Source organism: Taudactylus pleione, unplaced genomic scaffold, assembly GCF_031769625.1.
Source record: "Taudactylus pleione unplaced genomic scaffold, aTauple2 ptg000689l, whole genome shotgun sequence".
Lineage (NCBI taxonomy): Eukaryota > Metazoa > Chordata > Amphibia > Anura > Myobatrachidae > Taudactylus > Taudactylus pleione.
The window spans coordinates 1,164,567-1,308,745 of NW_028285091.1; the positions used below are offsets into that span (position 1 = coordinate 1,164,567).

The following is a 144,179-nucleotide window of genomic DNA, read 5'->3' on the forward strand; positions in this document are numbered from 1 at the left end:
ATGCATGTATATATCACATGTAACCTATCACATTACACCCAATGAATCCTCTCACACATTGTCACCATCCTTACCTGTGCCATTAGCTTACACTTAGCCATCCTTGTATGTTTCTGGGCTCCATTATCTGTATGCTGCTCCATCTGGAAGAAAGCCTGACTGTGTGTGTTTTGTACAGGTACCTCTGTGTGCTGAGGGCCTAATTCAGACCCGCTCGCGAGCGCAGGATGCTCACAAGCGGGTCGATGGTGCCCTAATGCGCATGACGGAGGCTGCTCCGTCGTGCGCATGCGCGAGAACCGCATAGCGTCAGCCAAGCTGTCGCTATGGGTCTCGCACCAAAGGGGGCGTGCTGTCGATGGTGACTGACAGCACGCCCCCTTTGGTGGGCGTGCTGGGGGCGTGGCTGCCAGACGGAGGCGTTCCCATGGGAACGCCTACCGTCTGGGTCCGGCCCAACTGACATCACTAGTGATGTCAGTGGGAGTGATTTTGGCTCTGATAGAGCCAAAATCACTCCAGGGCTTGCGGCAGACGAGACCTACCGCAAGGGTCTCGTCGCAAGCCCGATGGTCTTGACCATCACGACCATCATCATGGACGCTCGCTATAGCTGTGGGTGGTAACCCACAGCTATGCGAGCGTCCATGAGGCCGCACCAAGTTGAGGTAGGAGGGCCCTGATTCAGAGCGAGCGCTCTGGTCAGAGCGTCCGGCTCTGAATCATCCCGAGTGCAATACAAGAAGTAGGCAGCAATCTATTATTTGTATATGTGACTTTCCTGCAGCATCAGACAGGAAATAAGGGACAATCATCAATATGGAAATGCAGGGTGTATAGGTTTTAGCTCCCGAAAGCTGCCAGTACTATGGGTCAAACGTACTAGTTCACAACAAGGGCAGGCTATGTGTGGTTCTCCAGCTGCTTGGGACTGCACATCCCAGCATGCCCTGCTGCAGCTTTCCTACAAAGGCATGCTAAAACTGTAGCAGGTCATACTGGGATGTGTAGTTCCACAGCAGCTGGAGTGCCACACTTTGCCTTTTACAGTGTGCCAAAAGTGCAGATTCTGGCTCTAAATGACTGAAAGTGTCCGAGTTCGAAACCACTATCAGCCCGCAACACTCTCATAACACAGCCATAATATGGACCATCTCTACACGTCCACATAGCCACCTCCCAGTCACCGCGTCTCAAGTACGCCAACACCGTGGGACGTGGCAAAGATAAAACAACATCGACCATTTCCATAAATATCGCCACCGCGTCCGTCTCTGAATCAGGCCACCTGCGTTCAGTAATGGATAACACAGGTCTGCAAAATTTAAGGTATTGAAAGCTTTTTTAATAATACCTTTATATTCTTAATTATACTCCTGTGTACATCAACAAAAAGTTTATAAAAAAAAATTACCACATCACATTTACCTATAAGGGGGTTACATACATTTTTAAGAAAAACCAAGTTTAATTGTTTTTTACATATTTATTGTGAAATATGAAGAAGTGTAGATGATATCACTGTGTTTTTGTCTTAATTACATGATAAAATAACAATAAAATCAAACAATAATAGAAACAAAACCATAATTATTGAAAAAATCATTAATATCTTGTTTTGTTTTGTCTTCAAACTTCGTTTTGTCGCTTTTCGCTTATAAGCTTTTTCTGTGTCGTCTCTGTGTATCATCCAGCAGTAGTCAGCCATCATGCTGACGTCCCAACGACCCTGGTATCTTTCTACATTTTTAACGTCTTGGTGGAACCGTTCACCCTGTTCTTCACTGTAGTCTCCGAGATTATTCGTGAAATGCTCAATATGGGAATTCAAAAAATGTACCTTTAAACTCATATTGCAGCCAAGGTTTCTGTAACTACTACGCTTTTCCCTGACAATTTCTTTGTAGTTTGGATCCTTGACATTGCCTAAAATTTTTTAAATCACTTGTTTGAACGAAGCCCATGCCGAAAGTTCCACAATATTCATTACACACCCGAAATGTTCATCTTTTATTAACGTTCTAATGTCTGGGCCTATAAAAATGCCTTCCTTCAGTTTAGCATCGGATAGGTTAGGGAATTTGTTGCAAAGATATTGGAAAGTTTCTCCATCTTTAGGCAGTGCTTTTACAAATTGTTTCATCAGTCCTAATTTTATATGTAGAGGTGGAAGTAAAACTTTATTTGGATCTACTAAACTGGATTTGATAACATAATTTTTTCCAATTTCTAAACTTTTTTAGGCAGGGGTTAAAATGAGCTGCACAGGGCAAAACTGTGTTGCATCTGTTGTATTTGGATCCACCTTCACCAGCTCACCTTGTAGTTGCTGTGTGTGTGCAATGTTCCTTTAGACAGTATGGGGTTTAGGCCCTTTGTGAATTTTAGCTCCAGGCCCATGTGGACCTTAATCTGGCAGTGGGCGGGGGGAAGTTTTATGACAAGAACTGAATTGTAACGTTCTATACTACCGATTAATTAATTTAAGACAATGTTTTATAATAAATGTAGGCAGAATACATTTATTACTTTAAAGAATATGGAAAAAAATGACTTATTCATAAATACGTTTTGCAGAAAAACGTGATGTGATATACAAAATCGGGAGTCATTTTCGTGTTCCGAAACCAAAAATCTATACGTATCACATAAATTCGTTAAAAAAGCTTTTTTATAGCAGACCTGTGTAATCGAAGCATTGTATAAAAAAAATAAATACTGTCCATTTTCTGTGTGAATTCTTCGAGGTTCTCAAGGGGGAGATGTACTAAGCCTTGCAAAGTTATAAAGTGGAGAGTGATGAATTACCAACCAATCAGCTCCTACCTGTCAGTTTCCAGGCTGTGTTTGAAAAATGAAAGGAGCTGATTGGTTGGTACTTTATCACTCTCCAAGGCTTAGTGCATCTCACCCCCAAATGTGGATTATAAGATTATTTCCTTCATTCCAGAGTGAGAATGTAACCTCTGTCTTTTGTGTTCTCTCTTATGTCTAATAAAATCGGAGCTTCTGCTGAAACATTTGCCGCAATCATAGCAAGCGTACTGCTTATCCATCTTGTGAACTTTCTGATGCTTAACCAGATCAGAGCTACTGACAAAACGTTTCCAACAATTAGGGCAGGGATAGGGTTTCTCTCCTGTATGAATTCTCTCATGTATAATAAAATCATGTTTTCTGATAAAACATTTTCCGCACTCCGTGCACGAATACGGCTTTTCTCCCGTGTGGACCCGTCTGTGCGAAATAAGTTCTGCATTTCCGATAAAACGCTTACCGCACTCAGGGCAAGAATAGGGTTTAACGCCTGTGTGAATTCTCTTATGTTTAACGAGGTTGGAATTACGTGTAAAACATTTCCCACATTCCGTGCAGGAAAATCGTCTCTCGACTGTGTGACTCCTTTCATGTCTACCCAGAGCTAAGGTATTATTAAAGCCTTTTCCGCAATCAGAACAAGAATATAATTTGTCTTTAGAGTGAATCATTTGATGAATAACAATATCTGTGTTCTGTTGTAAGCATGTTCCATGCTCAGTATATTGATTATCTCCTAGTGGATACATTTGGTCTTGTATGAGGGGTTCCTCGCGGTCAACGGATATCGGTGGTGTATCACCTGTGGGCGTATAAATGTAGGAGAGGTCTCCTCCATCACATGAGACTGGTTCCTCCTTAATATGAGTAGATATATACTGTGTATGATCTGTGGGTATATACATATCAGTGTGTATGAGGGTTCCTCCATCACATGAGACCGATTCCTCCTTACTATGAGTAGGTGTATACTGTGTATGATATGTGGGTGTATACATGTCAGTGTCTGTGAGGGTTCCTCCATCACATGAGACCGATTCCTGCTTAATATGAGCAGATGTATGATCTGTGGGTGTATATATGTCATTAACAGTGAGGTTTTCTTCCTCAAATGAAGTTGGTTTTTCAGTAATATACTGCAGACGGTTGATCATGTTTTGATCATCTACTGATGAGTATTTTGTAGTCCCGATATGTATACCAATACTGTGATCCTCCGTCATGCTATTCAGTGAAGAAATAGGAGCGGGGGATCCATCGGATATTTTAGTACATCTAGTGGTACCTGGTAGAGAGAAACACACTGTAGTTAGATTATATCACCACTAGAATAATAGAGGAGAAAAGGCTCCTGGGAGTGAAATTCCTACATAAGACTGGTTCCAGGAGCTGCCTGCATAGCTGCAATATACATTTCTTTGTCTAGATCAGGCCTGGCCAACCTGTGGCTCTCCAGCTACACTGGTTTAAGTAGTTGCACCAAGTATGCAAATAATGACAAATGAGCTTCAAATATAATTCAACAACTCCCAAGAGCAAGAGACTGAGTACACATCACAACAGCACTCAGAGTGGGAGCTACAGTCCAATATCGGCTATGGCAGGATAGCGGCAGTAAACACCCAACGCGTTTCGTATATAACACTTTTTCAGGGATGCAGTTCATGTGGTGTGAGCCAAATGGAGGTGCTTAAATAGGACAGTGGCAATTGACCAACCACTCGGTGTCACTACAGTAACTCTCGGCAAAAGTATAGCAAAAGTCTTATATGCCTAAACAAGAACTAATATGAAGTGTTGAAAACCCACAAGTGTCAGGTTTTATCAAAGCACTAATATAAGCATACATTGAAATATTTACAAATGTGTAAACATAAACTTGAAATAGGCCATAGGCTAAACAAAAATGGCCACCGTATTTAAGACCTATAAAGTTATTAGTAGTGCAGCATTCAGTGACCAAAAAAAGATGTCTACACTGAGTGCTGGTGCTTAATTATGCTGGGGGAGCTTAGCGTAACAACAGAGGCCCGGAGATCATGTCACTTAACCAGATCACGTGACTGTATTTGACGCGATTCACTGACGTCATCTTTAAGGAGTCCATAAAGCATAAGAAATTACATAGCTAATTATCCTATTGCCTATCTATTTAAGTGCTAAACTATTGGTGAATACAAATTGGTAAATACAAAGGGGCCTTTTTCTTATGAGGTAGTCTTTAGGATGGTCATTATATATAAATAGAGTTGCCCACTTGACACAATTACCCAGCGTCCTATTTATAAAATCTATAAAAAAGGACAGCCATATTAACGTACATTAAGAGAAGGCGAAAGTCCTTAATAACTACCAAATTAATGATACAGTGCCTTTCAAAAGTGTTCACCCCCCTTCACTTTTTACCTTTTTTGTTACATTACAACCTGTAATTTTTATTTTATTTTATTTTTTTTATCTGAATTTTATGTGATGGATCTGCACAAAATAGTCTAATTTGGTGAAGTGAAATGAGAAAAATATATATAAAAAAATCTTTAGAAATAAAATTCTGAAAATTGGCATGTGCATATGTAATCACCCCCTTTGCTATGAAGCCCCTCAATAGTTCTGGTGCAATCATTTACCTTCAGAAGTCACAATTAGTGAAATTAAGTCCACCTGTGTGAAATCTAAGTGTCACATGATCTGTTAGTATAAACACACCTTTTCTAAATGGCCCCAGAGGCTACACCACCACTAAGCAAAAGGCTTGAAGGCATGAAGACCAAGGAGCTCTCCAAACAAGTCAGGGACAAAGTTGTTGAGAAGTACAATTCTGGGTTGGGTTATAAAAAAAATATCCAAATCTTCGATGATCCCCCGGAGCACCATCAAATCCATCATCATCAAATGGAAAGAACATGGTACCACAACAAAACTGCCAAGAGAGGGCCGTCCACCAAAACTCACAGACCAGGCAAGGAGGGCATTAATCAAAGAGGCAGCACAGAGACCAATGGTAACCCTGAAGGAACTGCAGAGTTCCACAGCAGAGACTGGTGTATCTGTGCATGTGACCACAATAAGCCGTACACTCCATAGAGCTGGGCTTTATGGAAGAGTGGCCAGAAAAAAAGCCATTACTTAGTGATAAAAATAAGAAGACACGATTTTAGTTTGCCAAAAGGCATGAAGGTGCTCTGGTCAGAGGAGACTAAAATTTAACTTTTTGGCCACCAAGGAAAACGCTATGTCTGGCGCAAACCCAACACATCCCATCACCCCAAGACCACCATTTCAGCAGCAGGGACTAGGAAACTGATTTGAGTTGAGGGAAAGATGGATGGTGCTAAATACAGGGATATTCTTGAGCAAAACCTGTTTCAGTCTGCCTGTGATTTGAGACGACTGGGACGGAGGTTCACCTTCCAGCAGGACAATGACCCGAAGCATACTGCTAAAGCAACACTCAAGTGGTTTCAGGGGAAACATTTAAATGTGTTGGAATGGCCTAGTCAAAGCCCAGATCTCAATCCAATAGCTATGCACACTGAAGTTTTCTGTTATGTTGTCCTAAATGTTGTTTGATTCACAATATAAAAAAAACACATTCACAGTTGTAGGCATGTTCTGTGAATGAAATGATGCACACCTTCAAACAATCCATTTTAATTCCAGGTTGTGTGGCAACAAAACATAAAAAATGCAAAGGAGGTGAATACTTTTGCAAGGAACTGTATATAGATACTCCAAGAGAAATAAGAAGTAACCTAATAAAGAGTATTCCTTTATAATATGTTAAGAAGCAGCCATAGTGGAATAGATTAATACAATGAATTAAGTGCTAAATGTGCATGTTGATTTTGTCTATAATCACTAGGATAATTTTCACAATGCACTTATAAATATCATAGTGGTAAATCATATCCTGCATATGTGCATTGCACCACCTGCCCCATGCTAGAGACAGAATCTCCATCAGAGTTTGGCCTCCACTGCATGTGCTTAAGTGACTTGAGTTTGCAGCCAATTACGTGACACTACCATAACACAGCCATCAGTGTGACACTCCCATAACCCATAGCACGCCCATCAGACAGCGTGACACTCCCATAGCACGCCCTTCAGACAGCGTGGCACTACCATAGCACGCCCATCAGTGTGACACTCCCATAGCACGCCCATCAGACAGCGCGACACTCCCATAATGCGCCTATCAGACAGCGTGGCACTCCCATAGCACGCCCATCAGTGTGACACTCCCATAGCACGCCCATCAGACAGCGTGGCACTCCCATAGCACCACCATCAGACAGCGTGACACTCCCATAGCACGCCCATCAGACAGCGTGGCACTCCCATAGCACCCCCATCAGACAGCGAGACACTCCCATAGCACGCCCATCAGACAGCGTGGCACTCCCATAGCACGCCCATCAGTGTGACACTCCCATAGCACGCCCATCAGACAGCGCGACACTCCCATAACGCCCCCATCAGACAGCGTGACACTCCCATAGCACGCCCATCAGACAGTGTGACACTCCCATAGCACGCCCATCAGTGTGACACTCCCATAGCACGCCCATCAGACAGCGTGGCACTCCCATAGCACGCCCATCAGTGTGACACTCCCATAGCACGCCCATCAGACAGCGTGGCACTCCCATAGCACGCCCATCAGTGTGACACTCCCATAGCACGCCCATCAGACAGCGCGACACTCCCATAACGCCCCCATCAGACAGCGTGACACTCCCATAATGCGCCTATCAGACAGCGTGACACTCCCATACCACGCCCATCAGACAGTGTGACACTCCCATAGCACGCCCATCACAGTGTGACACTCCCATAGCACGCCCATCAGACAGTGTGACACTCCCATAGCACGCCCATCACAGTGTGACACTCCCATAGCACGCCCATCAGACAGCGTGGCACTCCCATAGCACACCAATCAGTGTGACACTCCCATAGCACGCCCATCAGACAGCATGACACTCCCATAATGCGCCTATCAGACAGTGTGACACTCCCATAGCACGTCCATCAGACAGCGTGGCACTCCCACGGCACACCCATCAGTGTGACACTCCCATAGCACGCCCATCAGACAGCGCGACACTCCCATAACGCCCCCATCAGACAGCATGACACTCCCATAATGCGCCTATCAGACAGTGTGACACTCCCATAGCACGTCCATCAGACAGTGTGACACTCCCATACCACGCCCATCAGACAGTGTGACACTCCCATAGCACGCCCATCACAGTGTGACACTCTCATAGCACGCCCATCAGACAGCGTGACACTCCCATAGCACACCCATCAGTGTGACACTCCCATAGCACGCCCATCAGTGTGACACTCTCATAGCACGCCCATCAGACAGCGCGACACTCCCATAACGCCCCCATCAGACAGCATGACACTCCCATAGCACGCCCATCAGACAGCGCGGCACTCCCATAGCACGGTGTGACACTCCCATAGTACGCCCATCAGACAGCGCGACACTCCCATAACGCCCCCATCAGACAGCGTGACACTCCCATAATGCGCCTATCAGACAGTGTGACACTCCCATAGCACGCCCATCAGACAGTGTGACACTCCCATAGCACCCCCATCAGACAGCGTGACACTCCCATAGCACGCCCATCAGACAGTGTGACACTCCCATAGCACGCCCATCAGACAGTGTGACACTCCCATAGCACCCCCATCAGACAGCGTGACACTCCCATAGCACGCCCATCAGTGTGACACTCCCATAGCACGCCCATCAGACAGCGTGACACTCCCATAGAACGCCCATCAGTGTGACACTCCCATAGCACGCCCATCAGACAGCGCGACACTCCCATAACGCCCCCATCAGACAGCGTGACACTCCCATGATGCGCCTATCAGCCAGCGTGAGGACACTCCCATAACACGCCAATCAGACAGTGAATCACTGTACATCTAAATAGCCACCTACCAGTCCTCGCCACTGTTAAAGATAGATATCTTGGATGAAGGCATATACTTATATAAGTTACAAATTAATGATTAGTCAATCTGATTGTATGAGATCTGACTGTATGCTATTGTGATTCATAATATTGCACCATTCCTTGGGTTTGTTCTGTTCTATATTCCAATAGGATAACTTTGGTGACCCTGCAGAAGTCATCACACTGTGCTGTTATGGAATATCATTAATATAAAGTTCTTATTTTAAATATACTTTAAGTATATTTATAATGTTACATAACTGTATATTAATGTTTAGTCTTATTTTAATCAGCATTTAATTTGTATTGTATTATAGGTAAATACTGCAACTCTGTTGTAAACATAAATGTAATATTATTGGTATAATGTTTTAGATCCCTTTTAGTTGCAGTTAAGCAATGTAATGTGCTTCCCCTGAAACTCAAACATTTCCCCCTCTCCCTGATACTGTAAGACAAAGGAATTCCAGGATGGGATAGTCTTCGGCGTGGCCCCCTGGCTAAAGAAGATCCGGCTGCACACACACAAAGAAGAAGGAGCTGACCTATCCGACATCGAGTAAATACAGATCCCTGCCTGTACCCCTAAGGACTATTTAAATGTGAACTCATAAATTGTACTGCAGTGACCGTTGAAAGTCAGTGCATTCAGAATTGAAGCCTTGTGTTGTGCCAACCAAGCTTACTAATGGTTAAAAAAAAAAATGGCCGACGGGGGAGCTGCCGTCCGGCAGCAGCTCCTCCCATAAACCTTTGCAGAGCCTGTCAGTCACAGCTGACAGCTCCTCCTCCAGCCCCTCTGCGCAGCCCGGCTCTACTCCGTGCATGCTGCAAACAAGCACGGTGTGACGCCGTTGGCCACAGACACAAGCAGCATGCAGCCAGAGGAGCAGCAGATGACGGCGGCAGTTGGCCACAGGGACAAGCAGTGGACAGCCAGAGCATCTTCAGGCAAGTGTTGGCTGCAGGGGGGAGATGGGAGGGGAGGGGGAGCTGACAACGTTGGGGGGAGGAGTGGGTAAGCTAATGATGCAGGGCTGGGGGGGGGGGATGGAGCTGACACAGGGGCTGGGGAATAATGCTGAGACACATGGACTTTGGGAATGAGATACACAAGGACTGGGGGGAAATGAGGCCGAGAGACAAACTGGGGCTGGAGAATAAGGCTGAGAGAGGTACACTGGGGCTGGATAATGAGGCTTGCAGACACTGGGGCTTGGGGCTGAGAGACACACACTGGGGCTGGGGGAATGGGACTGAGAGACACACTGGGGCTGAGGGAATGAGGCTGAGACACACTGGGGCTGAGGGATTGAGGCTGAGACACACTGGTGCTGAGGGATTGAGGCTGAGACACACTGGTGCTGAGGGAATGAGGCTGAGACACACTGGGGCTGAGGGAATGAGGCTGAGACACACTGGGGCTGGGGGAATGGGACTGAGAGACACACTGGGGCTGGGGGAATGGGACATAGACACACTGGGGCTGGGGGAATGGGACTGAGAGACACACTGGGGCTGGGGGAATGGGACTGAGACACACACTGGGGCTGGGGGAATGAGGCTGAGACACACTGGTGCTGAGGGAATGAGGCTGAGACACACTGGTGCTGAGGGAATGAGGCTGAGACACACTGGTACTGAGGGAATGAGGCTGAGACACACTGGGGCTGGGGGAATGAGGCTGAGAGCCACAGGTGGGCCTGGGGATGGAGAGACATGGGGATCCAGGGGATGAGAAATGCATGGGGTCCTGGAGAGACATAGGGGGTTCTGGAGAGAGACAATGGGTCCTGGAGATGGAGACAGAGGGAGCCTGGAGAACCACAGGGGAGCCTGGAGATGGAGAGACGTACGGGCATCTGGAGACACAAAAATTGCTTGATCAGGGAAATTAATTTTGCCCTGCACAAAAACTTCTGCTACTGTAGGTTATGATGATGACATGGGTTATATTTCTACATAAACAAGCATCTTCCAGACAATGTGACCTTCTACATGAATAGTGAATACCGGCTGAAGACGCTGCCCAGTGAGGTTCAAATTCTTCAGAGGTTCCCTGTTGTAGAGAAACCACCAGGTAAGAAAAGACTTTCAAACTGGCTGGCCTGTACCTAGTGCAGGGGGATGGGGGGCCCCAAATAAAAGGGTATCATTCACCCAGATTTCTGTTGCTGGCCCTGCTCCCCTCAGTGGCTTGCAAAAGCAGCTCCAGGCCCTGACGAGGGAGTATCCTGCCATCCTCCACAGACTCCGCCCTTTCAACAGACCCACCTTCTCAACATACCCGCCCCCTTTAGGGCTGCCTCCAGAAATTTCCCGGGCTGGTTTTCCATCCCAATCTGCCCCTGCATGTGACTGAGTAAGGCCGTTAGAGGGAGCAATGTAGCTGGTAGGGAAATCAAACCACATTACGAAAGTGACACTACAATGCATACAGTGAATGTACTGGAATGTACTGGACTGTACATTTCATTTGGACACTAAAGATATTTTATATATACAGTCAGGTGCATAAATATTGGGACATTGACAGAATTTTCATATTTTGGCCTCTATTCACCACCACAATGGCTTTGAAATGAAACAAACAAGATGTGCTTTAACTGCAGACTTTCAGATTTAATTTGAGGGTAATTACATCCAAATTAGGTGAACGGTGTAGGAATTACAACGGTTTCTATATGTGCCTCCCACTTTTTAAGGGGCCAAAAGTAATGGGACAAACTAAACAATCCTAAATCTAACTTTCACTTTTTAATACTTTGTTCCAAATCCTTTGCAGGCAATTATAGCCTGAAAACTGGAACTCATAGACATCACCAGATGCTGGGTTTCATCCCTGGTGATGCTCTGCCAGGCCTCTACTGCAAATGTCTTCAGTTCCTGCTTGTTCTTGGGGCATTTTCCCTTCAGTTTTGTCTTCATCAAGTGAAATGCATGCTCAATCGGATTCAGGTCAGGGGATTGACTTGGCCATTGAATAACATTCCATTTTTTAGCCTTAAAAAACTCTTTGGTTGCTTTTGCAGTATGCTTCGGGTCATTGTCCATCTGCACTGTGAAGCGCCGTCCAATGAGTTCTGAAGCATTTGACTGAATATGAGCATATAATATTGCCCGAAACACTTCAGAATTCATTCTGCTGCTTTTGTCAGCAATCACATCATCAATAAATACAAGGGAACCAGTTCCATTGGCAGCCATACATGCCCACGCCATGACACTAACACCACCATGCTTCACTGATGAGGTGGTATGTTTTGGATCATGAGCAGTTCCTTTCCTTCTCCATACTCTTCTCTTCCCATCACTCTGGTACAAGTTGATCTTTGTCTCATTTGTCCATAGGATGTTGTTCCAGAACTGTAATGGCTTTTTTAGATGTTGTTTGGCAAAATCTAATCTGGTCTTCCTGTTTTTGAGGCTCACCAATGGTTTACATCTTGTGGTGAACCCTCTATATTCACTCTTGTGAAGTCTTCTCTTAATTGTTGACTTTGACACATATACACCTACCTCCTGGAGAGTGTTCTTGATTTGGCCAACTGTTGTGAAGGGGTTTTTCTTCACCAGGGAAATAATTCTTCTGTCATCCACCACAGTTGTTTTCCGTGGTCTTCCGGGTCTTTGGTGTTGCTGAGCTCTCCGGTGCGTTCTTTCTTTTTAAGAATGTTCCAAACAGTTGATTTGGCCACACCTAATGTTTTTGCTATCTCTCTGATGGGTTTGTATTGATTTTTCAGCCTAATGATGGCTTGTTTCACTGATAGTGACAGCTCTTTGGATCTCATATTGAGAGTCGACAGCAACTGATTCCAAATGCAAATGTCACACCTAGAATCAACTCCAGACCTGTTACCTGCTTAATTGATAATGAAATAACGAGGGAATAGCCCACACCTGTCCATGAAATAGCTTTTGAGTTGACAGTCCCATTATTTTTGGCCCCTTAAAAAGTGGGAGGCACATATAGAAACCGTTGTAATTCCTACACCGTTCACCTGATTTGGATATAATTACCCTCAAATTAAATCTGAAAGTCTGCAGTTAAAGCACATCTTGTTTGTTTCATTTCAAAGCCATTGTGGTGGTGAATAGAGGCCAAAATATGAAAATTCTGTCAATGTCCCAATATTCATGCACCTGACTGTATGTAACAGAGATAAACAGCTCTTACCAATTCAATACACATTCAATTAACTGGACTAAAACCTTGCTCAAAGAACATATCATACACTGTGGAAAGACAGTACAGTACAGTTCTTTCTCTGGCCAAATTATAAACCATGTGTACAGTACAAACTGTATTGTAGTTAATCCTTCTCTTACCCTGTGATGTGGTGGGCCTGTGACTCTCCATATTCATGTGCGGATCCTTGTGTTTTTTCAAATAGTGCCACACCTACGTTTGGAAACAAAGAGTGCTACAGTCATCACCCAGACACATCCCCTTGTGTTACTGTATAATGTCCCATTCCCAGCAGTCACCTCTCCAGTCAACAGATGAATGATCTTGTTGCTGAGTTCTAGAATCTTCTGATCATTGCTGCTCTCATGTATCAGTGAGTAAGGAGGAGGCTCCATTATGCCGATCTGGGTTCGACTCAATCCTACTGACACGTCAGGACGGCGGCTTGCTCTCACACACTTGCCAGACGTCTCCTTCACTACTGAGTAATCCTGTGTATTGATAGAGACCACTATAGGAGATGTATATCTAGTCATATTTTACAGATCAACCTTGCTATTAGTAAGATGTGATGTCACTATGATGTTCCCAGCATTCCCCACTCAGGTTCCTCACATAATGACTCAATTCTCAAGGCAGATAGAGATAAAGGTGATGTCACTGTGACTCTCCCAGACTATATAACCTCCCCAGTACGGGCCCTGTGTTAGAGATAGGGATATGACACTCATAGACTCCATCGCCTAGTCCTTAAGCTGGCCACACATCTAAAGATTATCTGTCCAACCAGCCAACTAGCTGATTGGTTGGAATGAAAATCTGGTAAGGAATACAATCAGCAATTTGCTCCCAAACGCTGGAAAATGGACCAAAACTGTTGTTCGAACAAATAGTTTAGATCAAACATGTAACAAACTTGTCTGACAACCATTTACATCTGTTTTCTGGCATTTAGGAGCAAATTGCTGATCATCAGTTACTCCCATACGTTACCAGATTTTCATTCCAACTAATCAACAAGTTGGCAGGTTGGATGTAAGTTGGTCTAGTGTGTGGCCAGCTTTAGTCAGGTGCCTGTGTTAATAATAGAGATAATAGTGATGTCACTGTGACACTCCCAGACTCCCCTCACCTCCCCAGTCAGGTCCATGTGTTAGTAATAGGGATAAGAGTGATGTCACTGTGACACTCCTAGCCTCCCCTCACCTCCCCAGTTAGGTCCATGTGTTAGTAATAGGGATAAGAGTGATGTCACTGTGACACTCCTAGCCTCCCCTCACCTCCCCAGTCAGGTCCATGTGTTAGTAATAGGGATAAAAGTGATGTCACTGTGACACTCCTAGCCTCCCCTCACCTCCCCAGTCAGGTCCATGTGTTAGTAATAGGTATAAGAGTGATGTCACTGTGACACTCCCAAGTTCCCGCACCTCCCCAGTCATGTCCCTGTGTTAGTAATAGAGATAATAGTGATGTCACTGTGACACTCCTAGCCTCCCCTCACCTCCCCAGTCAGGTCCATGTGTTAGTAATAGGTATAAGAGTGATGTCACTGTGACACTCCCAAGTTCCCGCACCTCCCCAGTCATGTCCCTGTGTTAGTAATAGAGATAATAGTGATGTCACTGTGACACTTTCACAATCCCTCACCTCCCCAGTCAGGTCCCTCTATTAATAATATAGAAAAGAGTGATGTCACTGTAATACTCCCAGAACCCCTCACCTCCCCAGTCAAGTTTCTGTGTTACTAATAGAGATAAGAGTGATGTCACTGTGACTTTCCCAGAACCTCTCACCTCTCCATGCAGCAGACTGATGAAATCCAGGGTAAGAGTTAATATTCTCTCTGTCATATGAAGGTCGTCGTCCATTCTCAGTTAGTCAGATAGACTCTCTACAGTTCTTTCTACCTTATGGATGGACTTCAACTTCACCAGGATCCACAGATCAATCTATAAATGGACTCATTTATATTAGCATATAAAGTTTTAGTTTTGTAAAAAGCCTGCCCCTAACCAACTAATAAAGATACGTATCCTATGAGGCACTCCTAGTAGAGTATCAGCTCTTGTAGTTTGTTCCTAGTGGATTATTGCTACTGGCATAGTGTTCATTTCTAAAGCGTTTCGAGACAGACTGGGAAGAGACCAGCGTTTAACCAACACCGCTTCACTATCTCTAACCAGCTATTATGCTGGTAAAAGGACACATTTCCCTCAGGAGTTCTTTAGATCTTGAAGGTAACCAAGTTGGAAACAAAACAATATGTATTTTATGTAAATAAAGTTAAGCCGGCCACACATCTAAAAATTATCGTTCCAACCAACTAGTTGACTGATTGGAACAAAAATCTAGTACTATATGGGAGAAAATGACAGTCAGCGTTTTGCTCCCAAATGATGGAAAACGGATGTTCCGACAAGTTGGTTAGATCAAACGGAATTATCTAAACTTGTCTGAATGTCTGTTTTCGTCCACTGTCCGTGGTTTGGGAGCAAATGCCCGATTGTAGTTTGCTCCTATTATTATTAATGTATAATCATTTATTTATATGGCACCTTACAAAGTACATAAACAAAAAGTTGACCAGTGACTTACAGTACAATACAAAACAGTGCAGGACAAGGACATGGATAATATACATTGCTACATTGGCGACCATAACACCCACATAAGCAGCAGAGCATAAGCAACCCTAGTGCCCTAGTGAGGAGTAAGAAGTAGATGAAAGTAATGTAAGGAGAAGCACAAGAGGGTAGAGGGCCCTGCTCATAAGAGCTTACATTCTAAAAGGGAGGGGCAGACAAACAGGCGTCACACAGATGGGGTAGACAGGGAGGAAGGAACATGTAGCAGCAAGTCAGGATGAGAGCTGGAAGGCATTAATTAAGTAGTGGGTCTTGAGAGTCCGTTTGAATGATTGTAGAGAGGGAGAGAGTTCCAGAGGTGGAGAGCAGCACGTGCAAAATCGAGGAGGTGGGAGAGGGAGGAAGTAATCAGTTGGCATGAAAGGCAGCGTGCATCTGCTGAACGAAGAGGGTGGACAGGAGAGTGAAGGGAGATGAGATCAGAGATATAAATGGATGAGGGCTTTGTAAGAGTGTGAGATTCTTAAATTGGGTTCTGAAAGGGAAGGGGAGTCAGTGGAGGGCTTGTAGAAGAGGGGAGGAAGATGTAGAGCTTTTGGAGAGGAAGATGAGCCGAGCAGCAGCACTGAGGACAGACTGAAGAGAAGAGAGATGGGATTTGGGGAGGCCAGACAGGAGGAGGTTACAGTAATCCAATCTGGAGATGACCAGTGAGTGTATGAGGGTTTTAGGGTTTTAGTAGCATCCTGGGTGAGATAGGGCCTGATCTTGGAAATATTTTTGAGATTGAAACGACAGGACTGCGAGAGGTTCTGGATATGTGGTTTGAAGGAGAGGGATGAGTCCAAAATAACTCAAATACAGCACACTTTTGGGCAAGATGAGATAGTTGTGCCATCAATTGATAAAGAAATAGTGGGAAGTGAGGTTATGTGGGAGGGTGGGAAGATGATCAGCTCAGACATATTAAGTTTAAGAAATCGCTGGGACATCTAGGAAGAGATAGTAGAGAGATAGTTGGAGATACGAGTCAGTAGAGAGGGGGAGAGATCAAGGGAGGAGAGGTACATCTGAGTATCCTCAGCATAGAGATTATATTGGATGTCAAAGGAGCTGATGAGTTCACCTAGAGAGGACATATAGAGGGAGAATAGGAGGGGTCCAAAAACAATATTGGATAACACCTACTGTAAGAGGCTATGGGAGGGGGGGGAGGAGTCATGAGAGGATACAGAGAAGGATTGGACAGAGAGGTAGGAGGACAGCCAGGAGAGGGTAGTGTCACAAAGACCATGGGAGTGAAGGATTTGCAGCAGGAGATGGTGGTCCACAGTGTCGAAAGCAGCAGAGAGATCAAGGAGAACGAGCAGAGAGTAGTGGCCCTTGGATGTGGGTGCTGCTGATTTTCGTGAGGGCAGTTTCAGTGGAGTGGAGAGAATGGAAGCCAGAATGAAAAGGGTCAAGGAGGGAGTGGGAGGAAAGAAAGGCGGTAAGGTGGTTGTAAATAATATGCTCAAGGAGTTTGGAGGCAAAAGGGAGGCGAGAGATGGGACGATAGTAAGAGAGAATGTTTGGCTCAAGGGTAGGTTTTTTTAAGAATGGGGGAAACAAGGGCATGCTTGAATGCAAAAGGGACAGTGTCTAATGAGCGGGAGAGATTAAGGAGGTGGGCAAGATGGAAGCAGGCAGAAGGAGAGAGGTAGCGGAGAAGACGGGAGGGGATAGGGTCACGACTTCCTCTCCAGATACAGGGGAGAAGGATGTTAGAGTCGGTAAAGTGCATGGGGAGCGGTGATCCAGGAAAGGAGGAGGTGGAGAGCTGGGAGACTGTTTGGATATGATGTATCAATTTTAGACGTAAAGTAGGTAGCAGAGTCAAGGGCAGAGAGCGAAGAGGGGAGACGAGGAGGGGGTGGCCAGAGGAGGGAATTGAAGGTGGTAAAGAGACGCTGGGGATTTGAGGACTGGGAGGAGGTGAGGTTCTAGAAATATGACTGACTGTTCAGAGAGGGAAAGGGCAGCACTGTAGGATGAGAGCATAACTTTCAAATGGAGAAAATATGCCTGGCTTAGAGCGTGATGATCTCCACTGTCACCATTACTAGATCTTTCTTCCAACCAGACAACTAGTTGGCTGGTTGGAACGATAATCTTTAGATGTGAGTCCAACTTAACACTCCGAATCTATAAATCACACATTAAAAAATGCCAGGTGAGATACCATGACTAAAGTCCCAGGTACCAACTGCTATCAGGCAGGATAACGTAGGGGTCCAACACAAAGTCCAAGGACCAAGAATAAATCCAAGGGTCTTCACAGCAATATAATACATAGCAGAATACATCACAGAGTCCTTCCATAAGTAGAAAAACCATCTGGGAAGGGGACACACTACCAGGTTCCATCCCCTTTTTCCTACTCCAAGTGTCCGGCTAGGTCCTGCTCCTGAAAGTCTACTGGGAACCAAAGTTTAACAATAGATGGTAACCACAGGAAACAATTAGGCTGTAATCTACTCTTTGCCCGATTACTTCTCACTGCTTTGCTAATTAACCAGAGTTGCTTCTACAGTCAAATGTCTATGTTTCCTCATAGGGACTTCCGGGGACCTGTTAGAATATAATTTTTACATAGGGAACCCACCTGGCAACATTTAAAAACAGTTACTAATGGATGTCTTGTAAATGAATCGATTCAAATGTAACTTTTATTACAAAAACTGTGTGGACACTATGGTCTTGCATAAAAAATAATAATGGGGATTGTAATCCCACACGTGATTTGTTCCCAATTGCTATCAGAACTCAATGCTCTTATGATAAGAGTGCTGTATTGGATATTGCAACTGTATATAATTACTGCAAAAAAGGTAATGACAAAATATATAACTCTATTACTTATTTTTATTGATCTAGCGATATAGTATGGCCAGAGGTGTAGCGTGTGGCCAGGGTGCGTGCTACGGCGCCCCCCCAGTGTGCCAGGGAGGAGGCGTGTCCAGCATGTGGGGTTAAATTAGAGGGAAATAAAAATAAACATTAGGGGCAGTATCGAATTGGGGTATGGAGGGCTAGATATATATTCCAATTTCACTAATAAAATTGAGTGTGTACGCAATAAAAATACACCTTACCTATATGGTGGTTTCTCAGCAACACCAGCCCCCTGTCACCCCAGCCCCCTTGTCACACCAGCCCTACTGTCACACCACCCTAATGTCACACCACCCTACTGTCACACCAGCCCCTTTGTCACACCAGCCCCTTTGTCACACCAGCCCCTTTGTCACACCAGCCCCTTTGTCACACCAGCCCCTTTGTCACACCAGCCCCTTTGTCACACCAGCCCCTTTGTCACACCAGCCCCTTTGTCACACCAGCCTACTGTCACACCTCCCTACTGTCACACCAGCCCCCTTGTCACACCACCCTACTGTCACACCAGCCCCGTCACACCACCCTACTGTCACACCAGCCCTATATCACACCACCCTACTTTAACACCAGCCCCCTTGTCACACCAGCCCCGTCACACCAGCCCCCTGTCACACCAGCCCCCTGTCACACCAGCCCCCTGTCACACCAGCCCCCTGTCACACCACCCTACTGTTACACCAGCCCCCTTGTCACACCAGCCCCTGTCACACCAGCCCCCTTGTCACACCAGCCCCCTGTCACACCAGCCCCCTGTCACACCAGCCCCCTTGTCACACCAGCCTACTGTTACACCAGCTCCCTGTCACACCAGCCCTCTGTCACACCACCCTACTGTCACACCAGCCCCCTGTCACACCAGCCCCCTGTCACACCAGCCCCGTCACACCAGCCTATTGTCACTCCAGCCCCCTTGTCACTCCAGCCCCCTTGTCACTCCAGCCCCCTTGTCACTCCAGCCCCCTTGTCACTCCAGCCCCCTTGTCACTCCAGCCCCCTTGTCACTCCAGCCCCCTTGTCACTCCAGCTCCATTGCACTACCCCCTCTGTCACACCAGCCCCCATCACACCTCCCCCCTGACACACCAGCCCCCTTTCTCTTCAGCCCCGTCACTCCAGCCAACACCTCCAGCCCCCACTGACTTACCTTCTCTTCAGTGTCCATGCTCCTCTTTCTGCTCCTCGGTGCGGCGTGGAGAGAGACGTGAGGGTGGGTGAGCCGTGCATGTGCAGAAGGCACATGTTGGTGGTCACGCTAGGATCTAGTGCCCATCGGCTGTTGGGTGACTGTAAAATAGTTTGTCCTACTTTTTCTGCAGTAATTATATATTGCTGCAGCATGACAATAGCCAATACAGCACTCTTCCCATGAGAACAGCCAATACAGCACTCTTCCCATGAGAACAGCCAATACAGCACTCTTCCCATGAGAACAGCCAATACTAGTGTTCATTCTAGCACTCTGCACCTGTCAGAACCCATGCAGTTCCACTTTCCTGCCTGGGATGTTGCTCACTCCTCTTGTGCATCTAGCACACTCTGGTATGTATCCGAGCAGTTTGTTGCATCAGCTGAGTGTGCTAGAAGCATAAGAGCAGAGAATGACAACCCAGGCAGGAAAGAGGAACTGCACAGGTTGTGACAAGTGCAAGGAGCTAGCAGCTAATACAGCACTCTTCCCATGAGAACAGCCAATAACATCACTCTTCCCATGAGAACAGCCAATCACATTACTCTTCCCATGAGAACAGCCAATCACATTACTCTTCCCATGAGAACAGCCAATCACATTACTCTTCCCATGAGAACAGCCAATCACATTACTCTTCCCATGAGAACAGCCAATCACATTACTCTTCCCAGGAGAACGACCAATACAGCACTCTTCCCAGGAGAACGACCAATACAGCACTCTTCCCAGGAGAACGACCAATACAGCACTCTTCCCGTGAGAACGACCAATACAGCACTCTTCCCATGAGAACGACCAATACAGCACTCTTCCCATGAGAACGACCAATACAGCACTCTTCCCGTGAGAACGACCAATACAGCACTCTTCCCGTGAGAACGACCAATACAGCACTCTTCCCGTGAGAACGACCAATACAGCACTCTTCCCGTGAGAACGACCAATACAGCACTCTTCCCGTGAGAACGACCAATACAGCACTCTTCCCGTGAGAACGACCAATACAGCACTCTTCCCGTGAGAACGACCAATACAGCACTCTTCCCGTGAGAACGACCAATACAGCACTCTTCCCGTGAGAACGACCAATACAGCACTCTTCCCGTGAGAACGACCAATACAGCACTCTTCCCGTGAGAACGACCAATACAGCACTCTTCCCGTGAGAACGACCAATACAGCACTCTTCCCATGAGAACGACCAATACAGCACTCTTCCCGTGAGAACAACCAATACAGCACTCTTCCCGTGAGAATGACCAATACAGCACTCTCCCGTGAGAACGACCAATACAGCACTCTTCCCAGGAGAAAATCAGCAATGTCCATATAAAGGGGATTACAATCCCTGTTATTTTCTTTTATGAGGAACCCTGTGATTTGTGGGCACTGACGCGATTTTGGCAATATAGCTACTAGACTGAAACTGGCAATTAGTTTTAAGGGAAAAACAACCTGGTTTTGTATGAAAAAATATGAGATATGGTAAGAACTTACCCTTGTTATCTCTATTTCTACGAAGTCCATAGGGTTCCACAGGATACCTTTGGGTATAGGTGTGACGTCAGTCGCAGGGCACCAAAGAGTTAAGCTTTCAGCCTCCCAGGATGCACTAGGTCCCCCTCCTATACCCCGCCCCCGGGCCAAGGCACCTCAGTTAGTTACCAAGCCATAGGCCGGAGGAGGAGAAGGAAGAGAGAGAACAAAGATCTGGACACATACAAGAATCACATTCTCACCAGAGGGAGACGGAAAACCGGTGACCAGAGCAAAGCCCATCTGCAGCACAGGTGCGACAGGGCGGGAGTCCTGTGGAACCCTATGGACTTCGTAGAAATAGAGATAACAAGGGTAAGTTCTTACCATATCTCATATTTTCTACTTCAGGGTCCATAGGGTATCCACAGGATACCTTGGGGATGTCCCAAAGCAGTATCCTTTAAGGGTGGGGACGCTCCTGTGCAGAAAGGAGAATCCGCCACCCGAAGGAAGCATCCTGAGAGGCGAAGGTGTCAAACCTGTAATACCTCACGAAGGTATGGACAGAAGACCACGTAGCAGCCTTGCAGATCTGAACTGCCGAGGCACCACGTCGAGCTGCCCACGAAGGACCCACAGACCTAGTGGAATGAGCCTTCAGAGAAGGAGGGACCGGTAGGCCTTCATGAAGATAAGCTTCAGAAATAGCCATACGGATCCAGGCTGCCAAAGTTTGCTTTGAAGCAGGCCAACCCTTTTTACAGAAGCCATAGAGGACAACAAAGCGTCCGACTTCCTAAACAAAGAAGTGCGGTCAACATAAGTCCTTAAGGCCCGCACAACATCCAAAGAGGCCTCACCCACGGAAAGACCCGGTGAGTTAAAGGCCGGAACAACTATTTCCTCGTTAACATGAAACTGGGAAACAACTTTGGGAAGAAACTCGGGCCGAGTGCGGAGCACTGCCCTGTTCCCATGAAAAACCAAGAAAGGGGGTCTACAAGAAAGAGCCCCTAACTCAGAAACACGTCTGGCTGAAGCAACGGCCAGAAGGAAAACAGTCTTAGCTGTTAGCCATTTAATATCCACTGAGCCCAGTGGTTCAAACGGCGGTCCTTGGAGAGCCCTCAGGACCACAGCCAAATCCCAAGGCGCCACAGGTGGAACAAAGGGCGGCTGAATACGGAGAACACCTTGCATAAAGGTGCGCACATCCGGGATTGTAGCAATCCTACGGTGAAACCAGACAGATAGGGCCGAAACCTGTACCTTCAAAGAAGCAAGGCGAAGCCCATGATCTAGTCCCGCTTGCAGGAAGGCGAGAATCCGAGACAGACGAAACTCCCGCGGTGCATAACCTCTCGGTCGACACCACTGGAAGAACGTATGCCACACGCGATGGTATATCCTCGCGGAAGACGGTTTCCGAGCTCGTAACATGGTACGCACCACAGAGCTGGAAAACCCCCAGGACCTCAGCATGGCCGTCTCAACAGCCACGCCGCCAAAGACAGCCGAGTCAGGTCCGGGTGAAGACAAGGACCCTGAGACAGAAGGTCCGGTCGTAGCGGCAACCGCAGAGGACTGTCCACGGACAGACCCTGAAGGTCTGAGAACCAGTGCCGTCTGGGCCACGCGGGAGCTATCAACAGGAGCGTCCCTCCTTCCTGTTTGAATTTCCGGATTACCCGTGGAAGAAGGGAGACCGGAGGGAACAGGTATGCGAACCTGAACGTCCACCGGACGGACAGAGCATCCACCAGAGACGCCCCTTCGTCTCTTGTGCGAGACCCGTACACCGGCAACTTGTTGTTGTGCCGGGACGCCATGAGGTCGATTTCTGGAAGACCCCACCTGTCCACCAGTAGTTGAAAAACGTCCGGGTGCAGGGACCATTCCCCTGGATGAACGTCCTGGCGACTTAGAAAGTCCGCCTCCCAATTTAGCACTCCCGGGATGAAGACCGCTGATATGGCCGGAAGATTGTGCTCCGCCCAAACCAGGATCCGAGAGACCTCTACGAGAGCCGCCCGACTGCGAGTTCCTCCTTGCCTGTTTATGTAGGCCACGGTGGTAGCATTGTCCGACTGGACCTGCACCGGGTGACCCTGGAGAAACCGCTATGCCTGCAGGAGAGCATTGAAGACCGCACGGAGTTCCAAGATATTTATTGGAAGCTCCGCTTCTGTCGGTGTCCACCTGCCCTGGAACAAGTGTGGACCCGAAACTGCTCCCCAGCCCCGAAGACTGGCGTCCGTTGTCAACAGGACCCAATTTGGAACCCAGAACGGACGTCCCTTGTTGAGGTGGGTCGTCTTTAACCACCACGCAAGGGACAGGCGAACCTCCGGGGTGAGCACAATCGTCTGGAACTTCAGAGACTGAGGCAGCCCGTTCCACTTGGACAGGATCAGGTGCTGCAGAGGTCTGGAGTGAAACTGGGCGTATTCCACCATGTCGAACACCGACACCATGGAGCCCAGTAACCTCATCGCCGAGTGTAAGGACACCCGGCGGCTGTGCAGACAACTGCGCACCCTTGACTGTAAAGCAGAGATCTTGTCCTCCGTCACGAAGATCCTTTGCTGTCCCGAGTCCAATAAGGCTCCAAGATGCAGAATCCTCCGAGACGGGATTAGAGTGGACTTCTGCCAGTTGATTAGCCAGCCGTGCCGTTGCAGCAGTGCAATGGTCAGGTCCAAGTGGTGTAACAGGAGCTCTGGAGATCCTGCCACCAATAACAGGTCGTCCAAGTACGGCAACATGCGGACTCCTTGCAGCCGCAGAGAAGCCGCCATGACCGCCATAGCGTCCTGTATGTCCAATGACACCATGTAGTCCCCAGGTTCCAGCGCCAGAATGATGGACCGTAGGGTCTCCATCCGAAACTTCGGGACCCGCAAAGACTTGTTGAGTGCTTTGAGGTTGAGAATCGGACGATATGACCCATTGGGTTTCTGTACCAAAAATAGATTTGAATAGAAACCCTGGCCCCTCTGGGAGAATGGAACAGGCACTATAACTCCAGCCTGGAGCATAGTGTGCAATACCTTCCGCAGCTCCGTAGCCTTGTTCCGGTCTGATGGTAGACCCGTGGTGAAGAATCGAGCCGGGGGTCTGTGCCGGAAGGAGAGGGCGTACCCTTGAGAGACCACCTCCAGAACCCAAGTGTCTGTCGTAGTGAACGACCAACACCGGGAGAACTGCAGCAGGCGGCCTCCCACCCTGGGATCCCCCAAGGGGAGACCCGGACCGTCAGGCCGCAGGCTTGTCATCTGGCTTGGGGGCCGGACGTCTGGTACTCCATGCCTGTTTCCGGGGCTTGACCGATTTCTTAGGGCCAGCCTGTCGAGGAAACGACTGTGGTTTGGGCCTGCCCTGGGCCCTATATGACCGAAAGGACGATGGTCCAGAACCAGAAGGAGCAGCGGCCGACGGGAGACAAGCAGATTTGGCTGCCGCCAACGTGGCCACAATCTTATCCAGATCCGGACCGAAGAGAACTTCTCCGGTAAACGGCAACGCTTCCAGACCTTTCTTGGATCTGCGTCCGCCTTCCAGGATCGCAGCCACAAGGTGCGACGAGCAGCTACCGCTGCTGAAGAAATTCTAGACACCAGAGTACTAATGTATAGAGCCGCCTCGTTGATGTAGGTGGCCGAATCACGGAGATTGCCAATCAACTCCGCCTGTTCGGCCGGACAGTCGGATTCAAAAGAAGCCTCTAATGAATCCGCCCAGCGCTCCATCGCTCTGGCAACCCAGCAAATGGCCATAGCCGGCCGTGCTGCCCCCCCTGCAAGGGAATAAGCGGACTTCAGGCAGATTTCTACCTTGCGGTCCGTAGCATCCTTAAGGGAGGACATGGATGGCATCGGCAATGTGGCACTACGGACAAGACGGGTCACGTGAGAATCCACCTGTGGAGGGGATTCACACTTCGCAAAATAATTATCCGCGAACGGATAAGCCACCGCCAGGCGTCTCTGCGGCTGGTATCTTTTGCCAGGTTGTTTCCACGCCTCCTCTAAATGGTCCACCAACTGACCCGAAAGAGGAAAGACTGTGGCATCGCCCTTCACATCTTTGAAAAAGGCATACTTAGATTTAGCCGCTGGGGGAACTTCGTCCTCAATCACCAAGGCTGTGCGGACCGCCCGAATAAGTCCAGGAATATATACTTTGGACTTAGCATCAGCGTCCTTAGTATGGAAAGGTTCCTGATCGTAAGGATCCAGAATCTCCCCATCATCAGACGTCCCTTCGTCATCCTCATAAGGAGCGGACAGAGACGCCACCGGCCTTTTATGAGGCCGCATCACAGACTCCCCTTGCAACACATCCGACAAGTGCTGTACAGAACTCGTCAGGGAGTTAACCCACGCTGGCTCCTGAGAACCCGGGAGCGGGGAAATAGGGAGACTGTGGGGTACCACCAATTGTCGTGGGAACCCCTGCATGGGTGACGACACCACAGACTGCTGGGACAAACCCATCGGAGTAAACGCGGGCTGCGGAGCTAACTGGCCCACTAAAGCTGTTAACGCCTGAGCGAAACAAGCCCAGGGCGGCTCCTGTACCGGTGCTGTAACCGTAATAGGCCGCGCCATGGACAAACACTGCCGGCAAAGGCCCTCCGCGCTACCCTCCCCCTCCGCTAACGGTACTTTGCACGTGGTACACTGTAGCCGGAGGGGAAAATCACTTTCAGACATTATGGCACCACGTATGTGACCTCTCTCACCAATTAAGTATTAAATAGGCGAGAGACCACCCTGCAGCACCGCACCGCAAGGGCTTTAGCAGAAAGAACAGGGACAGTAATAAAGCTGACAGTTTAGAGAAGAAAAGTTACAGGCAGCGCTAGCACAGTCACATACAATGCAGAGAAATAACAATTCCTGCACTAACAGCGCTGATCACTCAACTACACAGACACAGGGCCTGGTAGGACACAGCGCTGCATACACAGACCTGAGCCACAGCGGAGGAGAGGTATGCGGGGGGACCCAGACCACGATGCTTCCTTCCAGACTTCCAGCAGCGTTCACCATGCGTTGCAGAGAAGATGGCCACCGAGGAGCAGAGAGAAGCTGGCCTGGGGGAGGAGCGCTGACACAGGACCAGTCCGCACAGTGCAGAGAGGGCTGTGTGCAGCGGGGGAGGCGCCGGCTGTGAGACAGGGAAGGCGCGCTCCCCTGACATGCATTTAACCCCTGGGACGCCGCAGCGCTACCGCTCTGCTGCGGTCCGCTGTCCCAGGGGGTAGTGGAAGCGCAGGTTGGTCGCCTGGCTCCACGCTGCAGCCAGTCCCCAGGGAGCCCCCTGCCTGGGGACTTAGGACCATGTGATCAGCGGGGACCCACCGCGGGACCCCGCTGCTTACCTCTGTCCCCCTTGAATCCGGCCATGGTCCGGAGCATCTGGGGTCACCGCTAGCTGTGACCCCAGACGCCCACCAGCATCCCCGGATCAGTACCGGCGTTCTGGTACCGGCGGGGTGTAGGGAAGACAGCATGGACGTCAGGACTGACTGTCCATGCTGTTCATCCAGATGTGCAGCCACAGCTGCATGAAGAAAAAGCTTCAGGGGCTCTTCTAGCCCCCACTCCAACAGGTGCACCCGACTCCGGCCGGGCACCAAACTAAACTGAGGTGCCTTGGCCCGGGGGCGGGGTATAGGAGGGGGACCTAGTGCATCCTGGGAGGCTGAAAGCTTAACTCTTTGGTGCCCTGCGACTGACGTCACACCTATACCCCAAGGTATCCTGTGGATACCCTATGGACCCTGAAGTAGAAAAACTAATTACCACTTCAGATCTAGCGGCTTACATCCCAAAATTGCACTGGTACCCTCAAATCGCAGAATATTAAAATTTGGCCGCCATCAGCGTTTGTTTCTCTGGATCAGTACATATTCAGCAGCTCACAAATATTCTAAACGGGATAATTGGAAACAAAACAAATATGACACTCTACTAATTTTAGGTAAACAGGTGCCTGTGCGAAAATGGTGGTACCTTGGCTCACTTCTAGTCCACCTTTACCCCACCACATACTGTAATACCCCTTTTACACCAGAGCAAAAACCTGGATTTTTGCTGGGTCTACCCGGGTCGTAGCTCAGTGTAAAAGGGTCCCTGAAAAATAACCCAGGTCAAGTGACCTGGCAATCCAACCCAGGTAGCTACCAGGGTCTGACCCAGGATGGACCTGGGTAATGGTGCAGTGTAAACGGCGCAACCCAGGTTAACCGACCTGGGTCATGCCTAAAATGAGCTGATTGGTGGTTGTGGAGCAGTCACCTCCCACATTTTATGACATCACAAGTTTAGCAGGGCAGACCCAGGTTCATTGTGAACGGGGCTGACCTGAGAATAACCCAAATCGATGGTGCTGTGTAAATGGTGTCTGACCTGGGTTGGAACCATGTCTGAAAATCCAGGTCAGACCCATGTTTTTCGTGAAAAAGAGGTATACAGTAAGTCTTGTGCCAGCCAATTCATCCCCTCACTTTTCCTATTTCATCTACTTGTCTCCCTCACTTTTATCTTCATGTATTGTGGGCCATTTTCTTACAGCCCAATTGCTGAGCAGGTGAAAGTTTTTTTTACAGTGTCTAGTTTAAGCTATATTAGGAATGCTCTCCTCTCAGTTATACTTGTTCTCATTACAGTATCTTTAATGGTTGCTGCTATTTCCTAGTTGGAGAAAGGACCTCTGTGATGTATCCACCACGTGACCGCTGCAGGAGGCTGGACCGCCCCTGCTTTACCATCCACTAAGGCATAGAGGGGGAATAAATATTTGTGGCGAGCGCAGCGAGCCACCGTGCCCGAAGCGTGGCCAGCGCAGCGAGCCTGCGAGGGGACACTTTTGGTCCCCCGTTAGCATCCCCGCCCCTCCCCCTTTCAGGCCGGGTCACGTGGGTGTGACGTCCCAGGTCCATCTGCGCTGTATAGTCTAGTCCTAGCCTATCTTTAATAAACCTTTGAAAATAATCCATTAAAAAAAAAAAACTACAATGAAAAATAAATCAATAAGAGAAACACATGTGAAAATTTAAAGCAAATGCATTAAAATCTAAAAGGAAAAAAAATACAAATAATAATACCTGTGTCCACCCCAGTAACATGGACAGTAGCAATGTCTTCTCTCTTTGGTGGTTTCTACTAAAGTCTTCCTGAACCGGATGTTGATTTCCAGATTATTAAATGTAACAAGATCATTTGTTACTACGTCCACTAACCAGGGAAGCTCCAAGGGCTGCGCTGAGTGTGGAAATGAAGAACTTGAAGTGTGATCTCAGAGTAAAAATAAGCGGAACTCTATCCGGTCTGTGGAACGCACAATGCGGAAATCTGGTGGAACGCACAACGCGGAAGTTCGGTGGACCGCACAACCCGGAAGTTTGGTGGAACGCACAACCCAGAAGTTTTGGTGGACCGCACAAACCGGAAGTTCGGTGGAACGCACAAATTACAATGATGATGCCACAGGACACCTTACACAGCAGCTGATGCTGAATAAACATCTGGATTCGATCATATAATTGGGTGTATTTGATACATTAGTATTGTGAAGTGATCTGAGGTGGCTTTTGTTTTAATAAAACCAAATTGATTATAGCTGAACTGAACTTTTTCTTAAGCTGGCTGAGTTTATCAAGGATCCTGGGCGTGGGGTTCAGTCTCTTATCTGAAACTTCACTTTGCACGTGCTTGTGACATACATCAGAGAACACAATAATAATGTATTCAAAACGTTTGCTAGAACAAAATTGGGGAAGATGTCCCAAAAATTTAAGCTGTAAGAAAATGTCAGCCTCACCTTCCTCCATCTGGGCAGGGAATCCACTGCAAATGTCACCTCACCTCTGGGTACACGTAATGGGTATGGACCTATAGAGATAGGTAGTAAAAACCTATCAGACACAATCCTATAGCGTCATCATAGTTCCAGACAGTACAGTTATAGTTCAAAGCCTTGACAGTGATTGGTACTTGGAACATTTAGAGAAAGTACCACTGGCCTTCTTTACAACAAGAGATGGACCCTGGCCGACTTCACTTTTATTATCAGTGATCTCAACACAAGGAGGAAATCTTTGTACTGTATATTGTCCACTAATAATATATAGAGATGAATTGTAATTGCATTGTATTTCTTTATTATCAGTTATTTACATAGAGCCTGATTGAGACCCGCTCGCGAGTGCATAGCGCTCGCAAGCGGGTCGATGGCCGGGCAGTGCGCACGAGCCCCGTAGGGAGTGAATTTTCACTCGCTGCGGGACTCACTACAAGATGGGGCGGCTATCGATTGTGATTGACAGCTCGCCCTGTTTTGTAGGCGTGCAGGGGGGGTGGCTGGACAAACGGAGGCGTTCCTGAAGTAACGCCTGCCATTTGTGGGCGGCCCTACTGACATCACCAGTGATGTCAGTAGTGAACTTCCTGCTCTATTAGAGCAGGAAGTTCACTGGGGCTTGCGGTGGACGAGACCCTACCACAAGGGTCTTGTCGCAAGCCCGATAGTCACGATAATCGTGACCATTGCCAGGCCGCCCGCTAAAGCTGTGGGTGGTCACCCACAGCTTAGCGAGTGGCCTGGAGGCCGGTGAGAAAAGAAAACGGCCCGCCTTGATTCAAATAGCGAGCACCTCTGAATCAGGGCCATAGTGCACATATATTTCGTAGAGCTTTTACAATGAATAGTTGACCATTCACATCAGTCTTGGTCGTCGTGGAACTTGCACTCTGTATTCCCTACCACATGTACACACACATAGGTTAATTTTTGTTTGGAGCCAATTAACCTACCAGTATAATTTTGGATTGTGGGAGGAAACCAGAGTACACAGAGAACACACAAGTACGGGGAGAATATACAAACGCCACACAGTTAGGTCTGTGGTAGGAATTGAATAAATGCCTTATATCAATGGTGTCCAAACTATGGCCTGCGGGTCGAACGTGGCCTACACCTTCTGCAATCCAGCCCATTGACTGGACAGCAGTTTGGACATCGGCATGGCCTGCCTGCCGGTAGCGATAGCTGCTATCAGGGCCACGGTAGTGAGGTGTTTGACAGACAGGCAGCCTGTCATTGCCAAGCCATGTATAGGACTAACAGCTTTACATCCCAAGATGGAGATCAGTGTGGTATAACAGGTATCTGTCCCCAGTGCCCACTCTCCTGTCCTTACGGCCCATTCCCCTCCCCCAGCTGCTCACTTTCCTATACATATTGCCAACTAGGAGATATCTGTGCATAGGTCAAAGCTGGTCACTTTATTTTTTTTTTAACTGGGGACATAAGGTGGCAATTTAAAATCATTAAAATATGATTATTTCAGTATGTTTTTATTAGTTGTAGGGTTCCTTAGAATAAGATCTTCTCAGCAAAAGACCCATACCTTTAATTTCTGAGTGGCTAACTGAAAAAACATTTTTGACCTTCTTGCATTGCACAGTCTATGATCCACTAGATTCCTTTGAAAGGTGAATGGAGACTTCCCTCTTCAACTAGGCCTATGCCTCTTGTATCACACAATCCTTATTATGGGGTCAATTCATCTTTGCATAATTATCACTTGTGGTAATTATGTTTTAAACTCGCTGTGAGTTTAAAGAACCTACACTTGTTGTCTCCCTATGGATTTCCCCACTTCTGCCGGTATCTGTGCCCCCCCACCCCACAGTCGCCGATGTCTGTGGCCCCCACTGACCCCCCTGCAGTGTTACCCCCACCCCACCCCTCGGTGTCCTCTCAGCTCTCCCCTCCTGTCCTCTCTCCTCCCCCTGCTGCTGTGTCCCGTATTCCCCCTCCCGGTGTCCTCTCAGCCCTCCCCTCCTGTCCTCTCTCCTCCCCCTGCTGCTGTGTCCCGTATCCCCCCCTCCCGGTGTCCTCTCAGCCCTCCCCTCCTGTCCTCTCTCTTCCCACTGCTGCTGTGTCCCGTATCCCCCCCTCCCGATGTCCTCTCAGCCCTCCCCTCCTGTCCTCTCTCTGCTCCCACTGCTGCTGTGTACCGTATCCCTCCCTCCCGGTGTCCGCTCTGTCCCCCCTCCAGTCCTCTCTCCTCCCCCTGCTGCTGTGTCCCGTATCCCCCCCTCCCGATGTCCTCTCAGCCCTCCCCTCCTGTCCTCTCTCCTCCCACTGCTGCTGTGTACCGTATCCCTCCCTCCCGGTGTCCGCTCTGTCCCCCCTCCTGTCCTCTCTCCTACCCCTGCTGCTGTGTACTGTATCCCTCCCTCCAGGTGTCCGCTCTGTCCCCCCTCCTGTCCTCTATCCTCCCCCTGCTGCAGTGAAACGTATGCCCCCTTCCCGGTGTCCGCTCTGTCCCCCCTCCTGTCTTCTCTCCTCCCCCTGCTGCTGTGTCCCGTATCCCTCCCGGTGTCTGCTCTCTCCCCCCTCCTGTCCTCTATCCTCCCCCTGCTGCTGTGAAACGTATCCTTCCCCCGGTGTCTGCTCTCTCCCCCCTCCTGTCCTCTATCCTCCCCCTGCTGCTGTGAAACGTATCCCTCCCTCCCGGTGTCCGCTCTGTCCCCCCTCCTGTCCTCTCTCCTCCCCCTGCTGCTGTGTCCCGTATCCCCCCTCCCAGTGTCTGCTCATTCCGCCCTCCTGTCCTCTCTCCTCCCCCTGCAGTTGTGTCCCGTATTCCCCCCTCACGGTGTCCACTCTGTCCCCCCTCCTGTCCTCTATCCTCCCCCTGCTACTGTGAAACGTATCTCTCCCCCCGGTGTCTGCTCTGTCCCCCCTCCTGTCAGAATCCCGATGTCGGCATCCCGTCTGGGTTAGGATACCGACACCTGTTGGTAAGTATCCTAATCCTACCCCTAACCCTCTCCCCCCGCAGCCTAACCCTAACCTTCCCCATAGTGCCTGACCCTCCCCCTAACCCCAATTCTTACAGTTGAGCTGCTGGAGCCGGGATTGTGACTGGTGTTGGGATTCCAGCGTCGGCCTGATTGCCGGCATCCCGACCGCCGACCAATGAACTACATCCCCTGCAAACGGTGTGCCTAGTCCTTATATACTAAGGAACGCCCTCACTCTTCTTATCCTCCCCACCTGCTGCCATTTTGCTCTGTGAGCCTAGGCGCATTTACATAACAGGGCGAATGTTGGTTTTGCACTGTGCCATGTCAGTTTTCAGCTCTATAAATGACCTCCAATGTTGGCCCCTGCCGCCACAGCACTTCTGAAATGGATTAAAGAAATAATGACAATGGCAGTCTCTTTAAAGTGTGCGGCTGCTTTTATATTCCCATATGTTTTAGAGAAGAAGGCTTAGCAATGCACACTGGTCCTTTGACGGCTGAATTGGCAACCATGATACTGATGCACTTGACAACGTTTAGGTGGATTTTACAGCACTATAGCCATATACTTCCACAGAAAACTGGACTACACAAAAAAAAATCTAATTTGTGTGTGTGTTTTTAAATGAATAATGTTTACAATTTACACATTAATCACAACGCAGTGATTTCTGGGGGCTGTAGTCCTGCCTCAGTTACATGAGATCAGTTGAACTACAAACCCAAGCATGCCTTGCAGCAGTTTTAGCATGACCAAATAGCAAAACGGTGGCAGGGCATGCCGGGATATGTAGTTCTACAACAGCTGGGGGAGGGGGGGCTCTTTATTGCCCATCCCTATGTTAGGAGGATAACACTTGCTATACTTGTTGGACCACTGTAAAATGGCCGCCTCCTTCCAACATTGTTCACCGTTGTTGCCTTAGTACGTCACGAATGTCTAACCCGGGCCCCAGAGTGTTTTCATTGTATTCCTGGTGTATAGAGAAGTCACTTTTGATACAACTGAACTAAAATAAAGAAAAATAGAAAATATGAGGTGTATAGAATAAGAGGCGCAATTGATCTTGATGTCCACGAGAAAATGGCAGTCTCCTATGAAGGTGGGCATTCTAGTGACGTCACATATTCGCGTAAATGCTGGTGACGTCATATAATTCACATTTCGTCATCTCATGGCATCTAGCAACAGGCTACACTCACTGCCCGGTGCAAATCAGAGCCTGGGAGTGTGGGTATGCGCCGCCATAGCAGTAGCCGCTACTCCCCTCACCTCACCCAGCCGGGGCAGCCCCACTGACATCTACGGACCCGGATGTAACGGAGAGCAGCAGCAGTCAGCCTGTGTGTGAGGAGGGGGTAAGTGCTGACACTGAGTGCTGCTGTGCTCAGCTCATTAATATTAATGAGTAGTAATGACTATTCAGAGATCATGATTATAGGTAGTTGTGGGAACTGGCTGAATACTCTGTCAGTCCCTAATTGTGTCCCCATTTAATGTCATTTACCTTCTATATTTTCCCTTTCATTACCATTCATTCCTACACCTCCCCTTACTGACTTTATCTTGCTATTTATTCCTCCACCTCTTAAATGGTCATGCCATTCAATGGTTAACCCACCCACCGATCCCTTATTAACCCATCCCTAATCCTCATACACCTTCTGTACTATCTTCTTGATCATTCACTGTAGTAACCCTCCTATTGTCCCTCTCAGTAATAGTTCTGTCCCACAGGACTAAGAAAACACAATTAAAACTGGCACCAGGATGCAGGAAATAAATGAATATGGTATTGACGGAGAACTACATTTTCAAAAACAATTGAAATGGAAGAAAATAAAGAACACTATTTAATGATTTAGTATAATATACAATGTGAGTGATAATCACTCCTGTAAAAGAGAGAAACAATTATGGAGCATGCACACGGTCAGATTTGTCAGATGAACAATTGAGCGATCTGAACGATTTGACCAATTATTTAAATGATTTGAACTATGAACGATTTTTGACTGCATTATAATGAATGGAATCGTCCAAATCTGACTGCAAACACAACAGATGTCAGATATCGTTATCTGACCATCGGGAACGCGCATCGTTCATCGTTCAGACATGTCAGATTTTCCTTCACATATGAACGATTGAACGATTTTTTAAAATGTTATCGTTCAGATCTGTAGAAAAATTTGACCGTGTGTATGCTCCATTACAAACTAGAATGATAAATGTAGCACAAAGAAGAATTAAAAAATAAATAAAATATATATCTCTCTCAATTTGAGTTGATTAAGTAGGCTTGTAATATACTCGTACTTTTGGCGATTCAAACCTATAAAAAGCGCAATACCCAGGTGTGAATGTATTGAGATCTCAGTTATACTGCTTCTACACCTAACTTCCGGGTCTGACCTGGAGGTTGGAACAGAGGGCCTGATTCAGACCCGCTCGCAAGCGGGTCGATGGTGCCCTAGTGCACTTGCGCACGACAGAGGGAGCTCCGTCGTGCGCATGCGCGAGACCCGCATAGCGACAGCCAAGCTGTCGTTATGGGTCTCGCACCAAAGGGGGCGTGCTGTCGATGGTGAGTGACAGGGAACGCCTACCTTCTGGGGTCTGCCCCACTGACATCACTAGTGATGTCAGTGGGAGTGCTTTTGGCTCTGATAGAGCCAAAAGCACTCCTGGGCTTGCGGCAGCGAGACCCTACCGCAGGGTCTCGTCGCAAGCCCGATGGTCTTGACCATCGCGACCATATTTTTGGCCGCTCGCATAAGCTGTGGGTGGTCACCCACAGCTATGCGAGCGGCCAGGAGGCCGCTCCAATTTTAGGTAGGAGGGCACTGATTTAATGCGAGCGCTCTTGTCAGAGCGTCCGGCTCTGAATCAGGCCCAGGGTTCCAAACCGGATCAGACCCGGAATTTAGCCGGCGCCGACCCAGGAAATCCCCGAGTCGGCGCCGTTAACACCGGAGCCAGGTCGGCAGTGATCCGGCTTTTCCGGCATTAAAGTGGACGCTTGGAGATGACGCCACTGAAGCCGGCCAATCGGCAGGCATGCGGCACGATCCAGGTCATCGTGACCTGGATCGCGCCGTTTACACAGCAGGGTTTCACGGGTTATTCCTGTGTAAAACCGTGCAAGTTACCTGGGTTGGATTGCTGGGTCACATCCCCCGGTGATCCAACCCTGACCCCTTTTACACCAAGGAGCTACCCGGGTTAACCCTGCAATAACCCGGGTTTTAACTCTGGTGTAAAAGGGGTATTCGTGGAATAAGTAGCATTACTGCAGAGAGACAGTGAGAAGCAAACTATTAGTAGGTTGCAGACAGTAAGCATATGGAACAAAGGTGTGCAGAGCATGTTATAATGGACTGAAAACGGTGATTAAGCAGGTCAAATGTGTACTGTCTAATCCATAGGTTCTCAAACTCAGTCTCCAGGACCCCAAACAGTGCATGTTTTCCAGGTCTCCTCACAGAATCACAGGTGAAATAATTAGCTCCAACTGTGAATCTTTTAAAATGTGTCAGTGAGTAATGAATACACCTGTGCACCTGCCAGGAGACCTGGAAAATGTGACCTGTGGGGTCCTGAGGATTACAGATTACAATGTTCAGCAATAATGTTATCGCATATAGGTGGCCACAAATGATATACTGTAATACTGTATAATATTTATATTTTACTTTTTTCAGAGTTTTTTAATAATTAAATTTATAACCATACACCGCCTCCCCCCTGTTTCCAGACTACGCGGAAAAGTTATGTGAAGACGCCACCTGGGGAAGAAAAAAATCTTATATAGATCATCTGACTGACTCTCTAAGGATGTACAAGGGCAGGAGTCACATGACTGAGAGGATACTAAACCTCACCCTGGAGATCATCTACCTGCTGACCGGAGAGGTGAGGGGGCTTCTGGGAGCGTCACAGTGACATCACTATTATCTCTATTACTAGCACAGGGACCTGACTGGGGTGGTGAGGGAGTCTGGGAGTATCACAGTGACATCACTCTTATTTCTATTACTAACACAGGGACATGACTGGGGAGGTGAGAGACTCTGGGAGTATCACAGTGACATCACTCTTATCTCTATTACTAACACAGGGACCTGACTGGGGAGGTGAGGGGAGTCTGGGAGTGTCACAGTGACATCACTATTTCTATTACTAGCACAGGGACCTGACTGGGGAGGTGAGGGACTCTGGGAGTGTCACAGTGACATCACTCTTATTTCTATTACTAACACAGGGACATGACTGGGGAGGTGCGGGAGTCTGGGAGTGTCACAGTGACATCACTATTATCTCTATTACTAACACAGGTACCTGACTGGGGAGGTGAGGAAGTCTGGGAGTGTCACAGTGACATCACTATTATCTCTATTACTAACACAGGGACCTGACTGGGGAGGTGAGGGAGTCTGGGAGCGTCACAGTGACATCACTCTTATCTCTATGAATATCAAATGGGCTGCATGCTGCTATTATGGTATATACATTCTCTGCAAAGTGGTATATTATTGTCTCTCAATGCACAGGATTACACAGTGGTTAGAAAGACATCTGGTGAGCGTGTCACACCCAGCAGCCATCATTGTGTGTCAGGAGACTGGAGCAGGATGCGGAGCTCCATCCGGGGGCCGCCGCAGACTCATCCACTGATACACGAGAGAGACAATGATGAGAAGATCTTAGAACTCACCAACAAGATCATTCAGCTGCTGACAGGAGAGGTTGATTTGTACAAGGATGTAATGCAAAACCATCCACTTATTTCACTTGGTAAGAGGAGCTTTAATCTTGGTCCTGGCTGTGTAAATGTCACCGTTATGTGTATAAATATCTTGTTGCGTTTGTACAGTATAAGGATGATGGAAACACCAAATACTGATAGAGAGAAGACTTTGCTGGGCTATATACTAATAGGGCGTTCTGTCACAATTGTACATATGTAGCAATGGTCAGGACACTTCTAGTCCCTCAGTAACGGGGAGACTCCTATAAATCCCCACAGCGGCAGAAGATCGCAAGCTATTACATGTAGCCCTTAGTCCTTATTGCTGCTGCACTGGTTAGGTCTCAAATATCTAAGGGGTCTATTTACTAAGCAGTGTTAGGAGACAGAGTGAAAAGTGATAAGAAAGTTATAAGGTGCCAGCCAATTAGCTCCCAACTGTCATTTTTCAAACACAGCCTGTGAGATGACAGGAGCTGATTGGCTGGCACCTTATCACTTTTCACTCTGTCTCCTAACACTTCTTAGTAAATAGACCCCTAGGTAAAATTAGTATCTATGCCTCTGTGTACTTGGTTTGTGGAATAAGGCGGTTATGTTTGCAATAAGATAATATACCAGAAACTACCCAGGTGAAGATGGTCACATTCAGGGAGCTGCAGTTGTCTATCTCCTGCCATGGATGACTGCTCCTGCTTCCTCATCTAACCAGAATGTATTTCTGCCTAACAGATTTCACGGACGACACAAAAATATCTGGAGGATCAGACACCCCTACTTGTTCACCAGACTGGATGACCGAGGATCACAGTGTTGTAATAAATATCCAAACTCCAAAATACTCATCGGCCGAAGGAAAACATTTCAAAAAGTCTCTGGAGAATGTTACAGAGCGATCAGCTTCATGCAGAAAAGGGCTTCTCCTACGCTCTACACCCTCATTTCACATTAAGGAGGAATCGTTTCCATGTGAAGATGAAAATCTCACGGAGAGTGACGTGTATACACCCACAGATCATACACAGTACACATCTAATCATATTAAGGCAGAATCAGTCTCATGTGATGGGGGAGACCTCACAGACACTGACATTTATATATTGACAGATCATACACAGTTTACATCTACTCATATTAAACAAGATTCATTGTCATCTGATGGAGGAAACCTTACCAACGCCAACGTGTATACACCTACAGGTCATACACCGTATAAATCTGTTTATATTAAGGAGGAATCAGGTGACGATGGAGATCTCAGAGACCCGAACATGTATGCATCCATAGAACATGCACTCTATACATCTGCTTGTAATAAGCGTAGACAAGCTGGCCAGATTTATCAGACAAAAGAGAAACCGTTTTTGTGCTCTGAATGCGGGAAATCTTTTAAATGGAACTGCGAACTTGTCCGACATTACAGGACTCACACGGGAGAGAAACCGTACCCTTGCAGTGAATGTGGGAAATGTTTTATCAGTAAGTCGGAACTTGTCAGACATCAGAGAAGTCACACGGGGGAGAAAAAATACTTCTGCTCCGAATGTGGGAAATATTTTATCAGTAGCACCAATCTTGCTATACATAAGAGAATTCACACAGGAATGAAGCCTTATTCCTGCTCCGAGTGTGCGAAATGCTGTAACAGCAAATCCGATCTCATTAAGCATGGGAGAACTCACACAGGAGAGAAACCCTATTCCTGCTCTCAGTGCGGGAAATGTTTTATCTGTAGCTCCAATCTTATTAAACATCAGCGGAGTCACACCGGGGAGAAGCCCTATTCGTGCTGTGTGTGTGGGAAACGGTTTGTAAGCACCTCACATCTTAAGGTACATAAGAGAATTCACACCGGAGAGAAGCCCTATTTGTGCTCTGTGTGTGGAAAGTGTTTTAATGATAGCTCAAAGCTTGTTATTCATCATAGAATTCACGCCTGAGAAACGGGCCGTGAGGGTGAGTGAATGCTTTTTAGAACCACAAAACTTCACAAAGGATATACATTTTAATATAGGGTAAGACCGGACCTGTGTATATGGAGGGCCCTTTATAAGTACTTTCTAGTAGGATATTTTAAAGAGCTTTTGGTACGTTTGAGTCAGGGACTGGACTGGAAGATAGTGGATAGTGGTAACAACTGGAGGGTCTGCGCGGCACTTATCAAAGCTAGATCTATTTGGACCATCTACAATGTTTCAGGCCTGTAGGTTGACATTTGGGGGTAAATTTACTAAAGTGACAGTTTTTAGAAGTGAGTTTTAGAAGAGATGTTGCCCATAGCAACCAATCAGATTCTAGCTATTATCTTCCAGAAGGTGCTAGTTAAATGTTAACTAGAATCTGATTGGTTGTTATGGGCAATATCACTTTTTAAACTCACTTCTAAAAACTCTCACTTTAGTAAGTTTACCCCCTGGAGTTATGAGACTGTAATAATAGTTTGGACCTGTCGGTCACCAGGGTGCTAGCTATTGCAGCAAGATTGTTTGTCTTTTCTCTCCCCGTTCCTCCTTTCTCTCCATTTCTCCAGTCTCCCCATATTATTCCCCTGTTCCACCTATCTCCCCCTTATTCTTGCCCCATTCCTGCTGTCTCCATGTATCCTTACCCCTTTCCTTCCGACTCCCCAATGTTAATACCCCTGTCCTCCCTCCTTCCTGTTGTTCTTCCCCAGAGAGTCTGTGGAGTCTGGGCAGTCAGTAAGAGCTGTGAGAGGGGGGAGGGATTGGGGGTCTCACTGCAGCTCTCAGCTGTGCAACTGTTAGACACGCCTTACAGCCAGCATCTTAGATTAATAGGATGCCTTTCTCCCAATTTAATTTGAACTTATTTTTCTTTACACTCAGGTTATATAATTCCCCCTGTCCCACTTTGTGTCTGGACCTCTCCTCCCTCATTATTGTCTTTTCCGTTACAGGTTTGAAAGATTCAATTACACAGCTTATCTCCACCTCCTGAGTTAATAATGTTTTTGAGCCAATAAGATCGTTTGCAGTAGCACAGAGTATTTCAGGGGAGAGTTCACGGTGTGAGGTTGGGCATGGAGGTTGGCGGAAAGCCACAGTCTGAGAGAGAGGGGAAGGAGCATTATAGGAGCGATACAATTCATCACGATGCTGAATAGCTCTGGGAGGGAGCTCCCGGAGAAATTCAATTCAGCGTACTGTTAAGTCGGAGAAAGGCGGTTCTCTCGGCTTAACCTGGGTGTTTAGGTGAGAGAACCGTCATTCTGTGTTTAAAATGCGGGCTGCGAGGCCGGTAGCGCCGTGCTAAGCCGGAAAACAGCCGCGCGGCCGGCACTTTTGTCAGATTTCACCTCGCACCGCCAGGAGGGTGCGAGAAGCAATGCTTTAGTCGGACCAAACATCGCGCTGAATTGAATAGCTCTGGGAGCTCCCTCCTGGGGCTAGTTATCATCGCTTTCAATTGAATCGCGCCCGATACCTCTGCAGTAGAAAGTAGTGATGTCAGGCTATGGTGACAGTTATGTAGGGTATTAAACATCTCTCTATGAAATTTAGTTCTAATGTAAACTTCATTTGTGGTAAAATATGACAGATTCATTAACTAAAATATAGGATAATTACATTGTACTTAAAAATTACTTATTTTGGTTTTGTTTAATAAAATACTTTTAATGATGTAAAGAATTGAATTCCACAGTGTGAGTCTATTATTCCAGAATGTGGATTTCTGCGATGTCCTTCCATTGGGAACCCTACTGTCAGGGCCGATGCAAGGATCTCAGCACCCCAGGCAAAACTTCAGCCTACTGCGCCCCCCATTCCACACCACCAGCACCAACTTCCCAACTCCTCAGGGAGACAGAGTCTTATTAGTTCCACAGCCACTGCCTGCACTAAGTACACCTGTGACTCAGTGGCTTCCCCCAAATCCTGGCACCCTAGGCAGCTGCTTACTGGTACAGCCGGCCCTGCCTACACTAAGGAATCAGTTGTGTGATGTTATCGCTACAGTATTGCGCACATTTAATGCACAGATTTTGTTACTATGTTTTATTTATATGAAGTGTTGCACTACACAAAGGGCAGGGGAGTCATTACACAGTGTAGGTGCAGCACAGGAGACGGCTTGTTACAGGGGTATTCAACATGTCCTTCTAACTGCTGTGGAACTACACATCCCAGTATGTCCTGCCACTTACCTTTATTCGGCATGGCGGGTGTCGGGCTTTCCACGTCGGGAATCTGGTGGCCGGCATTCCGGATGGCAGAAACTTAACTACATACCGGCATAATCATGTGACAATGGAATTGTCCTATGGGCAGGCCGGCAACAGGGGATACTATGGGCTTACATGTACCAGGCCCTGAGATTCCAAGAGGACCCAACCACCCAGGGGGAAGCCAACTGCTGAGATATATATATATCTATATATACTGTGTGTGTGTGTGTGTATATGTATATATACTGTAGGAGTATTTAATTTAGAACCACACCAGCTCAGCACAACCTTAGGAATAAATGTAAACCCCCCTAGTTACCTCCCGTAGTGTACTGTAGACATACACAAGATGTTGCGCAAAGGCAACCATGATGACGTGCAGACTGTGGCGCTTCTCTCTTCGATCCCGCCTAGGAGCAAGAGCTGCACCATCGTAGCCTCAGCGCCAGCAGCCACCAGGATTTGTGAAGGAACAAAGCAGTTTTTATACCCTGCCACCAAATGCAACATTAGGCAGGTTAGTAAGTTATGGGTCGGGCAATAGACATCAGTATACCGGCCCTCAAGATTTCAGTTGTCGGCCCTGGCTATGGGACTGATAGGAGTAATGTTATGGAGAACAGATCTCAAATGGAAAATGGTTGACAGGGAGCACCCCAGCAGTCCAGTCAATTGTTTGTATACAAAAGTACTGAAGAACAGGCAAAAGAATGTCAACATTTTAACCAAGAAAACAAGACCATAGAAATGCCACCGTGATACACTTGACGGCGACATCAAATAGAAGAGAGCACAAGATGGCCGGAGCCTGAAAGCACTAAGCATGAAACTACTTAGCATTAGTCCTTCCCAACAGTTTATAATCAATATAAACAATAATAATAATAATAATAATAATAAAAAAAAGTACAATAAATTATTGTTAAAAACCCAAATTCTCTTAAGCAGACTCCTGTTGTCCCTACAGATAGGGTCTGGTATGGTACCCTGGAAATCAAAATACCAAAAATAACATATCTGATGTACTGCTGCTGGATGAAAATATAATTTATTGTATTAATACACAATGTAAAACACAAAGGGGTAAATTTACTAAAGGTCGATTTTGGTATTTTGAGTGATTTGGCATGCGATTTTCATTCGATTTGTATTCGATTTTACATTTGGGTATTTACTAAAGGCCAAATCGGATGTAAAATCGAATTTCAAACTTAATTTTAGTCAAATCGACCTCAAATCGAACATCGGGAAAACATTGGTACTTTTACATAGCCCAACACACAAAACTCTTATTTACTATCATTCGATTTGAAATGGACCTCAAAATCGGACTTCAAATCGAACTTCAAATCACCAAATGAATAGACCTGCTTCATGCTTTCGATTTGAGCATCAGCAGGTCGGATTGACACATATACATGCAGACATCAGTGAGATGCCTGCATGTATCTGACTGTAAAAAGCAAATAAAGAGTTAAATGGAAAAAACAACTGACGTAAGGTCCACCCCCAAAACACAACCAGCCCCGGACTTTTCAAACCCTGTCCTGGTTGACTAAGTACAGGGAAAAAATTGCGTAGGGTCTCCCTGTACTTACAAAAAGAATATGTCTGCGCTGATGTTCACAAATACAATAATAACAATTAATCATAAAATATCAATTTATTGCACATGTATCTAGAACTGCAGTTCCTATAAGCATTTCAATTGAACAACTTAATTACATAGGATACCCAGACAGTATCTGTATAATTAACCATATAACAATGGTAAAATAATGGCACAAGAATATTACTAGCTGTAAAACACATTAATGTCCCACCATGTGGTGGAAGACAAAAATAAGGGGAAAAGACAAACAGCAAATTGTCTAAATTGGGTGGTGTTCACAATGTCCCCAGGGTTGAATGAATGGGATTCCCAAATGAACTCCTATTGAATGGAAACAAGTAGCAAAGTTTTGGATAATCCAATGTCATTGGCATCCACAGTGTCCGTTGAATTGAGGGACACAATGTAGCACATGTGGATGTAAATGATAATGCAACAGGCCGCTCACCAACAGCTCATGCAGCCTGAGGGGGTCCGTCTGCTCCGGCAGGTCACTGGCTCCCGATGGTACGGACACGCTGAATGCTATGGCGTGGAGTGCGTGCTGACCGAGTGACAGCTAGCCGTAAGGCGTGATCGTCCCGGGGGGTCCGTCTGCTCCGGCAGACTCCTGACTCCCGCTGGTGGGTAGGTGGTGGCTGTTACACCAGCTGATAGAAACTGAAAAGCGGGGTGGATCCATCTGCTCCGGCAGGCTCCTGACTCCCGCTGATAGATTGCAATGGGTGATGGCTGTTAACAGCTGATAGCAGCTGATACATAATAGCTGATGCAGTTTCCAAATGCGAACAGGAACAGAGGCAGTTCTATCTTATTCCCTTGACGCGTTTCTCCCCTCTCACAGGGGTTTTATCAAAAGGCTGAAGAAACCATTGTATCCATGGGTTCCTTTTTAAATTGTTCATAGCCAATCACAACTTCAATAAATCACCATTATTAATTTAAAGACTAATTGCATGCCATTAACTCATTATTCGAAGTTTATAATGCATCTGAACATTTCTCAGTATTAAACACTTGCAGTTATTTAAAACATATATGCAAATTCTTTTGGTTGTAACTCTTGCTGGATAAATGCAAAAAAATTCCAAGAATATCAAACATCATAGATCATCCACTAAATATTGACTAATAGATCCCACATATGTACATGTAAAGGTATTTACCTTGTATTTCTATGAACCTAATGGAATCATAGTATTTGAAGTGCAACTACATAAAAATCACAACCATAAAAATGGTATAAATATATACTACACAGAAACCCCGCAATGTGGGACAACTCCTCCACAATACTCCTAAAAATTAAAAGCATATGGATGGGTCCCCACTGCACATGAATATTAATATTAATGAATATAAATACATTTATTAAATAATAAATAAATGAATGATAAAAACTAAACCAAAACAGAAGAGATCAAAAGTCTAATTCAACCATTTCGTTTAGCCCATCTGGGTATAAAGTTCGTAATGTATGTATCCAATACGCCTCACGGATGCAAAGTTTGCGATATCTGTCCCCCCCCCTTTACATGTACATATGTGGGATCTATTAGTCAATATTTAGTGGATGATCTATGATGTTTGATATTCTTGGAATTTCTTAGCATTTATCCAGCAAGAGTTACAACCAAAAGAATTTGCATATATGTTTTAAATAACTGCAAGTGTTTAATACTGAGAAATGTTCAGATGCATTATAAACTTCGAATAATGAGTTAATGGCATGCAATTAGTCTTTAAATTAATAATGGTGATTTATTGAAGTTGTGATTGGCTATGAACAATTTAAAAAGGAACCCATGGATACAATGGTTTCTTCAGCCTTTTGATAAAACCCCTGTGAGAGGGGAGAAACGCGTCAAGAGAATAAGATATAACTGCCTCTGTTCCTGTTCGCATTTGGAAACTGCATCAGCTATTATGTATCAGCTGCTATCAGCTGTTAGCAGCCATCACCCATTGCAATCTATCAGCGGGAGTCAGGAGCCTGCCGGAGCAGACGGATCCACCCCGCTTTTCAGTTTCTATCAGCTGGTGTAACAGCCACCATCTATCCACCAGCGGGAGTCAGGAGTCTGCCGGAGCAGACGGATCCACCCCGCTTTTCAGTTTCTATCAGCTGGTGTAACAGCCACCATCTATCCACCAGCGGGAGTCAGGAGTCTGCCGGAGCAGACGGACCCCCGTGATGATCATGCCTTACGGCTAGCTGTCACTCGGTCAGCACGCACTCCACGCCATAGCATTCAGCGTGTCCGTACCATCGGGAGCCAGTGACCTGCCGGAGCAGACGGACCCCCTCGGGCTGCATGAGCTGTTGGTGAGCGGCCTGTTGCATTATCATTTACATCCACATGTGCTACATTGTGTCCCTCAATTCAACGGACACTGTGGATGCCAATGACATTGGATTATCCAAAACTTTGCTACTTGTTTCCATTCAATAGGAGTTCATTTGGGAATCCCATTCATTCAACCCTGGGGACATTGTGAACACCACCCAATTTAGACAATTTGCTGTTTGTCTTTTCCCCTTATTTTTGTCTTCCACCACATGGTGGGACATTAATGTGTTTTACAGCTAGTAATATTCTTGTGCCATTATTTTACCATTGTTATATGGTTAATTATACAGATACTGTCTGGGTATCCTATGTAATTAAGTTGTTCAATTGAAATGCTTATAGGAACTGCAGTTCTAGATACATGTGCAATAAATTGATATTTTATGATTAATTGTTATTATTGTATTTGTGAACATCAGCGCAGACATATTCTTTTTGTATTCTTTCAATTGTTGAGAGGGATTTGGCAGTCTCCTCTATATGTCAGCTGCTGTGTAAACAATTAGATCACCAAGTGGAATAAGCGCTCCACTGATTTTTCTATTGTTGTTCTCCCTGTACTTAGTTCACCCAGCACTAGTCTATGGAAACCAGTCCTGGTTCTGGAATTACAGGGAAATATTTGTGTAGGGTCTCCCTGTAATTCACAGAACCAGCCCTGGACCCTTTCTAGCGGGGAACCGATGCCACAGCCAGGGGAGCCCTATCACCAGGCCCCCCAGCCGCAGCATCAGCCCTGACCACTAGTCAGCCCAGGCCAGGGACCCTGGGGAGTTGGGGACCCCTCCAATAAAGGGCACCCCTAGCTTAGGCTGATAGCCCGGGGCTATCCCCGCCACCCCTGGGTGGTGGGTGGCGGGTTGGTTGTGTTAATGTAGTGTAAAAAAAGAATATGCTTAAAATCGTCTTTACAGTAGAACTGCAGGTCCCAGCAAGCCTCCCCCGCATGCTGGTACTTGGAGAACCACAAGTACCAGCATGCGGGGCATTAAGGGCCCACTGGGACCTGTAGTTCACCTGTAAAGAAATGTTGAATCTCACTGATGTCTGCATGTATCTGTGTGAGAACGAACTGCTCATACTGAAAGTGAAAGCGTGAAGCAGTTCAATGCAGTCGGGGATTTGCAGTTCGGTTTGAAGTGGGATTTGGCCAAATGTCAAATCGAACAGCAAATAACTGTTCAAAACCGAATCAAATCGCATTTGTTTTGCAAATCGCAAATCAAATTAAGCATTAGTAAATCTGGAAAAAAAACGGGGTTGTCACAATGCGATTTGAGTCGGTTTGAAGTGAGCTAAATCACACTTCAAATCGACCATCAAATCGACCTTTAGTAAATATACCCCCATATGATCACAACAGATGTAACTGAAACTAATGAACAGCTTATGTGACTATATGAACACTTGTCCAATATAATTCAGCTCAATAAAGTTTCCATTCAATGAATGATTATAATAACTGCTTTGTCACTCAGCACTGTGATTGGTCTCATCACTATTTACAATAAAAGACAACACACGTAACAGTTCAGGATGGTTTTAATACTCTTAAAAAAATTTTTTTGTAAAAGTCCATCCTACGGGCCTGGTTCGGAGGTGGACGTTGCTGCGCCCGCTCTTGCGTCTGTAGCCGGAGTTGCTGCTGCGATAATATGCAAATACTACAGTAGTTTCTGCCTGCCCCTGGTACAGTGGCCTGTGTCTGAATGTGGAAGCACTAAGAAGCCCACTTTCAGCACCCGTGCACGTTGTAATACCGCCAGGGCCGTTGAGAGCCGGCCTGGGTTAAGGGGGAGTGTCCTATTCACGGGAGGTGTGGCCACGCCCCCTTAGGGAAAAATAATAATTTAAAACTGAGCCCCTCAGCTCAGTGCAAATCCAGGGGGGGGGGCACGATCCTTACAGTGTAAACGGGTAACCCGGATTGTGTCATCTCCATCTGAGTGCAGTGTGAACTGCGCTGACCCGGGCGGGAATAACCTAGGTCTGCGCCGCAATCTGAAGGGGGTCTGTCCTAGGTCTGACCCTGTTTGAAACCATATTCCAAATACCAAGTCAGATCCAAGACTTTAGTGTAAAAGGGGTATTACACTGGCCAAATAACTCGGGTTATAGCCGGGTTAACCCGGGTCATGGTTCAGTGTAAAAGGGTCTATTGTTGGATTCCAGGGTTGAGTGACCCGGCAATCCAACCCGGGTAGCTTGGAAGATTTAACACAAGAGATTTAACCCTGCAGTGTAACGTGTACAGCATGGGAGATCCAGATTTCCCGGCGTTTTGAGGTGATGTCATCCCCAAGTGCCGGCAGAATAGTTTCACTGCACACGGATGCCACGGTGTGAAAGGTGTCTGTCCTGGGTCTGTTTGGAACCATGATTTAGATCCCAGGTCAAAGCTTGGAGTTAGGTGTAAAGGGGTTACCGTGACTGCTGTAATACTGAGGCTGCCTGCAACTCACAGGCTATTGCATTTAATCAGGTATCTGTTTGCTACTGTAAGATCATAGATAATGTACCCCTTGTAGTGCAAGAGACAGTGGGATCAGGGAATCACAATAAAATATACGGTATCAGAACAAAATATATATGTTAGGTTATATATATATATATATATACACAGTCAGGTGCATAAATATTGGGACAGTGACTGAATTTTCATATTTTGGCCTCTATTCACCACCACAATGGCTTTGAAATGAAACAAACAAGATGTGCTTTAACTGCAGACTTTCAGATTTAATTTGAGGGTAATTACATCCAAATCAGGTGAACGGTGTAGGAATTACAACGGTTTCTATATGTGCCTCCCACTTTTTAAGGGGCCAGAAGTAATGTGACAAACTAAACAATCCTAAATCTAACTTTCACTTTTTAATACTTTGTTGCAAATCCTTTGCAGGCGATTACAGCCTGAAGTCTGGAACGCATAGACATCACCAGACGCTGGGTTTCATCCCTGGTGATGCTCTGCCAGGCCTCTACTGCAAATGTCTTCAGTTCCTGCTTGTTCTTGGGGCATTTTCCCTTCAGTTTTGTCTTCATCAAGTGAAATGCATGCTCAATCGGATTCAGGTCAGGGGATTGACTTGGCCATTACATAACATTCCACTTTTTAGCCTTACAAAACTCTTTGGTTGCTTTTGCAGTATGCTTCGGGTCATTGTCTATCTGCACTGTGAAGCGCCATCCAATGAGTTCTGAAGCTTTTTACTGAATATGAGCATATAATATTGCCCGAAACACTTCAGAATTCATTCTGCTGCTTTTGTCAGCAGTCACATCATCATTAAATACAAGGGAACCAGTTCCATTGGCAGCCATACATGCCCACGCCATGACACTACCACCACCATGCTTCACTGATGAGGTGGTATGTTTTGGATCATGAGCAGTTCCTTTCCTTCTCCATACTCTTCTCTTCCCATCACTCTGGTACAAGTTGATCTTTGTCTCATCTGTCCATAGGATATTGTTCCAGAACTGTAATGGCTTTTTTAGATGTTGTTTGGCAAACTCTAATCTGGTCTTCCTGTTTTTGTGGCTCACCAATGGTTTACATCTTGTGGTGAACCCTCTATATTCACTCTTGTGAAGTCTTCTCTTGATTCTTGACTTTGACACATATACACCTACCTCCTGGAGAGTGTTCTTGATTTGGCCAACTGTTGTGAAGGGGTTTTTCTTCACCAGGGAAATAATTCTTCTGTCATCCACCACAGTTGTTTTCCGTGGTCTTCCGGGTCTTTTGGTGTTGCTGAGCTCTCCGGTGCGTTCTTTCTTTTTAAGAATGTTCCAAACAGTTGATTTGGCCACACCTAGGGGCATATTCAATTAGCCGCAGGGTTTACCCCGCAGCTAATTGGCGCGCTGGACGGGATACAATTGACGGGGATTCCACGTGCGGGTGTCCCTGAGACCCCGCGCGATAGTCCCCGCTGTTTGACTTTACCTCGCACCTCTTGTAGGTATGAGGTAAAATCAGCGTGAGGCCGCCCTGTTCGGCCTCGCGCGAGAGGGTATTACACACTGTTTCCTCGTTGCTCGCGGTGTGTTCCCGCGCGCGACAGCATAGTTAACGGCGCGGGGAGAAAGCTATTTTATTGAATAGCTTAACCCCGCGCCGCGGGACTTTCAAGCCCCAATTACTCGCAGGAGAGGTCCCGCGGGTAATATGCCCCCTAATGTTTTTGCTATCTCTCTGATGGGTTTGTTTTGATTTTTCAGCCTAATGATGGCTTGCTTCACTGATAGTGACAGCTCTTTGGATCTCATATTGAGAGTCGACAGCAACTGATTCCAAATGCAAATGTCACACCTAGAATCAACTCCAGACCTTTTACCTGCTTAATTGATAATGAAATAACGAGGGAATAGCCCACACCTGTCCATGAAATAGTTTTTGAGTTGATAGTCCCATTACTTTTGGCCCCTTAAAAAGTGGGAGGCACATATAGAAACCATTGTAATTCCTACACCGTTCACCTGATTTGGATGTAATTACCCTCAAATTAAATCTGAAAGTCTGCAGATAAAGCACATCTTGTTTGTTTCATTTCAAAGCCATTGTGGTGGGGAATAGAGGCCAAAATATGAAAATTCTGTCAATGTCCCAATATTTATGCACCTGATTGTATATGTTAGGTTATATATATATATATATCCTGGTCCGGACTGCTGGTAATGGTTCCATCCTCACTTGGCCCATGTCCTCCTTCCCTGCACTGGCTTTTATACAGCTCGGCCACAGGACACTGAGAAATAGCGGGACAGGAAGCAGATCACTGTGGTCAACCAATCGGCGGCATCGGGGAATTCCCTCCTTTCTTGGCCTGAGTGAGGTGGGGTGAGGCACATCTGAGCTGGCCCAGCAGGAACTGTACTTTGCTCCCGCTCCCATGGCCCAAACCGGCCTGGATTGTTATATGCAAGTGTATAGATTCCATCTCCCAGCAAAACACTGGTCACTTTCTTAAGAATAATCCGCAGCTGCACTGGTCCAATAACTTTCTTGTGTGGGCGACAGGGATGTAAACAATCACATTTCAACTTTCAGGAACTGGTCACAATGGGCCCCATATATTATATTGTTCAGTCATTTTTATTAGACAACAGCGCAGGACTTTCCTGGGTACACACATTAGCGTTAATTCTAGGGTGGGCAAGGAGGCTGTCACAGAAGGGCACTCCTCTGCACCCCCCCCTCTGAAAAAGGGGTGTGGTCATTATAAAAGGGAGTGCGTCCTTAAAACCCGTCCTCTTTTCATCACTGTAGGGGGTGTGCCCAACACTCACAGAGATGCTGGTCTGCCCCCAAGCTCTCCCTGCAGTGTGAATAGATGCCATGCACATTTGCACAGCATCTATTCACTCGTCGGTGATGGTTTCACTGTAATTCCTCCCCCCCTGTGCGATACACTGCGGACCGTGGCTGGGGACAGCTGTTTCAGCGGGGGGGCCGCCATAAGGGCAGGGCGCATTTCTGTGACTTCAAATTAGGCAGGGTGCTGCGCCCTGCAGAAACAGCCTAGTAGGAACACTACATTGTATAGAACATCTACTGCATAAACCTGCTTTGTGTGTCAAAACATATTTTACACCTATAACCTACATATCATTTATATACAGAATAAACAGCTAAAAACTACAGTACGCACATTTATATGTCAAACACACGACACAACAAACTAATTCTGCTATTAATGTTTTGTATATAATGGGCAAGTTCTGTGCTAGAAAAACAATCTTTTCTAGCTTGTGTGTTGCTCTGAGTGCAAGCACTTTATGGCTTCTCCGGGTAGTACAGTATATACAGCCATGGCCTAAACTTTTGAGAATGACACAAGTATTGGTTTTCACAAAGTTTGCTGCTTCAGGGGTCTAGTTACTAAGCAGTGTTAGGAGACAGAGTGAAAAGTGATAAGAAAGTGATAAGGTGCCAGCCAATCAGCTCCCAACTGTCATCTCACAGGTTGTGTTTGAAAAATGACAGTTGGGAGCTGATTGGCTGGCACCTTATCACTTTTCACTCTGTCTCCTAACACTGCTTAGTAACTAGACCCCTCAATGTTTTTAGACCTTTTTGTCAAGTGTCGAAGGCTTTTATTGACAATTACATTAAGTTTATGGCTATGATAAGGTGTCAGAACACACAGTGCATTGCAGTTTCTGCTTATGGGGCTGCAAAGCCGCACACCGGACAGTGAGCCCATGCTAACCCCCGTCCAATGCCGAAATCGCCAACTATGGGCACGTGACGTGAGCATCAGAACTGGACCATGGAGCAGTGGAAGAAGGTGGCCTGTACTGCTGAATCATGTTTTCTTGTGGACAACCGGCGGAGGTAGTGCGATACCCTCTGGGTACTGTTCTGCTGGGAATCCTTGGGTTTACTTTGACACGTACCACCTCCCTAAACATTGTTGCAGGTCATGTACACACCTTCAGGGCAACTATATTCTCTGATGGCAGTGTCTGCTTTTAGCAGGATAATGTGCCTTGCTGCCACACTGAAAAAATTGTTCAGTAATGGTTTGAGGAACATGACAAAGAGTGCAAGGTGTTGACTTGTCCTCCAAATTCCCCAGATCTCAATCCAATCAAGCATCTGTGGGATATGCCGGAAAAACAAGTACAAGCCCTGGGGGCCCCACCTCGCACCTTACAGGGCTTAAAGGATCTGCTGCTAACATCTTGGTGCCAGATACCACAGGACACCTTCAGAGGTCTTGTGCAGTCCATGCCTCAACAGGGCAGAGTTGTTATGGCAGTACAATGGGGACAAACACAATATTTGGCAGGGGTTTTAATGTTATGGCTAATGGGTGTATACATACATACACACACACACACACACACACACACAAACAATTTATGCTGTAAGCGCCAAGGGGACAGGGTCTGCTGTGAATTATTATATAATATTTACATAGTGCTGCTTACTGATATTGGCACTGTATAAATACAAATTAGAATGAATAATAATTATATCAAGTTATTGGAAAACTATATATGCTGAAATCTTTGCCTGTGGATCCATATGCGGGCACCCAGATTGTCCTTGCATTCAGAACTACACCATGGTAACAGTTACCAGTGTGTGACATCACTGTTAGGAGCCTACTACAAAGGAGCCAACATGCTTAGAAGTGAATGTGCAGAAGGTGTTTGCTTAGTCTATACCAGCCCTGATTCAATGACGCCTATGACGTCCACTTCCTAGATTGGCCACATTACTCCTAGGATTGGTCTGGTCATCCAGGCCCCCAATTACATTTATGGCAGGCGTAGCAATCTTGTTTAGCGCTTTATAAACAGCATGGCCAAAGGTGAGTGTATGTGTATCGCCCATGGATATCTGGGAAGAGTCCTTGTAGATAGTTGAATGACGTTGATGCGAAACCTGCACTTGTTGGTTGGTATAGGATAATGGTAGCTGCTGGCACTATGGAGATAATCCCAGATCTCCTACAGACAATGATAATATATACAGTTATAGCACCTGCGCTAAATTGCCTAATTCTATAGGTGCCTAATGTGACAATCAATATATGTATGTAGATCTAATAATACTAAGCACACAGGGATAATAATTAGGTGGTTTTCTGGTGGGATATTAGGACAATCTATAGAGAGTGTGATTGAGAAGGGGGCGTGTTTTTAGTCTTACGGCCGCATCCTACCCTCGCTCGTGCAGCTAACGATCCCATCTTAACGACGCAACTTGCGAGCGCTTCATTTGCATATCTGGCCCCTTTTCCCTTTCGACCGAGCGACCAACTCTGAATGAGGTCCTGTGTACCTGAAAGAACCTTTCACACAAGGATTGACATCGGCAGCAAGAAGAAGGGTAAATTGTCGGACCGGAGGGCACAGGACGCCGCCCCTCCAGGGTGCAACCCCCCCCCCCCAAGACATTAATTCCATCTGCACAATATATTATTTAATATTTCCTATATTTAAAGGACATTGGGCCAGATTCAGAGCCGCTCGCAAGCGTCCCGATGGTTGTCCACTGCACATGCGCCGTGTCCGTCGTGCGCGAGCCTCGCTGAGCGACTGAAGTTCAGTCGCTACGGGGCTCGCAAAAAGACGGGGCAGCTGTCGATGTTGATTGACAGCTCACCCCGTTTTGTGAGTGGGTAGGGGGGGTGGCCGGATAAATGCAGGCGTTCCCTTAGGATGTCAGTAGTGGACTTCCTGCTCTATTAGAGCAGGAAGTCCACTCGGGCTTGTGGCAGCTAGACCCTACCCCAGGGTCTCGTCGCAAGCATGATGGTCGCGATAATCGCGATGGTCTCTAGGCCGCTCCCACAAGCTGTGGGTGGTCACCCACAGCTTTGCGAGCGGCCGGAGGCAACAACAACAAAAAAAAACGCCCACATTCAGACTGAGCAGCTTTGAATCAGGGCCATTGTACACTATTTTATCCCCCCCCCCCATTTATTCTACGTTCATTTGACCATATACTCCTATATATACTACCCATTCCCTGTACCATATTCTGCGTACATTACTCCTCAAACTAGAAAGCACTGCGACTTTTCAATTGATTTGTTGTAGTATTTACCGGATCCATTAAAGCCACCTATTATCCCTGTGTGCTTAGTATTAATTGATCTACATATATACTGTATAGTGAATGTCACATTAGGCACCTATAGAATCACGCAATTTAGCGCAGGTACTATAACTGTATATATTATCCTTATAAATAAAGTAGTTGAGCTTAGGCTTTCACAGTCCTATGCAATAAAACAAACCTGAAAGTTGGACCTTATCCTGATGCCAATGGCTCGCTGTACAGATGGGGAGCTTGAGAGTGGTGCTGAAAACTGTTTTGTCACTTGTTAATGAAAGAGCCGTGTACACCGCAGTATGCCCCGGGAACGCACCCTCTATTTTCTTGAAATGATTGTGCCAGCTTTGCCTTAATGCCCACAGCCACAATATGGGGCTTCCTGTGATACCAGTGGATTGAATACTCACTAACGCACCATGCAGGCTTTAGTGATCTTCTATAGATTGTGAGATTGCAAACTCCATTATTATCCAGTCTCCTTTTATTACGGTTTTGTTCCCAATTGTAAAGCGTAACGGCATATTCTGGTGCCATATAAATAAATGCTAATAAAGAAATACATTTCATGCAAATGTATTGTCTGCAGATTCCTGACTGCATAATGGGGCTTTTTCTGAATTGGGAGTAAAGCAAAAAAGAGCAAGTAACTTTGTATCTGGACAAACCATGTTGCAATGCAGGATTCAGTATTATTTACAGCCGGCCGCATGGCCGGTGGTTCTAATCCCGACAGAGGAGGAAATCCCGATCGTCTTTAGGGTAAGTATAACTAACCTAATTCCCCCCACTAACCCTCCTTTAGGGGTGCCTAACCCTACCCCTCCTTCCCCGCAGCCCTACCCTAAGTCTCCCGGGGGGGGGGTGCCTAACCCTAACCTCCCCCCGGGGATGCCTAACCCTAATCCCCCTTCCCCTAGCCTAACCCTAACCTCCCGGGGGGTTGCTTAACCCTAAGTCCCCCCGGGAACCCCTAACCCTGCCCCCCCATGCGGCTGTCCGATCGATCGGTAAGCCGGGTGTCGGCCTCCCGGCGCAGGTCATTTGTACCTTGCCGGGACTAAGCAGTCGGGTAGCCGGCAGTCGGCATTGTGACCGCCGGCTTCCCTGCAATGCAAGGGGGGCAAATACATTTATTACTTGTGCGTGCAGGGTAAATACTGGCTGCTTTTGCATATAGCCCACAAATACTGGGCAGCTTTATTTATATACTGCAATTTACATGTGAGTTTGAACACACTTCTCTCATATCAAAATGGCTGCACTATACACCTGCAGTGCAACATGGTTTTGCAAAGGGCATAGTTACTTGGTCCTTTTCGCTTTGCTCCCACCTCAGAATCAGCCCCAATATGTACGCTATTCTAATGTTTGTGCAGGTGAGTGATAATCGTCAATCTCCGCATGCATGTGAATCACACGGCCCATGTGTCAAAGTCCATTATATCACATATACTGACAGATACGTCATTTGAATGTTATTTTCACACACCAGCTGCGTACAAAGACCATACTTGACTACTCTCACGGAACGTCCGGGAGGCTCCCGAAAATCAGGTGGTGCTCCCAGCCACCAGGAAGAGTGGACAAGTCTCCCTGCCGCCCACTACCTGCCTACACCCTCACCGATGTCCACTTCCACCTCGCAGCCGCCCACAAGTGGGCGGTCCGTGAGGGAACCGATGAAGAGATTTGTGCTGAATCACATCATTATGGCCCCGTGATCACATAATCACGACCCCACTCCTCCCCCAAACATGCGTCACGCCCCCGGCTGTGCCGACCTGGCTGCTTCCTGCCAAAGGGGCAGCCAGATTGTCAGCAACTATGACAAATACTCAACACGGCATTAGTGTCTATCTTTGAATCAGGTTACCGGCAGTCGGGACACCAGCTGTCAAAATACCAACAGCGTCATCCCAATGCTAAGTATCCCGACAGGGGTCCATAAGCTAACCCTGCCCCCTTCTCCCCCTAACTCTCTGTTCCCGCATTCTAACTCTCCCCATTAGTGCCTACCCTAACCCCTCCCCTCCCGCACCCTTCCCCTTAGTTCTTAACCCGAACCCCCTCAGGGGTGCCTAAATCTAACCCCTCCATGCCCGTAGCCTAACCCTAAACTGTGGTGCCTAATCCTAACCTTCCCCCCGGCTAACACCTAACCTGGCCCGCTAAACTTACGTTCAGTATGACGGCGTCTGCATCTGAACTGGCTTTGACATTTCGGCGCCCGTGTTCAGTCCCAGGTCGTGATTCCGGCGTCGGGCTTTCATCAGCCTGCATTCCATACGTAGGTATCATAACTACAGCCCTTCTGAATCAGGCCCTTAATCAGCCAGTCAGTGCGATTTACAACGGTCAATCCCCCATCTCACACTGACGTTCCGTGTGCTAAGCAGGCTGTTATGTTCAACCAAATAAAGCTGTCCTCTTCAAAAATCTCTTAGCAATTGCTTGGACTAAGGAACAGAGAAACGGTTATGTACTTACACCGACACTGGGATGATGGAAGACGCAATGTTTATTTTTGTGCTTCTGCAACAGCAACGGGTTCATTTAACTTCCTGTCACTACTTAAGGCCTAAACCCCAAACCTTCATAGTGTTGTTGAGCCATGTGGCTATAGAGTTGAGGTGTCGTGTGCTAAAAGTGTTCAAAGATAATTAATCATATGAATTTTATACTGTGCGATAAAAAGTACACCATTAGCATATTATCGCACAGCCGCTGCACCTTAAGACGCCGCAGCTGCGTGATTAGAATACAATGCTGAATCAGGCCCAGAGAATGGGAATGGACTATCATCAAATCGCTCGTTTCATTAGGAGTCAAATGCTGGACTACAACTATCAGCTGGCAGGAATGCTGGGGCTTATAGTTTCACACCACCCATAAAGCCACAGGGTGCCCTGCCCTGGATCAAGCGATAGAAGCTGGCTCTGCTCTTTGGCAACATTTTTATTAACAAAAAACCAAAGTTAATTACTTCCATTCAGTGTGTGTACAGCAGCAATACAATTCATCACTTGTGCGAGTAACCTGGATTTACTAAGGTAAAGCAGCTAAAACAGACAAGTGGAAATGGTGCCCAATCAGATTCTGTCTATCATTTTCTTGAATACAAAACAGAAATGACAGTTAAAATCTGATTGGTTGCCAAGTGCACCACCTCCACCATTTTTAGAAGCTTTAGCAAATCTATGCCCTGCTGTCTGTTAATACCGCAAATACTGACTAAAGATTTCCCAAATTCAGTGCCATGTGTGTTCTATCCTGTGTGAGCTATCCCGTGTTTAACCGAGTTATGGCTAAACCGTCCCTCCCATCCCACGGCTGCATTTGGCTTCCCTACGCCGTGTATCCTGTTATGTCTTTTCAGGTCGGAGTTATTTATGAAGCGTTTGCCGCATTCGGTGCAACAAAAGGGTTTTTCGCCCGTGTGAATTCTTCGATGTCTGACCAGATGGGAGTTACTGACAAAACACTTTCCGCAGTCGCAGCAGGAGAAGGGTTTCTCTCCCGTGTGAATCCTTTTGTGCAGAGAAAGGTTTGAGTTACAGGTAAAGCCCTTCCCGCATTCAGAACAAGAATACGTCCTCTTCCCTCTGGGAGTTCTCCGACTGCTCTTCAGGACTGGACTAGAGAGAAAACGTTTACCGACGTCAGGACAAGAGTATAGCTGTCCTCCCGTGGGAATCCTCTGGAATTCAACAAGGCCTGAAGCGTTAATGAAATATTCGCCATGATCCGTGTTGGTGTATGGTTTCTCTACAAGGTGAATTTTGAAGTGTCTTTTAAGATCAGAGTTGTTGATGAAAGATTTTCCACAAATGGAGCAAGAATGCTGTTTATCCCCCGTGTGAATTTTCCAATGTCTAATAAGGTGCGAGTTACTGATGAAACATTTCCCACATTCGGAGCAGGAATATGGCTTCTCGCCGGTGTGCACCCTCTGGTGCAGAGCAAGGTTGGAGTTGGTGATAAAAGACTTCCCACATTCAGTGCAGGAGTATGGTCTCTCTCCGGTGTGGATCCTCTGGTGCGGGGCGAGATTCGAGTAGGTTGTAAAGCATTTCCCACATTCAGAACAGGAATATGGCTTCTCTCCTGTGTGAGTCCTCTTATGTATGACAAGTTCAGAGTTCCGTCTGAAACACTTTCCACACTCGTAGCATAAAAATGGTTTCTCTCCTATCTGATCCATATGGTTAATGTTACTGTGCTCCTCAGCATAAACAGATGTATACTGTGCCTGCTCTGTGAGTGTACAGAGGTCAGTGATATTTCCTTTGTCACATGAGACTGATTCCTCCATAATATGAGTAGATGTATACTGTGTATGATATGTGGGTGTATACCTGTCAGTATGTGTGAAGGTTCCTCCATCACATGAGACTGATTCCTCCTTAATATGAGTAGATGTATACTGTGTATGACCTGTGGGTGTATACCTGTCAGTGTGTGTGAGGTCTCCTCCATCACATGAGACTGGTTCTTCCTTACTATGAGTGGATGTATACTGTGTATGATCTGTGGGTGTATACATGTCTGTGTGTGTGAGGTTTCCTCCATCACATGAGACTGATTCCTCCTTACTATGAGTAGGTGTATACTGTGTATGATCTGTGGGTGTATACATATCTGTGTGTGTGACATTTCCTCCATCACATGAGACTGATTCCTCCTTACTAATAGTAGATGTATACTGTGTATGATATGTGGGTGTATACATGTCAGTGTGTGTGAGGGTTCCTCCATCAGATGAGACTGATTCCTCCTTAATATGAGTAGATGTATACTGTGTATTATATGTGGGTGTATACATGTCAGTGTGTGTGAGTTTTCCTCCATCACATGAGACTGATTCCTCCTTACTATGAGTAGATGTATACTGTGTATGACCTGTGGGTGTATACCTGTCAGTGTGTGTGAGGTCTCCTCCATCACATGAGACTGGTTCCTCCTTACTATGAGTAGATGTATACTGTGTATTATATGTGGGTGTATACATGTCAGTGTGTGTGAGTTTTCCTCCATCACATGAGACTGATTCCTCCTTACTATGAGATGTATACTGTGTATGACCTGTGGGTGTATACCTGTCAGTGTGTGTGAGGTCTCCTCCATCACATGAGACTGGTTCTTCCTTACTATGAGTGGATGTATACTGTGTATTATCTGTGGGTGTATACATGTCTGTGTGTGTGAGGTTTCCTCCATCACATGAGACTGATTCCTCCTTACTATGAGTAGGTGTATACTGTGTATGATTTGTGGGTGTATACATGTCTGTGTGTGTGAGGTTTCCTCCATCACATGAGACTGATTCCTTCTTTCTATGAGTAGGTGTATACTGTGTATGATCTGTGGGTGTAACTGTATACATGTCGGTGTGTGTGAGGGTTCCTCCATCAGATGAGACTGATTCCTCCTTACTATGAGTAGATGTATACTGTGTATGATATGTGGGTGTATACATGTCAGTGTGTGTGAGGCTTCCTCCATCACATGAGACTGATTCCTCCTTACTATGAGTAGGTGTATACTGTGTATGATCTGTGGGTGTATACATGTCAGTGTGTGTGAGGTTACCTCCATCGCATGAGACTGATTCCTCCTTACTATGAGTAGCTGTATACTGTGTATGATATGTGGGTGTATACATGACAGTGTTTAATTCTTCACATAAAGTTGATTCCTCGGTTACATTCTTCAGACGGTCGATCTTTTGTTCCTTTGTTGCAGTCTTGTTATTTATACCAGTATCGTGATCCTCAGTTATACATTCTGTTGAAGAAATAGGTGCCTGGGATCCTCTGGCTATTTTTCCAGCCTCAGTAAAATCTGTTGGGAAGACATACATTGTGTTTAGATTATATAAACACTGGTATAGAAAGAGGAGAAAAGACTCCTGGGAGTGACATTTCTGAGATATATTTACAAGGGGGTAATATTCACTAAGCCACCACTTGGTAAATATACCCCAGAGAGTTGTCCCTGTTGTATTACAGAGGTTTTTTTACATTTCTTGATGTCAAATCACAAATTTGTATTTTGCAAGCAAAGTAGTTTAATTAAAAACACTGGTGCAAGTGTATGTGAGGTACCCCTGAGGTGCAAGTGTATGTGAGGTGCAAGTGTATGTGTGGTACCCCTGAGGTGCGAGTGTATGTGAGGTACCCCTGAGGTGCGAGTGTATGTGAGGTACCCCTGAGGTGCGAGTGTATGTGAGGTACCCCTGAGGTGCGAGTGTATGTGAGATTCCCCTGAGGTGCAAGTGCATGTGAGGTACCCCTGAGGTGCGAGTATAGTGAGGTACCCCTGAGGTGCGAGTGTATGTGAGGTACCCCTGAGGTGCGAGTGTATGTGAGATACCCCATAGGTGCGAGTGTATATGAGTTACCTCTGAGGTGCAAGTGTATGTGAAGTACCCCTGAGGCGTAAGTGTATGTGAGGTACCTCTGAGGTACAAGTGTATGTGAGGTACCTCTGAGGCGCAAGTGTATGTGAGGTACCCCTGACGTACAAGTGTATGTGAGGTACCTCTGAGGTGCAAGTGTATGTGAGGTACCCCTGAAGTAAACCAGCCACATTTGTTACTGGTCCATAACTGTGTGCACTTTGAGGTGTGTGCACCTCAGCACAGGGCTGCCGTGATGGGAAAAGGGGTGTGGGTACTAATTACCCCGGCCCGGGCTTGTTGGAAGGACCCGTGGGTAACGCGCTTTAACCCATAGATTCTGCATTGAATCCCAGAGAGTGTATTTAGTGCGTAAAGCTCACCCACTGGGTCTTAACGCATGGGGTAGCACCCATTAAATAACGCATGTTAGTACTCAGTGATTTTTAGTAGAAGTCAATGACAATAATTACATGGCAGGAAGTGTCCTCAACAATCTTATTTATGTTCAATGATAACAACATAAAAAATATGGATATACAGCCAAGGGGAGGCCATTCTCCATCAGGGTATGAGACTCCCAGGCACATCATCCCCACTCAGTGGTGGGTCTAGAGGGGGCGATAGATGTGGCAATTTAGCATAGTCCTGCCCCCTCCTGTACTTTCTGTTCCTCTGCAGCCACACACTGCATAGGTGTGGTAGGTGCAAGCAGGGGATGCTGCCCTTTGTCTGGATATCAGTCACTGTGTAGCGTGCAGTGTAGTCGATGAAGTTATCCGCAAGCTGCCATCTAACCAGCGACTTTGCGATATGTTTCTCTGGAGCTGGTTTATGCTCCTAGCCTATGGAGGTGCAAGCAGACATCAGGCTACCGTAACTCAACGTATAAGTTAAATCTGTCTTATAGTGATGACAACTACATATACAGATATGACTGTGATTAACCCTTCTCTTACCCAGTGATGGAAGGGGGCAGAGATTCTCCATCATGAGGTCCTTGTACAGATGTTTATGTTTTTCTAAATACTCCCACTCCTCCACAGAGAGATAGACAGTGACATCCTGACACCTTATAGGAACCTGACATACACAATGATACAGTCATTACCCAGACACATCCCCTGGTGTTACTGTATAATGTCCCATTCCCAGCAGTCACCTCTCCAGTCATCACCCAGACACATCCCCTGGTGTTACTGTATAATGTCCCATTCCCAGCAGTCACCTCTCCAGCCATCACCCAGACACATCCCCTGGTGTTACTGTATAATGTCCCATTCCCAGCATCACCCAGGCACATCCCCTGGTGTTACTATATAATGCCCCATTCCCAGCAGTCACCTCTCCAGTCATCAACCAGACACATCCCCTGGTGTTACTGTATAATGTCCCATTCCCAGCAGTCACCACCCAGACACATCCCCTGGTGTTACAGTATAATGTCCCATTCGCAGCAGTCACCTCTCCAGTCATCACCCAGACACATCCCCTGGTGTTACTGTATAATGTCCCATTCCCAGCAGTCACCTCTCCAGTCATCACTCAGACACATCCCCTGGTGTTACTGTATAATGTCCCATTCGCAGCAGTCACCTCTCCAGTCATCACCCAGACGCATCCCCTGGTGTTACTGTATAATGTCCCATTCCCAGCAGTCACCTCTCCAGTCATCACGCAGACGCATCCCCTGGTGTTACCGTATAATGTCCCATTCCCAGCAGTCACCTCTCCAATCATCACCCAGACGCATCCCCTGGTGTTACCGTATAATGTCCCATTCCCAGCAGTCACCTCTCCAGTCATCACCCAGACGCATCCCCTGGTGTTACCGTATAATGTCCCATTCCCAGCAGTCACCGCTCCAGTCATCACCCAGACACAGTCCCTGGTGTTACCGTATAATGTCCCATTCCCAGCAGTCACCTCTCCAGTCATCACCCAGACGCATACCCTGGTGTTACTGTGTAATGTCCCATTCCCAGCAGTCACATCTCCAGTGATCACCCAGACGCATACCCTGGTGTTACTGTATAATGTCCCATTCCCGGCAGTCACCTCTCCAGTCATCACCCAGACATATCCCCTGGTGTTACTGTATAATGTCCCATTCCCAGCAGTCACCTCTCCAGTCATCACCCAGATACATCCCTGGTGTTACTGTATAATGTCCCATTCCCAGCAGTCACCTCTCCAGTCAGCAGCTGGATGATCTTGTTGGTGAGTTCCAGGATCTTTTGCTCATTGTCTGTCTCATGTATCAGTGAGGGAGATGGAGGCACCGTGATGGGGCTCTGGGTCCTGCTCCATCCTCCTGACAAACAGGGGCATATATTGGTTGTCATAAGATTAACGGATTTCTTCTTGACTGCTGTGTAATCCTGTATTATGGGAGAAACAATGAAAACAAAGTTAAACTACCACTACTATTTCATAATGTTCTGCATCAATCCCAGAATTCCTCTCTGTTTCATTATGATCTCTGTTACATTCCCAGACGCCCCCGGCCTCACCTCTCCAGTCAGCAGGTAGATGATCTCCAGGGTGAGATTTAATATCCTCTCAGTCTTTGCTCTTCTGTCCTTTTCCATATTCAGCAACTTGCTTGTCAGCTCATGAATACAGGACTCTATAAAAGGGTTTCACCTTCAGAAGGCCTCATGTAAAGCCACTATTCTGTTCCTTGAATTTAGGAATAAACAATACATACAACATGCTACTTAATCTAGCAGATTTTGATCTCTTGCAGGACATACAGTAGTTTCATCTCATTATTACTATCACACTTCTTAAAGTCTTAAGTTAAGTAAAAGATTTTGCTTTTGTTATGACTCCTCACCTGTTCCTACACCTCAGAGAATAGCATTGTAAGAATTACATATTATGGTTTGGTTTTATCATGGTCCTTAGATATTAATACACTAGGGTTTCCAATATGTTGCTATTTAAATATTTAGTAATGGTGCAAAGAATCTGTACTCTGTCAATAGTTAAATATGTGTGGTCCTGCTATGTTATTGTCGCTGACATTTCAGCTGTATTTGGATTAATTTTACATTTGACCAATGTCAGTTTAGTGTCGGAGCCCTATATAGCAGATCAATTGCTAGCTCTTTTCATTCTAATATCTCAGATCAGAACAAAACCAATGCAAATGTATAAGGTACCACCACTCTCCCTAATTATATGATCTGAGCCCCCACCTCTTACTATATTCAGATCATATCACACAAAGCGATACAATGACCACATTACACAGATAGCATTATACCACTGTCTCCTACCCTTCTCTATAATGTGCCCTGTATCGTCATTGTTTACCTGCAATCACTATCAATGGAGAATTATATCCTTCTTTGTACTGAGGGACCAGAACAGGATGCTGTATCTCACTTCCGCATTGTGCGTTCCACTAGACTTCCGCATTGAGCGTTCCATCGGACTTCCGGACTGTTTGTTCCACCAGACTTCCGGATTGTGTGTTCCACCAGACTTCCGGATTGTGCGTTCCACCAGACTTCCGAATTGTGCGGTCCACCAAACTTCCGCATTGTGCGGTCCACCAGACTTCCGGGTGACGTCTCACTGGCCGGACTGTGCTATTTATACTGACAAAAGCGTCCTGTAGTTCTGTTCATACTTATGATCCAGAGATTCTGGTTGTTGTAAATAAGCAGCAAAGTGCTGTATCCCACTAATTTTACTAAAGGCAGTGACAACAGCACATGCGACATCCAAGAAGCATTGCTGCAGTATAGAGTACCACTATTGATTTATCTATATTAGCAGTTTTTGATTCTAGGCTGTATTTTATACCGTGGCAATTAGTTACTTTATATAAGTTTATAGGTGCAGGGCCGGCCAAAAGGTCGATCGCGATCTACCGGTACGCGGAGCTCCCGCCGGTAGATCGCGACCAACCTACTGCAGTTTCTGCGAATGCTGGTCTCTGAAGTGATCAAAGAAGCCTCTGACCGCTTCGGAGGCCAGCGTTCCCAGTGATGCAGTGCGTGGAAGCGTGGGTGACGTCATGACGTCTCCCGCGATGCGAAGAGCCTGAGCGCCTGCTGGATCTATGAAGCAGCGGACGTCTACGCGGAAGCGCTGGCCAGGTAAGTAATGCACAGGGCACCAGTACTGGGGGCATTACTGGGGGAACAGCATTAGGGACATTACTGGGGGAACAGCATAAGGGGCACTACTGGGGGTACTGAATTAGGGGTACTACTGGGGCAACGGCATAAAGGGCTCTAATATAGGGGGCACTGAATAATGGGCACAACTACAGGGGGAACTGCATAATGGGCACAACTACAGGTGCACTGCATAAGAGGCTCTAATACAGAGGGCATTGAAAAAAGTCCTAGTGGGTGGCGGCCATGAAAAAGAGCTGAAACAGGCTGCCGCCCGCCTAGTTAAGATGCCGAAGCCCTGGCGGGTTGGTGCCCGCCAGGTGAAGACGCCGAAGCCCTGGTGGGTTGGCGGCCACCATGTGAAGACGCCGAAGCCCTGGCGGGATAACGCCCGCCAGGCAAAAACGCCAGAAGTCCTAATGGGTGGCGGCCATGAAAACGAGCTGAAACAGGCTGCCGTCCGCCTAGTGAAGACGCCGAAGCCCTGGCGGGTTGGCGCCCACCACGTGAAGAGGCCGGAAGTGCTAGTGGGCAGCGGCCATGAAAAAGAGCTGACAAAGGCTGCCGCCCACTAGGTAAAGACGCCAAAGTCCTGGTGGGTTGGCGCCCACCAGGCGAAGACGCCAAAGCCCTGGCGGGAGGGCTCCTGCCAGGCGAAGACGCCGGAAGTCAAAGTGGGCGGCGGCCATGAAAAAGAGCAAACACAGGCTGTGCCCACTAGGTGAAGACAACGAAGCCCTGGCGGATTGGCGCCAGCCAGGCGAAGATGCTGAAGACCTGTCGGGTTGGCGCCCGCCAGACGAAGATGCCAGAAGTCCTAGTGGGTGGCGGCTATGAAAAAGGCAAAGACGCCGGAGCACTGGTCGGTTAGTGCCCGCCAGGCGAAGATGCTGGTAGTCCTAGTGGGTGGCGGCTATGAAAAAGCTGACATAGGCTGCCACCCACTAGGTGAAGACGCCGAAGCCTTGGTGGGTTGGCGCCCGCCAGGTGAAGACGCCAAAGCCCTGGCGGGATAGCGCCCGCCAGGTGAAGATGCCAAAGCCCTGGTGGGTTTGCGCCCGCTACGTGAAGACACCGGAAGTCCTAGTGTGCCCTGGCAATGAAAAAGAGCTGACACAAACTGCCGCCCACTAGGTGAAGATGCCGAAGCTCTGGAAGGTTGGCGCCTGGCAGGTTGGTGCACGCTTGGAGAAGACGCCGGAAGTCCTAGTGGGCAGCGGCCATGAAAAAGAGCTGACAGGCTTCCACCTACTAGGTGAGAACGACGAAGCCTTGGTGGGTTGGCGTGCTTCAGGCAAAGATGCTGAAGCCCTGGCGGACTGGCGCCTGCTAGGCGAACAAGCTGGAAGTCCTAGTGGGCGGCAGCCATAAAAAGAGCTGACATGCTGCCGCACACTAGGTGAAGTTGCCGAAGCCCTGACGAGTTGGCGTCCGCTAGGCGAAGACGCCGGAAGTCCTAGTGGGCGGCTGCCATGAAAAAGCTGATACAGGCTACCGACCACTAGGCGAAGACGCCGGAAGTCCTAGTTGGCGGTGACCATGAAAAAGCTGACGCCCACTAGGTGAAGACGCCGAAGCCCTGGCGGGTTGGTGCCCGCCAGGTGAAGACGCCGGAAGTCCTAGTGTGCGACGGCCATGAAAAAGAGCTGACACAGGCTGCCGCCCACTAGGTGAAGACACCGAAGCCCTGGCAGGTTGGTGCCCGCCAGGTGAAGATGCCGAAGCCCTGGTGCTTTATAGCCTGCCAGGCAAAAATGCCGGAAGTCCTAGTGGGCGGCGGCCATTAAAAAGAGCCGACATTGGCTGCTGCTCACTAGGTGAAGTTACTAAGCCCTGGCGGGTTGGCGCCCGCCACACAAAGACGCCGGAAGTCCTAGTGGGTGGCAGCCTTGAAAATGGGCTGACACGTGAAGATGCCGAAGCCCTGGCAGGTTGGTGGCCACCAGGCGACGACTCCGTAGCCCTGGCAGGTTGGTGCCCACCAAGTGAAAATGCCGGAAATCCTAGTGGGTGGTGGCCATTAAAAAGTGCTGATAGGCTGCCATTCACTAGGTGAAGACGCCGAAGCCCTTACGGCTTGGCGCCCACCAGGTGAAGACGCCGAAGCCCTGGTGGGTTGACGCCCGCTAAGTTAACACACCGGAAGTCCTAGTGGGTGGCAGTCATGAAAAAGAGCTGACAGGCTGCTGCCCACTAGGTGGAGATGCCGAAGCCCTGGCGGGTTGGTGCCCACCAGGCAAAGACCTGGCGCTTTGGCGCCCATCAGCCTAGGACGCCAGAAGTCCTAGTGGGCGGAGGCCATGAAACAGAGCTGACACAGGCTGCCGCCCACTAGGTGAAGATGCCGAAGCCCTGGCGAGTTAGCGCCTGCAAGGCATAGAATCCGGAAGTCCTAGTGGGCGGCGGCCATGAAAAAGAGCTGAAAAAGAACTATGGCGAGTTAGCGCCTGCAAGGCATAGAAGCCGGAAGTCCTAGTGGGCGGCGGCCATGAAAAAGAACTATATGAAGTCGTCAAAGCCATGGCGGGTTGGCGCCCGCCAGGCGAAGATGCCGGAAGTCCTAGTGTACGGCGACCATAAAAAAGAGCTGACACAGGCTGCCGCCCACTAGGTGAAGACACCGAAGCCCTGGTAGCTTGACGCCTGCCAGGCAAAGAGACCGAAGCCCTGGCAGTTTGGCGCCAACCATGCGATAATGCCGAATGTTATAGTGGGCGGTGGCCATGAAAAAGAGCTGACACAGGCTGCCACCCACTATGTGAAGACGCCGAAGCCCTGGCAGGTTGGCGCCCACCAGGCAAAAACGCCATAAGTCCTAGAGGGCGGCAGCCATGAAAAAGAGCTGACAGACTACCGCCCACTAGGTGAACACACCAAAGCCCAGGCAGGTTGGCGCCCGCCAGGCGAAGACGCCGAAGCCCTGGCTCTTTGGCGCCCACCAGGCGAGGACGCCGGAAGTCCTAGTGGGCGGTGGCCATGAAAAATAGCTGATACAGGCTGCTACCCACTAGGTGAAGATGCCGAAGCCCTGGCTGGTTGGCGCCGGCCAGGCAAAAATTCCATAAGTCCTTGTGGGCGGTGGCCATGAAAAAGAGCTGACATAGGCTGCTGCCCACTAGGTGAAGACACCGAAGCCCTGGCAGTTGTTTATTGCTCAAAGCCTTGAAAAAGACCTTCCCTCAAGTTGAAGGGGTACATCAGAATACAGAAATCTTATCAAACAGCAGTTCTTCTCCACAAAGGATATACAGGGTTGTACAATTTTACCAGGCATGAAGCCTTCTTTTATGCCTCTCCAATACACATTACCACAGGGGGTAAGTTCGTCCTGTGGTTTCCAATCAATCACCTTAAGTGCATGTGCTGGCCACATGCACGTTTAACATTGTCCCCTATGGACAGTGGGGAGTGATCACTGCCCTGTGCCTAAGCCCACCTGGTGTTTTAGTAGCCACCCAGGAGTTGGCTCGTCTAGGGCCGGGGGGAGGTTTCCCTACAAAACCGTCTTCCAGAAATCTGCTAAGGGACCAAGCCTGCCATCTCTGCCTGAATCTGAGCTCCAGAGATGGGCAAGCAGGGTCCCCAGGCAGGCTTTCCTGGCCACAGAAGGGAAGCTCTTTTGGAGCTCCCTGCCACAGTTAGCTGGCTGCATTAGCCAGCTTCCTATGCACCTCCTCATACCACTTCCAGGCATGAGGCTGCATAGGAGAACATTTTATTTCCCTGGAATGGGCTGGGGGATCCAGCAGCCCACCCAAAGCCCTGGATCCCCTGGTACTTCCAGAGAAACAAAGGTAAGTGCATTTTTACTTTAAATTATACATTTAAAATCATACAAACACACTAGAAATACACTTACATGTTATTATACACAGCAGCACTGCAGCTCAGGACTGCTCTCCTCGCTCAGTGCTGCACACACCTTTTATACTACATTATATAAATACTCTATTTATTTTTTACACTGGCCAGCACTCAGCGCTAGGCTCTGCCAGCCCTGCAGTTCTGTACTGCTAGGGCTCCCCCTGTAGCCTGCTCACATAGCTGGCGGTACCGGGAGCTACTCTCCCGGACCACAGCACACACAGTGCCCAGCGCTCGGCGCCGAGCTCTCTTGGTGCAGCACCCAGTTGTTGCCCTCATCGCTGGGGTCCAGGGAGCGTGCTTTCCCTGTCACCCAGTGTGCAGACACACAGCTCATGGAGCACTCCGCTGCCTGGCCATGGTAAGCAGCCGGCACGGAGTGACGAGCGGTAACCTCCAGTGGGACGGGGCGTCGGGAGCTAAGCTCCCAGTCCCCAGCCCTTTGCTCCTCCTGCCCTGCATCGCCGCACGGGCAGCCAGCTTACCCGGACCTCCCCCAGTGTGCAGCTTCCAGCCTGGCTGCCTTTTAATGCTGGACGCCGGGAGCTAAGCTCCTGGGCCCAGCAGTCACCCCCACACAGCCCAGGCCATGCTGCACCTGACACTTCTCCCTCCTGGAGTATCGGGAGCTAGCACTCCCAACCCCCAGCGTCAAGCCACTGTGCCTTGCAGTCCGGCACACTCGTCCCAGCTGCAGTGGCTTCCTGATGCCCTGGAGGGCCGGGAGCTGTGCCCAATTTTCATTTAAAAATGGTGTCGCAGCACGGGGGTTAACTCCTTCAGTGCCACGGCAGCCATTACACACATGTGGTCAGCCTCCGGCCACACATAACGTGGGAACTCAGTGTGACTCGATAGCACAGAGCATCTTTTCATGCGTCTTTAGTACGTCAGCGGCTGTAAAACTGTGGCGTAGTGTTTAGCATGCAGATACACCCGCAGACGCACAGAGAACATAGGCATGCTGCATATCATTTTAATCAGCAGAAGCTGATTGTGCTATCTATTCACATCGTTGTGCGAATAAGACACATTTAAAGGTAAAGACGCTCGTCGCTACTGAGTCACGCCGTTTCCATGTTCTGTGGGCCTAATTCAGACCCGCTCGCGAGCGTAGGACGCTCGCAAGCGGGTAGATGTGCCCTAATGTGCATGCGCACGATGGAGGGAGCTCTGTCGTGCGCATGCGCGAGACCCGGCGAGCGACAGCCAAGCTGTCGCTCCGGGTCTCGCACCAAAGGGGGCGTGCTGTCCATGGTGACAGACAGCACGCCCCCTTAGGTGGGCGGTGCCAGGGGCGTGGCTGCCAGACGGAGGCGTTCCCATGGGAACGCCTACCGTCTGGGTCCGGCCCCACTGACATCAGTAGTGATGTCAGTGGGAGTGATTTTGGCTCTGATAGAGCCAAAATCACTCCAGGGCTTGCGGCAGCGAGACCCTACCGCAGGGTCTCATCGCAAGCCCGATGGTCTTGACAGTCGCGACCATCATCATGGACGCTCGCTATAGCTGTGGGTGGTAACCCACAGCTATGCGAGCGTCCAAGAGGCCGCTCAATTTTTAGGTAGGAGGGCACTGATTCAGAGCGAGCACTCTGGTCAGAGCGTCCGGCTCTGAATCAGGCCCTGTGTGTGGGAATTCAGCTGTTGTTGTACATAAGAGAAGTGTCACAAACTTACATTGTTAAAATTGTTTTGTTATATGCAAAATTGGAAAATGGTTTATTACATAACACATTTCTCTACTGTCATCGCAGTTTTCTTTGCAAACTCCTTTTTGATTGAAAAATCATGAGAGGAAAGGTTTGTGACAAGATTGCGGCACCTGTGGTTTATTTTGTTGACCTTTCGAAAAAATGGTCGTGAAGTTGACATGAGCATGTCGACATTGCCCATGCTGACCTTCATCAAGTTGACACTGATGAAATGTCAACATGATTAGAATCTCAAAGAAACGTCCCTGGTGGTCTAGTGGTGACAAAAGCTGGGTGTACACTGTGCCGACGGCGCCGACCCAGTGGCCGATAAGGTAAGCTATACAGGCTTATCGATCTGCCGCTTGATGTGTGTTCCCTGACATCACTACTGGGCGAGCATTTGAATTTGCCCACCCAGCTGAGCTGTCAGTCACCGGCAGTCCCTACAGTATGTGACCGGGTGGTCAGCTGACCGCCCGTACACACAGCCAGGTGCACTGATATACAGTCAGGTGCATAAATATTGGGACATTGACAGAATTTTCATATTTTGGCCTTTATTCACCACCACAGTGGCTTTGAAATGAAACAAGATGTGCTTTAACTGCAGACTTTCAGATTTAATTTGAGGGTAATTACATCCAAATCAGGTGAACGGTGTAAGAATTACAACGGTTTCTATATGTGCCTCCCACTTTTTAAGGGGCCAAAAGTAATGGGGCTATCAACTCAAAAGCTATTTCATGGACAGGTGTGGGCTATTCCCTCATTATTTCATTATCAATTAAGCAGGTAAAAGGTCTGGAGTTAATTCTAGGTGTGACATTTGCATTTGGAATCAGTTGCTGTCGACTCTCAATATGAGATCCAAAGAGCTGTCACTATCAGTGAAGCAAGCCATCATTAGGCTGAAAAATCAAAACAAACCCATCAGAGAGATAGCAAAAACATTAGGTGTGGCCAAATCAACTGTTTGGAACATTCTTAAAAAGAAAGAACGCACCGGAGAGCTCAGCAACACCAAAAGACCCGGAAGACCACGGAAAACAACTGTGGTGGATGACAGAAGAATTATTTCCCTGGTGAAGAAAAACCCCTTCACAACAGTTGGCCAAATCAAGAACACTCTCCAGGAGGTAGGTGTATATGTGTCAAAGTCAACAATCAAGAGAAGACTTCACAATAGTGAATATAGAGGATTCACCACAAGATGTAAACCATTGGTGAGCCACAAAAACAGGAAGACCAGATTAGAGTTTGCCAAACAACATCTAAAAAAGCCCTTACAGTTCTGGAACAACATCCTATGGGCAGATGAGACAAAGATCAACTTGTACCAGAGTGATGGGAAGAGAAGAGTATGGAGAAGGAAAGGAACTGCTCATGATCCAAAACATACCACCTCATCAGTGAAGCATGGTGGTGGTAGTGTCATGGCATGTATGGCTGCCAATGGAACTGGTTCCCTTGTATTTATTGATGATGTGACTGCTGACAAAAGTAGCAGAATGAATTCTGAAGTGTTTCGGGCAATATTATATGCTCATATTCAGTCAAATGCTTCAGAACTCATTGGACGGCGCTTCACAGTGCAGATGGACAATGACCCGAAGCATACTGCAAAAGCAAGCAAAGAGTTTTTTAAGTGCAATGTTATGCAATGACCAAGTCAATCCCCTGACCTGAATCCGATTGAGCATGCATTTCACTTGATGAAGACAAAAGTGAAGGGAAAATGCCCCAAGAACAAGCAGGAACTGAAGACATTTGCAGTAGAGGCTTGGCAGAGCATCACCAGGGATGAAACCCAGCGTCTGGTGATGTCTATGAATTCCAGACTTCAGGCTGTAATTGCCTGCAAAGGATTTGCAACAAAGTATTAAAAAGTGAAAGTTTGATTTAGGATTGTTTAGTTTGTCCCATTACTTTTGGCCCTTTAAAAAGTGGGAGGCACATATAGAAACTGTTGAAATTCCTACACCGTTCACCTGATTTGGATGTAATTACCCTCAAATTAAATCTGAAAGTCTGCAGTTAAAGCACATCTTGTTTGTTTCATTTCAAAGCCATTTGGTAGTGAATAGAGGCCAAAATCTGAAAATTCTGTCAATGTCCCAATATTTATGCACCTGACTGTATATCTGCAGATATAACGTCCATCTGCTGTGCTGCAGAAGTATGTTTGATACGAAATTAACAAAATGTAATATTAGTTAAAAAAATAAAACAAAAAATACAGTTTAAGCATGTCAATTGTAATACACTATTCCAGGGCATCTAAACTCCAGTCCTCTCGTAAGCCCAACAGGTCATGTTTTCTGGATTTCTTTCATCATGCACAGGTGAGCTAATCTATGTTGCTGGGTCATTATCAGTAATTATCCCACTGGCTTCCACCGACAGAAGTCCCCAACACGCTAGGAAGTGGGCAGGATGTGAGAGGACTACCTTCTCTTTCGGGGGTTGGCAAGTATGGGTTGTCTCCCAGGCATTCTGGGAGAGTAAGCAAGTATGATGTTAATATAGTAGTAAAATGGTAGCCCAAGGCAATTTCAGCACCACACACATAAACATCAAGCTACTTAATTGATTGACCGTAAAATATATTTAATTTGTTAAAATCTCTGAACAAGAAAATTCCAATGAAAGTAAATATGCAATAAAGTATGTATTTAATACAAATTAAAACAAAGAAGGGGGTGGGGGGGGGTCGGGCAGATCAAAAGTTGGCAAGTATGAGCTACTTTAGAGCCTTAGAAAAAGCTTATCATTCAATCTGAGCCTAGAATTATTAATTGACAAACTGCAACATGCTATCACATGGCTGGGCCTTGGTGTTGGGCAATAAGCCCTGACTCAAAGACAGCACTCCAATTCATCCCTAAGGCATTCCACTTGGCTAAGGTACGATCTTTGTACAGGCCAGTCAAGTTCTTCCACGCCAACCTTTACAAACCATTTAGTAATGGCCCTTAGTTTGCGTACTAGGGCATGGACAGGCCTATCTTGTTAACGTTACCCAGACCCATTCCCCCAATATTTTCCCCAAAACTCCAGGAGACTTGGTAAGTATGCTGAGAACTTCCGCCAACCTTAATAAAGGCATCACATGTTTTATGTGTGTAACAAACCTGTATACTGATATTATGGGGTCTATTCAATTAGATGCAAGGGAGGGGGCATTTGCCATTGTAGTGGCTTGGAAACGCTGCCCAAGGCACCACAACTCGCCTCCCTTGCGTCTCGATCTCTGGCTGGGCTCGGGAATTTTCCTACTCAGCCCTATGGAGCTACAAACCAAAATCTGCAAGTCCAAATCCCCATAAAGTCAATGCATATGAAATGATAACTTAAAATTGTTTTACAGTACACATTCAATAACAGTCAGTATAAAAGTCATGTATAGGTCTCTTATATGTAGTATTACCTATATATACATAAATCTTCATAAATGACAATTATATAAAATATTTATAAATGGCAGTGAATATCTTTCAAGATACTCAACTCAGTACAAGCAGATAACTCTTCCTAGAACTGGTTAATCAACTAGCAAGCTAATATAGCTATTTTATAGACCACAAGAAAATGGTTGCCGCTTTGGCACAAAGCTCTCTATAACAGATAGTAATCTGACTTCCACGGATGGATTTAAATAACTAGCCAGTTGGCGCTCTAGTGTTTATTGACGTCTATGTTTGTTTAATCCTATCGAGGGCCAAAGGAAGCTACGACGACCAATCAGAGGAGCGGGAGATGCCGTGTGACGCGTGATTGGTCAATTGTAATAATCCCATCTATTCCCTGCAGACAGAACTGTTTTAAAGGGGCCGGTGTCCGTTGTTCCTCTACCAGCGCAGCAGCTCCAGAGAGACCCCCGAGGGCGGTAAGAAGCCGCCAGTGACTCCCTGTGTAGGGTGTATGCGGGCGGCAGCGCAGAGCTCATTAATATGTATGGCTGCTTGTGATGGTACATAGTGGTGTCCCTGCACCCCCATCTGTGCCCTCTGTCTCCATCACCCACATTATGTGTGGCTGTAATGGGAGGGTGAGGGAAGACTTCTGGATGGTTATCCCTCTACCTTTCCGACCGCTCCTTGGGCGCCATTCCAACCTACGTGATGTTGGCACATTGCCCGTGATGTGCTTTCGGAACCGCGCGCTACGCTTCTCTCCGCCCCTAGTGCCAGCCTGCACTGCACTGCCATGCCCCTTCCCACCCACTGAGCGTTTACCCAATATTGCCAGTGGGAGGCGGGCAATGGCGAGTTCAGGCAGGGCTGTACCCTTTAGGCTATGACGCTTCGAGAGATGGCCCTGCTAACCCGTGCCTTGCACCGCCACTGGGTGGCACGACATTGCTTTGTCTGACAACCCTAGTATTTATTTTATTTCTGCGGCGCCACAAAGTTTACGGGTAAACATATAAAACGGTAATATAGTATCAGAGCGTAAATGCCATAGACCAGGGGTTCTCATTCTCCAGACTTCAAGTACCCCCAACAAGTCATGTTTTCTGGATTTCTTTAATGATGTTCAGGAGAGTTAATCATTTTGCTGGATCAGTAATTATAACACTTGTCTCCACAGACCGAAATCCTGAAAACCTGGACCTGTTGGATGTACCTGGGGGCTGGAGTGGAGAACCACTGCCATAGACACTGGAAAACCAAAGCATGTACTAAACATTAGTTTCACACCACAGACCGTATAGGGCAAATAACGGGGGGATGGGTAACTCGCTGACGCTAGAAGGAGCATGTAGTGGTGAGTCGCGGCTGGGAATTTATTCAGTACTCTGTGATCCTGTACTCAATGTATAGGGGAGCAAAAAGTGCCACTGAAGGGGAGAAGGACACAAGGGAGTGGAGCACTGGTAACATGGATAGTGCAGGGGAGGAACAAGAGAGCGGAGGGCACTGCCCTTAAGAGTTTGCATTCTAAGGGGAAGGGGTGTGCAGGGAAATCATTGGTGTTGAGCTAATATACAGTCAGGTCCATAAATATTGGGACATTGACAGAGATTTCAGATTTTATCCTCTATTCACCACCACAATGGCTTTGAAATGAAACAAACAAGATGTGATTTAACTGCAGACTTTCAGATTTAATTTGAGGGTAATTACATCCAAATCAGGTGAACGGTGTAGGAATTACAATGGTTTCTATATGTGCCTCCCACATTTTAAGGGGCCAAAAGTAATGGGACAAACTAAACAATCCTAAATATAACTTTCACTTTTTAATACTTTGCTGCAAATCCTTTGCAGGCAATTACAGCCTGAAGTCTGGAATGCATAGACATCACCAGACGCTGGGTTTCATCCCTGGTGATGCTCTGCCAGGCCTCTACTGCAAATGTCCTCAGTTCCTGCTTGTTCTTGGGGCATTTTCCCTTCAGTTTTGTCTTCATCAAGTGAAATGCATGCTCAATCGGATTCAGGTCAGGGGATTGACTTGGCCATTGCACAACATTCCACTTTTTAGCCTTAAAAAACTCTTTGGTTGCTTTTGCAGTATGCTTCGGGTCATTGTCAATCTGCACTGTGAAGCGCTGTCCAATGAGTTCTGAAGCATTTGACTGAATATAAGCATATAATATTGCCCAAAACACTTCAGAATTCATTCTGCTGCTTTTTTCAGCAGTCACATCATCAATAAATACAAGGGAACCAGTTCCATTGGCAGCCATACATGCCCACGCCATGACACTACCACCACCATGCTTCACTGAAGAGGTGGTATGTTTTGTATCATGAGCAGTTCCTTTCCTTCTCTTCTCTTCCCATCACTCTGGTACAAGTTGATCTTTGTCTCATCTGTCCATAGGATGTTGTTCCAGAACTGTAATGGCTTTTTTAGATGTTGTTTGGCAAACTCTAATCTGGTCTTCCTATTTTTGAGGCTCACCAATGGTTTGCATCTTGTGGTGAACCCTCTATATTCACTCTTGTGAAGTCTTCTCTTGATTGTTGACTTTGACACATATAAATCTACCTCCTGGAGAGTGTTCTTGATTTGGCCAACTGTTGTGAAGGGGTTTTTCTTCACCAGGGAAATAATTCTTTTGTCATCCACCACAGTTGTTTTCCGTGGTCTTCCGGGTCTTTTGGTGTTGCTGAGGTCTCTGGTGCGTTCTTTCTTTTTAAGAATGTTCCAAACAGTTGATTTGGCCACACCTAATGTTTTTGATATCTCTCTGATGGGTTTGTTTTGATTTTTCAGCCTAATGATGGCTTACTTCACTGATAGTGACAGCTCTTTGGATCTCATATTGAGAGTTGACAGCAACTGATTCCAAATGCAAATGTCACACCTAGAATCAACTCCAGACCTTTTACCTGCTTAATTGATAATGAAATAATGAGGGAATAGCCCACACCTGTCCATGCAATAGCTTTTGAGTTGATAGTCCCATTACTTTTGGCCCCTTAAAAAGTGGGAGGCACATATAGAAACCGTTGTAATTCCTACACCGTTCACCTGATTTGGATGTAATTACCCTCAAATTAAATCTGAAAGTCTGTAGTTAAAGCACATCTTGTTTGTTTCATTTCAAAACCATTGTGGTGGTGAATAGAGGCCAACATCTGAAAATTCTGTCAATGTCCCAATATTTATGGACCTGACTGTATGTGCAGGTGATATTAAGTGATGTAAAATGTAGGATTCAATCAGCTCCCCCCCTGGTCTCTATCGCTACCTCTAGAGCAGTACACATTTGTTTGTGTTAATACATTGGGATGCAGTCACAATTTAGAGCAGTGGTGGCGAACCCTGGTACTCCAGCTGCTGTGGGACTACATATCCCAGCATGCACTGCCACAGTTTTAGCATTCCCTAATAGCAAAACTCTGGCAGTGCATGCTGGGATATGTAGTCCCACAGCAGCTGGAGTGCCAGGTTTCGCCACCACTGATTTAGACTGTTGAAAACATAGTCTGAATACATCCATACATCATGTGGGTGATTATATGTGGACCATCTATAACCGCACATGGAAATTTAGCTCTCAGTGGTTTGTAGTGTCCGTCACACACATCAGGAATGTCTGCCATAGGCAGCGCAAAGGGGTCCTCCACTAGTAGTATATGGCAGTTTGGGGGGTGTGAGCTGTCGGGCACTTACAGAGCACCAGAGAAAATGTCTGCCAAAGCCACGGCAGTTTATGGTCTTGTTGTGCTAATTTTATTGATGAAATTCAATCTCCTTCAGATTAAATTTTTCCAACGTTACATGATCATCTCTACAGCGTGACCCCGAGTCCCTATCCTGGCTGGTCTATTGAATATGGACAAGGACAGGCATGAGATGACTGAGAGATTATTAAACCTCACCCTGGAGATCATCTACCTGCTGGCTGGAGAGGTGAGGGCTACTGGGATAGTCACAGTAGGGCCTGATTCTGAGGCGGATGCTATTCACTGTACGCCTGCGATCCCGTACACAGTGGTTGTGGGAAAATATGCAAGTTTCAAAGCCCCCAAGATTTATATTGAGACGCACACTAAAGGCGGCTCAAGTCCAGCTGATGTGTATATACGTATCTACCATCAATCTAAGCCGCCGGAGTCTTAACCATACGTACACGCCTCTGTTTTACTCAATCTCTCCCAGCCCCCGTTACCTCCCACAAATGCTCCCTGTCTGTCAATCACATCGCGTCCAAGTCCACACTGCGACCGCGGTCGGTAATTAAAATTGGTGCATGCTCAGTGCGACTCATGCACAGTCTTAAAACAAATTGCTCAACTGTGCAAAAATCTGCATTGAGTCTGACTCTGAATCAGGCCCAATGGTACCACTCTTAACCACTATTAATCATAGAGAAACTAGCATAGTACTACAGGTAAAACAAAAAAACCTTGTACTCTATTAATATCGTAAAATCAGCGGCCCCCATGGTTCCTGAAATATAAACTCCTGCCGTCCACTTAGATCACATGATTACATAGATTTACAATCTGGAGAAGACTAAGTAGTAATCATTCTATGCAGGGTTGTCAGCTATAATCTGATTGGTTGAACTATGGCTGCCACTTTGGGGGAGTTAGGTGGAACATCTCTGACTATAATTCCATTTTAATATAGTAGATATTGGGAAGATGCATTTGGACAGACTGGTACATCCAGCGTTCTATTTTTATAGCAAACTTAAGGACAATGGGATTATATTATATTATTGTATTATACTTTATCGTGGCAGGATCCATTGCGTGTATGTACTTTAGTCCTGAGACATGTACAGATGGTGACTATTGCTCAGAACATTGATTATTATCATTGTCGCTCTATGTAGGATTATATTGTTGTGAGGTTATCCGGTGAGCATGTGGCACCCAGCAGCGGCACCCGTGTGTCAGGAAGATTGGGCAGGACCCACAGCCCCATCCCAGTGCCTCCACCTCACTCACTGATACATGAGGGAGACAATGAGCAGAAGATCCTGGATCTCACCAACAAGATCATTCAGCTGCTGACTGGAGAGGTGACTGCTGGGAATGGGACATTATACAGTAACACCAGGGGATGTGTCTGGGTGATGACTGGAGAGGGGACTGCTGGGAATGGGACATTATACAGTAACACCAGGGGATGTACCTGGGTGGTGACTGCTGAGAATGGGACATTATACAGTAACACCAGGGGGATGTGTCTGGGTGATGGCTGGAGAGGGGACTGCTGGGAATGGGACATTATACAGTAACACCAGGGGATGTACCTGGGTGGTGACTGCTGAGAATGGGACATTATACAGTAACACCAGGGGATGTGTCAGGGTGATGACTGGAGAGGGGACTGCTGGGAATGGGACATTATACAGTAACACCAGGGGATGTGTCTGGGTGGTGACTGCTGAGAATGGGACATTATACAGTAACACCAGGGGATGTGTCTGGGTGATGACTGGAGAGGTGACTGCTGGGATTGGGAGATTATACAGTAACACCAGGTGATGTGTCTGGGTGATGACTGGAGAGGTGACTGCTGGGAATGGGACATTATACATTAACAGCAGGGGATGTGTCTGGGTGATGACCGGAGAGGTGACTGCTGGGAATGGGACATTATACATTAAAACCAGGGGATGTGTCTGGGTGATGACCGTAGAGGTGACTGCTGGGAATGGGACATTATACAGTAACACCAGGGGATGTGTCTGGGTGATGACCGGAGAGGTGACTGCTGGGAATGGGACACTATACAGTAACACCAGGGGATGTGTCTGGGCGATGACTGGAGAGGTGACTGCTGGGAATGGGACATTATACAGTAACACCAGGGGATGTGTCTGGGTGATGACCGGAGAGGTGACTGCTGGGAATGGGACACTATACAGTAACACCAGGGGATGTGTCTGGGCGATGACTGGAGAGGTGACTGCTGGGAATGGGACATTATACAGTAACACCAGGGGATGTGTCTGGGTGATGACTGTATCATTGTGTGTGTCAGATTCCTATAAGGTGTCAGGATGTCACTGTCTATCTCTCCATGGAGGAGTGGGAGTATATAGAGGAACACAAGGATCTGTACAAGGACGTCATGATGGAGAATCACTGGCCCCTCACATCACTGGGTAAGATGAAGTTTAAATTTATATTTCCCTATGTAACCCAAATACTCTCCCCTGTCATTTACTATGTAGCGTTACATTTACCAAACTCACATTCAACACGTGAGACTAGAACTCGAACTCAATAAATTAGGTATAATTTATTATTATAATATATATTATTTTGGAAAACTATCCACAATGCTTAAGTATAAAAAAATTACGTACAATGAATATTAATTGGTGGAAAGGATAAAAAACATAACAGAAGATGGCACATAGATTTGCGTCTGGTTTCTACTGCCGGGGAGATGCCTTGAAAGATGGGATCACCACTCAATCTTATAATTGACTGCCTAGAATGAACACTTCTATACATTTTTGTGCCCTATTATCCCCATCGGGCCCTACCCCCCCTCTTTTCAGAAAGTATTCCAGACTCAGGAAAATGTCAAACATATTATATCTCTGTACATGTACGTCAGAGAAGGCTAATGTTAGGTTCAAATAATAGAACATCTCATTAGTAACAAATAGGAGAGTAGAATACATTATAATGTGATCTTCAAAGGTTATGAACGTGACCTGGCTGAGGGGGTCTTTCGATTAAGATCAGGGGATGTGACATTTCACAGATCTTCAAGGAATTTGGGGAGTAGATTAGCATGTCATGTGAAAATGGACTTATTTGTAAGAAAAGTTAGTATGCTTAGACTTTTACGTCCTTAATTGTAAACCATTATCTAATACACATCTGGCTGCCCCATTGTCTCTATACAGGTTATGGGAGAGACATTACAACTAGTGATCACATAAAAACCTAAATTTGCTTGTGGCATTCCCACTGATATATTTCAGTGACAATGATATAAACCATTTTTGTGCAATATATGTTATGAAGTCACTAAGTTATTCCATGACCTGTGTACAAACACTCAGATTTTCTATGGTCATAGAACAGGGCTACTTTTTGACATCAAATAGCTTTAGATTGTTGCTGTAGAAGGTACATTTCTTCTTCAGGGTCCACAGGGAGACCTTGGGGTGTAGCTGGATCTGGATCCACAGGCAACACGCAGTTAAAAACTTTATCTCCCAGGATGCACTGGGTCCATCCTCCTCTATACTCCGTCCCCGAGCCACAGGCACTTCAGTTCTAGTTGGTGCCCGGCCGGAGTCGGGTCACTGTTTGCGCAGGTGGGGCTGATTAGCAGCCCCTAAGCTGTTTCTTATTTTATGAGTTCATAGTTTTTAGTTACTTTTGACTCTTCAGAGCGTGCAGCGGCGGACTGTCCATAGGACGTCCACGCTGCCGCTCCGTCAACCCGCCGGCGCTGCGACGCAAGTACAGATCTGGTGATCTCGCCGGGACCCCAGAGTCTGTGCTAGCCGGGCTCTGCGGGTATCCCTTGACTGCTGCCGGATGATACGGGGACAGGTAAGTAGCGGATCACCGCTTGCGGCGATCCGCGTATTGAGCAGTCCTATACCTCCGATCTCTGGGGACAGACCGGAAGTGGTGGCAGACCCCCCCATACCCCGCGCGTCCACTAGACCACCAGGGACTTGCAGTCGGAAGCGGGAACCGGCGTCCCAGGGGTTAATTGCCGGCCAGGGGAGGCAGCCTTCCCTGTTTAGCGACTCCTCCCCTCAGTTCATTGCGCTTTTCCGCTTAGGTTGTGCATAGCTGAGCCGCTCTCCTCCTACGGCCACACCCCCTCTGAGGTCTCCGGCGGCCATTTCATCCTTGGTGCATCGCAGATCTTTCTGGCAGCGTGCGGATCGGTCTCCCTGTATACCTCTAACCTGGGGTCAGTGTATACAGCACTATAGCCCTCCCAGACACTGAATCTGGGCTGTTGATTGTAGTGCCAAGGTGCAGTAAGTAATCTTTCTGCATTGTATGTGACTTATGCTAGCGGTGCTTTGTGTCTTGTTTCCGATTCTGTCAGTCTATACCTATCCCTTTCCTTTTCCTACAGCCCTGGCAGGTGTGTGTAGGGAGGTTTCTTTGATCTCACATTTATAAACTCAAGTATTTGTGAGGTCTGTCACATACGGTTGTGTGATGCACGGTGCCATATTGTTGGACCAGTGTTTTGCATACTTGTGGGTACCCAGTTTTGCGCTTCCTGATTTCCCTCATATACATATATTGGACAAATATGTCTGACGAGGAGGTCGAGTGCTCTGCTGCACCCACTCTGTTCTCCTGCAGGCGCTGCAGTGGTAGGAAAGGAGGATTTATATCAGGATGGGCTATGTGTGAGGTGCTGTCAGTTACCTGGTCCCTCAAACCCCCCAACCGTGGGACAGTTAGCCCCGTGGGTGTTTTTTTCTCAGGTGCTGGCCTCCATTGCGGATTGCCTGGCGGCCCCGGCCGTTTTGCCCCGTGTGGTGTTACCCCAAACAGCCATCCTTCCCTCTCAGGGTATCCCGCAATTATTTCAGTCTACTCCTGGGCCTCAGACTGTTACGCCCTATCAGGGGTTACCACTCTATATGCAATCCCCTCCGGTACCACAACAGTCTGTCATTCCCTTTCAGGGACTTCCGCAAGCTGTACAACCACCCTGGGTGGATGTTCTTTCTAGTTCATTTCAGAGTTTGGCAGCTTCGTCTACGGCTTTTCAAACCATGTTGCGGAGTGAAGAACCTCAGAATGCATCTAAAAACCCTGTAATGTCATCCCAGTCTACACAACTATCCGACACGGACGTGTCATTGGATGATGGGGAAATGCCTGAGCAGTCAGATTCGGATTCCCCTGTTGGGAGGTGGAGCCTGAATCAGCTATTAATGTTCCAGCATTGGTTAGGGCGGTTCGGTCCATACTTGATATAGAAGATGACGTTCCTGCCCCTAAATCCAAGTACCCTGAATTTAAACAGGCAAAGGTGGCCTCTGCAGTTTTTCCTCTTGCTGGTTAACTGATAGACCACATGGCGGAGGCCTGGCAAACGCCTGGTAAAGAGGTATCAACCGCAATAACGTTTGGCCTCAAGTTATCCGTTCCCTGCGGGTCATTGCAAAAAGTGGGAATCACCGCCTGCGGTAGATTCTCATGTTACTCGCCTAATTAAGAGTGCTACGCTACCAATGCCTTCCATTTCTTTACTGAAGGATTCTACGGACAGGAAGGTGGAGACGTGCCTGAATCAATTTATTCTCTCTCAGGAGCTGTGGCTCGTCCGTCCATGGCAATCTCGTGGGTGGCCAAGGCAATTGAGAGCTGGGCAAATGTGCTGGAGGACACCTTCCCAGAGGAGGCGCCTGAGGCTCAAAGGTCTTTAGTGGGCCACATGAGAGATGCAGCCGCCTATATTGGTGAGTCGGCTTTGGATGACAGTCTACTGACCTCCAGGGTCTCGGCTGCAGTCGTGTGTGCTCGCCGCTCTTTGTGGTTACGCTCCTGGAGGATGGATGCTGATTCCAAAAAGGGTCTGGAGGCCTTGCCCTTCAATGGGGAGATTTTGTTTGGCCCTGACCTGGACAAAATTGTGGACACTCTGGCGAAATCTAAATCCACTTTTCTGCCTTCCGCATCTGCGCCTGCAAAGGCTAGAACCCTTTCGGTCCTTTCGTTCTCAAGGAAAGCCCAATGGACAGTCTTTTCCTAGACAATCTGCAGCCAAGTCAACCTCTAAGCCTAAGAAACAGGCCTGGAGCGCCATATGCTCTACTTCCAAGCCAGAGGATAAACCCTCAGCCTGATGGGACGGGCTTCCCTCTGGGGGATCCCAGGATGGGAGGCCGACTTCTTCAGTTCGCCCAGTACTGGTGTCATACTGGTGTCAGGGTAAAAGAAGTGGTCTCTCAGGGGTACGCCCTATCCTTTCGTCACAGACCTCCCCACCAGTTCTTCTGCACTAGCCCTCCTCTGGACGCAAACACGGCCTTGCAGATTCAGGAAGCCATAGAGTCCTTGCTGAAGCAGGGGTAATTGTTCCAGTTCCGCTGCCTCAGCGCAGGACTGGTTACTACTCTACTCTGTTTCTGGTTCAAAAACCCAATGGGTCCCATCGGCCTATCCTCAACCTAAAATCTTTGAAGAAGTTCCTCAAAGTGCCCAGATTCAGGATGGAAACTTTGTGACCTATCATTCTGGCTATGGAACCTGGGGACTACATGGTATCACTGGACATTCAGGATGCATACCTACATGTCCCCATAGCGCCTTCCCACCAGCGGTGTCTGCAGTTTGCTACACTGCAACAATACTTCCAGTTTGGGGCGCTGCCCTTTGGCCTCTCCGCGGCTCCAAGGGTATTTACCAAAATTATGGCTGTCATGGCAGCCCACCTACAGAGTCAGGGTATACAACTTCTCCCGTATCTCGACGAACTCCTCTTGCTTGCAAGCTCTCCAGAGGTACTTCAATGGCATCTGCACCTGACAATCGTTTGTTTACAAGCGCACGGGTGGCTGATAAATTGGAAAAAGTCCTCCCTCATTTCCTCACAGAGGATAATTCATTTGCGAGACCCCCTAGATTCTCATCAGCAGAGGATCTTTCTAACCCCAGAAAAGATCTCTCTGCAACTGCGGGTGCGCAGTTGCCTGAGCAGCTGCTGGTTCACTCGGCAAGGCGGGTTCTAGGATCCATGGTGTCCACATTGGACATGGTGGAATATGCCCAGTTCCATTCCAGGCCCCTGCAGGGGCTGAAACTATCTAAGTGGAATGGGTTACCGCACTGGATCAGGACTCAGATGCTGGTGCTGTGTCCGGAGGTGCGCCTGTCTCTGTCTTGGTGGCTACAGACCACTCATCTCACCAACGGTCGCCCCTTTTGGATCCCGGTCTGGGTTCTTCTGACAACGGATGCCAGTCTCCAGGGTTGGGGCGTGGTGACAGGTCCGCATTCGCTTCAGGGCCGTTGGACAGCGGATGAAGCAATTCTCCTAATCAACATTCTACAGGGCCTTCCAGTTGACAGGACACGTTCTTCAGGGAAAAGCCGTGCAGGTTCAGTCCGACAACTCCACTACGGTGGCTTACATCAACCATCAAGGAGGCACTCGAAGTCGGGCAGCGATGACAAAGGTGTCACACATCCTGTCTTGAGCAGAATGTCACCTCCCGGCCATTTCGGCAGTGCACATTCCAGGAGTCCTCAATTGGGAAGCGGACTGCCTCAGCCGTCACGACGTGCATCCAGGGGAATGGTCTCTTCACCAAGAGGTGTTTGCAACTCCTTGTGGACAAATGGGGCTTCCCAGAGGTGGACCTCATAGCCTCCCGTCACAATCACAAGTTGCCAGTGTACGAGTCCAGAACAAGAGATGCCGTAGCAAGCTTGGTGGACGCTCTGTCGGTGAAGTGGACCTTCCAGTTTGCGTACCTGATTCCTCCAATATACCTGCTTCCTCGAGTTCTTCGTAGCTTCAAACTAGACGGCGGCACGGTCCTGCTGGTGGCTCCAGCTTGGCCCAGACATCATTGGTACTCTGATTTTCGGAGTCTCTCCATCGACACTACGTTCCTGCTGCCTCAAAGTCCAGGCCTGTTGTCTCAGGGTCCTTGCCTTTACCCGGACCTGGGTTGTCTGTCTTTGAGGGCGTGGCTCTTGAGACATCCATATTGAGGTCCAAGGGCTTCTTTAGCTCGGTCATCAGCATGATGCTTTGGCATGCAAGCCTGCCTCAGCCAGGATCTGCCACAGAGTGTGGCATATCTATTTTCAGTGGTGTAGGACAAGAAATTACGACCCTCAGTTTCGTATTTCTAGGATTTTGGCATTCCTTCAAGCTGGTTTGGACCTTGGCCTACGCCTGGCCTCGTTAAAAGTGTATGTCTCTGCACTGTCCGTGTGGTCCAGTGAAGGATAGCTCCGCTTCCGGATATCCGCACCTTTTTCCAGGGTGTCCTCCGGATTCAACCTCCCTTTGTCCCCCCCAGTGGCACCTTTGGGATTTGGCGATTGTTTTTCAGGCCCTTCAGGGTCCTCCATTTGAACCGCTTGATTCGGTGGAGCTCAAGTTGTTGACTGCCAAGTTGCTTTTTCTCCTGGCGATTGCTTCGGCCAGGAGGGTATCAGAATTGGGGCCGCTCTCCTGTCGTCCTCCCTTTCTGATATTTCATCAGGACAAGGCGGTGCTTCTCACTCGCCCTGGGTTCCTTTCGAAAGTGGTTTCTAATTTCCACATTTATCAGGAAATTATTGTACCGGCCTTTCAGTCTCTCCAGACCTCTCGGCTGGTGAGGCCTCATTGGATGTGGTCCGTGCTCTCAGGATTTATGTGGACCGGAGTAGTTCCCTTCTGAAATCGGATTCCTTATTTCTACTCTTTGGATTTCACAAGAGGGGATAGCCAGCCAACAAACAAACTTTGGCTAGATGGCTTCGTATGACTATCTCAGAGGCTTACACACAGGCAGGCCTGCCTGTTCCGGCTTCTGTTTAAGCTCATTCTACTCGGTCTGTGGGCCCCTCGTGGTGCCTCGGCTGTTCAGCTGTGTAAGGCGGCCACGTGGGCTTCCATCCAGACCTTTCTGAGGTTCTATGCTTTTGACACCTTTGCCTCTCAGGATGCTTCCTTTGGGCGCCGGATTCTCCTCTCAGCGCAGGAGCATCTCCACCCTTAAAAGGACTGCTTTGGAACATCCACAAGGTCTCCCTGTGGAGCCTATGGACCCTGAAGAAAATGCGAGATATGGTAAGTACTTACCTTTATCTCACTTTCTTCTAAATCCTTTATCTCACTTTCTTCGAAGTCCATAGGGTCCACAGGGCACCCGCCCTGCCGCACCTGGCTTCGTGTGGGCTGTAGTACTGGTCAACTGTTTTCCGTCTCCCTTTCGGTGAGTACGGTTCTTGTGTGGTCCAGTCTTCCTTCTCTCTCTTTTTCCTCCTCCCACCTTGGCTACTTACCAACTGAGGTGCCTGTGGCATGGGGGTGGTGTATAGAGGAGGATGGACCCAGTGCATCCTGGGAGCTAAAGCTTTTAACTGCGTGGTGCCCGTGGATCCAGATCCAGCTATACCCCAAGGTCTCCCTGTGGACCCTATGGACCTCGAAGAAAGAGCGATGACAAAGGTAAGTTCTTACCATATCTCTCATTTTATCCATATGTAGCATACAAAGGTAATGGTCGAAGACAGGATTAGTAATTGAGATAAATAGAAATTTGAAAGCTCTAACCACAATCTTTTTGTATTCCAACAGATTTACACAAAGATACTACAGTTGACCGTTTATTTAATCATATTAATAAAGAATCAGTCTTGTGTGAAGAAGGCAATCTCTTTTCAACCCCCAAAAATCATACACTGTCTAAATTTCATATTAAGCAGGAACCAGTCTCATGTGATGGAGGAAAACTCCCACACACTGACATGTATACACCAACAGATCATACACCGTATACACCTACTCATAGTAAGCAGGAACCAGTGTCATGTGATGGAGGGAACCTCATACACACTGACATGTATACACCCACAGATCATACACAGTATACACCTACTCATAGTAAAGAGGAATCAGTCTCTTGCGAAAATGGAGATCTCACCAACACTCACTTTTATACAACCACAGAAAATATACAGTATACATCTGTTCTTATTAAGGAGGAAACTATCTCGTGTGAAGACGGAAACTTCGTACATAATGATCTATTTGCATCCACTGCACAAACACAAAACACGTCTGATAGTATGAAGGAGGCATCCTGTGAACAAAGACATCCCACAAACACTGACATTTATGCGCCCACCAATCATTTGCAGTATACTGCTGCTTATACTGAGAAGACCATGCACCAGACAAAACAAAAAACATTCATGTGCTCAGAATGTGGTAAAGGTTTCGAATGTAACGCAAAGCTCATCATACACCAGAGAATTCACACAGGAGAGAAACCATACCCTTGCTCCATGTGTGGAAAATGCTTCACCAGCAACTCAAATCTTATTAAACACCAGAGGATCCACACAGGAGAGAAGCCCTATTCTTGCTCCATGTGTGGAAAATGCTTCACGAATACCTCAGACCTTGTTAAACATCAGAGAATTCACACAGGAGAGAAGCCCTTTTCTTGCAGCGAATGTGGAAAATATTTTCTTTGTAGCTCCAATCTGGCTACACACCAGAGAAGCCACACAGGGGAGAGGCCCTACTCCTGCTCCGTATGTGGGAAATGTTTTCTCAGTAGCTCTCATCTTGTCATACACCAGAGAAGCCACACAGGAGAGAGGCCCTACTCGTGCTCCACCTGTGGAAAATCTTTCACCAATACATCAGATCTTGCAAAGCACCAGAGACTGCACTCTGAAGACAAACCGTATCCTTGCACAGAGTGTGGGAAATGCTTTAAAACTACCTCAGATCTCTCTAGGCATCAGAGAGTCCACACAGGAGAGAGACCATATAGTTGTATTGAGTGTGGGAAATGTTTTCTGAGAAAACCACAACTTCTCAAGCATCGGACAATTCACAACGGTGAGAACTTATAAATTCAGTTCTCAATGACAGTAGAGGCAGAGGTGATATACCAGGAGGATGGGCTGTGATTGGCTGTGTTGGTGGGATGAAACTGCCGGTTCTGAGAGAGGGTACCAGAGTATTTACACTGCGTGTTACAGAGATACTTTTATTACTTAAAATACATTATTTAGGTGCTTTTATACAAACGTTCAGATCTATGGTCTACATATGTGTCCTCATACACCTAGCGTCTTTACTCCATACGTCACAAAGCAGTAGGCACGACTGATGCATCCGACACGAGTACTGCAGCGCACTTTTTCACTATATATATTGATTCAAAGTCGCACTGTAGCCTCATACAAAGGCACTCAGTGTACTGGAGATGCAAGGCCGCGACTTTTGTCGCAAAGGAACTGATTCAATTTATGTACAAAGCAGCAGATTAAGCATAACGGAATATGGTGGGTGGCCGCTCGTATCGGGACCTGTTTGCACAGATTACTGATGGGCAGTGGCCCTGATTCGGAGACGGACGTTCTGACAGAGCGCTCACTCTGAATCTGGGCGTTTTTTTGTGCGGCCTTCTGGCAGCTCGCATAGCTGTGGATGACCACCCACAGCTATTGTGAGCGGCCAGGATGATGGACACAATGGTCAAGACCATCGGGCTTGCGACGAGACCCTTGTGGTAGGGTCTCGTGGCCGCAAACCCCAAAGAGCTTCTGGCTCTAATAGAGCCGGAAGCTCTCCCACTGACATCACGTGTGATGTCATTGGGGCCGCCCACAAACGGCAGGCGTTCGCTTGGGAACGCCTCCGTTCGTGAAGCCACCCCCCTGCCACGTCTACAAAACGGGGCGAGCTGTCGATCAACATCGACAGCCGCTCCTTTTGTAGTGAGACCCGGATCGAGAGATTCTCTCTCTCGCTCCGGGGCTTGTCCACTCCGAATGTGCAGAGCACACCATCGACCCACTCGCGAGCACTCAAGCGCCCAGGAATCAGGCCCAGTGTACGCTAGCAATGTAGTTTTGTCGCCTCTTATAGTTCTTAAGCAGTGTGACTAAGAAGCAACCTTTGGGGAAAAAAGGACGCTTGCCGCGGCAAAGTCGCAAGGACCCTGGGGCTATTTGGCGCACCTAGAGCTCAAGTGTATGAGGACACCTCTGTACTTGCATTATAGTATCTAATCTGGCCCAGATATATCACCTGGTGGATCTTTCATAGAGTAATGTGTTCAGTCTATGGAAATGAACGCAGAAGTGAATCTGCTACCTGATTGGACAGGAGCTGTGCTTATCCAATCACATCCCTCATTTCAGTTACACTTTCTATCCTAGATTTTGATTGCATACCAGTCGCTTCTGAAAGACTGGAACGTCCCTTCTCTCTGTATGCGGGGGGATGTGCCAAGCCTTGGAGAAAGATAAAGTGGACTAGAGGCCCAAAGCAACCAATCAGCTTCTAACTATAATTTCAAAGACTGCTAGATAAATGACAGAAGCTGATTGGTTGTTTTGGGCTACTGATACCCCGAGAGAATTGAAGCTGGTGTAGTCTCTTTTTATAAGAGGTTAAAGGTAACAAAACTCATCTTGATATTTTGATGCAAAAATAAATAAGTACCAAAGTTGATCAAACAGCACAGCACAGATTTATTTGAATTGAAATGCCCTATATGTTTCTCTCTTGTAATAAAACCTGTTTATATCTGTGTTTGTGCTTTGTGTAGAAATAATTGATTGCTAAAGTAATGTTGATGTACATAGAGCTATAGTTTTTATGTTAATAAATCTGAACATATAGCTAAACATACTACGTTTAATGTATGTAACAGCGGTTACATTTCTGCTATAGTCACTTGTTTACACACCAGCATGCATTTACCTATATTTCGGTAGCTAGCCGGCTCATATTACACCATCAATTCCCCCCCCCCCCCCCCCCCGACGATCCACCATATTGACTACATCACATAGGGGGTGGTCAGCCACAAGGTATTAATCTGGTGCTATTGTGGCAGCCTTATGTTTATACTAGCACAAATAGATAATCGTACGTTTATATGCACATAATATATCCCTTTGATGTGTTATTGTGTGTATATAAATTATGCTTATTCATACTGTATTATTTAAAGGGAATGGGATTGAAATGCTGGAGGCTATTTAGTTCAAATCCCGACAGCAGCTGCCCGAAGGGAGGAAATCCCGACAGCAGCTGCCCGAAGGGAGGAAATCCCGACAGCAGCTGCCCGAAGGGAGGAAATCCCGACAGCGGCACGTAAGTAACCTAACCCTCCCCTCTCCCCCCCCCCCTAACCCCCCCTTAGGGATACCTAACCCTAACCTCCCCCCAGGGGTGCCTAAACCTAACCCAGTACCCCGTTTGTAGCGAGCCCCAGAGCGAGCGAATTTCTTACTCCGGGGCTCGCGCATGCCGTGCGTGCGCACTGCCCGGCCATCGACCCGCTTGCGAGCGGGTCTGAATCAGGCCCATAATGTGGCAAGAGATAGTAACAATTTATAATGTGCCATCAATGTTTCTTCTCACTGTAAACATATAGGGGTTCGTTCAATTAGGTGCAAGTTTGCGAATGCTACTTTGTTTCATGAAAGTCACATTTGCGCACCTAAACCATGCGTGATCCAATTAGAAATACCAATTCTAAGTACTCACGGGTGAGGTTGCACAACTTTTTTACAAAATGCGACCTTGGAGAAGTGCATGAAAACAAGGGAAAACCATCTTGGACCCCAAAAAAGGTAGCAACTGAGATAGTAGGACCATATAGAAGGCTATTAGTGGGCATAAGGAAAGTACTGGAGGTTCTTACAAGGTGTCAAATAGCTGATTTTTGCACTTTTTATTAATGGTTGAAAAATAAAAGCAAGGAAGTGTTCTCAAGCAAATGAAAGTCTTTACAGCATTTTGGGGTACAGAAAATTGTATTTATAGTAATTTTTAAGTGTTTTTATACAAGTTTGTAAAATGTTGGAAAAAACACTTTTTACCTCATCTTCAGACTCTAAATCCCCTCTACCATCAATACACCACCTCTCTCTCTCTCTCTCTCTCTCTCTCTATATATATATATTCTACATAATTTACACCTCTACATACCTATTCCACATCATTTATACTTCTACATACCTGTGCCACATAATTTACACCTCCACATATACCTGTCCCACATCATTTACACCTCCACATACATATCCTACATAATTTACACCTCCACATACCTGTCCCACATAATTTACACCTATACATACATATCCTACATCATTTACACCTCTACATACATATCCTACATCATTTACACCTCCACATACCTGTCCCACATAATTTACACCTATACATACATATCCTACATCATTTACACCTCTACATACATATCCTACATCATTTACACCTCCACATACCTGTCTCACATCATTTACACCTCCACATACCTGTCTCACATCATTTACACCTCCACATACATATCCTACATAATTTACACCTCCACATACCTGTCCCACATAATTTACACCTATACATACATATCCTACATCATTTACACCTCTACATACATATCCTACATCATTTACACCTCCACATACCTGTCTCACATCATTTACACCTCCACATACCTGTCTCACATCATTTACACCTCCACATACCTGTCCCACATCATTTACACCTCCACATACCTGTCCCACATCATTTACACCTCCACATATCTGCCCCACATTATTTACACGTCCACATACATATACATTATTTACACCTCTACATACCTGTCCTACATTATATACACCACCACATACATATCCTACATCATTTACACCTCCACATATCTGCCCCACATCATTTACACCTCTACATACATATTCCACATCATTTACACCTCTACATACATATCCTACATAATTTACACCTCTACATATCTGCCCCACATCATTTACACCTCTACATACATATTCCACATCATTTACACCTCTGCATACCTGTCCCACATCATTTACACCTCTACATACCTGTCCCACATCACTTACACCTCCACATATCTGTCCTACATTATTTACACCTCTACATACCTGTCCTACATCATTTACACCTCCACATCATTTACACCTCTATATACATAACCTACATAATTTACACCTCTACATATCTGCCCCACATCATTTACCCCTCTACATACTTATTCCACATAATTTACACCTCCCCATACCTGTCCCACATCATTTACACCTCCACATACCTGTCCAACATAATTTACATCTCCACATACCTATCCCACATAATTTACACCTCCACATACCTGTCCCACATCATTTATACCTCTACATACCTGTCCCACATCATTTATACCTCCACATATCTGCCCCACATTATTTACACCTCTACATACCTGTCCTACATCATTTACACCTCCACATACATATTCCACATCATTTGCACCTCTACATACGTGTCCTACATCATTTACACCTCCACCTACCTGCCCCACATCATTTACACCTCCACATACCTATTCCACATCATTTACACCTCCACATACCTGTCCCACATCATTTACACCTCCACATACCTGTCCCACATCATTTACCCCTCCACATACCTGCCCTACATAATTTACACCTCCACATATACTGGTTCCACATCATTTACACCTCCACATATATGTCCCACATCATTTACACCTCATACATACCTGTACCATATAATTTACACCTCCTCATACCTATCCCACATCATTTACACTTCCACATACCTGTCCCACATTATTTACATCTCTACATTCCTGTCCCACATCATTTACACCTCCACATATACCTGTCCCACATCATTTACACATCCACATACCTGCCCTACATAATTTACACCTCCACATATGTCACACATCAATTACACCTCCATATACCTGTCCCACATCATTTACACCTCCATATACCTGTCCCACATCATTTATACCTCCATATACCTGTCCCACATCATTTACACCTCCATATACCTGTCCCACATCATTTACACCTCCATATACCTGTCCCACATCATTTACACCTCCACATACCTGTCCCACATCATTTACACCTCTACATACCTGTCCCACATCATTTATACCTCCATATACCTGTCCCACATCATTTATACCTCCATATACCTGTCCCACATCATTTACACCTCCATATACCTGTCCCACATCATTTACACCTCCATATACCTGTCCCACATAATTTACATCTCCATATACCTGTCCAACATCATTTACACCTCCACATATGTCACACATAATTTACATCTCCATATACCTGTCCCACATCATTCACACTTCCACATATCTGCCCCATATCTGAAAAATCAATATTTTGGAATTGAACTGCAAATGTAATTTGCGGTGCAAGTTTGTTGTGAGAATGGACCACAGGACCCAACTCGTGCCTAATTGACCCATAGAAAGGATGGCACCAAAAATAATGTTTTTTAGAGCATATCACCAAAGTAGCCCTTAGAGTTAATAATATAAATATCCCAATGTCAAGCAAACACAATTCAACCTGATAAAGCCTTTTCTTCGTGAGTGCAGACAGTATGAGCTGGAAGCTGTATAATGACTGATATTAGTTTGCTTACCGGGACTGTTCCCATCTCATCACCTTTTGCAGCCATGTGCAGCCATGTGTAGGAATAGCGTTGACCATAAACAGGTTTTTATAGCACAATTTAAATATAAAAAAAAATATCCATAGATTAATATTCTGCCAGATATGGATATTTGACAGAGGGTTCAATTTACTAAACTTGGATTTTGCAACATTGGCACAATTACAGCATTTTCCCTATGGGATTCCAGCTTTACTTAGTGGCAGGCTTTAAGGGATGTAGCATCCTGGTGATCAGAATCCTGGCAGCTGTGATCCTGACGGTAAGTATTAGGGTTAGGGGTTAGGCTCTAGGGTAGGTGTGGGCAATAAGCGTCCCCCAGCTGTTGTAGAACTACACATCCCAACATGCCCTGCCACAGTTTTGCTATTTGGCCATGCTAAAACTGTTGCAATGCATGCTGGGATTTGTAGTTCAACAGGAGTGCATCTTATTGCCCACCGCTGCTCTAGGGGGGAGGGCTGCGAGACAGGAGTGTTAGAGTTAGGCTGTGGGGGTAGAGGGTTAGGTTGCAGGAAAGGTCGGTTAGGGGAAGGGTTAAATTACCTGCATGCGTCAGGATTTCCACAGTCGAGATTACGGCGCCGGCATTGTCACCGCCGGCATTGTGTGCGCTGGCATCACATACCCAATCCTGTTTTAAGCTCACCAACAAATATGCCCAAATAAATGAGCTGCCTGTTGGATTGTTTTTTTTATTTTCTTAGGATTTTTTAAATTGTTTTTATTGAAGCACATGCATCAGAACAAACATCACATTAGGTAGGTATATTGCATACGACATAAAAAAGTACAGCAGTCATAATGAGACATTGGGCCTCATTCAGAGGCGGTCTCTCTGAATGAGGGCGGGCGCTTCATTTTTTTTGGTGCGGCCTCCTGGTCGCAAGCTAAACTGTGGGTTGAAAAAGTCCGCCACGTGGACGAAACATGTTGGAGCCCTGACCACTACACAAGCCACCAGCCACCTTTCATCAATAGAGCCAGAGGCCAGAAAGATTGCCGGAGGCACAGCGGAGATCGCTGCATGCTGAGCTGCAACGCCCGCTAACAGACTGGGTACAGTCCGCTGACAGCAGAGTGGGAGTGAGTACAGCATCAAGCACCAGCAACAAAGGACAACGCCGCTTTTAGGGTAAGATAGGGACAGTTACCCGTTTGCACTGCACCAAAGCAGAGGGCACCTATCATTCCCACAAAAGGAGTGTAAACATTAATGCTTAAATATCACTGGTACTTTATCATTTTCATTTAATTTTGCACTAGCCACATTTCGTTTTTGTTGTTTATTTTCATTTTATCTTCATTTCTATTCAAAGCAACTCATCCTCTTTTCTTCTTTTTTATTTTATTTAAGTATTTACACACCTCCTTTTTATTTGTTCATTTGGTTTGCAGTTTGATCATTTATTTATTTATTCACTTTTCTGTGGACCAGCAGGTATCAATAGTAATTAGTACATACAAATCCCCCCCCCCCCCCCCAAAAAAAGCGCTTCTTGCATTAACCATATCTTGGAGTAAGCATCAAGGTAGGAACTTTTAATCGCAGATTTCTACTTCAGGGTCCATAGGGTATCCACAGGATACCTTGGGTATAGGTGTGACGTCAGTCGCAGGGCACCAAAGAGTTAAGCTTTCAGCCTCCCAGGATGCACTAGGTCCCCCTCCTATACCCCGCCCCCAGTTTAGTTTGGTGCCCGGCCGGAGTCGGGTGCACCTGTTGGAGTGGGGGCTAGAAGAGCCCCTGAAGCTTATTCTTCATGCAGCTGTGGCTGCACAACTGGATGAACAGCATGGACAGTCAGTCCTGACGTCCATGCTGTCTTCCCTACACCCCGCCGGTACCAGAACGCCGGTTATGATCCGGGGATGCTGGTGGGCGTCTGGGGTCACAGCTAGCGGTGACCCCAGATGCTCCGGACCATGGCCGGATTCAAGGGGGACAGAGGTAAGCAGCGGGGTCCCGCGGTGGGTCCCCGCTGATCACATGGTCCTAAGTCCCCAGGCAGGGGGCTCCCTGGGGACTGGCTGCAGCGTGGAGCCAGGCGACCAACCTGCGCTTCCACTACCCCCTGGGACAGCGGACCGCAGCAGAGCGGTAGCGCTGCGGCGTCCCAGGGGTTAAATGCATGCCAGGGGAGCGCGCCTTCCCTGTCTCACAGCCGGCGCCTCCCCCGCTGCACACAGCCCTCTCTGCACTGTGCTGACTGGTCCTGTGTCAGCGCTCCTCCCCCAGGCCAGCTTCTCTCTGCTCCTCGGCGGCCATCTTCTCTGCAACGCATGGTGAACGCTGCTGGAAGTCTGGAAGGAAGCATCGTGGTCTGGGTCCCCCCGCATACCTCTCCTCCGCTGTGGCTCAGGTCTGTGTATGCAGCGCTGTGTCCTACCAGGCCCTGTGTCTGTGTAGTTGAGTGATCAGCACTGTTAGTGCAGGAATTGTTATTTCTCTGCATTGTATGTGACTGTGCTAGCGCTGCCTGTAACTATTCTTCACTAAACTGTCAGCTTTATTACTGTCCCTGTTCTTTCTGCTAAAGCCCTTGCGGTGCGGTGCTGCAGGGTGGTCTCTCGCCTATTTAATACTTAATTGGTGAGAGAGGTCACATACGTGGTGCCATCATGTCTGAAAGTGATTTTCCCCTCCGGCTACAGTGTACCACGTGCAAAGTACCGTTAGCGGAGGGGGAGGGTAGCGCGGAGGGCCTTTGCCGGCAGTGTTGTCCATGGCGCGGCCTATTACGGTTACAGCACCGGTACAGGAGCCGCCCTGGGCTTGTTTCGCTCAGGCGTTAACAGCTTTAGTGGGCCAGTTAGCTCCGCAGCCCGCGTTTACTCCGATGGGTTTGTCCCAGCAGTCTGTGGTGTCGTCACCCATGCAGGGGTTCCCACGACAATTGGTGGTACCCCACAGTCTCCCTATTTCCCCGCTCCCGGGTTCTCAGGAGCCAGCGTGGGTTAACTCCCTGACGAGTTCTTTACAGCACTTGTCGGATGTATTGCAAGGGGAGTCTGTGATGCGGCCTCATAAAAGGCCGGTGGCGTCTCTGTCCGCTCCTTATGAGGATGACGAAGGGACGTCTGATGATGGGGAGATTCTGGATCCTTACGATCAGGAACCTTTCCATACTAAGGACGCTGATGCTAAGTCCAAAGTATATATTCCTGGACTTATTCGGGCGGTCCGCACAGCCTTGGTGATTGAGGACGAAGTTCCCCCAGCGGCTAAATCTAAGTATGCCTTTTTCAAAGATGTGAAGGGCGATGCCACAGTCTTTCCTCTTTCGGGTCAGTTGGTGGACCATTTAGAGGAGGCGTGGAAACAACCTGGCAAAAGATACCAGCCGCAGAGACGCCTGGCGGTGGCTTATCCGTTCGCGGATAATTATTTTGCTAAGTGTGAATCCCCTCCACAGGTGGATTCTCACGTGACCCGTCTTGTCCGTAGTGCCACATTGCCGATGCCATCCATGTCCTCCCTTAAGGATGCTACGGACCGCAAGGTAGAAATCTGCCTGAAGTCCGCTTATTCCCTTGCAGGGGGGGCAGCACGGCCGGCTATGGCCATTTGCTGGGTTGCCAGAGCGATGGAGGGCTGGGCGGATTCATTAGAGGCTTCTTTTGAATCCGACTGTCCGGCCGAACAAGCGGAGTTGATTGGCAATCTCCGTGATTCGGCCACCTACATCAACGAGGCGGCTCTAGACATTAGTACTCTGGTGTCTAGAATTTCTTCAGCAGCGGTAGCTGCTCGTCGCACCTTGTGGCTGCGATCCTGGAAGGCGGACGCAGATCCAAGAAAGGTCTGGAAGCGTTGCCGTTTACCGGAGAAGTTCTCTTCGGTCCGGATCTGGATAAGATTGTGGCCACGCTGGCGGCAGCCAAATCTGCTTGTCTCCCGTCGGCCGCTGCTCCTTCTGGTTCTGGACCATCGTCCTTTCGGTCATCTAGGGCCCAGGGCAGGCCCAAACCACAGTCGTTTCCTCGACAGGCTGGCCCTAAGAAATCGGGCAAGCCCCGGAAACAGGCATGGAGTACCAGACGTCCGGCCCCCAAGCCAGATGACAAGCCTGCGGCCTGACGGTCCGGGTCTCCCCTTGGGGGATCCCAGGGTGGGAGGCCGCCTGCTGCAGTTCTCCCGGTGTTGGTCGTTCACTACGACAGACACTTGGGTTCTGGAGGTGGTCTCTCACGGGTACGCCCTCTCCTTCCGGCACAGACCCCCGGCTCGATTCTTCACCACGGGTCTACCATCAGACCGGAACAAGGCTACGGAGCTGCGGAAGGTATTGCACACTATGCTCCAGGCTGGAGTTATAGTGCCTGTTCCATTCTCCCAGAGGGGCCAGGGTTTCTATTCAAATCTATTTTTGGTACAGAAACCCAATGGGTCATATCGTCCGATTCTCAACCTCAAAGCACTCAACAAGTCTTTGCGGGTCCCGAAGTTTCGGATGGAGACCCTACGGTCCATCATTCTGGCGCTGGAACCTGGGGACTACATGGTGTCATTGGACATACAGGACGCTATGGCGGTCATGGCGGCTTCTCTGCGGCTGCAAGGAGTCCGCATGTTGCCGTACTTGGACGACCTGTTATTGGTGGCAGGATCTCCAGAGCTCCTGTTACACCACTTGGACCTGACCATTGCACTGCTGCAACGGCACGGCTGGCTAATTAACTGGCAGAAGTCCACTCTAATCCCGTCTCGGAGGATTCTGCATCTTGGAGCCTTATTGGACTCGGGACAGCAAAGGATCTTCGTGACGGAGGACAAGATCTCTGCTTTACAGTCAAGGGTGCGCAGTTGTCTGCACAGCCGCCGGGTGTCCTTACACTCGGCGATGAGGTTACTGGGCTCCATGGTGTCGGTGTTCGACATGGTGGAATATGCCCAGTTTCACTCTAGACCTCTGCAGCACCTGATCCTGTCCAAGTGGAACGGGCTGCCTCAGTCTCTGAAGTTCCAGACGATTGTGCTCACCCCGGAGGTTCGCCTGTCCCTTGCGTGGTGGTTAAAGATGACCCACCTCAACAAGGGACGTCCGTTCTGGGTTCCAAATTGGGTCCTGTTGACAACGGACGCCAGTCTTCGGGGCTGGGGAGCAGTTTCGGGTCCACACTTGTTCCAGGGCAGGTGGACACCGACAGAAGCGGAGCTTCCAATAAATATCTTGGAACTCCGTGCGGTCTTCAATGCTCTCCTGCAGGCACAGCGGTTTCTCCAGGGTCACCCGGTGCAGGTCCAGTCGGACAATGCTACCACCGTGGCCTACATAAACAGGCAAGGAGGAACTCGCAGTCGGGCGGCTCTCGTAGAGGTCTCTCGGATCCTGGTTTGGGCGGAGCGCAATCTTCCGGCCATATCAGCGGTCTTCATCCCGGGAGTGCTAAATTGGGAGGCGGACTTTCTAAGTCGCCAGGACGTTCATCCAGGGGAATGGTCCCTGCACCCGGACGTTTTTCAACTACTGGTGGACAGGTGGGGTCTTCCAGAAATCGACCTCATGGCGTCCCGGCACAACAACAAGTTGCCGGTGTACGGGTCTCGCACAAGAGACGAAGGGGCGTCTCTGGTGGATGCTCTGTCCGTCCGGTGGACGTTCAGGTTCGCATACCTGTTCCCTCCGGTCTCCCTTCTTCCACGGGTAATCCGGAAATTCAAACAGGAAGGAGGGACGCTCCTGTTGATAGCTCCCGCGTGGCCCAGACGGCACTGGTTCTCAGACCTTCAGGGTCTGTCCGTGGACAGTCCTCTGCGGTTGCCGCTACGACCGGACCTTCTGTCTCAGGGTCCTTGTCTTCACCCGGACCTGACTCGGCTGTCTTTGGCGGCGTGGCTGTTGAGACGGCCATGCTGAGGTCCTGGGGGTTTGCCAGCTCTATGCTGTGTACCATGTTACGAGCTCGGAAACCGTCTTCCGCGAGGATATACCATCGCGTGTGGCATACGTTCTTCCAGTGGTGTCGACCGAGAGGTTATGCACCGCGGGAGTTTCGTCTGTCTCGGATTCTCGCCTTCCTGCAAGCGGGACTAGATCATGGGTTTCGCCTTGCTTCTTTGAAGGTACAGGTTTCGGCCCTATCTGTCTGGTTTCACCGTAGGATTGCTACAATCCCGGATGTGCGCACCTTTATGCAAGGTGTTCTCCGTATTCAGCCGCCCTTTGTTCCACCTGTGGCGCCTTGGGATTTGGCTGTGGTCCTGAGGACTCTCCAAGGACCGCCGTTTGAACCACTGGGCTCAGTGGATATTAAATGGCTAACAGCTAAGACTGTTTTCCTTCTGGCCGTTGCTTCAGCCAGACGTGTTTCTGAGTTAGGGGCTCTTTCTTGTAGACCCCCTTTCTTGGTTTTTTTCATGGGAACAGGGCAGTGCTCCGCACTCGGCCCGAGTTTCTCCCCAAAGTTGTTTCCCAGTTTCAGGTTAACGAGGAAATAGTTGTTCCGGCCTTTAACTCACCGGGTCTTTCCGTGGGTGAGGCCTCTTTGGATGTTGTGCGGGCCTTAAGGACTTATGTGGACCGCACTTCTTTGTTTAGGAAGTCGGACGCTTTGTTGTCCTCTATGGCTTCTGTAAAAAGGGTTGGCCTGCTTCAAAGCAAACTTTGGCAGCCTGGATCCGTATGGCTATTTCTGAAGCTTATCTTCATGAAGGCCTACCGGTCCCTCCTTCTCTGAAGGCTCATTCCACTAGGTCTGTGGGTCCTTCGTGGGCAGCTTGACGTGGTGCCTCGGCAGTTCAGATCTGCAAGGCTGCTACGTGGTCTTCTGTCCATACCTTCGTGAGGTATTACAGGTTTGACACCTTCGCCTCTCAGGATGCTTCCTTCGGGCGGCGGATTCTCCTTTCTGCACAGGAGCGTCCCCACCCTTAAAGGATACTGCTTTGGGACATCCCCAAGGTATCCTGTGGATACCCTATGGACCCTGAAGTAGAAAATATGAGATATGGTAAGAACTTACCCTTGTTATCTCTATTTCTACGAAGTCCATAGGGTTCCACAGGACTCCCGCCCTGTCGCACCTGTGCTGCAGATGGGCTTTGCTCTGGTCACCGGTTTTCCGTCTCCCTCTGGTGAGAATGTGATTCTTGTATGTGTCCAGATCTTTGTTCTCTCTCTTCCTTCTCCTCCTCCGGCCTATGGCTTGGTAACTAACTGAGGTGCCTTGGCCTGGGGGCGGGGTATAGGAGGGGGACCTAGTGCATCCTGGGAGGCTGAAAGCTTAACTCTTTGGTGCCCTGCGACTGACGTCACACCTATACCCAAGGTATCCTGTGGAACCCTATGGACTTCGTAGAAATAGAGATAACAAGGGTAAGTTCTTACCATATCTCATATTATCGAGTTGAAAGCCGGTGTGGCTTCAACTGGATATCTGCGATTAAAAGTTCCTACCTTGATGCTTACTCCAAGATATATTAGCCCTTTTGAACTTCTTCAGGTAGTTAATCCAGTGGCCTTCTGATTGAAACTTCAAGATACACCAAATGTATTCCATGTCTCTCTATTTAAACATTTTCCTATTAACCAATATTCAAAGCCTTGCAACTCACCTTCCTCCATTCCAATCGATCATCAAGAGGAATATGAGATGATTCAGATCTTGGATTCCAATTTCTGGTTGACTGGAAGGGGTTTGGCCTTGAAGAATGCTGTTGGGTTAAGGTGGCAGATGTCCATGCTCCACAACTTCTACACAAGTTTCACCAAAAGTTTCCAGAAATATTTTTTGAAGGGTGTTTGGTGCCGATCCCTAGTGGGTAGGGCAATGTCGCAGCGTGCCAAAGCACAGAGGTCAATCACTGGGTCCAGCGATTGGGGCTCTGGCAGCACCAGCCATGGTGCATTCAGCAGCAGCTGGCCCTTCCTCACTGCTGGTCCCTCCGCTGTGTGTGCAGGTGGCCTTGTCTCCTTAGGAGCACGCTCGCCAATCTGTTTAAAATTTTAAGTCCCTGAGGACTGGAGTTGGGAATCACTGTAATATCTAATAATTTGTTTAGGACTGGAGTTGGGAATTACTGTTTAGATATGTACTATTGTACTCATACATTACATTACTATTCATTAAAGAGTATACAGGAAAAGGAGGGATCCATTTTGTAAACAATTAAAGACAATTTTTTTTCCTTTTACACTGCTAAGCTGTTAGGACTATAGATGTGATCCCTGTAACCCTTCCTTTTAATTTCGCTAAACTCAATGGTTTGATTTGGCGATCAGGCAACCACCATGCAGCAACACACCACGGTTTGCTCTCAGAAGTGCCCCCCTGTGTTTTTTCCTCTGTGTGTTTATTTGTTTGTTTAGATTTATCTATGCTTGCTGATACTTATTTGTTTGCTTGTTCTCTTGATCATTGCAAATGTGAATTGGTCTATGTTGTATTTACATCTTTCTTTATGTACATTACCTTGATCTCTTATTTATTTTTATTTTTAATCTTTTCCTCTTGCCTAATGTACATAATATGTTTTTTTCTTCATTTCCTGTATGCTATATTCTTTGTCATGGACTATGAAGTCAAAGACTATAAAAAGAGATGGGTACTGGTCAAAGTCAAGTATAAATGAATCCCAAACTGGGGACGTATCCAAGCTCTCGCCACCAGCAGGTAGTAATAAGCCATTGTCTCTCTTGTAGACACAGCACAGTCTTTGGGCACTCACTGCCCTACCAGGAGGAGCCAGTCAAAGCTAGGTACAGATTAACAGGCAGGCAGTCTTCATCTCTCCTGGGGCTCTAGGACAGCTCAATAAATAGAAGCCCTGTAAAACAAACCCCTCAAACTAAAAATGCACTAATATGAGAATCGGAAATACGAGTGTCATCTGTACTTAATGAGTATAACACTCCATGTTACAGGTGGACCTATAGCAGAGACACACAATAACGGTAACAGGTAGTGAGCAACCACAGTAGGTAACAAAACAAGGTGTGTAGCTCACATGTATGGAGAAGGTAGTATAGTGAATATCGTGGTCAGGTAAGCCAAGGTCTGGTACACTGGAGGGAAGGTAAGGGTGAGGCTAGCAAAATCCAATCCATGGTCCGGTGCACTAATGGCTAGGTTAATACAGGCGGGGAGAGACAATAGAGCAGGGTTAGTACACAGAAATACACAAGTAGCAGCAGGCAGAAGAATAGTCAAATGGGAAGCCAAGACTCTGTAACATATTATTATTATGCACGTTTCTGAGACAAAGGAGCCAATCACCTAGCACTGATTGCTAGGTATAGGTAAGATCCCAGTGTATAGTAATAGGGAGCATGAACCCAAGTTCAGAAAGCTGACAACATACTGTGCATGCACATATTTCCCAGACTGTCTCTCTCGTCACAGCCGTGAGCGGATCACCTGGGACCCCTGACATTTGTCCAACTTTGTGAAGTATGTGGCCTAGACATTAAAGCAGCATCAAGGCATTGCTGAACATAGTGCAGAATGTGACGATGTTAAGAAACACAGGAAGACTGAGAGACAGAACTGGCTGGGGATTACCATCACCGTTGAATTGGTGCAGCAAGGAAGGACCTGGCTAGCCAACATAACCAGAAACAATAACAGAAAAAAACAAAATATACCTGGCGCCAATCTGATTAAGAAACTAAAGGTGCCCACACGCACAGCGATATTTTACACGATCTGGCCGATTCCGACACATTGGAGCGACAGATCGTGTAAAATATGGCCAAATCGTGAAGAAATCGTGAGTCCCCACTCACGATGCGATGCACGTCCCTGCTGGTCGCACATCGCATCTTCAGATGTGCCGTGCAGTAGGGCAGATCTGACAATCTAGGACACAATGCACTGTAAAAAGTCTGACTGCAGGAGAGATCGTTTGAAGATTGGACACCAAATCGTGTGCAGATCGTGTGGAGATCGTGTGCAGAGCTGCCGGGGAGAGTTTCAAGGGAAATCGTACACAAATCGTACACATCGGCTGATCGTGGGCAGATCGGTATGTGTGTGGGCACCTTTAGATTAAAAAACAAACAATCAATTAGTAAATGCTGATTCTGCAGCTCTCTAGATGGGAGATCTACTCAAAACCTCCTGGCCTCATAGGGAAAACGAATAAAAAAGGGAGAAAAAGAGAGTGCTGAAAATAGCAATACTAAATATATATTTAATATAACATAAAACTGTTGTTACAATTAATGTGACAATAAATACAGCAGTTGCCAGCCAGCAATATACAATCCAATATTTAGTTATAATCTCTATCTAATAAATTATACCACAAACACAATTATAAAAAAATATATATCCAAGGAATCAATATATACACATATTGCATCTAAAAAATAATTGATATTAAAGAATAATTGTATTCATGAAAGACTCTTGGTCACAGAGAAAATCTGCCTGTTCAGGACAAGCTATAATTGAAATGTTTACAATATGTAACAATATTCAGAAAAAAACTTTTGTAGCAAATGATCTTGTTTCTTAGCTCAGAAATAAATTGATACACAGTTTATTCGCTGCTGTTTGGTGCAGTTTCCTGACAACACACTCCCTCCCCGTGTGGATTAATTCAACTGCTACACATGTGCAATAGTTTAAAGCCCTTTATAGATACATATAGCAATACGATGTTGTTTTTCCTTTTTAGCTTATGTTCATATATAAAAGGCAGTATCTTTCCTCTAATATATAGACCGCTGTATATTTGTAGGCTTGCCCAGAATACTGTAGTGTAGTCCCCTGTGATATACAGGTTAATTAGATGTCCCTCATGGCCATGTATAAAAAAAGGGGGAAAAAATATTGATAAAATGAACTTTTACCGGGGTGTATGGGCCCGCAGTTCTTTGGAAGTTCCACCAGACGATTAGTCCGCTCCCAGCATCTGTGCCCGGGGCTATGTTCAACTTCTCCCTGCGAGCATGTAGACGGCAGGTGAAGATCACTATCTGCCGGCGTCACTTGGCAGTCGGACGGCAACCCGCTGCGTGTGTTCGGGCTATTGCTCGTCTCTAGGGGTTGGTAGGTTAAAATTCCCTCTGTACATGTAGACAGCAAGTGAGCATCAATATCTGCCGGCGTCACCTGGCAGTCGGACTGCAGCCCGCTGTATGTATATACTCAGAAACAGGCGCCTTCTGGACCTCATTCAGAGGCGCTCGCAAAATGCGAGCGCTCGCTCTGAATGAGGGCGGCCGCATCTATTTTTCGGCCCAGCCTCCTGGCCGCTCGCTAGGCTGTGGGTGACCACCCACAGCTTTAGCAAGCGGCCAGGTTGATGGTCAAGACCATCGCGACCATCGGGGCTTGCAACAAGACCCTTGTGGTAGGGTCTCGTCTGCTGCAAGCCCCAGTGAGCTTTCGGCTCTATTAGAGCCGGAAGCTCACCACAGACATCATGAGTAATGTCAGTGAGGCCGCCCCCAAACGGCTGGCGTTCCGTCGGGAAAGCCTCCGTTTGGCAAGCCACCCCCCTGCCCCACCTACAAAATGGTGTTAGCTGTCGATCACCATCGACAGCCGCCCCTTTTGTAGTTAGCCCCGGAGCGAGAGAATTTCTGTCTCGCTCCGGGGCTTGCGCACGCGCAGTGTGGCCACTGCGCATGCGCAGGGCCTCTACATCGACCCGCTTGTGAGCGAATCGGTGCTTGCGAGCGGGTCTGAATGAGACCCTCTGCACCAATAGGAGACACTTGTGATGAGCGCAGGGTTCCAGGCATGTTGAAAATAAAGGTTAAGCCTGTCTGGCACCCCCTTTTTGCCCAGTACCGTAGTAAATGCCTTACACTGTTCAATGAATTGTATGTATTCTTAAGTGTGGTGTTTGAATATTCTCAAATGTTGCCAGGTGAGATATAATGCAGAGAATGCTAACCTCACCATCATTGTCCCACTGATAGCTATCCTCGCTATTTTTTTAGGGCAACAAGTTACGGTTGATACTAGAACCAAGAGCCATCTTCAATTTCAGCCGAGCCGCAATACTTTTTCGCATCCCGGACTTTTTGCCTACTTCGCCTGTTTTGTAGGTGGAAAAGTATCGCGCGCGTGCACGCTTTACCCCGTATTCAATTTGAAAGTAGGTGAAAACGGGACCTGGCAAAACTTGAACAAGCGGAAAGTACTGTCAGATTTGGAGAAATCAGCCTGACACCCCCCAAAAGATGCTCTGACATGGGGGTTCCCTATGGTACCCTCCGATTTGGCTTGCTGAAGGTATTTGGTGTTTTTAAACTGGCTCAATAGCTGCTAAATAGCATTTTTCTATACGTGGTGCAGAATAGTATTCAGGAGTATTTTTTTCCAGAGAATGAGTTATCCCAGCAAATTTGGGGTACTTGAAAATGGGGGTCAGCATATTTAAAAGTTGGTAAAGTGAAGTTGAAAAATCGTGAAAAATCCACCTGCCACAAGCACCTGCAAACAAAAAAACACTTGGGGCATGCTAGGGGACCCCCCAGAGTCTAGTTCGCTAGTTTTTAACTTTCTCCCCCCCATTCATAGGCAAAACTTTTCCGCCTATTACATTGCATTGACTTTCCGCCTAGGCGGAAAGTCTTTCAAATTGAATATGGAGTAAAAGCAAAACAGGCGAAAATGACGTCATCGGCGAAAAAGTATCGCGGATCCGGACTTTTCGCCTCAAATTGAATACGCCTCCAAGTGGGCTGAAGTACCTTTGACATCTCAACCATGTGACCCGCGACTGCAGTGGGAGGGGCAAGGACGCTGGGCTAGCAGTTTTACTGTCCACGTGGACATTTATTGGGAATAGTAACCTGCCCTGAAGTGTTGCAGGCGAAGGGAGCCCACAAGGACACACGTTGGGTCTATGTTCTGAACTTGCTCCTCCGCCTGTCATCGGGGGGGTCACATGTTTGTGATGTCAGAAGTCCTTTAACGTACTTTAATCTAGACCTAAGGTTGCTGCTATTTCCTATGTGGCTAAAGGACCTCTGTGACGTATCCACCACGTGACCGCTGCAGGAGGCTGGACCGCTCCTGCGTTACCATCCACTAGGGCATAGAGGGGGAATAAATATTTGTGGCGAGCGCAGCGAGCCACCGTGCCCGAAGCGCGGCGAGCGTAGCGAGCCCGCGAGAGGACACTTTTGGTCCCCCGTTAGCATCCCCGCCCCTCCCCCTTTTAGGCCCGGTCACGTAGGTGTGACGTCACAGGTCCATCAGCGCTCTATAGTCTAGACCTAACCCTAGACCTAACCAACAAGTTACCTGGAAGCAAAATCTGTTGCAATCCCCAGGGGTGTATATAGGGGTTTGAGCGCCCCTGGCAAAGGGACTGGCACCCCCTCCCATCAGTGACAGACTCAACCAAGAAAACAAGGAGAGGAGGGAGGTGGGAGATTCTCATGCTTTCGACCCCAACAGAGCTCTGACTAGAGCGCAAGAAAAATGGCCGCCAAACTTGCTTATGTCACTTCGCTTAGAGCAGCCAGCTGGCGCTCTAGTGTCGGTGACGTCACACCGCCCATCCACGCCGTAATCCTGTTGACCGCAGCTGCAATAGGCTGCCCCAGACCCTCGTCCAATCTCTACCCCGAGCTGCTTACCGGTCCCCGTCAGTGACCCCCGGAAGCAGTAATGAGCCGCCGGTGCTTGTGTGCTGGGGAGTAACAGCCAAAAATGCTGCGGGCGGTGAGTGCTGGGGCCTGGGCTCATGTTCATCACAGGCATTCATCCACCCTCCTGCCCTTTATGGTTTTATGTGCCCTTGCAGCTGCAGCCTGGCACCCATTGCTCTTAGCTGTATGTGGGCAACACAGTGGGGTCATGCATGAGTTCAGTTTCCAACCAGGACCCTATCTGTGTGTAGTTTGTATGTTCTTGTGTTTGTGTGAGGTTTTCCAAAAAAAAAAAAAAGGAAAATATATTGGTAGGGTTGGTCGTCGGTGGGTTAGCATCAGGGGCATGACAGAATGTAACCCTGGTGTGTGCTGTGCAGGTAATCTCTCACGCTGCGTTCTTCGGCTTGTGCTGGTAACTGCTTCTCCAAAATGTATTAACCACTTTTACAGATGATTTATTTCCCTGCAGAACCGGTCAAAAATTATTATAATTTTTTTAATTAAATATAGTTTAAAAAGTATTTCTAAAAATGTATTTAAATATTTTATTGAAAACAAATATGGCAACTGCAAAATAGTTCTTGTGCTTGTCTTTACATAATAACTGTGTCTTAATGTAATAATGGACACATAACAACATTTCATTTGCAGTTACACTTTTTCTATATTTACCTCACACAAATACAGGTATTAGTGATCCACTGAAACAGAACAGGGTCTTCATTACTAGTGATATTCTAGCACGGTAGTGTCTAGATGCCCTTTGCGGTAGTGTCTAGATGCCTGACGTTATCAGATACTGTCCAACGTCATTCCCTGCCATCCACGTGGACACAGTGGGGGAATAATAATAATGTAGCGAGCCACCGTGCCGGGAGCCAGGGGACAACTTCCTTCTTTAGGGGGACTTTATGGGTATGGAATCGCACGTCCGCCCTCACTGCACTTCACTTCCAGGACCCTAGCGCGAAAGAGAAATAAGCTCTACCATTCCAGCACCCTGCACCTGTCACAACCCGTGCAGTTCCTCTTTCCTGCCTGGGGTGTCGCTCTGGTGCTTCTAGCACACCCTGGTCTGTATCTCAGCAGTCTGTTGCACCAGCTGAGTGTGCTAGAAGCACGAGAGCAGAGAGCGACACCCCAGGCAGGAAAAAGGAACTAACCCAGTAACACTTAAAGTTATGGAAATTCTATCCTATCCTCAACCAATCAGGTCTTTTTATAGAGCCAGAAGCTGTTTACACCCCTGCTGTGAATTCAGATCTGCACATAGACAGTTTTACCCATTCTAAATTGTGATGCTTGCTGGGTAGTCAGTATGGGGTGAGAGGGCAGACCGTGCCAAACCACCCGATCAGGAATAGCTTTGACTTGACCAAAGGACAATAATGTAATGCGTGTGTGCAGTTCATTCAAGTTATAGGCCAGCCATGATGGCTAGAGGTTCATACACACGTAGCAATTTTTTGACCGATTTGTCGTTAACAACATCGTAATCGTTCAAAAAATCTTTCAGTTTCTGAGTTATAATGATGAATGATAATTGTTCAAGCGCGCTCTCGTTTGTAGTTATCGTTCATCGTCCATTTCAGACTGTCCAACATAACGATTTTCATTAAGGGAAGGAACATTTTTCATTCATCGTTGTAAAAATCGTTCATTACACTTCAAAAAATCATTCACTTTTTCAAGGGAAAATCTGACAGAAAATCGTTGGTTACAAAATCGTTACGCGTGCATGCACCTAAAGCCTTCAGTTTGAAGACTTTTCAATACAGCAATAGATATTTGTTTCTATGTCTCCAGTAGTTATAGATTTTCTAGTAAAGGCTTAGTTTTTCATTAAGGGATTTACTGTTTGCCTTTATCCAGAATAGACTGCAGCAAACTTTCACAAAAAATAGTGAGCTTAGGGCCCGATTCAGACCCGTTCGCTAGCTGCGATCGCTCACAGCCAGACGATTGTTGCAAACTGCGTATAAGTCGCAGTGCGCGTGTGTGAACCAGTTACTGCGATCGGGAGACGATCGTTCTCTGCATATTGCCAGAGCGCTAGTTTGAGTGACAGAACAGGGTGTCTGTGGGTGGTGACTGGGGCAGTTCTGTGTAAACGGGGTGTGCTTGCACTAGCACAGGCGTGGCTGGGCGTTTTTACACCAACTTAAGGGTGTAAATAATTAAGACGTAGCGTTGGCATACGCGTCATACGAGAGAAATAAAGGCAGCTGTGAACGCAGTCCTTTAGGTAGCCTAGAGTCTACCTTAAGCTCTGCGTGGTGGTTCGATGTCGCCCCATGGTACCAATGTTTTCATACACTTCTTGGAGTGGGCGTCTTTACTCCTGGCTGGTGGGCGTCTAACTTTACCCGGCGATCGGACGTTCAGACATAGGAGGCGTCCTTATACCTTAGTGTGCGATCGCTTGATTTACATATTTTCGTACCTTAAGGCGGCGAACGAGCACAGCCTAGCGAGCGTCTCTGAATGAGCTCCTCAGTCCATATACTCAATTTAGTATGTCATTCCATGTGTTGCAGAACCAAGCTGTGGGCATCATATTTTAAAAATGCATGACTTTGACATCATCATAAGTCCCTATGTGACAGTAATGCAAAGAAGACAATTGCCATATTTACAGAGAGTGTGACACTTAAAAAGACAATGTATATAGACACATTTTTATATATTAATATTCTGTTCTCCAGCTGCCTTGACCACCATCAAGGTTAATGTATTTCCCAGTGCATGTTGGGAGCAGGGGGACCAGCCACACCAAATCTATCATTCTTTGTGTTATCAAGGTCCGGTTTGGAACATCCCTCTACATGCAATCACATTTGCTATACATAACGTTCTTCTTGGAACCATGACGGCACATCTTATTTTCTTCCATTGTTTCTAAGTTGTCTCCTTTCCGCCCCATATGATTGGGTCCATGATTTACTTAATACTGAAGGTAATTTTTTTCCATGTAGGCTTCTGTTACGTAATTGAAATATGAATACAGTTGAGCTATGACCAACATAGTATACAGATAGAACCCACTTGACAGTAAAAGCAGAGCCCATTCTGTTGGACAGCAGATGAATGTTGATTTCTTTTCTGTAACATTTAAAACAGGCCTCTTTTAGTCTTCATTCTCGCACCCTGCACCTGTGTCGGCCCGTGCAGTTCCTCTTTCCTGCCTGGGGTGTCGCTGTCTGCTCTGGTGCATCCAGCACACACTGGTCTGTATATCAGCAGTTTGTTGCATCGGCTGAGTGTGCTAGAAGCACCAGAGCAGAGAGCGACACCCCAGGCAGGAAAGAGGAACTGCACGGGCTGTGACAGGTGCAGGGTGCTAGAATGAAGACTACTCTTTATTGCACGTATAGCAGGGTATGCAATGCATACATTGGTGTATTCATTGTCTATGATGTCTGACGTACAAATAGAGACAATGAGCAGAATACAAAGCGGATCCCCATTATTGTACATCAGGTGTAACTTAGAGAAAACATAGGCACCTTTAGCGCCTACTGAATGATTTTAAATGGTAACAAGTTAAGTTTTTGCTCTGGACCAATTTGCAAATAACAGGAAATAAAAGAAAACATTTCTTCCCTGGTCTGTACACAGATTGGTTCACATTTTAGAATGTTTTCTTTCCTAAAAGTAATCCTCTACTTACCTGATGTCCGAAAGCCTCTGTCATGTCCGACTCTTGTCATCATGCAGCTGCTAGCTCTAGATATTCAATGTTACCTCTTCTCCCGCACTGCCTACAACATGTGGCGCCTAACAGATAAAAGATAATAATTTACTCTTAGGCCAAAATTAACGGTACTGCATTAAGGGCCTGATTCAGCAGAGGACTCAGTATCGTAGCTGCGATAGCTGTAATATAGTAATGCAGCAGGAGGCATCACGCCACCTGCATGCATTACTGCTCCGAGTTGCGTTCTAGAACGCAACATCAAATCATCTGCGATACCATCAGCCGGCCAAGTGACCCCATGGGGTCTGCAGATGCTAAAAAGAGGCGAGGAAATCTCTGTCAGCCGATGGAGATCCTGGCCTGGTCACTATTCCACAGTGGTGGCGACACGCCTCTGTTTTGGGAAACGGAGGCCATCGCTGCCCCCTCCCCAACCACCGGTCAATCACTGACAGTCTGCCCTCGAACTGCGAGCGATATCGCAGACCCGTACTGCAAATGCGCAGCATGGGTCCGACACGTGCACATTCCCGAACATCAGGAATCTGCGTAAAACCCTGCATACTGCATATATGCAGTACTTAATGTAGTGCTGGTGGCAGAATAACATTTATATGAGACGCCCGGCAAAAGCTCTTTGTGTTGTGAAAATAATCTGTTCCACCTTAGGTTGGGGTAAAGTCCACCAAATTTGGTCCTCCGGGCACCCTAACAGTCCAGGCTTTTAGTGTGTACTCTAGGCCCGGCACCGAAAGGGACACTCCTGCCGAAAAAGAGGTGCCCCCTTTTCATAACGCTTGGGGGCGTGCCCCGCACTTACGGACATGCCGGGCTGCCCCCAAGCTCTCCCTTCTCTGCGAATAGATGCCGGGCTGCACTGCTATTTTTCCCACCCGCAGGACACTGCGGCCCGTGGGTGGGGACGACACCCGGCAGGTTGTTTTAGCGGGGCGCCGTCAAAAGGGCAGGGCACATTCTGCCCTTTTGAAATCGGGCAGGGTGCGGCACCACGGTAAAACAGCCTAGCGGGAATGCTAGGCTTTAGGATTATCCCATGCTTGAGCACAGGTGGTTTAATTAGTGACTCAGTCAATGTGATTTAACAGTCTGTGCTCAAGCATACATATCCTTAAATCTTGACTGTTAAGGTGCATGAGGGACCAGGTTTGGGAACCACTGGTGTATGCTTTTGAATGTAAAGCGTCAATTCTATGACAAAAATATGTTTTTTTTCTTCCCAACATGAAACACTGTGACAGACTATAAAGACTTTTGATATTAACTATTTAACTATTTCTTATTGGTTTATTTTTTTTTCAGGCAGCTGTTATTGATTTATAGTCCTGCAGTGTCATGGACTACATTGGCGAGCACACTCACATGGCACATGGTTTGGTAAGTATCTGCACTGTGACAACCTCTCCCCTCCTTCCCTCATCTCTGCCGTCTGTGTGAGCCTTTGTCAAAATAAGGGTACACGCTGTACGATATATCATTCGTACAGTGGACGAACGATATATCGTTCACTGCATTGGGTTATGCTTACACACAATATATATGATAACAATGTCGTTCGCAGATATAACATGTGGGCCGGGCAGCACGGCAGATGCAATATATCTTGCATATTTTGCCGGTGTGTACGGGCGACTGTCCGACCTGTTAAGCTGGCCGCAGGAACCACTGACAATGATATCACAGCTCGACGGGTGAATTTAAATGTCTGCCGGAGCGTCCGATTGGCAAGTGTGTATGGTTTGCTAACTCGGACTATTGGACGGCCGCTGGGTCAGCCTGGTATATACCCTACTTCAGTGATTTTCACTCTTTTTCAACTCGCGGAGCACCGAACAAGATATTAAAAATGCCAAGGCACACCATTAGTCCCCCTCGGAGAAAAACACACATTGGTCATCACAGGGAGAGAAAAAAAAACACACACACACATTGTTTTCTTCTGCAGGGGCCAATCACATTGGTCCCAGCAGAAAACAAAATAAAACACACTGGCCCCCACAGAAAGCAAAATAAAACACATTGGCCCCCACAGAAACAAAGTAAAACACACTGGCCCCCACAGAAACAAAGTAAAACACACTGGCCCCCACAGAAACAAAATAAAACACACTGGCCCCCACAGAAAGCAAAATAAAACACACTGGCCCCCACAGAAACAAAATAAAACACACTGGCCCCCACAGAAACAAAATAAAACACACTGGCCCCCACAGAAACAAAGTAAAACACACTGGCCCCCACAGAAACAAAATAAAACACACTGGACCCCACAGAAACAAAATTAAACACACTGGCCCCAGCAGAAACAAAATAAAACACATTGGCCCCCACAGAAAGCAAAATAAAACACATTGGCCCCCACAGAAAGCAAAATAAAACAAATTGGCCCCCACAGAAAGCAAAATAAAACAAATTGGCCCTCACATACAAAAAAAAATCAAAAATCAAAGTTGGCCTCCACAGAAAGAAAATAATACACATTGTCCCCACACAAAAAACGCAATCACACTGGCCGCCACAGAAAGCAAATTAATACACATTGGCCCCTACCTGCAGTAGCAGAGAAAGGAGCTCCCTGTCCCTCAGCCACGGAAGTGGATGCAGCCTGTCACAGTCACTGTACAGCAGTGAGCACTGTGCGGGTGGGACGGCAAAGAGGCCTGCGTGACCTATGATGTCACGCCGACGTATCTCGTCACTGCCTAGGCCACACCTGAGCCACCCAGAAGAGCCCTGCCCACGTCTGAAGTTAGGAATTTCACTGCAGGCATCTCCGGCGGCACACTTAGGAACTGCTCATGGAACACTAGTGTGCCGCGGTACTTCGGTTGAAAAACGCTTCCCTACCTCAAAGCTGCGTTAGTCCTTCTTTCAGTCACATTGTAAAATGAGCTAATTAGTTTTAGTAGGATAGGTATGAAAAATGCATGTAACCTATTTGATATGGAGAGTTATCTCACTTCTTAATGACTTATTGAACAGTATGGCTTTGCCCAGGCACAACTGAGCGGGTGAATTCTGGAGGCTACAAAAGTTGGTGGAATTTCAACTCTCTAAAGCAACTTCTGGTGGCAGCGGAGGAGCTTTGGTGAAGCTGCGGATTAGTAGGAGATCCATTGGTGAATGACCTTGGCCTCTGAAGAAGGGTCACTGCAACTTTGAGGAGTATTTCCCTGCAGATAAATTGCTGCAGAAAGGATTGTAATTCCCTACAGCAGTGTTTATGTACTGGGAGGGAAGTTTTCTTAAAAAGGCTAAAACTATATTTGGGTAGGATCTGCATTTTGGGTATGACTTATGCAAATGCACATTTTAATTCTAGGCATGTGTGATGTCCCTGCTAGAGTTTGCAATCTAATTACAGCCCAAATAGGGTCCAATAATCAATGCGGTTGAGGTACACGGGATCAAGTAATAGGTTGGTCATCAGACATGGACCTAGTCTGCCGAAAGCATAATCATTTGTGCATTGTGAATGACCATCAAGTATATTTATTCATTTCTGTTTCTCTGTCAGGAGCTGAGAGTTATATCTGCAATGCAGTGCATTCATCTTGGTCACTGATACATGAGAGAGACAATGACCAGATCCTGGAACTCGCCAACAAGATCATTCAGCTGCTGACTGGAGAGGTGACTGCTGGGAATGGGACATTATACAGTAACACCAGGGGATGTGTCTGGGTGATGACTGGAGAGGTGACTGCTGGGAATGGGACATTATACAGTAACACCAGGGGATGTGTCTGGGTGATGACTGGAGAGGTGACTGCTGGGAATGGGACGTTATACACTAACACCAGAGGATGTGTCTGGGTGATGACTGGAGAGGTGACTGCTGGGAATGGGACATTATACAGTAACACCAGGGGCTGCGTCTGGCTGATGACTTGAGAGGTGACTCCTGGGAATGGGTCATTACAGTAACACCAGGGGATGTCTGGGTGATGACTGGAGAGGTGACTGCTGGGAATGGGACATTATACAGTAACACCAGGGGATGTGTCTGGGTGATGACTGGAGAGGTGACTGCTGGGAATGGGACATTATACAGTAACACCAGGGGATGTGTCTGGGTGATGACTGGAGAGGTGACTGCTGGGAATGGGACATTATACAGTAACACCAGGGGATGTGTCTGGGTGATGACTGGAGAGGTGACTGCTGGGTATGGGACATTATACAGTAACACCAGGGGCTGTGTCTGGGTGATGACTGTATCATTGTGTGTGTCAGGTTTCTATAAGTTGTCACAATGTCACTGTCTATCTCTCCATGCAGGAGTGGGAATATATAGAGCAACACAAGCATCTGTATAGAGACAATGATGGAGAATCACCGGCCCCTCACATCACTGGGTAAGAGGAGACCACTATGCTATGTGTATAAAGAGCAGACATCATCTCCATGTACACTAACCTATATATGTGTGTGCTATCATTGTCCATGGCCGCCCTTACAATAGGCATGAGTCTATTTTATCTATATATGAAAAAACTGGTAGTTTTTCATACCCTCCCTGGGATGGCACAGTATATAATGGAGCTCTTCCTCTGTTTCTACCTGCCTAACCTAGGGACAGGAAAACTTTTATTTTTCATTTTCCTTAAAGTTAAATGACTTATCTTCTCTGGACGGTCCCAGGGACCCAGCACCATTCATGCTGCAGATCCGAATAGTCCTGACTACCCAGGACACTACAGTCTGCTGACTCAGGAGCAGTTCTGATAGATTAAAATTTCAAATCTCCTGCGCATGCTTAAATGTTTGACGTAATTTATATGCCATGGCCAGGCCTGGCACGTCTCGTACAGGAAGAACTGATGTTCAGCAATTCGACAAGCCTGGGAGAGCAGTAACAAGTGCAGATGGAACTGTAATCTGAAGTTCTATTTAAGCTTATGCCCAAACAGCCAAAATACAGAATTATATAGAGAGGAATAGAATTGCAAATTGCTTCCTCAGCTAGAACTATGGCATCATCCATATAATAACTAGAAGAGCCCTTTGGTTTACAGCCTTGGACAGCAGATCAACAATCCAAATATTGGAACTTTGTTTTTCGGGGAATAATTCGATTCAACAACAAATCACTTGAATGGTATCCCAATCAATGGATCTCACCCTATGCGGCTTTTGGTAGCAAATGCTGTTCTTTGAATGGAAACTGTTGTTGACCACACTGGAGGTCACATTGAACAATTGTATCGCTATTCAAGTGATTTGTATCTCCACATCGCCACTTGGTGGCAAAACTTAGTACAACCTGGACCTGTTGTCCAAATTACTCTAATTTACGAGCTTTAGAACTTACTGCAGCTCGAAGTAGGAATCTTTAATTTTAATAGGCCTGCATTTGTCCAGGATGAAAGGTGTTAGGAATACAGAACAGCTGATTATAATTCCAACTGGAGCACAGAAAAATCACCATCTTCCAAACAGCTTATTTCCATGTGCTTTACATAAATAATTTGACCTGTATGCCAGACGAATGGACGTAAGGGACGAGAAATACGAGGAGTTCAATCGGCAGTAGCATCTTCTTGGATGAAGAAGTGTATATGATGTATAGATGATGTATATATTTTTCTGTGACAGCACAGAAGTCAGTCAAGATGCAGGGGATGACCAGAAGCTTTATTCTATTTATTACCAGTTATTTATATAGCACATACACACACATGCTGCAGCACTTTAAAGAGAATATTTGGCCATTCACATTAGTCCCTGCCCTAGTGAGCTTACAATCTATATTCCCTACCATATGTACACACACACACTTGGGGCGCCCATACATCTGCGACTGATTGCCACAATCCCCCATTCTGCAATCGTCGTGGCCAGGGCATAAGGAAAATTCAATATGTTGAAAAATTTTCATTCCCACCTGAAAATGGTCGGAATCAGCGAGTCAGGGATTTCTAACATGTTTACTCCCCCCCCCCCCCCCCCCCCCCCCCATCTGCTGATGGATCGCTGATCATCGATGTCTCGTCAGAAAGGGGAATTGCAGCTCAGGGGTATTGTGCCCTTTTTTTGGTAGGAGCCAATTAACTTACCAGTATATTTTTGGATTGTGGGAGGAAATCCACACAAATATGGGGAGAATATACAAACTCCACACAGTTAGTGCCATTGTGGGAATCGAACCCGAGACCTCAGTGCTGTGAAGCAGTATCTATTAAACTACCCGTGCTGCCCAACCATACATAGAATAGCCTCATACCCATTGCAAGGGCTGCCATGGAATTATTAGCAAATTATAATTCATGGTTATCACTGAATTAGTAATAGATTGACTTTAAACACCATCTAAACAATAAATTTATTTCCAACAGGTTTACACAAGTTTGCTACAACTGAATCTTCATCTACTCATATTATGGAGGAATCTGTCTCCTGTGAAGAAGGACGTCACTCCGATAGTACATCCACAGGCCATACCCCGGAGTCAGCTGCTGATATGAATGATGAATCGGCCTCCTGTGAAGAAACCAATATTCAAGATACAGATGATTATACAGACACACCGCAATGTAATACTGTTGATCTAAATGAGCACTATGTCTCAGGTGATGAGGACAGTCCCACTGACACTTGTACACTCATGGATCGAACATCGTTTCACATAAAGGAGGAATCCGTCTCAAGTGTGGAAGATCTGGCCGATACTGACATATATACCATAACAGATCATATACAGTACGAATCGACTTCTATTAAGGAGGAACCGGTCTCATGTGATGAAGACACTGACATTTATACATCCACAGATCTTGCACAGTATAAATCTCCTGGTAAGGGGCAATCTGTCTCATGTACAGGGAGAAATCTCACAGATGCCATTATTTATACACCCACAGGTCCTACACAGTCTACATCTCCTATTAAGGAGGAATCGGGGTCCTGCGAAGAGGGGAGTCTCACAGACAATGACATGTACACCACAGAGGAAATACAGTACACCTCTTTTATTATTAAGGAGGACACCTATTACGGTTTAACAGAAGCTAATATACCCACTGCAGGTACGCGGTATAGATCTGATCAGTCTGAGGAGCGCAGCGAAAATGGGCAGAAACCGCAACCGAAAGAGAAACTGCTCTTGTGCCGTGAGTGTGGGAAGTGTTTTAGATGGAACGCTGAGCTGGTCAGACATCAGAGGGTGCACACCGGGGAGAAGCCATACTCTTGCTCGGAGTGTGGCAAATGCTTCACCGGCAACTCCAATCTCATTAAGCATCAGAGGATTCACACTGGGGAGAAGCCCTACTCCTGCACTGAATGTGGGAAATGTTTCACTGATAGCTCCACTCTGGTCAGGCATGAGAGAATCCACACAGGGGAGAAGCCCTACTTCTGCACTGATTGTGGGAAGTATTTTACCACCATCTCAGAACGTGCTACACATCAGAGGATTCACACGGGGGACAAGCGATATTCTTGCTCAGAATGTGGGAAATGCTTTACTGACAGCTCGGCGCTTGTTAAGCATAAGAGAATTCACACAGGGGAGAAGCCATACTCTTGCCCTTCGTGTAAGAAGTGCTTTAACAGTACCTCGGATCTTGTTAAGCACCAGAGAAGCCACACTGGAGAGAAACCCTACTCTTGCTTTGAGTGTGGGAAATGTTTTATCAGCAGCTCCAATCTTATTGCCCATCAGAGAAGTCACACGGGAGAGAAGCCCTATTCTTGCTGTGAATGTGGGAAGCGGTTTATCAGTAGCTCGCACCTTGTCATACACAAGAGAATTCACACCAGGGAGAAACCATACGGTTGCACGGAATGTGGCAAAGGTTTTACCAACACCTCAGCTCTTGCTAGACATCGGAGACTTCACATAGAAGAGAAGCCGTACACTTGCACTGAATGTGGGAAATTTTTCGTCTGTGCCTCAAACCTCACTGTGCACCAGAGGAGCCACACAGGGGAGAAACCCTTCTCCTGCTCAGAGTGTGAAAAGTCTTTTATCCGCAAGTCACATCTCGTTATACATCAGAGAATTCATACCGGAGAGAAACCGTACGCTTGCACCGACTGTGAGAAAAGCTTCACCTGTAATTCGGCTCTTGCTAGACATTTAAGACTTCACACGAAGGAGAAACCCTACTCTTGCAGCGAATGCGGGAAGTGCTTTAACAATAGCTCCAATTTTGCCACACATCAGAGGATTCACACGGGAAAGAAACCGTATAGTTGTGCTGAATGCGGGAAAAGCTTTCTCAGAAAGTCGCAACTTCTGAAGCATAAGGCAACTCATGAAGAAGAGAAATGACATGAGGTCATTAAGGACGCGTGTAGATAATGGAGGGGCAGAGAGCTGACCGCGAAGCATCTTGGTGTACATTTTGGAGTATTTATTTGGTGTGTTGAGATCAGGGAATCCGTTATACAGATGTCTTCTTTGCTGCAGTCGTGGTAAAAAGCCCCTTTCCCTTGAGACTCTATCGCCGCGCGACTTTTTTTGCATCTTTTTCTGGGACAATGCGTCTAAGTCTCGATGCGACTAGGACTCACCAGCAGACACTGCTGGCTGATTTGATGTGTAACACTTGTATATCTGTGTGCGACTTTATGAATCTGTATACAAAGTGCTACAACTTTTTTCATTCCAGGTTCTGTTGTGCTTCATATACAGACTCAGTCGCACACAGATATACAAGTGTCACATATCACATTAACAAGCACAGTCTGCTGGTGCGTCCCAGTCCCATCGCATTGCGACTTAGATGCATTCTTGGTGAAAAAAGACGCCTACCGCTAGCAGAGTAGCACAGGACCTGGCAGCTTGCTCATGCCTGGCAAGTCGTGCTGTGTGGCGTATTGAAGCTAGATGTTTGAGGACACATCTGTGCATACTTGCAGGGAGATGGGAGTGGGCACAGGAGTATTAACTTTCATCATCTATGGTAAATGTTCCTTTTAAATGAGACATATTTTTTTTCTACAACTGTTGAAAAGTGTTGTCTATTTCCACAGTAAAAGACCTTTTCAGTATCTAAAATATGTATTTTATTTTAATTTGCTTTACCATTTTGTGGCAATTACAGATGTGTCCTCATACACCTAGGGGTATAGTTACTAAAGTGAGAGTTTTTAGAAGTGGAGTTGTTGCCCATAGCAACCAATCAGATTCTACTTCACATTTATCTAGAACCTTTTAGAAGGTAACATAATCTGGTTGCTAATGGCAACATCTCCACTTCTGAAAACCCTCACTTTAGAAAATATATCCCCTAGTTACAATATGCCATACGTGAGTGAGCCACACCGAGCAGTGTCGCGTCTTTCTCGCCCGAAGATGCACCTTAGTCACAATTGGATGCAACAAACCGCTTCACAAGACTGCACCGATTATTGTGATAAGCGACACTTGTCAGTGTGCGACTGAGGGCCATATTCAATTTGAGGCGTTAAGTCCGGATTTGCGGTAATTTACAGCCGATGTCATTATCGCCTGTTTAGTTTTCCTCCGTATTCAATTAGAAAGACTTTCCGCCTAGGCGTTAAGTCAATGCAATGTAATAGGCGGTAAAGTATCGCCTATGAAGGGCAGGCGTTAAAAAGTGCAGAATTGGGGTTTTGGGGTGCAACATTTCGGGAACCCCCGTGCAGCCTTCAGACAGTCCCCCAAAGGTAATCTGTGTAAAAAAAAAAAAAAAAAATTAAGGGAACCCCAAAAATTGACTTTGAAAAAGGGGGTAAAAAAAAAAGTTGGGGTACAAAATAGCAAACTTGACTCTGGGGGGGGGTCCCCAAATATGCCCCAAGTGTTTTTTTGATTGCAGGTGTTTGCGGCAGGTTTTTCACGATTTTTTTGAGTCACTTTAGCAACTTTAAAATATGCTGAACCCCATTTTCAAGTACCCCAAATTTGATGGCAATTTTTGTCTTGCCCTAAAAAACTTCTAAATGCTCTTCTGCATCACCTTATTCAATGCTGCATTTATGCACCTGCCGCGACTAATAGAAACCCCGATTTCCGTCAGTAGTTAAAAATGGGGGTACCCATAGTGATCCCCCATCCCACACATCTTTAGGGGGGTCCCTAGAATATTTCCCGAAAATTCCCGTTTTATTTAACCTGTAAAAAAAAGTAGTAAAAATTTACAAAAAAAAATGACATAAGGTCCCCCCCAAAAGCCAAACCAGCCCCAGGCTTGCCAGCCAGTGGTGGTTTCATTTCTAAAATTACGGGGAACAAAATGTATAGGGTTCCACCGTATTTTAGAAACTAACACCAGGCTGCAGGGACTAGTGCTGGTTTTAAATATAGGGGGCAAAAAAGACGTGGGATACCCCCTATATTTAAGACCAGCACCAGACCCAACCGACCGGGGTGTAATGCCACAGCCCGGAGACCCAATTACTGGGGCTCCAGGTCCAAAGCATTAGCACCCAAGTCGGTCAGCGCAAGCCGGTGATCTCGGGGGAGTCGGGGACCCCCTAAAGAAGGGTCCCGTCCCCCCGAGCACCCCAGGCTTACGCTGAAGCCAGGGGGTCTTCCCCATACCCCTTGCTTGGTGGGTATGGAGGTAATATGGGAGGGGGGCAAATAATGTAAAACTATTGTGTTTTACAGTGGAACTACAAGTGCCAGCATGCCTGCCATTTTGCACTTGTGGAACTACAAGTGCCAGAAGACATGCGGCACCTGTAATTTCACTGTAAAATAAATAGATAAAAAAAGACAACACACACACACACACCGTGTCCAGTATAACCTTATTAAACACACCTACCCATTCACACATTCTTACCTATACCAGATGTAGTCGGTCCCCTTGTCAAGTAGAAATCCGTGATGAGTGGCTCTGCAAGAAACATTTAATACTCGCCTATATCCTGCGCTGGTCTCCGCAGTAATCCATGGCATTGTCAAAATAAAAAAACGAGTTTACCCGATCCACGCTTTAACTATCAATATGTGTGTTGCCACACATACTGATAGCTCCCGAATGGCAGCTGCCAGCACTGAACGGGGCTTTGCAGTCCAGTCAGCCAATCAGCGGCAGCGCTGACTGTAAAGCGCACGCTGATTGGCTCCGGCAACTCACGTGGATCGGGTAAACTCGTTTTTTTATTTTGACAATGCCATGGATTACTGCGGAGACCAGCGCAGGATAAACGAGTTTACCCGATCCACGCTTTAACTATCAATATGTGTGTTGCCACACATACTGATAGCTCCCGAATGGCAGCTGCCGGCACAGAACGGGGCTTTGCAGTCAGCCAATCAGCGGCCGCGCTAAGTGTAGAACGGCCGCTATTTGGCTCCAGCAACTGACAGTTCCCACGTGGGCTTACTTGCCCACTTGGGAACTGTGAGTTGCCGGAGCCAATCAGCGTGCGCTTTACAGTCAGCGCTGCCGCTGATTGGCTGACTGGACTGCAAAGCCCCGTTCAGTGCTGGCAGCTGCCATTCGGGAGCTATCAGTATGTGTGGCAACACACATATTGATAGTTAAAGCGTGGATCGGGTAAACTCGTTTTTTTATTTTGGCAATGCCATGGATTACTGCGGAGGCCAGCGCAGGATATAGGTGAGTATGAAATCTTTCTTGCAGGGCCACTCATCACGGATTTCTACTTGACAAGGGGACCAAACATCTGGTATGGGTAGGTGTGTTTAATAAAGTTATAATTGACACGGTGTGTGTGTGGTGTCTTATTTTAACTATTTTACAGTGAAGTTACAGGTGCCGCATGTCTGCTGGCACTTGTAGTTCCACTGTAAAGTACAATAGTTTTACATTATTTGGCCCCCCTATTACCCCCATACTCACCGCTCCAGGGGTATGGGGATGACCCCCAGGCTTCAGCGTAAGCCTGTGGTGCTCGGGAGAGGGGGGACCCTTCTTTGGGGGGTCCCCGACTCCCCTGAGATCACCGGCTTGCGCTGACCGACTTGGGGTGCTAATGCTTTGGACCTGGAGCCCCAGTAATTGGGTCTCCGGGCTGTGGCATTACACCCCGGTCGGTTGGGTCTGGTGTTGGTTTTAAATATAGGGGGTACCCCAAGTCTTTTTTGCCCCCTATATTTAAAACCAGCGGTAGTCCCTGCAGCCTGGTGTTGGTTTCTAAAATACGGTGGAACCCTACACGTTTTGTTCCCCGTATTTTTAGAAACCACCCCTGGCTGCCAAATTTTTTTTTTTACTTTTAATCCATTTTTTTACAGGTATAAACAGAAGGGGAATTTTCAGAAAATATTCCAGGGATCCCCCTAAAGATGTGTAGACATGGGGGATCACTATGGGTACCCCCATTTTTATCTCCTGAAGGAAGTCAGGGTTTCTAATAGCCGCGGCAGGAAAAAAGACCTGGCAAAGCTATTTAAAAACCGACTTTCTTTTGCAGGCAAAAACAGGGGTACCCATAGTGATCCACCATGTCTGGACATCTTTAGGGGGGTCCCAGGCATATTTTCCAAAAATTCCCATTTTTTTTCGTAAATGGGGTCAAGGGTCATTTTTAAAAAACAGGGATAATTTTTTAATTAACTATAGCAAGTGAAATAAAGTTTAGATTTGGGGTTTAGGGGTGCAGGCTTATAAAAAATAGCCTGTACTTTTGGGAATGCCCCCGTAAAACGAAATGTTCCAAAGAAAATGTAAAAAAATAAAAATCGGGACACCCGGAAAAAAAAAAATTATAATAATTTTGGGGTGACAGAAAAAAAAAATTGTCAAACAAAAAGCCAAACTAACGAAATTAATACTGGTGGGGTCCTCAAGTATGTGGCAGGTGTTTTTTTTATTGCACAGAGTAGTGGCAGGTGCATTTTTGCAGAATTTTTAAAATTACCTTTAGAGACTTAAAAATATGCTAGTACCCATTTTCATGTACCCCAAATTTGATGAGACCACTTTTAAAAAACGAGAAAAAAAAAGCTAAATGCTCTTCTGCATCACTTCTTCAAAATCGGGAAAAAAACGCCAGCCGTGGCTATTTAAAAACCCCGACTTCCTTCTGCAGGCAAAAACGGGGGTACCCATAGTGATCCCCGAGGTCTGGACATCTTTAGGGGGGTCCTACAATTATTTCCCAAAAATTCCCGTTTGTTTTCGCCAATCAAAGTATCGCCGGGTGCCCTTTTCGCCTACTTTCAAATCGAATACGGGGATACGCGGGCACGCGCGCGATACTTTAACGCCTACAAAACAGGCGAAGCCGGCGGAAAGTGCGAACCGCGTTAACTTAACGCGGCTCGGCTCAAATTGAATACGGGCCTGAGTCTGAATTTGTATATGAAGTGTGTGTTACTGTACTTATGCAATTGTTACATATCAAATTAATAGGTGCAGTCTCGCTAAGCGGTTTTTCACATCCAGTTGTGACTAAGATGCATTTTCGGGCGAAAAAGATGCTACACAGCTCACATGCGCCAGGCGTTTTGCCCTCGTATGGCGTATAGAGGCTCGGTGCATGAGGATGGTGTATAAGGACGCAATGGAAGATGAAATTAAAATACATAATTAAGATATTGGAAACGTTCTGGTCTTTTATGGGCGAAAAAGACGCTCAGCGCCAGCAGGGTCGCACAGGACCTGGCATGCTGAGCAGGACTGCAGCAATAGTGTAGGAGGACACATCTGCAGTCTTTTCTGGTGACCCAGGTACATATTAATGGATACATATCTGAAGAAAAGATTACAAGGCTGATTCTGAATTTAAAAAATAGGGTGTTATGAGGAGCCAACAATGCAAGCGCATGGAACCGCCCTGTATCTTCAGCTCCATGTGTTTCCGACTCATCCGCCAGTTTCTGACGGATCTCTTGCATCTAGCATGGGGCTGGTTCAAGTTCCCATACTGACCTTTGCGGCGCGGATGTCCGTTTGCAGACACACTATCCCCCGCATTAGTCCCTACGGATTCTCGCATTAGCATAAGGTCCTAAGGGATGTAGTTGGCATCGTGGCGCACACAATGCAGGTGGTCAGAATCCGAGCTCGAGAATCCCAACGGCTGCGATCCTGAAGGTGAGTATTGGGGTTAGGGGGAGGGATAGTCTGCGGGAGGGGAATGTTAGGGTTTGGCTGCAGAGACACGGTAGTGGTGGTTAGGCTGCCGAAGGGGAAAGGTTAGAATACTTACTAGCATGCGTTGGGATTTCCCACCATCTGGATTTCGCTGCCGGGATTCTGACCGCTGGCATCAGCGCAGGTATTGCGCACCCAACTTGGCAGTAAAACAGGCCTCCGCAACTACAGCCTCTGTGCATGTTATTCCATATCAGCCCTAAGTCACTAGAGATGATAAACATAAGTTCTTAGAGCTGTACTACAGTTGATCGGTCGAGTGGCATTGTACAAACACAATTGGAGGCTCTGAAGGCCTCTTTTTTTAGAGTCAAGGGTTTGTCCACACGTATGCCTCCCATCTGATCAGTTTTATTTTTGCTCTTTGAGATTAAATCACATTTTCCTCTTCAGGGTCCATAGGCTCCACAGTGAGACCTTGGGGGTATAGGTGATGGAGAGTCATCCGGGCATCTTACACAGTCAATTTTTCTCCCAGTATGCACTTGGGTCTCCCTGTATACTCCGCCGCCAGGCCCAAGGCACCTCAGTTTCGTTGGGTGCCCAGCTAGAGTCAGGTCACTGCTATGTGGGGGGGCTGATTAACAGCCCCTGAAGAGTTTGTTTATTTTTTTTCAAAGATATTCATGAGCGGTCAGCGCGGACAGTCCAGGGGACGTCCTCGCTGCCGCTCCACCCCGCCGACGCTGGTACGGATCCGGGGATCGCGGCGGGAGCCCGGGTTCTGTGCTAGCCAGACCCCGGAGGACTCCCAGGACTGCAGCCGGATTTACGGGGATGTCGGGTGCCACCTGCGGTGATCCGATCATTGCAGTCCTTTCCCCCCGGATCTCTGGGGACGGACCGGGAGATGACTGTGGTGGAGCCAGGCCATAGACACCTGCGCTTCGACTTAGACCTGCCTGAGGACACGAGGGGCGCAATGCTTGGGGAAACATTGTGCTTCCAGCACCCCAGGTGTTAATCAGCGGCCAGGGGAGGCTGCCTTCCTTGTTCACAGCCGGCTCCTCCTCTCTGCACAGTGCGCCTTCCATTGTGGTCTGGCTTAGCTGTAGCAGCTCTCCTCCCACAGGAACGCCTCTTCCAGGATCTCTAGTGGCCATTTTCTACTTGGCAAAGTCGCAGATTTCTGAGGAGCGTGGAGCATGGGTCCTTCTACATACCTCTCCCCAGTGCGTGGTCAGCGTATGTAGCACTATAACCTACCAGACACTAAGTCTGTCTAGTTGAACAGTTGTGCCATCTGTGCAGGTGTTTTTATTCTGCATTGTATGTGACTTTATGCTAGCGTCTGCCTGTGTTTCTGTTTTCTTCTGTCAGCCATTTTACTTTCCCGGTGCTTTTTCTCACTGAGCTCTTACAAGTGTTGTCAGGGTGTGTATTTAGCCTCACAGTTTATTTCTTCTGTGTGGTGGGTCACCTACAGTGTACCCGCTATCCTATACATTATGTCTGGTAGTGAGGATGAGGTGCAAACCTTGGCTCCTGTCCTGCGCAGTCATGTAAAAAGTGTTCTGCAGGATTAGGTGTGGGAGACATAATACATGAGGGGGGTTATGTGTGAGATGTTATGTTCCCCCAGGCCCCTCTACTGTCTCAGCCACCTCACAGGATCCTCCCTGGGTGTCCTTTGCTCAAGCACTGATGGCCATTGCGGGACGCTTGGCAGTCCCTCCTGTGTTTCCCCCGCTGGGGTTTCCACAGCAGCCGATTGTGCCCTCTCAGAGCCTGCTTCAGCTAGCTGAACCATACAGGTTGTTTCTAATCCTCCATGGATGAATAAGTTTTCTACTACGGTGCAGAACCTTACAGATATGCTGCAGAGGGATGTAGACCGACTAAAAGACAATTGCCGTCATCTCAGTCTACACCATATGATGACGTGATGTCTAATGACGGGGAGCTTCCAGATGATTCTGACTCCCAAGTTCTGTGCGAGAGGTGGAGCCTAAGTAAAAAATTTATATTCCAGGTCTGATACCGGCTCTCCGGGCGGCCTTGGTCATAAAGGAGGATGATCCTCCAGCTCCCAACTCCAAACATGCCTATTTTAAGAACATAAAGGTGACCGCTGCCATATTTCCTTTATCTGGTCAGCTGGTAGACCACCTGGAAGTGACATGGAAAACACCTGGAAAGCGTTACCAGCCTCAAAGACGCCTGGCCTATGCATATCCTTTTGCTGAGGACTATTTTACCAAATGGGAAACTCCCAGCGGTGGATTCTCATGTGACGCACTTGTTTAAAAGTGCGAATCTCTACCTATGCCATCCATGTTGTCCTTAAAGGATACTACGGATAGGAAGGTGGAGGTTTGTTTGAAATCCATATATTCTCTTTCTGGGGCAGCCTGCAGGCCAACCATGGCTATCTGCTGGGTAGCCAGGGCTATGGAGATCTGGGCGAACTCCCTTGAAGGGTCCTTGTCTTCAGATGCTACGAGCGAGCAGGTGACTCTAGTGGGCAACATCCGAGATTCAGCTTCATATATTAACGAGGCTGCTCTGGATGTCAGCCTCTTGAATTCCACAATTTCTACTGCGGCGATTGCTGCTCCCTGTGACTACATTCTTGGAGAGTGGATGCAGACTCCAAGAAGGGTTTAGAGTGTTTACCTTATAACGGTAAGGTTTTGTTTGGTCCTGACTTGGATAAAATTGTGGATACAATAAGTCTGCGTGTCTGCCTTCTGCTCCTACTCCCTCTGGATCTAGGTCCTCGTCCTTCTCGACCTATCGGCCCCAAGGTAAGCCTAATGGTCCTTTCCTAGGCCATCAGTCTCCAAGAAGACTGCCAAGCCCAAGAAGCAAGCTTGGAGTGCGAGACGTCTGGCTGCCAAGCCTGACGACAAACCCTCAGCCTGATGGGACGGGCCTCCCCTTGGGGGGATCCAAGGGTGGGAGGCCGACTTCAGTTTGCCCAGTACTGTCAGACCACCACAGACACCTGGGCAAGAGAAGTGGTCTCTCACGGGTACTCTCCCCATCAGAAGGCCTCCCCATCAGTTTTTCTGCACAGGTCTTCAGTTGGACAAAGACAAGGCCTTACAAATCCAGAAGGCTGTACAATCCTTGCTTCACACGGGTCATAGTACATGTCCTGTTGCCCCAGAGGGCAATGGGTTATTTATTCCAATCTCTTCTTAGTGCAAAAACTGAACGGATCCCATCGGCCTATCCTCAATCTCAAGTCTCTGAACAAATTCCTCAAGATACCTCAGTTCAGGATGGAAACCCTATGCTCAATAATACAGGCTATGGAACCTGGGGATTTTATGGTGTCACTGGATATTCAGGATGCATACCTGCATATTCCAATTACATCGGCTCACCAGTGTTTTCTCAGGTTTTTTATTTTTTTTTTTAAACTCAATCAATTGAGTACCAGGCGCTTGCAATTAATTGGTTTTAAACCACACCAAACCTTCTTTTACAATAATTAGAACATCCCTTGCAGCTCCCCAAGACCAGTATTCTGGAAACACTGTATAGAACAGGTTAGCTGTTCTGCAACAACATTCCCAGTTTCAGGCTCTGCCGTTTGGCCTCTCTACTGCACCTCAGGTGTTTACCAAAATTATGGCGGTAATGGCAGCCCATCTGCGGCTGCAGGGGGTCCGCCTATTACCCTACCTGAACGACCTGTTACTGTTGGCAGGGTCTCCAGAGGTACTTCACCACCACCTACAGCTGACAATATCTGTGCATCAGGCGCACGGGTGGTTGATCAATTGGAAGAAGTCCACCCTGATTCTTTCTCAAAGGATGCTCCATCTGGGAGCTCAGTTGGATTCACAACAACAGCGGATATTTCTGATTGCGGAAAAGATCTTCACTTTGCAGACGTGAGTACACAGATGCCTCTACAGTCGCAGTGTGTCCATCCACCTAGCGATGCAGTTACTGGGATCCATAGTGTCGACTTTCGACATGGTGGAATATGCCCAGTTTCTACTTCAGGGTCCATAGGGGGTCCACAGGGTTGACCTTGGGGTTATAGCTGGAACAGGATCCATGGGCACCACACAGTTAAGCTTTTAGCTCCCAGGATGCACTTGGGTCCTCCTCTATACCCCGCCCCCGAGCCACAGGCACCTCAGTGTAAGCTGGTGCCCGGCCGGAGTCTGTCACCGCGCAGGGGGGCTGCAGGAGCAGCCCCCAGAAGCTTTTTATTTTAAGTTAGATTTTATTTATTTTAATCTTTTTACTACAGACGGCAGCGAAGGGCTGTCTGTACAGACGCCCACGCTGCCGCTCTGATCCCCGACTGGCGCCGCGACGCCAGTACTGATCTGGGGATCGCGGCGGGAGGGCAGAGTCCGTACTAGCCGGACTCTGTCTACCTCCCAGGACTGCTGCCGGAGTCGCCGGGGATTCAGGTAAGCCGCGCGTCGCTGGCTAGCGGCGGCGCGCGGAATACCTTAAATGCAGTCCTTTAGCCTCCGGTCCTGGGGACAGACCGGAGGCTGCTGGCAGTGGCGGCGGGCCCCCCCCATAACCCGTGGGACCACTAGACCACCAGGGATAAAGGGGCAAGCGGGAAGCCAGCATCCCTGGGGTTATGGCCAGCCAGGGGAGGAAGCCTTCCCTGTCAGCGGCTCCTCCCCTCAGCTCAGCGCGCTTTTCAGCACGCAGTCTGGCGTCGCTGAGCTGCAGTTTCACAGCCACTCCTCCTCTGAGGTCTCCAGCGGCCATTTTCCCAGTGGCAGCGCAGATCTCAGGGAGCACGCGGACCGGTCCCCCTGTGTACCTCTCCCCTGATTAAGGACAGCGTACACAGCACTATAGCCCTCCCAGACACTGAATCTGGGCAGGTTGATTGTAGTGTAAAGGTGCAGTGAGTATATCTTCCTGCATGGTATGTGACTATTGCTAGTGCTGCCGTCTGTGTTTATGTTCTACTTACTGTCAGCTTATACCTATCCCTTTACTTCTCCTACAAGCCCTACAGGTGTGTGGGGGAGGGGCGTTTCTACTGACCTCACTTATATAGATCACGTATTTGTGAGGTCCGTCACATACAGTTGTGTGCTACTCAGTGCCATATTGTGGGCTGTTGTTCAGCACACCGGTGAGTGCGTTTTACTTCTACCCTGGTGCCAGATATATAATATATTCTGTCATGTCAGACGAGGAGGTTGAGCGCTCAGTGGCTCCGGTGTTGGCCTCCTGCGGACGCTGTTCTGCAGGAGTAGATAGGGAGGATTTGTCACAGGATGGCCTGTGTAGTCGATGCCAGGTGGCTCCTGGCCCATCCAGACCTTCTCTGGCGCAGGAACCACCGTGGGCGATGTTTTCTCAAGTGCTGGTGTCTATTGCGGACCGTCTGTCGGTCCCGACTGCTCTCCCTACTAGGGCGGTGCCCCAGCCGACCATCCCCCATTCCCCGGGTGTCCCGCAGTTATTGCGGAGTCCTCCTGGGTCTCAATCAGTAGGTCCCTATGCGGGGTTGCCTATGTATATACAGGCTTCCCCTGTGCCGCAGCAGCCTGTGGTACCTTTTCAGGCCCCTATGGCGACTCCTCCACCATGGGTGGATGTGCTCTCCAACTCCGTGCAAAATTTGGCGGCCGCTTCCTCGGCTTTTCAGTCAATGTTGCAGACTGACATGCCTTCTAGGATTTCAAAACGCCCACTCATGACACGGGCTGCTCAGGTATCGGACTCAGAGGGTTCCTCAGATGATGGGGAGGTCCCTGATGACACTGACTCGGACGCCTCGGTCCAGGAAATGGATACCAAGTCGTCCATTAATGTGCGAGCACTAGTTAGGGCGGTGCGAGCTATTCTTCTTATAGAGGATGAGGCACCGGTTCCTAAGTCGAAGTTTCCTAGTTTCAAAAAAACTAAGGTGGCTTCTGCGGTGTTTCCCCTGTCGGATCAGTTGATGGATCATATGGCGGTAGCTTGGCAGGCGCCCAGTAAGAGATTCCTTCCTCAGAAGCGGTTGGCTTCTAATTACCCCTTCCCTGAGGCACATTGTAAAAAATGGGAAACTCCACCGGCGGTGGATTCCCATGTCACCCGTTTAACTCGGGGCGCCACCTTACCATTACCGTCGATATCCTCGCTGAAGGATCCCACGGACAGGAAAGTTGAGACTTGCTTAAAGTCTATTTACTCCCTCTCCGGGGCGGTGGCCCGACCGTCCATGGCCATCTCCTGGGTGGCCAAGGCCATTGAGGGGTGGGCCAATGCATTGGAAGATACCTTCCCAGACGACGCTCCGGATGTCCAGCGGGCGTTGTTGGGACAAGTGAGGGACGCTGCTTCTTACATTGGTGAAGCTTCTTTAGATGCTAGTCTGCTGACCTCGCGGGTATCGGCTGCAGCGGTGTCTGGCCGCCGATCCTTGTGGTTGCGGTCCTGGAGAGCGGACTCTGATTCAAAGAAGGGTCTGGAGGCCTTACCTTTCAATGGGGAATTACTATTTGGTCCGGACTTGGACAAAATAGTGGACACCCTGGCTAAATCCAAGTCGGCCTTCCTCCCTTCGGCGGCACTGCCTGCTAAGGTTCGGAGTTCGGCTTTTCGTTCCTTTCGGGTTCAGGGTAAGGCGAAAGGTCAGTCCTTCCCGAGACAGTCTGCGAGTAAGACTGCCTCTAAACCCAAGAAGCAAGCCTGGAGTGCCCTTCCAAGCAGGAAGATAAACCTGCGGCCTGATGGGACGGGCCTCCCTCTGGGGGACCTCAGAGTGGGAGGCCGACTTCTTCTATTTGCCCAGTGCTGGCACAATACCACCACGGATGCCTGGGTTCGAGAAGTCTCCCAGGGGTACGCCCTGTCTTTTCGGCACAGACCACCCCACCAGTTTTTCTGCACAAGTCCTTCTCAGGACAAGACCAAGGCGTTACAGGTTCAGGAGGCTATAGAGTCCTTGCTGAAAGCAGGGGTCATTGTTCCCGTTCCTCTATCACAACGAGGGACGGGGTATTATTCGTCTCTGTTTCTGGTGCAGAAACCCAATGGTTCTCATCGCCCTATCCTCAACTTGAAGTCTCTGAACAAATTCCTCAGAGTTCCCAAGTTCAGGATGGAAACGTTACGTTCCATCATTCTGGCGATGGAACCGGGGGATTACATGGTGTCCCTGGACATCCAGGACGCCTACCTCCATGTTCCGATAGCATTTTCACACCAGCGGTATCTGAGGTTCGCTATCCTTCAACACCACTATCAGTTCCGGGCGCTACCCTTTGGTCTCTCCACGGCACCAAGGGTGTTCACGAAGATTATGGCGGTCATGGCCGCACATCTTCGGAACCAGAATGTACGGCTGCTGCCGTATCTGGACGACCTCCTGTTGCTGGCGAGCTCCCCGGAGGTACTGCTTCAACATCTCCACCTGACGATCGCTTGCCTGCAAGCACACGGGTGGTTGATAGATTGGAAAAAGTCCTCCCTGATTCCATCACAGCGGATGGTTCATTTGGGAGCCCTGCTGGATTCGCGTCAGCAAAGGATCTTCCTGACTCCGGAGAAGGTCGCCTCCCTACAGCTGCGGATACACAGTTGCCTGAGCCGTTGCCGTCTGTCGGTCCATTCGGCTATGAGAGTTCTGGGGTCCATGGTGTCGACATTCGACATGATGGAATTTGCCCAGTTCCATTCCCGGCCCCTGCAGGGGCTGATTCTATCAGAATGGAACGGGTTACCTCACCGGATCCGCTCTCAGGTGCTGGTGTTGTCTCCGGACGTTCGGCAATCTTTGGCTTGGTGGCTTCAGACAACTCATCTGGTCGAGGGGCGCCCATTTTGGATCCCGGACTGGGTCCTGCTCACGACGGATGCCAGTCTCCGGGGTTGGGGGGCAGTGACCGGCTCTTTGTCGCTTCAGGGCCGTTGGTCAGCGGAAGAAGCACTTCTCCCCATCAACATCCTGGAACTGCGGGCAGTATACAGGGCCCTGCAGTCGTCCGGCCCCGCTCTTCACGGAAGGGCGGTACAGGTGCAGTCCGACAACGCCACCACGGTGGCGTATATCAACCACCAAGGCGGAACTCGCAGTCAGGCAGCGATGTCGGAGGTGTCTCGTATCCTGACTTGGGCGGAGGGTCACATTCCGGCGATCTCGGCGGTCTTCATCCCCGGAGTCCTCAATTGGGAGGCGGACTTCCTCAGCCGTCACGACGTGCATCCCGGGGAATGGTCGCTTCACCCAGAGGTGTTTCAGCTACTCGTGGACAGGTGGGGACTGCCGGAGCTGGACTTGATGGCCTCCCGTCACAATCACAAGTTGCCCGTTTACGGGTCAAGGACAAGAGACGCAGGCGCAAGTCTGGTGGACGCGCTGTCGGTGAAATGGACGTTTCACCTGGCGTATCTGTTTCCTCCGCTATACCTGCTTCCTCGGGTTCTGCGGAAATTCAAGCAGGACGGCGGCATGCTCGTGCTGGTAGCTTCGGCGTGGCCCAGACGTCCTTGGTACTCCGATCTCAGGAGCCTCTCCATCGACGCTCCATACCTTCTTCCTCAGCGTCGGGACCTGTTGTCTCAGGGGCCCTGCCTTTACCCGGATCTGGGTCGGCTGTCTTTGACGGCGTGGCTCTTGAGACAGCCGTCTTGAGGTCTCGGGGCTTCTCCAGTTCGGTTATTGGTACCATGCTCAGGGCACGCAAGCCTGCTTCAGCACGGATTTATCACAGAGTGTGGCACACTTACTTTCAGTGGTGTGAGTCCAGACATTATGATCCTCAGGTGTTCCGAGTTTCTAGGATCTTGGAATTTCTTCAGTCAGGATTGGATCTCGGCTTACGCCTTGCATCTCTGAAGGTTCATGTGTCCGCCTTGTCCGTGTGGTTTCAACGGCGGATTGCAATACTACCAGACGTTCACACCTTTTTCCAAGGTGTTCTCAGGATCCAGCCTCCCTTTGTGCCTCCTGTGGCTCCTTGGGACTTGGCGGTGGTGCTACGGGTCCTGCAGGGTCCTCCGTTTGAGCCTCTTGAGGCGGTGGAGCTCAAGTGGCTGACATTTAAGACGGTTTTTCTCCTGGCAATTGCTTTGGCCAGGAGGGTGTCCGAATTGGGGGCGCTTTCCTGTCGCCCTCTTTTCCTGATTTTTCACCAGGACAGAGCGGTGCTCCGCACTCGTCCTGAGTTTTTGCCCAAAGTGGTCTCGAAGTTCCATATTAATCAGGAACTTGTTGTGCCAGCTTTTCAGTCCCCTGATCTTTCAGCTGGTGAGACTTCCTTAGATGTGGTCCGGGCGCTTAGAATTTATGTAGACCGGACGGCTTCGGTTAGGAAGTCTGATTCCTTGTTTATCCTCTTTGGTTTTCACAAGAGGGGTTGGCCTGCCAACAAACAAACGTTAGCCCGTTGGCTTCGTTCCGTTATTTGTGAGGCTTATGCACAGGAGGGCTTACCTGTGCCAGCCTCTGTTAAGGCTCATTCCACTCGTTCTGTGGGTCCCTCTTGGGCTGCTAGACGTGGCGCTTCTGCTGTTCAGCTGTGTAAGGCGGCCACTTGGTCTTCAATTCAAACGTTTTTGAGGTTCTATGCGTTTGACACCTTTGCCTCTCAGGATGCATCCTTTGGGCGCCGGGTACTCCTTTCAGCACAGGAGCGTCCCCGCCCTTAGTTGTACTGCTTTGGGACATCCCCAAGGTCAACCCTGTGGACCCCCTATGGACCCTGAAGTAGAAAACAAGAGATATGGTAAGAACTTACCTTTGTTATCTCTGTTTCTACGAAGTCCATAGGGTCCACAGGGCGCCCGCCCTGACGCACCTGGCTTCAAATGGGCTGTGTGGCTGGTCACCGGTTTTCCGTCTCCCATTTCTGTGAGTATGGTTTCTTGTGTGTTCCAGTCTTCCTTCTCTCTGTTCCATATTCTCCTCCGGCCTAGGCTGCTTACCAACTGAGGTGCCTGTGGCTCGGGGGCGGGGTATAGAGGAGGACCCAAGTGCATCCTGGGAGCTAAAAGCTTAACTGTGTGGTGCCCATGGATCCTGTTCCAGCTATAACCCCAAGGTCAACCCTGTGGACCCTATGGACTTCGTAGAAACAGAGATAACAAAGTTAAGTTCTTACCATATCTCTTGTTTTCATTCCCGGCCTCTACAGAAATTGATCCTCTCCAGGGGGGACATATTACCCCATCGGATAAAGGCACAAACGATGGTGCTCTCTCCGGAGGTGCGTCTGTCTCTTGCTTGGTGGCTGCAGATGAACCACCTCACCAGGGGGCGCCCCTTTTGGACTCCAGACTGGGTCCTCCTGACGACGGATGCCAGTCTCCGGGGTTAGGGCGCAACGACAGGTCCACCCTCCTTTTAGGGATGGTGGACAGCAGAAGAGTCTGCCCTGCCAATCAACATATTGGAACTTCAGGCAGTCTTCAGGGCCCTTCAACACGCCAGACACTTCACGGAAAGCCCATGCAAGTTCAGTCAGACAACTCCACGACTGTGGCTTACATCAACCATCTAGGAGGAACTCGAAGTCAGGTGGAAATGACAGAGGTGTCACGCATTCTGACATGTGCGGAAGGTCATCTCCCAGCCATATCGGCAGTTTTCATGCCAGGACTTCTCAATTGGGAAGCGGACTTCCTCAGCCGTCACAACGACCATTCCGGTCTCTTCACCAAGAAGTGTTTCAGCTCCTAGTGGACAAGTGGGGCCTTCCGGATGTGGACCTAATGGCCTCCCGACACAATCACAAACTGCCAGTGTACGGGTCCAGAACAAGGGACGCCAAGGCTCTCTTGGTAGACGCTCTGTCAGTCAAGAGTACCTTCAAGTTTGCGTACCTGTTTCCTCCAATCTCCCTTCTTCCTTGAGTACTTCGGAAGCTCAAACCAGAAGGAGGCACTGTTCTGGTGGCTCCAGCATGGCCCAGACGTCACTGGTACTCAGATCTTCAGAGTCTCTCCATCGACAGTCCATTGCTGTTGCCTCAATGTCAGGACCTGTTGTCTCAAGGTCCTTGCCTTTACCCGGACCTGGGTTGTCTGTCTTTAAAGACGTGGCTCCTGAGACATCCATCCTAAAGTCCAAGGGTTTTTCTGGCTCTGTGGTTAATACCATGCTCACAGCACGTAAACCGATCTCTGCCAGAATTTACCACAGGGTGTGGCACACCTACTTTCAATGGTGTCGTCCCAAAGATTACGATCTCCAAGTATTTCGGATATCCAGGGTGTTGGCTTTCCTGCAGGCGGGTTTGGATTTTGGTCTCCGCCTTGCCTCGCTGAAGGTGCAGGTGTCTTCTCTTTCAATGTGGTTCTAGCGAAGGATTGCTCCTCTTCTTGATATCCACACTTTCCTACAGGGTGTCCTTCGCATTCAGCCTCCCTTTGTCCCTCCTGTGGCGCCTTGGGATTTGGCTGTTGTCCTTAGGGCCCTCCATTTGTACCCCTGGACTCAGTGGATCTCAAATGGCTTACAGCTAAGACTGTGTTTTTCTTCTGGCTATTGCTTCTGCCAGAAGAGTGTCAGACTTGGGTTCTCTCTCAGGCTTGGGGGCCGTTCCCTATTTCTGTTTTTTCACCAGGACAGGGCGGTGCTTCGGACTCGCCCTGGGTTCCGTCCTAAGGTGGTTTCTAGTTTCCACATTAATGAGGAAGTTATTGTACCGGACTTTAATTCTCCAGACCTCTCAGCAGGTGAGGCCTCATTAGATGTGGTGCGTGCCCTCAGGATTTATGTGGACCACACCAGTTCCCTTCAGAAGTCAGACTCCTTGTTTGTCCTCTATATTTTCCACAAGAAGGGATGGCCAGCCAATAAACAAACTTTGGGCTAGGTGGATTCGCTTGATGATCTCTGAGGCTTACACTTATGAGGGCTTCCAGTGCCGCCCTCTGTTACTGGCAATGTGTGGGTCCTTCGTGGGCAGCTTGCCGTGGCGCCTCGGCTGTTCAACTTTGTAAGGCGGCCACATGGTCTTCTGTCCAGACCTTTCTGAGGTATTATGCATTTGATACCTTTGCCTCTCAGGATGCTTCCTTTTGGGTGGCGGATTCTCCTTTCTGCACAGGAGCGTCCCCACCCTTAAAGGGACTGCTTTAGGACATCCCCAAGGTCTCCCTGTGGAGCCTATGGACCCTGAAGAGGAAAATGAGATACCTTTTATCTCTCTTTCCTCAAAGTCCATAGGGTCCACAGGACACCCACCCTGACGCACCTGTGCTTCAGATGGACTTGGCTCTGGTCATTGGTTTTCTGTCTCCTGTTTGAGAATGTGATTCTTGAGTGTTCCAGACTTTCTTCTCTCTTTTTCATCCTACGGCCTTTGGCTTGCTACGAAACTGAGGTGCCTTTGGTCTGGGGGTGGGGTATAGAGGGAGACCCAAGTGCATCATGGGAGAAAAATTTACTGCGTAAGTTGCCCAGATGACTCTGCATCACCTATACCACCAAGGTCTCCCTGTGGACCCTATGGACTTCGAGGAAAGAGAGATAACAAAGGTAAGTTCTTACCAGATCTCTCATTATTACCCTTAGATCAAAAACACCTTTTTTTACTATCTTTGTGATGGTTCAGTGTGTGTATGTGTGGTGTGGGGGGGCAGACCCTTTCAATCTTGACTATTTTTAATTTAAATGTACTTCTATCTATCAAGTATACATGAAGTGAATTCCGTACCTAATCAGATTTCATGACTCCTGACCAATCAAAAGCCACATTAGAGCCACACCTCCTATCCATAAATGACTTGCACTGTCTGAGTCTTGTCCTGCAGAGGTGTTACCTGTGAGATTTGGTCGCCATTCTTCATTCTTTTTGGGAACTCCAAATTAGGGGGGAAGGGGGGGGATAGGGTTCGACCTTTTTATGGAGGTAAAAGACCGCAATGTAAGACTCTTTAAATGGTATATTTGGTAAGGTAAAATGTCAAAATAAGTACCAAAATTTTTCCAATTCAAAAGATTCCATTGTGTGTAACACGTCCTGGGTTTTGTCCTAATGAGAGTGTTTTATCCAGGAATGATTGATAACGCCCTGTTGATATACAAGAATCTGCGGGGAACTGTGTTTTTTTTTTAATAGATTTTGCCGTATCTGTTGAGCAACACAAATAAAGTAAAATGTAAAAAAAATAAAAATACTATTTAATTTAAGTCAGATCGCCTATAAATATGTCTATCCTTCTATCCTTCTGTTGTGGAGCTGTGATGTCTTTACATTAGTAATAATTGTGCCTTGTGTATACACAGGTCCATAACTCATATACGCTGCAGATTTGACCTTTTAGATGCTACTTTCGATGTAAATGATGAAGTCTACTCTCCCTTTCAGTGATGTGAGCGTATGAGTGATTCTTAATAATCATGTCCTTATACAGAGGCTCCTAAATATTCCCAGTCACATAGAAATACAGACATTTATATCCTGATACCTTTATCATGATGTCCTTGTACAGACCCCTTTGTTCCTGACACCTTATAGGAACCTGACACACACAATGATACAGTCATCACACAGACACATCCCCTGGTGTCACTGTATAATGTCCCATTCCCAGCAGTCACCTCTCCAGTCATCACCCAGACACATCCCCTGGTGTTACTGTATAATGTCCCATTCCCAGCAGTCACCTCTCCAGTCATCACCCAGACACATCCCCTGGTGTTACTGTATAATGTCCCAATCCCAGCAGTCACCTCTCCAGTCATCACCAAGACACATCCCCTGGTGTTACTGTATAATGCCCCATTCCCAGCAGTCACCTCTCCAGTCATCACCCAGACACATCCCCTGGTGTTACTGTATAATGTCCCATTCCCAGCGGTCACCTCTCCAGTCATCACCCAGACACAGCCCCTGGTGTTACTGTATAATGTCCCAATCCCAGCAGTCACCTCTCCAGTCATCACCAAGACACATCCCCTGGTGTTACTGTATAATGTCCCATTCCCAGCAGTCACCTCTCCAGTCATCACCAAGACACAGCCCCTGGTGTTACTGTATAATGTCCCAATCCCAGCAGTCACCTCTCCAGTCATCACCAAGACACAGCCCCTGGTGTTACTGTATAATGTCCCAATCCCAGCAGTCACCTCTCCAGTCATCACCAAGACACATCCCCTGGTGTTACTGTATAATGTCCCATTCCCAGCAGTCACCTCTCTAGTCAGCAGCTGAATGATCTTGTTTGTGAGTTCCAGATCTTCTGGTCGACCCATAGTGGGACCTGCTCAGTGTCGTCTATAACACGTCTCTTTCACAGCAATACGACCAACACTGTGTTACACTTATAAATGCTACTTTTTAGACAGGAATACTATGCAAAAACATCTTTTCATAATTACAAGAACAGATATTTGGAATCCAAGATAGGTTGTTGAACCTTCCTGTATATAAGAAGTTGTACTTGCAGTACCCTAAAGACATCAGATTTAATCGTGTTTTGAACCCCACATTTGGGAGAGCCATCAATGGCAGCAGGTGGAGGAGAATCTGCGCACTTAAGCCATATTGATCACAGATTTCAAGCGATCCCCAAAAATGAGTTTGAGATTTTCATATTGCTGGGAACTCATTTTGGGGGAGATGTACTAAGCTCTGAAATATGATATTAGTGGAGAGTGATAAACTGCCAGGCACTCAGCTCCCAACTGTTTGAAAAATGACAGTTAGCAGCTGATTGGCTGGTGGTTTATCACTCTCTAATTTATCTCTTTTCAGAGCTTAGTACATCTGGCCCTTTGGGAGATGTGACAGAGAAGATTTTTGACAGTCAGCCATGATACTTCATGTGAAAAGAATCAGGTTTCTGTCTAGACTTAGGTTGGTTTATGGATGGTACAAAACTTGGTGCCAAGTAGAATACACGCACAGGAAGAGCCATGACAGTCAGGGAATTCTTAAGAAACTTGTCCACAAACACCTACAGTATGTAAGCTTATGTACTAGTTAAGAAATGAGTGAAATTCTGCCATTTAAGATGTGTTACTCCGCCATCCTGATCAATATTGGCCATTCAGTTTGCCCCCTTCTATGAACACTAACCTCAGTCCATTATTTGCAACTGTCCCCATTTTTAGACATCCTTATCTCCCGGCCTAGTGGAGATAACCCAGCAGGAATTTGAGCAGAGAACATGGGAAAATCAGGAAATGTATGACATGGCAGTTTGAGACAGTACTGATAGGGCTATGCCTTAGAATACCATCTGTCTTTGCCTTTACAGACAGTTGGAAAATTATCTATTCCCTAGGGCAGAGGTTCCCAAACTGGGCAACGTGGCAGCCTGGGGTGCAGGGCTCTTCCAGAGGTGCCACAGGTTGGTGGTCCAACACTAAATGAAATAATTTATGGTCATTGTGATAGACAAAAGCTGTGCTGGTGGCTACCAATCATAAAACGTAACAAGTAATGCAAGAAACAGGCACTCGCAACTAAATGAAATGATAAAACAGCAGTAAACGGAATGGTAGCAGGAAAACAAGTATCCAAAATGGGCAAAACACTACTGCATCCTGAAACATAAAAATCCCAGAGTCCTCTTGCATCAGTCCAGTTACACTATAGCTGGGTACACACTGAGACGATGTTGTTACATTTTGGGCAAATCGTAATGACATCGTGCAGTGTGTATGTACGATATGTGCCATCCCATGCAATGTCGCCGGGTTCGATGTGCTGCACATCAAACCTGTCGATATCGCATGTGTGCCATTGCAGGTAATGAAGGACGGAATGAGGGATCGTTCCAACCTCCATTACATTGTTCTAATGTGTACCCACGGGATTATATGACGTCCAGGTACACATCCTCCAGTGTGTACCCACTTTATGGCTCCAGGGTGAATTTCCCCCCATTCGGTCAGCAAACCACACTAATAATGGCTAGTCCAAGAGTCACCCGGCTTTCTGCAGACACACTATGGCAATCTGAGCCTTCTTTAGGTACTAAGGGCCTAATTCAGACCGGCTCGCGAGCGCAAGACGCTCGCAAGCGGGTCGATGGTGCCCTAATGCGTATGCGCACGATGGAGGGAGCTCCATCATGCGCATGCGCGAGACCCGCATAGCGACAGCCAAGCTGTCGCTATGGGTCTCGCACCAAAGGGGGCGTGCTGTCGATGGTGACTGACAGCACGCCCCCTTTGGTGGGCGTGCCGGGGCGTGGCTGCCCAGACAGAGGCGTTCCCATCTGGGTCCGGCCCCACTGACATCACTAGTGATGTCAGTGGGAGTGATTTTGGCTCTGATAGAGCCAAAACCACTCCAGGGCTTGCGGCAGCGAGACCCTACCGCAGGGTCTCGTCGCAAGCCCAATGGTCGCGATGGTCTTGACCATCGCGACCATCATCATGGACGCTCGCATAGGCTGTGGGTGGTAACCCACAGCTATGCGAGCGTCCAAGAGGCCGCTCCATTTTTAGGTAGGAGGGCCCTGATTCAGAGCGAGCGCTCTGGTCAGAGCGTCCGGCTCTGAATCAGGCCCTAAGTGTGGCTACCCTCGGCTTTCATTAAGCTAACCGCTGTGGCTCAACTGGTCCAAGGGAAACCATAATTACCCCAGCCAATACCAACCGCAGGCTCCAGTAATACATAGCTAGGTGGTAGCCAGAACACAAATTTTGCTATGAAGAAAACATTCCCAGGAATTCATAAAATCTTGTGTCTGTATTTTTTAAATTGTACATTATGCCCTCTCACCCCCTTGTCGAGATTAGGTAAAAACACTGAGGCCAGTAGGCTACGAATAGCCAATGTATACATCTCAATAGTGCATAGTAGTAAGAGCCAGTTCCTGCAGTTAACTAGTCAGAGGATCAGACTAAATAATATAAATATCAAAATGTGGGTGTAGCTATACTTTAATTTATGATGGAGGAGATATGTATGAATACATGAAGAGTGGTATTCTTAGCACTGACAGTAACACAGTCCTATACATTTATATATAATCAATGTATACTTGTTTGTACATTGCTACTCAATATGTTAGTCACAAAATGTCAATGATTGGTGGATAGAGTATGATATGCACGTACAACAGGTGAAACTCTTCAACATTAGCATTGTTTACTTTATAATAGCAAATTTCACTATACGTTCAAATATATTATGGATTACTGAGCAGTTATTTCTAGACAAATCACTTTTATATAGATATTTTTTCTAGACTAACACATTAAACCTAAAAATATGTATTTGTTATGTTAAGTATTACATTTTAGTACCCTAAAAAGGCAACTCTTCCACCGCTTCTCCTTTTAAAACCAGTGTACGGTTTTGAATGGGGATGTAGTTAGATTGCCGGCCGCCAGAATCCCGACCCGGGACTAAAGATAGGTGTCGAAATCCCAACGTCTATTTTTAGCCCCACGCCAAAAATCTTGACAGACGGAATCCCGAACAAAGGTAAGCGGGGCTTTCTAATTTAGGTTAGGTTTAGGTACCCCCCGGGGAGTGTTAGGCACCACTGGAGGCAGGTTAGGGATAGGCACCTCCCCAGGAGGGTTAGATTTAGGGAAGGGGGGGTTAGGGTTAGGCACCCCTAAGGGAGGGTTAGGGTACTTACCAGCCCCTGCCAGGATGTAGACTGTTCGGGGCTTCCGGCGTCTGTATTTAATCCGGCGGCTAATGAGCCACCGGCATTACATACCGATTCCTTTTGAATGTTGGGAGATAGTACTTTGATAGAAATTGATTTCTATCAAGGTACAAAGAACAGCCCTGTCCTGATAAAATATTAAAAAGGGGGAGTGACATGAAAGCGCCCCTAAATCTGATACCCTACGGGCAGATGCTATAGCCAGAAGAAACAGAGTCTTCGCAGTGAGCCACTTGACATCCACTGATTCCAGGGGTTTGAATGGAGGTTCTTGAAGTGCTTGGAGCCCAACTGACAAATCCCATGGAGCCACAGAAGGGCCAAAGGGAGGTTGTATATGTAGAACACCCTGCATGAAAGTGTGAACATCCGGTATAGTAGCAGATAGACAAAGCAGAAACCTGCACTTTCAGAGATGCTAGACGGAGGCCTATATCCAGTCCTGCCTAAAGAAAGGCAAGAATTCGAGAAACCTTAAAGACTTGCGGGTCATAGTTTCTTGGAGCACACCATTGGAAAAATGTATGCCATATTCTATGGTAAATCCTGGCTGACGCCGGTTTACGTGCTCTGAGCAATGTCTGGACCACAGGGCTGGAGAAACCCTTAGCCGTTAGGAGGGATGTCTCAAGAGTAAAGCCGCTAAAGACAGACTGGCTAGATCCCGATGTAGACATAAACCCTGAGAGGTCTACTTGTAGAGGAAGTTGAAGAGGAACGTCTATGGAGAGCCTTTGAAGATCGGAGTACCAATGACGTCTGGACCAAGCTGGAGCTATGAACAGGATTGTGCCCCCCTCCTGTCTGAACTTTTGAAGCACTCGAGGAAGTAAGGATATTGGAGGGAAGAGATATGCCAAATGGAAATTCCATTTCACAGATGATGCGTCTATGAAGGCCGCGTCGGGGTCCTGTGTTCTGGCTCCATAAATTGGAAGTTTGTTGTTGTGTCTTGAGGCCATGAGATCCACTTCCGGAAGACTCCATTTGTCCACTAGAAGCTGAAAGACTTCTGGATGTAGACACCATTCTCCTGCGGAGATGGCTGGAAGATTGAGTTCGGCCCATGTGAGAATGCGGGACAGTTCTGTCATTGCTGACTGACTTCGAGTGCCCCCTTTGTGATTGAGGTAGGCCACAGCCGTGGCGTTGTCAGACTGTACTTGTACTGGCCTGTTTTTCAGAATATTCTGAGCCAGAGTGAAAGCTCTGTAGATGGCTCGAAGTTCCACGATGTTGATTGGTAACACTGCCTTGACTAGGGACCATCGGCCCTGGAAGGAGTGCTGGCCAGTTACTGCACCTCACCCTCGGAGGCTTGCATCTGTGGTGAGGAGAGCCCAGTCAGGGATCCAAAAGGGACTATCGCTGTTCAAATGGGAAGTCTGTAGCCACCAGGCTAGGGGCAGGCAAACCTCTGGGGGGAGGCTCATTGTCTGGGATTTGAGCAGATGGGGTAGCCCGTTCCACCTGGACAGGATCAGGTGTTGTAGGGGCCTGGGGTGAAACTGGGCGAACCGCAACATGTCGAAGGTGGACACCATTGATCACAAGGCCTGCATTGCAGAATGAATTGACACTAGGCGATAGTGGAGCAGTCTGCATAGTCTGTGCTGGATTGCTGAAATCTTGTCCGCGGTTAGGAAGATTCAGGAGGGCTCCCAAATGTACCATCCTTTGAGATGGTGTTAGGGAAGATTTTTTTCCACTTGATCAGGCAACCGTGCATTTGAAGAAAGGCAATGGTTACCTGTAGATGGCAGTTGAGTATCTGGGGAGCTGGCAAACAGTGAGAGATCAGCCAAGTATAGGAGCATTCTAATCCCGAAGAGAGGCCACCATAACTGCCATGATCTTGGCATAGCAAAGTTGCTGTAGTATAACAAACCAGAGATATTGTTGATGAGAAGGCGCAATAGGTACATGTAGGTAAGCGTTCTGAATTTCCAAAGATACCATAAAATCCCCAGGCTCCATAGCTAGGATAATGGAAGAGGGTTTCCATACTAAACCTGGGCACCCTGATAAACTTGTTCAGAGATTTGAGGTTGAGGATACACTGATGAGACCCATTGGGTTTCTAAACTAAGAAAGGGGTAGCATAATAGCCCTTGCCC

At 47.5% G+C, this 144,179-nt stretch overlaps 4 protein-coding genes across 11 annotated transcripts; 2 read left to right on the forward strand and 2 right to left on the reverse strand.

Annotated features, from left to right (window-relative positions):
* Positions 1-1,529: 1,529 nt before the first annotated feature.
* LOC148477801 (uncharacterized) lies at positions 1,530-28,469 on the reverse strand. Its single transcript, XM_088456210.1, has 5 exons — positions 28,301-28,469; positions 14,790-14,945; positions 13,296-13,487; positions 13,137-13,209; positions 1,530-4,102 (listed from the first exon to the last, which is right to left on the reverse strand). Exons 2-5 carry the CDS (start codon positions 14,862-14,864, stop codon positions 2,925-2,927), a joined length of 1,518 nt encoding a protein of 505 aa, XP_088312336.1. The 5' UTR covers positions 14,865-14,945; positions 28,301-28,469; the 3' UTR covers positions 1,530-2,924.
* Positions 28,470-33,174: 4,705 nt separating this feature from the next.
* On the forward strand, positions 33,175-89,323 carry LOC148477802 (uncharacterized). Of its 6 annotated transcripts, none has more exons than XM_088456193.1 (6): positions 73,386-73,466; positions 74,171-74,347; positions 76,796-76,948; positions 77,880-78,068; positions 79,037-79,160; positions 86,306-89,323. In XM_088456193.1, exons 3-6 carry the CDS (start codon positions 76,871-76,873, stop codon positions 87,592-87,594), a joined length of 1,680 nt encoding a protein of 559 aa, XP_088312319.1. In that variant the 5' UTR covers positions 73,386-73,466; positions 74,171-74,347; positions 76,796-76,870; the 3' UTR covers positions 87,595-89,323. The 6 variants fall into 6 exon arrangements, with proteins under 6 accessions (XP_088312324.1, XP_088312319.1, XP_088312318.1 ...); XM_088456192.1 differs by having other exon boundaries at positions 76,833-76,948; XM_088456194.1 differs by having other exon boundaries at positions 74,171-74,258; positions 76,833-76,948.
* Positions 56,026-63,411, reverse strand: LOC148477803 (uncharacterized). 2 transcript variants are annotated; one of them, XM_088456151.1, is made up of 5 exons: positions 63,209-63,411; positions 62,401-62,569; positions 62,077-62,268; positions 60,847-60,970; positions 56,026-59,331 (listed from the first exon to the last, which is right to left on the reverse strand). In XM_088456151.1, the coding sequence occupies exons 2-5, from the start codon at positions 62,476-62,478 to the stop codon at positions 56,756-56,758; spliced, it is 2,970 nt and encodes a 989-aa protein (XP_088312277.1). In that variant the 5' UTR covers positions 62,479-62,569; positions 63,209-63,411; the 3' UTR covers positions 56,026-56,755. The 2 variants fall into 2 exon arrangements, with proteins under 2 accessions (XP_088312277.1, XP_088312278.1); XM_088456152.1 differs by lacking the exon at positions 63,209-63,411 and adding an exon at positions 63,172-63,195.
* Positions 89,324-106,754: 17,431 nt separating the features above from the next.
* LOC148477804 (uncharacterized) lies at positions 106,755-119,119 on the forward strand. 2 transcript variants are annotated; one of them, XM_088456176.1, is made up of 5 exons: positions 106,755-106,852; positions 111,800-111,874; positions 114,015-114,130; positions 114,779-114,855; positions 116,836-119,118. In XM_088456176.1, the coding sequence occupies exons 4-5, from the start codon at positions 114,822-114,824 to the stop codon at positions 118,773-118,775; spliced, it is 1,974 nt and encodes a 657-aa protein (XP_088312302.1). In that variant the 5' UTR covers positions 106,755-106,852; positions 111,800-111,874; positions 114,015-114,130; positions 114,779-114,821; the 3' UTR covers positions 118,776-119,118. The 2 variants fall into 2 exon arrangements, with proteins under 2 accessions (XP_088312302.1, XP_088312301.1); XM_088456175.1 differs by lacking the exons at positions 106,755-106,852; positions 111,800-111,874; positions 114,015-114,130 and having other exon boundaries at positions 114,807-114,855; positions 116,836-119,119.
* Positions 119,120-144,179: the final 25,060 nt, after the last annotated feature.

Excerpts from the sequence above, each read along its gene's own strand:
- LOC148477803 (XM_088456151.1), bottom strand. The coding sequence starts at position 62,478 with ATGGAAAAGGACAGAAGAGCAAAGACTGAGAGGATATTAAATCTCACC. Across the intron at positions 62,269-62,400 it reads TCTACCTGCTGACTGGAGAG|GATTACACAGCAGTCAAGAA; the intron begins GTGAGGCCGGGG and ends CCCATAATACAG. Across the intron at positions 60,971-62,076 it reads TCCAGCTGCTGACTGGAGAG|GTTCCTATAAGGTGTCAGGA; the intron begins GTGACTGCTGGG and ends TGTGTATGTCAG.
- LOC148477804 (XM_088456176.1), top strand. The coding sequence starts at position 114,822 with ATGATGGAGAATCACCGGCCCCTCACATCACTGG. Across the intron at positions 114,856-116,835 it reads CCGGCCCCTCACATCACTGG|GTTTACACAAGTTTGCTACA; the intron begins GTAAGAGGAGAC and ends TATTTCCAACAG.
- LOC148477801 (XM_088456210.1), bottom strand. The coding sequence starts at position 14,864 with ATGGACGACGACCTTCATATGACAGAGAGAATATTAACTCTTACCCTG. Across the intron at positions 13,210-13,295 it reads TTCATCTGTTGACTGGAGAG|GTGTGGCACTATTTGAAAAA; the intron begins GTGACTGCTGGG and ends TTCCAAACGTAG. Across the intron at positions 4,103-13,136 it reads CAGGCCCACCACATCACAGG|GTACCACTAGATGTACTAAA; the intron begins GTAAGAGAAGGA and ends TCTCTCTACCAG.
- LOC148477802 (XM_088456198.1), top strand. The coding sequence starts at position 35,848 with ATGTACAAGGGCAGGAGTCACATGACTGAGAGGATACTAAACCTCACC. Across the intron at positions 35,926-36,563 it reads TCTACCTGCTGACCGGAGAG|GATTACACAGTGGTTAGAAA; the intron begins GTGAGGGGGCTT and ends CTCAATGCACAG. Across the intron at positions 38,695-86,904 it reads TTATTCATCATAGAATTCAC|ACAAAACAAAAAACATTCAT; the intron begins GCCTGAGAAACG and ends ACCATGCACCAG.